Here is a 128,118-nt window from a genome sequence, read left to right on the forward strand (position 1 = left end):
ACAAATACACAGGGGAGGAGCGATCTAGAACTGCTGTTAGCCCTGGTGGCTCTCTGGAACCCCAAAGTCCAGAGACCGTAAATCCACCCGAGAGCTGGGTGCGGGAGACGGGTGACAGGTGAAGTCGACCATCATGCCCGTCGCTCCCTACTCCTGAGCTCCCAGGGGAATCTGCTGGCCACTTCTGGGAGTCGATGGGCCTTGATCAGACCTGGCAAGGCCGTTTTTCCAAACAAAGTCCTGGTTTGCCGAGGTCAGAGGAAGCCGAGGCCTGTGAGCGATAATGCCTCTTTAATTTCGTAAGAGCTACATGTGGTCATGGCCAGTCTCCCACTTTCGCAGCATCTGGCAAATCCTGACATCATTTCTTTGGAAAATGGTTTGCTTACACACGGGTAATGCTGGCCAGGAGCCCTAACAGCTGTCCCTTGCTCGTGGAGGTAGGGGACGGCTGGGCCTTTTCTCCTCCCTTGGCTTCAGCAGCACAGCAGGTATTAATTATAACTATAGCAGGTATAGGAGAAGCGGAAATGCCGGATTCCTGTTTTTGGTGGGTGACATACTTGGATTTCGGTCTCAGGAGCAGAGAGCCAGGCCTCACTCACCTCCGAAAGACACAAAGAGGAGACGCAAGCATGCCAGCCGCGGCGTGCCCAGGGGCTACCCTTTGTGTGCCTCAGGAGGGCCCAAGTATGGCGGGCGGGGGGGAGTGCACTTTACCAGGGCCCATAGAACTAGTAGGGCAGCCCAGGCTGCAACCCCATTAACCTGAAGGGGAAATGAGGCTAGATTGCAGGTCAGCCTCCCCCAACCTGGTGCCCTCCAGATGTGTTGGACTGCAACTCCCATCCTTTCCAGCCACCAGCAGTCCAACACACCTGGAGGGCAGCAGGTTGGAGGAGGCTGTTGAGGATATTTGTGGAAACGTATTTCCATGATCTGTTGCCCTTGTGAGGATTAAAGGAATCAGTTGGAAGCGATGTTAGAGCAGAACAAGCAACTTTCTGAGCAGCTGAGCTTTAGAACAAGGGCCTGGAGCGGGTGGTGGCAGGACAGCTCCAGGCACTCGTGAATGACGTGGATTATCTAGATCCATTTCAATCAGGCTTCAGGCCTGGCTTTGGAACCGAAACTCTCTTGGTCGCCCTTTGGGATGACCTGTGCCGGGAGAGGGACGGGGAGTGCGACAATGCTGATTCTCCTGGACCTCTCAGCGGCTTTCCACACCATTAGCCATGGTATCCTTCTGGATAGGTTGTCTGGGCTGGGAGTTGGAGGTGCTGTGCTGCAGCGGTCCCGCTCCTTCTTGGATGGCCAGTTCCAGATGGTGGTGCTGAGGAAGTATTGCTCTGTGACTTGGCAGCTACACTATGGGGTGTCACAGGGTTCTGTTCTATCCCCCGAGCTGTTCAACATCCACATGAAACCACTGGGGGAGGTTATCCAGAGGTGTGGGCTGAGGTGTCATCAATATGAGGATGACACCCAGCTGTACCTCTCCTTTTCATCAAATCCAGGTGAGAAAGTGGCTGTTCTGAATCAGTGCCTGGGCACGGTAAGGGACTGGATGAGGGCCAATAAACTGAAACTCAGTCCAGACAAGACGGAGGTACTGTTAGCGGGTGGTCCTTCTGCCCAGCTAAGTGATGTTCAACCTCTTCTGGAGGGTGTTGCACTCCCCCTAAAGGATCAGTTTCATAGTTTGGGGGTGCTCTTGGGTCCAGAACTGTCACTCAAGGCACAGGTGGACTCGGTGGCATGGAGCACCTTTTATCAGCTTAAGCTGGTATACCAACTACTTCCTTAATGGATTACTACAATGCATGGGGCTCCCTTTGGGTCTGGAAAATTCAGCTAGTCTAAAATGGGGCAGCAAGACTGTTAAGGGCACTGGCCAACATGATCATAGAATCATCTAATAGTGGGGTTAGAAGGGGCCTATAAGACCATCAAGTCCAACCCCCTGCTCAATACAGGAATCCAAGTCAGAGCATCCCCGGCAGATGGCTGTCTAGCCTCGTCTTGAACGCCTCCAGTGTGGGAGAGCCCACCACCTCCCTAGGGAATTGGTTCCATTGTCGTATTGCTCTAACAGTCAGGAAGTTTTTCCTGATGTTCAGCAGGAATCTGGCTTCCTGTCACTTGAGCCCATGATTCCGTGTCCTGCACTCTGGGATGATCAAGAAGAGATCCTGGCCTTCCTCTCTGTGACAGCCTTTCATATTATGCCAATACTGTTCCATCTGCACTGGTTGCCAGTCCATGTCCAGGCCTGATCCAAAGGGCTGGTATTACAATTCAAAGACCTAGAATCATAGAATCATAGAATAGTAGGGCTGGAAGGGGCCTACAAGGCCATCGAGTCCAACCCCCTGCTCAGTGCAGGAATCCAAGTCAGAGCATCCCTGACAGATGGCTGTCTAGCCTCGTCTTGAACACCTCCAGTGTGGGAGAGCCCACCACCTCCCTAGGGAATTGGTTCCATTGTCATATTGCTCTAACAGTCAGGACGTTTTTCCTGATGTTCAGCCGGAATCTGGCTTCCTGCAACTTGAGCCCATTATTCCATGTCCTGCACTCTGGGATGATCGAGAAGAGATCCTGGCCTTCTTCTCTGTGACAACCTTTCAAGTACTTGAAGAGCGCCATCATATCTCCCCTCGGTCTTCTCTTCTCAAGGCTAAACATGCCTAGTTCTTTCAGTCTCTCTTCACAGGGCTTTGTTTCCAGTCCTCTGATCATCTTTGTTACCCTCCTCTGAACCCTCTCCAGTTTGTCTGCATCCTTCTTAAAGTGTGGTGCCCAGAACTGGACACAGTACTCCAGATGAGGCCTAACCAGTACTGAATAGAGGGGAACTAGTACTTCCCGGGATTTGGAAGCGATGCTTCTATTAATGCAGCCCAAAATAGCATTTGCCTTTTTTGCAGCCACATCACATTGTTGGCTCATATTCAGCTTGTGATCGACAACGATTCCAAGATCTTTCTCGCTTGTAGTGTTGTTGAGCCACGTATCCCCCATCTTGTAACTGTGCATTTTGTTTCTTTTTCCTAGGTGCAGAACTTGGCATTTATCCCTATTAAATGTCATTCTGTTGACCTAGGCTTTCTTCACACAGAGCTTTTATCCTGCGATTGAGATTGCTCCTTCACGGAAGTTTGCAGGCTCTTTACATGACGCAGGGATCCTCCAAGGCATCTCCTGCACTAAATGCCCTTTGTTCCATTTTTAAATAGATCACAGATAATGAGCTATCAAGTTACCCCTTGTGTTCCGCTTGAGTTCCCTCCGTGAAAAGGGGGAAAGCGGCAAGAAGAGGAGCGAGATCATTGAAAGATCATGGAAGACTCAGATATGGGGAGAAGGGGGGGAGGGAAGGGGGAAAAGGAAGCGGGGGGAAAGGGGAGTCCTTGTGATCTTGCATTTAAAATGGAAGCAGAAAGCCCCGTTTTAAATGCAGGATTTTAGGCTGGTGTAGAGAGGCCCATAAACAGCCTGGGGCCAGGTTATTGCTTGAAGGATCACCTCCTCCCATATGTACCTGCCTGTATTGTTCTTAATTGCCCTCCCGCATCCCACAACTCTCTCTGGCAGTGACAGGCCAGGTGAGACGTTCAGAGTCAGCGGAGTGCCTGCCTGGCCACCCGAAGAGCCTTTTGCCCAGGGTTTACTCAGGAGGAAGTGTCTACTTGGGAGCAAGGGACTGCTTGTGAAGAGAAAGCCCCAGCTTTTGCCTATGAAGCAGCCCCATGAATCGGGGTCAGCAAGTGCATCAGCCCTCAGTCTTCGAGGGGTTAACAGCTCACATGGAGCTGCCGTGCTCCGGGAGCGTGCTCAAGACAATATGGACTCTTTAGCGTTGACAGCCCTGTCCACCACAGCTAATCTTTTGGTAAAGTAATCTGAGCTGATGGCCACCATCACCTCTTTCCCACTAATTTTAAGAGGTACCACTGAAGCAGACCCACGAAGTAACCCTGAAGATCGCTTATACTTGTTGATAAACCAGTCCTCCATGAATTGGTCTGTTTGAAAGTCTCCATCCTCCCCTGTGCATGCACATCCTGTTTCTGGATTGTGGCCGTGGTCTTACAGGTGGGAGTTGGTGGTCACAGATCATCTTTTTCTTTTTTACCATAGCCCTGCATAGCATATGATTTCTCTCTGCCAGGAAGCACTGTCTTTCCCACACAGTTTACATTACTGATGCACAGTGAAGGCTGGTGGATCTGATTTCAGTGAGGCTGTGAAGCCATTCTGTGTTTCAGTCAGAACCAGCCAGAACTCCAAAGGAGCTATCCAAGGTGCTGAACCAATTTTGAGGCTATGGTTCAGTTCCTTGGATTAAAATTCTGGCTGGTTCTGACTGAAACCTAGGATGGATTCACAGCATCCCCAAAATCAGAGGCACCAGCCTCCACTGGTGTTGCATGGTGTATTTCAGAGCATGAGAATGTTCAAATTCAAGCATGTGTCATAGTGCTGCAGAAACACTGGGACATTTTCAAGCTATTTTATTGTAAAAAAAGTACTGGAGGGCAAAATTCCATTGCAAATGCTCACAGAACAGCTATTGAATGGTCAAAGGCCTCCCAAATAGATGCAATCTGATGTCAGTTGTGGTTTGGGTTTTCAAGGCAGACATCTGAGCCCTGGAACAGATGTTATCTTTCCTTCTTGGGAAGCTCAATATTCTGGCAGTGATACAACTGACAGCCCACAATTGTTCATGAGAGGAGAGGGACTTCACACATTGGACTGCTTCCTGTCTGCGTGCTGCCATGGGAAGATGACCACTGAAAGGTACATTTGCCTTGCACATGGAAATACTTCTGTGTATTTCTTCTAAGCCAAGAGAGATTGGCAAAATTTGCTGGATGATGAAGCCTGGCATATCGCGGAAGACAAACCAGATTACATGGTTTAGCGATACCACAGAACTAAGCCTAAAGTCAGGTTTTCAGGTGAATTTTGATATTTCTTTTCAGCCAACACATCTGAGGAATTTTGAGGGATGCAAAAAGAGTTTTTTGCATCCCTCACACTTATCCATCCTTACAGTTTTTGCATCCCTCACAGACACACTTAGAATCATAGAATCATAGAATAGTAGGGTTGGAAGGGGCCTACAAGACCATCGAGTCCAACCCCCTGATCAATGCAGCAATCCAAGTCAGAGCATCCCTGACAAATGGCTGTCCAGCCTCGTCTTGAAGGCCTCCAGTGTGGGAGAGCCCCCCACCTCCCCAGGTAATTGGTTCCATTGTCGTATTGCTCTTACAGTCAGGACGTTTTTCCTGATGTTCAGCCGGAATCTGGCTTCCTGTCACTTGAGCCCATTCTTCCATGTCCTGCACTCTGGGATGATCAAGAAGAGATCTCTGGCAACCGTTCAAGGACTTGAAGAGCGCTATCCTATCTCCCCTCAGTCTTCTCTTGTCAAGGCTAAACATGCCCAGTTCTTTCAGTCTCTCCTCATAGGTCTTTGTTTCCAGTCCTCTGATCATCTTCGTTGCCCTCCTCTGAACCCTCTCCAGCTTGTCTGCATCCTTCTTAAAGTGCGGTGCCCAGAACTGGGCACAGTACTCCAGATGAGGCCTAACCAGTGCTTAGTAGAGGGGAACAAGTACTTCCCGGGATTTGGAAGCGATGCTTCTATTAATGCAGTCCAAAAGAGCATTGGCCTTTTTTGCAGCCACATCACATTGTTGGCTCATATTCAGCTTGTGATCGACAACAATTCCAAGATCCTTCTCGCTTGTAGTGTTGTTGAGCCAACTATCACCCATCTTGTAACTGTGCATTTGGTTTCTTTTTCCTAGGTGCAGAACTTGGCACTTATCCCTATTAAATGTCATTCTCTTGTTTTCTGCCCAGCGCGCCAGTCCATCAAGATCACTTTGAATTTTGTTTCTGTCTTCCAAAGTATTAGCTATCCTGCCCAATTTTGTGTCATCTGCAGATTTGATAAGCTGCTTGTACCCCACTCGTTACCTCTCCTCAGTTGGAGAAGATCCCATTGAGAAGAACTCTTTGATTCCGATTCTGTAGCCAACTGTGGATCCACCAGATCGTTGTTTCATCTAGCCCACTTTGAGCTAGTTTGCTCATCAGGATATCATGGGGCACTTTGTCCAAAGCTTTGCTGAAGTCGAGGTATATTATGTCTACAGCATTCCCACGGTCCACAAGGGAGGTGACTTGATCAAAAAATGAGATCAGATCTGTCTGGCAGGACTTGTTCTTGACAAATCCATGTTGGCTTTGAGTAATCACGGCATTGTTTTCAAGGTGCTTCCTGATGGATTGCTTTATCATCTGCTCCAGAATTTTCCCAGGGATCGATGTCCGACTGACTGGTCTGTAGTTCCCAGGTTCCTCCGTTTTACCCTTTTTGAAGATAGGGACAACATTAGCCCTCCTCCAGTCATCTGGCACTTCCCCCGTCCTCCATGATTGCTCAAAGAGAATAGACAGCAGTTCTGAGAGTTCTTCTGCCAGTTCCTTTATTACTCTAGGCTGCAGTTCATCTGGCCCTGGAGATTTGAACTCATTCAAAGACATTAGGTGTTCCTTGACCATATGCCAGTTATTGCATAAGGACTAGGGCTGTGCACCGCTTTGGTCCAAAGCCCAGATAATGTGGTGAAGCAGGCTGATGCAGAAGTGCCTCAGTGTGATACAAGGCAGATCAGAACGGCACCGAGGCGCCCCAAAGCAAAGCAGCTCGTTGATGAAGTGCCTCGTCCACCTCAGAGATTCATAACTCTTTTGATGCCTTCTGAGCAGCCCAGACAGCCTGGCCCCCAATGTATCAACTTGAGAGAGATCAGGGAGGGGGAGAAGAGGAGGAGGGAGTGGGGAAGGGGAGAGCAGGAGGAGGAGGAGGAGGAGGAGGAGGAGGGAGGGATCTTTGGCAAATGGCAACTCTAATTGCCAAATTAGGGCTGAACGTAACCCAGCAGTCTCCAATCAGGGATAGTGGTGGTGGTGGGGGATACTGAATAACCTGGAGAAAAATGGCTGCGTGTGCTCACTGCCAGACACAGATAATTCTGGTGTAGGGCTCTGTCTGAACTTATTTGGCTAGAGCGGTGTGTGTGTGTTCATTTGTACTGTTCTTCTTCCTTCCCAGTTCAACTATTCTCTTTCTTTCTTTTGTAGATTATTTAAAAAACAAAACATTTAGTACTTGCTTCAAGTTTCCCCCCTATTTTTTGTCTCCCTCGACCCCACCCTTATCTAATAGGTTTACCTGTCATTCTTCTTGTTTGTTCATTTAAAAATCCAGAAAATTTTACCTTACTTGCCTTGCCTCGTTCTTAAGCTCTCCACGCCCCGCAATTCTCAATTCTCTCTCAACCATTGGTTCGCCCATACTTTCATTCATATATAACATTTTCCTGTCCTTGTTCTTGGCTCCCCATCCCCCATTCTTGATTCCTGTATTCCTTCCCTTCCCATTTTTGATCTCTGTCAACAACAACAACCCTCTTCTCTTCTGTTTGGATTATAGTCCTCTCCTGTCAGGGTGGACACTGAGCCCATAGAATCCCAGAGTAGTTCTGATTCTGAGGAAGAGCAGCTGCTCCTGGGAGAGGGGAGTGCTCATCCTTCCCAGAGCCAACAGCTGGCAGGGATTCCTCCCACCGGCATTCCTAGCATAGATAGCAGACCCTGGAGTGAGAGAGCACAGGAAGAAGACTTGCTGGACGCACGACGCCAACGCAGAGAGCAGCGCCAAATGGAGGGCGCGGAAAGGAGGCGTAGTGCCCGCTTGGCGCACAAACAACGGTTGCGCCCAGAGGATCCAAGAGAAAAGGGGAGGGACTCTCCCTAGCCCATAAGTTCAGGGTCTGCCAGTGATTCTCCTTCAAATGGGGATCAACTGTTCCAACTTAGGGCATAGGTACTCTGCTGCTCATATCTAGTTGCTAACAGTAGAGTTGTTAAGTTGTAAAAGAGGAATAAAGCTTTGAAAAGAATCCCTTTGTCCGTGTCTGGACTTGGCTACTGGATTAGACTGAGAGAGGTCCCCAAGGAGCCCTTGACATCACCCTCCCGTTGATTATAGGTAGTTTAGCATGTGCTTTTCTTTTGCTCTTGTGTGTCTGCGTGTGTGTGCACTTCTGCTGTGGACAAGCAAACAGTGTGTATCAGAGCACATGGTCCACATTTCGAAAAACAGTGGGCAAAGCACTACACACACATTAAGAGCTATTATTTAAATAACAATATAATACTACACTGTGTGTTGCAATGCAAGCAAGCCCAATAGAAGGCATCTTTGGGGTCTTGTTGGCAGGGGCGGAGGTGGGCAAGGGGCCACTGGGCCTAGCAGCGCTGGTAGGCAAGCTGGCTCTCCGCCAGTCCAGGCAGTGAGTCTAGGTGTAGTGGGGCAGCAGAGTGTGGGGGCCAGCCGCAGTGCCCAGAGGACATTGTTTGAGGAGGCTGGTGCTGGCAGCAGCCGTAGCACTCTTGCCAAAGGAGCAGCATCTCCTTCTGTCGTGGAAGAGGGGAGCCTGCTGAGGGGCGTTAGGTCAGAGGTGTCTGCTGTCCTCAGCATGGTGGGCAGCGAAGAGGAGGAGGTCCTCCAGGGTGTGTTGGAGGAGGAGCAGCAGGCAGAGGCTCCAGCACCCGACCCCTCTTGCATTTGCCCTGCTCATGTGGTGACCCCCAAGACTCAAGGCAGGCAGTCTGTGTCTCCACAGAAACGTCAGGGCAGCATCCTGTGGGACCACTCTGAGGTGGGAGCGGATCCCAGCACTGCCGTCTGCTGCCACTGCAAGGCGTCTCTGAGCAGGGGAAGCAGCCAGGGCGCTACAGCGCCAGCAGCCGGCTCCTGCACTTAAGGAGGCAGCACCAATCAGTCTTGCTCGGGGGAGAGGCCCCCACGTCCCAGCAGGCTGGCAGCGGGGCAAGCGGAAGGCTGGTAGTGCCTCCGGAACCCCCACCAGGTCTCTGTCTCTCACCCCCAAGGGGCTTAGGCAGGCCACCATGGAGGAGATGGGTGGGGGAAGTATGGGTCCACCAGGCGGAGGTTTCCATAGTTTGACTCAATGTGCTCTCCTGGCAAGGTTGCTTGCTGTGTCTTGCTGCCTCTGTCAGGCAAGACCACTGAGAGCCTGAGGCCATCGACTCTGTTCTTGAATGGAGCAGTACTAGGGGAAAGGAGTTGTTTGCAGTTCAAAAAAACCTACAGGAGAGATTAGGGATAGTGACCTCCTCCACTTCAACACCAAACTTCTCTGATCATTATCTCTTCTGAGTTTGGTTTGAGTTTCTGAGAACAACACATTTTACCTGTGCCTAGCACAAAATCTACTGGGCCAAACTGTCTGAAATTTGGTAGGTGGGATCCCCTCCAGGGGGGCTGGGAGTTTCCCAAATATCAAGCACCTTTGTCAAAACAGTGAAAAGTTATAGCTCTTTGCTTTGAGAGTTTTTGTTGAAAAACTCAAATTTCACCTGCGCCTAGCACAAAAACTCAACTGTCTGAAATTTGGCAGGTGGGATCCCCTCCATGTGGGCTGATAGTAGCCCAGATTTCATGTATTTATCGTGAAAAGTGAAAAAGTTATGGCTGCTTCTATTTTCCAATGCAAGTCAATGGGAAAATGTCAAATCAGAATGATTCGGATATCCAAATCTCACTTCGGATTCAGATCTGAGTCAAAGAGGATGGGGCCCAAATCGGTCCAAAGTGGAGCGGGGCTGCTTCAGAAGGTCCAAAGCGGCATCCAAAGCGAAGTGGGGGGGTCCATGCACAGCCCTAATAAGGACCTACTTTTGTTGCCATTAGCAGAGGCAAGGATGGAAATAGTTCAGCATTGGAAAACAAGTCAGGGATCTATGGTGGATGGATGGTGTTCCAGAATGTAGACAGTTACTTTAGCTGAAAAGTTAACAGAGCATAATATATTAAGCAGAGGAACAATTAAAACAGACAGGTTCATGGAAATGTGGCTTTTTAAGACAGACCAGCATCCACCAAATACTCATCTTTCTGGAACGGAGTCATAGCCAAGGAGACTGGAAATTGTCTGACAAACAATGGCAGACAAACTTACTGTTGTTGTTTTGGTTATATGTTAAAGTCATTATGTACCTTAGAACACAAATGACATAAAAATATTTTAAAAAAAGAGTTTCCATATGACTCCACCATTCTTTGACTTGCCACTGAGTTTTACCTGAAGCAAGTTCTCAAGGGGCTGCAGCTGGCAGGTTTTGAGGTTTCTGCCCAGAAGACATAGGAGGCTGCCTTGTCTAAGGCCAGACAATTGGTCCCTGTAGCCCAGGAGTGTCTCCTCTGTCCGGCAGCTGGTCTCCAAGGCTTCTGGCAGAGAGACACCCTTCCTATCACCTTCTGCCTGATCCTTTTTTAAATCTGGAGATGCTGGGAGTGGAACCTGGGCTCTCCTGCATGCACAGCAGGTGCTCCTACACTGAGCTCTCTGAGGACCAACATAAATCTCCAGGAAGGTTTCCACGCATCATTAAATTCAGTTTACACTAGTCTTGAGTTTTTCATGGTCATCTTACAAATGGCAATCCAGTTTCCAAAGAAGCTCACAGCGACTTAGTTAGACGAGCTGTTTGTCTCGAACACATGTAGCTATTTTGCTGTCCACATGAAAGTGATGAAAGTTTTGGATTCCATTTTTTTTTAACCTTTGAAACTCAAATTGTCAGAAGTTGACCTTCAGTTGCAAGAGATTTGTACGTATAGACAGATATAGACAGATATAATATAGATTATTTATTTTTATTTATTTAAAAGATTTCTCAGCCACCTTTCAGGGCAGAAGCCCTCCCAAGGCAGCTCACGGCAATAAAATAAATAAAAACTGTTTAAATATTAAAAGTGATAAAAACATAAACATCATAAAATAGCAAATACAAGCAGCAATAAAAGCCGACAATAAACCCAACAACAACAGCAGTCATATCAAGAGAAGGCCATGGTAAAATAATACATTTTCATGGCCTTCTTAAAAGCCTGCAATGACAGAGCATGAAAGACCTCCGATGGCAACTTGTTCCAAAGGTGTGGGGCCACTGCAGAGAAGGCCCTCTCATGTGTGGTCACCCACCTGACTGTTCTCACGGGTGGGCAAATGGGAAGAGCCTCTCTTCCTGTAATGATAACTGCAGTCCTATTAACACACAAAAAGAAAGGCCTCTGTTATTTCCTATCCTCCCTCTCTCAGGGATTTACAGCTTCATCTCGAAGAGGTATCATGTTTTTGGCCATGGAGGAGTTCAAATGCAGAACAAACAACTCTTTCCAGCTGCCATTATTTTTCTCCCTTCCTTCATTATCCTGAACTATTTTGGATACAGGATCCAAAAAGTTTAAATGAAACCAGTCTGATGTATTAATTTATGTATTAGTTAAATTTGTATCCTGCCTTTCCACTAAATGGTATTCAAAACAGCTATTTAGTCTTCAGAAGAAAATGTGAGCAGGTGTTTTGTCCCGTTCCCCCCCCCCCAATCCAGCTCAGGCACACACTGCAACCCCCCGCCCTTCATCTGCCATGGCATGCAGGCCCCTTGCAGTCCCTCTGTCATGGCATGAGTTTGCCATGCACTGCAATCTCTCTCCCCCCCCTTCATCTGCCATGGCATGCAGTCCCCAGTCTCTCTCTCTCTCTCTCTCTCTCTCTCTCTCTCTCCCCCTCTCCTTCATCTGCCATGGCATGCAGCTAGGACACTCATCCAAGCACTGTGCATCCCCAAAGTTTCCTTCTCATTTGAAGGCAGCTTTTGCTGCCAAGGCCAACCTTGTTGAGTGCCAACAACATCACTGGCATTGCTGAATGCCACTTATCTGGGATTGAGAGAGATCCAGACCTCCTGGCAGGCCTTGAAATCTGACTTCAAGCCAAGCATACCCATGCACCCATTTATCCAGTTAACCCACCACTTCCCCAGATGCTCACGTTTAGCCCAACCACACAGCAGCCCAACCAGACATATTATAATTTAGGAGGATCGTGTGATCAGATCTATCTATCTATCTATCTATCTCCCACCAATGGCTGAGTTATTGGCTGTGTTCACACAGAACAGTGAACCAGGATGCTGGCAATCAGGAACGAGCTCTGTGCTGGTATACGCAGCCCATTCACTTGTGCTTGGCTTCTTCCACTAGTGCTACCTGCTAAACTAACAAATTGTTTGTTTAATGTATAGCTCTGGGATACTGGCTTGTTGCTCCCTTACAAGCCAAGGCTGTAAACCAGGATTTGTTCTTGCTTTATGAATCCTGGCTTGTTTGGAAGCAACAAGCCAGGATCCCAGGATCAGTCAACACACCAAACAAACAATGCTTTGTTTACCACCTCCTGCTAGTGGAAGGAGACAAGCAAAAGCGAATGAGCTGCACGCACCAGCATATAGCTTGTTCCTGGTAAGCGAAGATTCACCAAAATCCTGGCTTACTCTTCTGTGCAAACGCAGCCTCCCTCCCTCCGTGTGTGTGTGTGTGTGTGTGTGTGTTGGAGTCGAGAGAGACCACCAAAGTGCAGGGCCAAAAAATATTTTCAATATTTGGGGAAATATTGAAAAATGATCAGTAAGAAGAAGATTTCATCATTTCATCTATGTCTAGCTGCTTAAGTGTCAGATCACTAATCAGCGTACAACAACAGACGGAAACAATAACAATGACGTAAATGAGGAGGAAGACAATGGTCTTTCCAGGATGGGTTTTCTTATTCAGAAAGTTCTGGATGTGATGCAGGGGAAAAAGACCCACAAAACAAGAAGTAGTCTATCAGCACAAGTAAACACTGTGTGCTCCGGGACAGACATGGACTATGGAACTGAAGCCATCAGCACCAGTCAAGTTATTTCTCTCACTTCCCCACATCATTTCTGTGCATATCCCAAAACCTACAGCCGGGCGACATTCAAAGTTGGCTCATTTATTTCCTCTTGGAAGGCCAGATGAAAACATCATTGCAGCGATTGCTTTACGTGCCACTCAGCTTGCTTTAATTAATGCACTGTTTGTCATGTTCATAGAGGTCAAAATAATCAACAGGAAAATTTCATAAGAACGTTAAGAACCCTGCTGGATCAGACGAAGGGTCTATCTAGTCCAGCATTCTGTTCACACAGCGGCCAACCAGCTGCCCACAGGAAACCCATAAGCAGGATATAAGTGCAACAACACCCTCCCACCCATGTTCCCCAGCACCTGGTGTACCAAGGCATACTGCATGTGATATTTGAGGTAGCACAGAGCCATCAGGACTAGTAGCCATTGATAGCCTTTTCCTCCAAGAATTTGTCCAACTAGGGATGTACAAAAGTCACTTACCTTTTCGAAGGGTGACATTCGTGGGGGGGGAGGCGCTCCGTCCCTCCCCCCGAAATTCTGGCTGGGAGGGGAGGCGCTCCTTCCCTCCCCCCCGAAATTCTGGCCAGCCAGCTCTGCTCCGCAGGGATTCTGCGGAGCCGCCAGCCGGCTCCACCAGCAGCCGGACATCTGGCCACTGGCTAGCAGGGACGCAAATGGCGGTGGCCATAGCTGCCGCCGTTTGCGTCCCTGCAGTCAGCCATGATAGAAAAATAAAGAAAAATAAAACGCGCGTACGCAAATGGCGGCGCCCATGGGCGCCGCCATTTGCATTCCTTATTTTGGCACATCTTAGTCAACGTAAACATTTACGTAGACTAAGACGGCGAAAATAAGGGGAACACAAATAGCGTAGCGTCTATGCTATTTGCGTTCCCCTTATTTTCACTGTCTTAGTCTACGTAAATGTTTACGTAGACTAAGACGTGCCAAAATAAGGAATGCAAATGGTGGCGCCCATGGGCGCCGCCATTTGCGTACGCGCGTGTGTGTTTTTCTTTTAAATCAGCCGTGATAGGCTATGTAAACATTTACGTAGCCTATCACGGTGTTTTTTAAAAAATCTAGCCGTGATAGGTTACGTAAATCTTTACGTAGCCTATCACGTTTTTTTTTTTTTTTAAGTGGAAATGGCGGTGGCGGCAGCCGGTCGGGAGACCGGCCGCTGCAGCCACCGCTGCCAAACCGCCGCCAGAGCCGCCGCCGCCAGGAAGATCCACTCAAGGTAAGTCCCGTCCCAGGGGGGGTGGGGGGGGCAGACCGTTCCGCCACCGATTTCAGGGGGGCGAATGTGCTGGCATTTGGCCTTCCCAAGATTCGTGGCAAAATTCTCTGACATCCCGATGTCCAACCCCCTTTTAAAGCCATCCAGACTGGTGGCCATCACTACATCCGGTGGTAGCGAAGTCCATAGTTTGACTCTGTGCTGTGTGAAGACGTCCTTCCTTTTCTCTGTCCTGAATCTCCCACCAATCAGCTTCCTAGGATGACCCCATTAGGTTCTAGAATTTTGAAAGAGGGAGAAAAATGTCTCTCTCTTCACTTTCTCTACACTATACATAATTTCATACACCTCACTCACCATTTCTCTAAACTAAGCAATCCCAGCTTTTGTAACCTTCTGTCATAGGGGAGATGCTCCAGCCCCTTGATCATTTTAGTTTACTTTTTTGCACTTTCCCCAGCTCTACAATATCCTTTTTTTTAGGTGTGGTGACTAAAACCACATTTTTTCTGATGTTTCTCTCAAATTTTAGTGAAGTCTGCCTAGGGCCACAAATTTGCTCTCATATCAGGTGTGTTCTTTTATTTTGATAATTGATGTTATGATACATTGTGTAATTTTGTTTGGTTTGATAGCCATCTTGGGGACCTTTTTATAAGACTGAAAGGCAGGTACTGGACAAGGTCTGAGAAATGACGGAGGACTCGTATACATGCTGTTCCTGATTCAGCAGTTGCAGTTGGGACTTCTTCCTCCCAAATAGACCTTTCTTCCTGAGTAACCCCAGGGCAAAAGGTTCTTCTGACTGCCATGTTGGCACTCCAACAACAAGCCTCCCACCAGGTCAAGAACCCCAGCAGGGCTCAGGATGTGGTCAAAGGAGTTCTTTGGAACCTCAGGCAAAGCATCCCTGCAACAGGACTCCTCAGGCTGCTCCATGTCTTCTGTGGGATTGCAGTTTGCTGAGGAATCCGCCGCTGCCGCCGCCGCCGCCGCCTCCTCCTCCAAGTTCTCCCTGGGCTTGGGTCAGTCAGAAGCCTGAAACAAGGATAGTGACACAAGGAGCTCCAAGTGCGCTTGGGCTAGAAGCCAAACAAGTTCAGCTTCTATGTTGCTCCAACAACTAGCAGATTCAGACTGAGTATTAAATAAGAGGTGGGCTTCCCAGAAGATGCTAGCTCCTCCCATACACTGTCTGAGGCCTTCTCCCTTAAAAGGCCAGGCTTGCCCTTGAGCCCTTGGCTGTGATGGCATAAAGGCAACTGGGGTGTGATGGAGGCTTCAAAGCTGGAGTCCTCAGAATCTAAAGATGGTAATGTGACCTCCTCTGGAAGCAGGGGTGCTAGTCTCAGGGGCTCTCCTAGGGCTGAGGACCCTGAGCTGAGAGGGACATTGATGGGTGCTTCTGCAGCCGCATCATTTTCTGGATCTGAGAGGTCTATATCATAGGTTTCTCCTGCTGAGGAGGGGGAATCTGGATGCTTTTATCATGCTATCACCCTGCCTCAACTATGGAATTTAATGAGAGGTCTAGATGATGTTTTTCACTTGCAAACTTCCCCAGTTTATCCACCATTTCTTCTGTCTTTTTTCTTAATGCAGAAAATCCATTAAGGAGAAAAAAATGAGCCACTGCACAATGTCTTCTGACTGGTAGCACTAGGGGCCCTCCCACTCGAGGGATTCTGAGTGATGGAACAAGCCAGTAATTGGGGTGGGGGACAACCATGAATATCTATAGCACTTGAAAGCACATTCAGAAAACAAGGAAAATGCTCCACGTTCCCCACAAGAGAGAGTCCCAGAAGATGGGAAACTGTTCACAGGTGAGGGAGAGGTCCTTCTGAGTGGGGCCAGCTGAGGGTCCCGGCATGCTGAGACAGGAACTTCTCAGAGGTTGCTTGGAAATACAGCCGAAGCAGTTGGTGAATTCTGGAGTCAGATGTGAATGCTGCGCAAAGCCAATGTCAACAGAACAAAGAGAATGCTCAGGTTCACATGAGATTCTCCAACTCTTCCTCTTTGCTAGCAGGTCTTTTAAATCCTAAGGAACTTATGAGAGCCCTGAGGTGATGTTCTTTGGTTTGTTTCAGACAACGCCTAGATTTTGGCCTCAAAAACAAAACCTGTGCCAAGACAAATTCCTCTGTGACTCTCCCCCTTTAACACTCGTTTCCCCAAAGCACATCCTTTTTCCTGTACTTTGAACCCACTGATTCAGGCCCTAGCCTCTGGAGCAGCCTTCCCCAACCAGGGGCTCTCCATAGGTGTTGGACTACAACTCCCATTATCCCCACCAGGCATGGCCAAGTGGTGGAGGGGAGGGGCTCACTCTCAACTTTAGGCCTTGCTCGTGGGCTTACTGGAGGGTTCGACGGGAGGGGGAGACATTCTTGCCTCTCCGGAGTGGAACCCCAGGCCAAAGTCGGGTTCTTGGTGGAGGTGGGTGGAGGCTCCTGCCAGCTGACCCCAAGAGATAAGTCAGCGATGGCAAGAGAGGAGCATGGGCAATTTCTGGAGGAGTGGAAGGTACTCAAGAGGTTTAGGGCTCTGGCGAAAGAAGCCCTCCGCAGGTGCAGGATTGCTCAGGTTGAGAGGAGTCACCAGGGAGGAAACTGTATCTCTGTAAACCAGGGGTGGGCAACATGTGGCATGCAGGCCAGATGTGGCCCTCACTGGCCTTTTTTGCAGACTTCCTCAGTGTCAAATTTGCGGCCACAGTAAAAAAAAAAGTGGTGATTTTTCTTGTAAACAAGGCATGCAGGAAGCCAGATTTTGCCTCCAAACAAGGTGTGCGCTCCCCATATGCCTTGTTTTTAAGAAAAGGCACTGCCTTTTTGCTTCTGCTGCTGCACTGCCGTATGTTGCAAGTAGGGGCAGTGGGGGGCATGAGTGGGCCCCCCAGTGGGGTCTGTGGAAGGCAATGCAGCCCCCAGACCCCTGGATGTTGCCCACCCATGCTAGAAGTTATATCCAAATAAACCAGGATAGTTCTGTTGTTGCTAGTACAACATCAGCCAAGTGTTTGTGCCACCTAGCTCTTCACCACCAAAGGCAATCCCAGGGCAGAGTACATAAAACTGTAAAAACAATATTTTAAAAATCCATAAAACCAGGCAAACCCCCCACCCCACCCCCAGTGTATAACCAATTTAGGCTGAATTACATTCCCAATTTCAAAATTTCCCTTTAAGTCCCGCTGTGATGCTGCAGTAGATGGAGCCGAAGGGAACCAAAGGAATCCAAGGCAAGTGTATTTTGTGGAGCTCTCCAGTGTGTTGTTCTTGGCTGGGATGTTCCTTCAAATAAGCCCCACCACTGATTCTGGGTCAGGTTGTTCTGCTTCACACAGAGGTAAGGAGGCCCTAGTCGAGATGCTCCCTGTCCAGTCTGGGCAATGCTGAGTCACTCCTAAGCTAAACCAGCGAAAGGTTAGGCAGCCATCGACTACAGCTGGGACATGGCATCCTCCCATGATCTGGCAAGCCCCACCATGGAGAACTCGAGCAGGGCAACACATGGAGGAAAAGCAGCTGCTCTCCGGTGGCCTCCTCAGGCCCTGGGGGTTCGCCTCATGTCTGTGTGCATCGCTGTATTTTAAAATGTGATAGGCTACTCTTTAATTGGACATACTGCACACACACAAAGGCCTTTCGGAGCCAAAGCTCGGAGTGGATTTGGCCCTCTTTGCAAGGAGCCACTCTGTTTTGCTTGCTTCACATTTGGCCGGTGCTGCGTGCTGGCTGATGTCATGGAGAAAGACCTGTACAAGCTGTGTCTGGAGAGGAAACGTGTTGGCAAGCGGAGGCCCGGCTTGCCGGGCCATTCCGCGAGGCAGAGACCAGAGCAAGCTAGGCTGCCAGATTCTGCTAGAGCTGACACAAACTTGGGCCAGAAGGATCCTCTTTCAGCCACCCTGGGACTTTCTGTGTGGAAATTCTCCTTTTTTGTGGCTAGCATTCGGATGTGCATTAAGCAAGAACGTTAAAAGGCCAGAATTATGAATTTGAGGTTTGAGTTTTTAAGGGTCCAAACTGGACGTGATTCAGAAGATGAGTGGACCGCCTCCTGACATTTCGGAGTTTTTAAAACAGCCTCCCCAACCTGGCACGCTCCAGGTGTGTTGGGCTACATCTTCCATAATCCCCCAGCTAGCTAAGAGATGTAGCCCAGCACACTTGGAGCGTGCCAGGTTGGGGAGGCTGTTTTAAATCATGCATTGGGGTGGGTTCCAAAGTTGATGGGAGGAGCGGTGCATGGGGAGGCGTAACCTTCTCCTGAACAAAATCTCTCCGCTCCCACCAGAGCAGCAGAAAAAATACTAGCGGCCCACTTTTTTTTTTCATGTAGAGAAAAGCAACTTGCGGAGGACAATCTTTTCACAGACAAAGTTTGTGCAGAGAAAGAATGCTAAACTCACCTACCTCCATGGCTCCAATCATATTTTCGGCACCTTGCTTGCCCCTTGTGGCTCCATTAAAGTTTTAAATAAAACACACACACGTCAGGAGACAGTAGAAGTTAGGGGTGTGCAAGAAAGGGTTTTCATTTTTGGATTGTGTTCCTTTTTGTTACCAAAATTCTCATTCATTTTGTGTTTTGTTTGTTAAGATCATGTTTGCTTTGTGCGAGATTTGTTAAATTTTGATTTCAGTACTCACACTTTGGGTCAAAATATGAGCTGACAGGGCTGTCATTTTTTGTGGCAGACAGCATTTTCCTCCTGATTAGGGCCAGCGTCAAGGGCAGGTATGCTCAGGCACCTGCCAAGGGCCCACACCCCAGCAGGGACCCACTGACAAGAGCTGCCTGGCCTTCCTCCTCCTGTTCCCCGTTGCACCTGCTTGTTCACCTGCCTTTTGCTCTGGCCCAAACACAGTGGTGGTGGTGGTGGTGGTGAGGAGGCGCAGCAGATGCCCCTGCCTGCTTGCTCCCTGGCGCCCTGCCTGTCCAGCAAGCACATGGTGGAGGTGGTGAGAAAGAGGCTGAGGAGTGAGAGCAGCTGGTGACCACGGTGGTGAGGAGGTGGGCTCAATGAGGGAGGGGTCCTATTGAGGGGGTCTTGCCCCAGGCTCATAGAATCACAGAATAGTAGGGCTGGAAGGGGCCTACAAGGCCATCGAGTCCAACCCCCTGCTCAGTGCAGAAATCCCAAGTCTGAGCATCCCTGACAGGTGGCTGCCCAGCCTCATCTTGAACGCCACCAGTGTGGGAGAGCCCACCACCCCCGTAGGTAATTGGTTCCGTTGTCGTCTTGCTCTCACAGTCAGGAAGTTTCTCCTGATGTTCAGCCAGAATCTGGCTTCCTGTCACTTGAGCCCATTATTCTGTGTCCTGCACTCTGGGATGATTGATAAGAGATCCTGGCTTTCCTCTCTTGTGACAACCTTTCAAGTGCTTGAAGAGCGCTATCCTATCTCCTTCTCTTCTCAAGGCTAAACATGCCCAGTTCTTTCAGTCTGCCTTCACAGGGCTTTGTTTCCAGTCCCCTGATCACCTTTGTTGCCCTCCTCTGAATCCTCTCCAGCTTGTCTGCATCCTTCTTAAAGTAGGCTAAAACGGGGAATCAAAAAGGGACACAAATAGCGCCTGCTACGCTATTTGTGTTCCCCTTTATTTTCACCGTCATAGTTTACGTAAATATTTACGTAGATTAAGACGGCCAAAAAGAAGGAACGCAAATGGCGGCGGCCATAGCCACCGCCATTTGCGTACGCGGGTTTTTGTTTTACCCAGAGCCCTCCGTGGCCGGAAATCCGGCTGCAGACAGCTCTGGCTGGGCTGGGCCAGGCCGGGCCTGGCCGGCTGCTCCCCGGAGCTGCCGCAGAGCACAACCAGCCATTCGAGGATTCCGGGGGGAGGGATGGAACGCCTCCCCCCTCCACCATCAACATAATCTGCAAAAAGTAAGTCACTTTCGTACATCCCTACTAGTACTTCCTGGGATTTGGAAGCAATGCTTCTATTAATGCAGCCCAAAAGAGCATTGGCCTTTTTTGCAGCCACATCACATTGTTGGCTCATATTCAGCTTGTGATCGACAACAATTCCAAGATCCTTCTCGCTTGTAGTGTGGTTGAGCCACGTATCCCCCATCTTGTAACTGTGCATTTGGTTTCTTTTTCCTAGGTGCAGAACTTGGCATTTATCCCTATTAAATGTCATTCTGTTGTTTTCTGCCCAGCACTCCAGTCTATCAAGATCACCTTGAGTTCTGTTTCTGTCTTCCAGGGTATTAGCTATCCCACCCAATGTTGTGTCATCTGCAAATCTGATAAGCATTCCCTGCACCTCCTCCTCCAAGTCATTAATAAAAATGTTGAAGAGCACTGGCCCAGGACTGAGCCCTGCGGTACCCCGCTTGTTACCTCTCCCCAGTTGGAGAAGGTCCCATTGATAAGCACTCTTTGAGTCCAGTTCGGTAGCCAACTGTGGATCCACCTGATCGTTGCTTCATCTCTCCCGCTTTCAGCTAGCTTGGCTCCCCCAAACTCTGGAGCTGGCACTGGCCTGATGCCACATTGGGCCCTCTTGGAAACAAAATGTCAGCTATAACTTAGGCAGGCTACACCAGTAAGGTTGATTTTATTTCTTGGTGTGCCCAGGGGCCAATCTCCATGAGACTTTTGCTCCGGTTCTACTCTGCCACCAAGATGACGCATGCCCCTCCCCATAGCTAGCACAGCATTTCTTCCCCTAAGTCCCTTTTTTTCTGAACTCATTTTGTGACGGATTTTCCCATCACAGCGGCCCCAGGGGAGTTTGGGAGTCCGTGTGACCCCAGCTGGCTTCGGTGTGGACTGCCGGGAGTGGCACTGATTGGCGGAAGGGAAAGTTGTGCGGGGAGAGCGGTGGGCTACTAAATGTTAGGGCTACCAAGCACTTTGCCACGTATAGGGGCAGAGGGGCCAGGAGAATTCCTTTGCTGTTGTTTGTGCGCCGGAGTGGGGAGATGAGCCGGCCCTGAGGCTTGGAAACAGCGCAGTTGTGCACCAGGGAGGGGGAGAATGGAGGCGAGCAGCCCTGAAGCTTTGAAACTGCCGTTGTGGAGCAGAGGAGGTGCAAAGGGACACAGAGCCGCACTGATTTTAAAAGCTGCACTGCGCTCCTTCGCTCCACCCACCCAACCCCTGAACAAACGCGTTTTTAGGGGCTGTTTGCCCCATGCAAGCGGATATTTTTAATGTATACACCGCATTACAGGCTGTGGTTTGCCCCGGGAGGAGCTAACCCAATTTCATGAAAATCTGCATTGAAATGGAATTGTCTCAGAAACATGTAGCATTGGCCTTCGTAGTTTTCAGGCTGGCATTCGTCGTGGAACCAGCCCCAAAGCACAGAGCTGGACCATGCTCAGTCCCACTTTTCTAAAGCAACATTTCTGCCTTTTGACCACAAGGTGGCAAAAAGCAAAACGTTGTGTCACTGCAGCCACCAGCCTCCTGCAGAGTGGGCTCCTGCCCCGGCCAACTCAGCCCTTGCTCCCGTTACAGGCGAGTGAACCCTCCCACTCCAGAACGGAACAAATGGGCACAGAAGCGACTCCCCGGCGGAGCTCCCATTTATAGTCCCTCATTCCTTTCTGCATTCTCCTTGGAAGGAAATGCAGATTAAACTGGAAGGGTTGACCCTTGGTGCTAAAACCAGCCCACAGCCCTATTATGCATGTCTTCTGCATCATACAGTGTTTGAGTCTTGGGTTACTAACAGCCTTGGACTGTGGAGAGTGTGAGTGCACACATGTGTGCATTGGACCTGGAGCAGGAAGACCTGCTTCCCGGGGGAGATTTTTAAATCTTAAAAAAGGGAAGCTTGCAATTTCCTCCTGCAAAGGTAACAGCAGTTCTGGGAGAGGATCTGAATTAGGGACTTCCGTGGCATGGGGAAAATGTTAGACCCCTCCCCTCTCACATTCTATCAGGGGCCCCTGTGGCTGCTTTTACAAAAAGCATCGAGAACTTGAAGCAAGGAGCTCCAAGAGTCGTTTGGCCCTTGGGAAAATGCCTCACAGCATGCCCCTTCCCAGGACTAGCCACCTCATCTCATCTCAGGCCTGCCTGGTGAGAGCTGGGTTAATGGGGTGACAAGGTCTCCCCCGCCATGCATCACCAGAGAGCCCAGTAGTTGCACCCAGCAAGGCAAACTTTACTCAGCTTGCCTGAGAGGCGTCAGGCTCCACCTCACACCCGTCCTCCATGCCAGCACCTCCTTGTGCGTTTGGAAACCATGTGGTTTGAACACAGGCCGCAAGCTCTTGGTCCATCAAGGCAGAGCAGGGAGGGGATGGGCACCGCATCGCGAGGCAAGGGCCGGAAAGGGAACCAGGGGAGGGAGCAAAGGGCAGCTCAGGGTTCTTGGGAACATGAAGAAGAAGAAGCTGGAGACAGTTTGCTTTTCTAGGAAGCCTGACATTCCAATGTCCAACCTGCATCGTTACATTACATGGGGCTGCTGGGTGCAACAAAAAGGGGAAACTAAAGTTCAGAAGGAAAGTACACTAGCAAAACTGTCACATCATTGTATCAGGACACATTAACTTACACTGTTGTTATTTGTTCACTTAGGCTATTTATGCACTGCTTTAGAACAAGGCGTCCTTGAGGCAATTTTCATAGTAGAAGGCAGCAGTTTCAGTGAAGTTACGTCCAGTCGGAGCAGCGGCTGTCCCAGCTTCCACATGTAGACCTCCCGCCCAAAGCAAAGGAGCAGACAGACACCCCCCGCTCCTGTGTCTGATGCCTCCTCAGTCCTGGCTGTCTTGTGCTTGGCAGCGGAGGAAAGAGCAACCCCATCCTGGAGGAATAGCACCGGATCTGGGAGCGGAGCAGATAGCAGCGTCCGGGCAAGGAGGCCAGGGCTGCTCCAGCAGTCACGCCATTCCTCCCTCAGGCCGCTGACGCGATGGCAGTGGGGGTCCTCATAGGAAGGGCCTTGAGGGAGTTGCCTTGAAGTGCACAGCCTTTGGCCTCGTGCACAGAACTCCCACGGGGAGCTGGAATTCCTGCCTATCCATCTAGGAAGGCCTTGAGATGGGCAACCATGTGGCTGAAACCAGGACCAGACTGAACTGGCAAGGACCATTTCTCAGCCATTTCACTCATCTCATCTCACAATTGGCTGCTTTGTTTCAGCTGTATTTCGGGGGTGAGGCAAAACTCTTTTGCGGGAAGAGGACTGGAGCTGCCACCATTTTGTTTTCCCTAGAAAGCCCTGTTCTGAGGTGCTCTTTGACTGTGGGATGAACAATGGCTGCCGCTGCAACAGCTGGACGCTTCCTTTGCCGTTCACCGAGGGCCGCCATTGCAGTGGGAGGCAAGGGAATGTCTACAGAGCCGCCCCCCCCCCTCGCCAGGCTGGGCGATCGTCCCTCCAGCTGCCCGTTTTGCTTGAGAGGTGGCAGCGTTACAAATCCCTCCAAAGATACGGCAGTGACTGAGGCAGCCTTGTTAAAAATAATATACAGTCCCAGTGTGCTGCTCCACGCAGCCCTATTTCTAAACCTGAACTACTAGGGGAAATGTTTACATTTGGATTTTGTAACAAGAGTGTCTTGCAAAAAGGCAAAGAAGCTTTATTTGAAAACAAGCCCATGCTATGGGGGCTGGGGGCAGTGTTGGGAGAATCAGAGATTGACAGTGCAACCCTATGCATGTCTAATCAGAAGTAAGCCCCACTGAGGTCAATGGGGCTTACTTCCAAGTAAACCTGCTGAAGATTCAGTGAAATGATTCACTGAAATCAAGTTGTTGGAGGAGCCATTTCACACAGCCATTTCTCCTCACATTACTTGGCCAGTTTTGACAAACATTTAGTCACATCAGTGACTTTCCCCAAACCTAGCTGAAACACATTGCCATGTCGACAGGGGACATTACCTGAGAATAATACCTGTGGGATTTAACAATGCTTCAGGGGGCATTTTACAAAGAAGGGTGACCACTTACACAACTCCTCAAAAGGGGAAGGGCATCACCAAAACCAAGAGGACACAGATTTGCATAGCATTTGCATATGCAAATGTAAGTGTATATATGCAAATTTAGAAATAATTACTATAATTTAAGGCACAATCCCATGCATGTTTAGACAGAAAAATGTTCTGCAACACCCAGCATTCGCCAGCCAGCCAATCCATGCATAGGACTGCACCTTTAAATAGAAATACAGTATAGTACAAAAGTGGGTCCTGAGAGCCTTTACAGTTGCAAAGAGATTTGTACTCCAAGCCTGGAAGGAAAAGCACCCACCACCTTTCACTCAATGGAGTGAAGATAGATATATAACATAGATATGCTACATGCCTTTTACTATGCACGTAGCATATCTATGCTATGTGCATAGTAAAAGGCGGAGGAAAGAAATGGTTGTTCAGGTATTAAACAAGGATGGCAAAACGATAACAGATGACAAAGAAAAGGCAGAGGTGCTCAATTCCTACTTTGGCTCAGTCTTCTCCCAAAAGAGGGTCTATGACCACCCTGGCAAAGGCAAAGTACAGGCTGAAGGGGCAGGATTGCAGCTTGAGATCGATAGGCAGATGGTCAAGGAACACCGAATTACTTCGAATGGGTTCAAATCTCCAGGGCCAGATGAACTGCCTCCTAGAGTAATAAAGGAACTGGCAGAAGAACTCTCAGAACCGCTGTCTATTCTCTTTGAGAAATCATGGAGGATGGGGGAAGAGCCAGATGACTGGAGGACGGCTAATGTTGTCCCTATCTTCAAAAAGGGTAAAAAGGGGAAACCTGGAAACTACAGACCAGTCAGTCTGACATCAGTCCCTGGGAAAATTCTGAAGCAGATGATAAAGCAATCCATCTGGAAGCACCTTGAAAACAATGCAGTGATTACTTGAAGCCAACATGGATCTGTCAAGAACAAGTCCTGCCAGACGAGTTTGATCTCATTTTTTGATCAAGTCACCTCCCTTGTGGACCGTGGGAATGCTGTAGACATAATATACCTCGACTTCAGCAAAGCTTTCGACAAAGTGCCCCATGATCTCCTGATGAGCAAACTAGCTCAAAGTGGGCTAGATGAAACAATGATCCGGTGGATCCACAGTTGGCTACAAAATCAGACTGAAAGAATGCTTATCAATGGGACCTTCTCCAACTGGGGAGAGGTAACGAGTGGGGTACCGCAGGGCTCAGTCCTGGGCCCAGTGTTCTTTAATGTTTTTATTAATGGCTTGGAGGAGGAGGTGCAGGGAATGCTGATCAAATTTGCAGATGACACAAAATTGGGAGGATAGCTAATACTTTGGAAGACAGAAACAAAATTCAAAGTGATCTGGATAGACTGGAAAGCTGGGCAGAAAACAACAGAATGACATTTAATAGGGATAAATGCCAAGTTCTGCACCTAGGAAAAAGAAACCAAATGCACAGTTACAAGATGGGGGATATTTGGCTCAACAACACTACAAGCGAGAAGGATCTTGGAATTGTTGTGGATCACAAGCTGAATATGAGCCAACAATGTGATGTGGCTGCAAAAAAAGGCCAATGCTCTTTTGGGCTGCATTAATAGAAGCATCGCTTCCAAATCTCGAGAAGTACTAGTTCCCCTCTACTCAGCACTGGTTAGGCCTCATCTGGAGTACTCTGTCCAGTTCTGGGCACCACACTTTAAGAAGGATGCAGACAAGCTGGAGAGGGTTCAAAGGAGGGCAACAAAGATGATCAGGGGACTGGAAACAAAGTCCTATGAAGAGAGACTGAAAGAATGGGGCCTGTTTAGCCTTGAGAAGAGAAGACTGAGGGGAGATTGGATAGCGCTCTTCAAGTACTTGAAAGGTCGTCACAGAGAGGAAGGCCAGGATCTCTTCTTGATCATCCCAGAGTGCAGGACACGGAATAATGGGCTCAAGTGACAGGAAGCCAGATTCCAGTTGAACATCAGGAGAAACTTCCTGACTGTTAGAGCAATACAACAATGGAGCCCATTCCCTAGGGAGGCGGTGGGCTCTCCCACACTGGAGGCGTTCAAGACGAGGCTGGACAGCCACCTGTCAGGGATGCTCTGACTTGGATTCCTGCACTGAGCAGGGGGTTGGACTCGATGGCCTTGTAGGCCCCTTCCAACCCTATGATTCTATGATTCTAAGATCTTGCGCTCCAATGTAGCAAGAGCTGTATCTCGTACACCCGTCAAAGTCTTATGGGTGCTTATTTAGATATATGGACTGCTGATATTAACATATACATTTGAAATGGAAATGTTAATCCTTTTTTCCCATCTCCGTTCTTTTTCTTTTTCTCTTTTTTTTTCTTTTCCCTTTATCAAGGGAGATGTTAATGATTACTGTATATTGATATGTTTCATGATATAAATTTCCCCCCTTTTTAGCTTTCGTTTGTTTATTTATTTATATTGTTATGTTGCAAATAGAAATATCTCTTTTTTTAAAACCCTTCTCTGCCTGCTTATGATTCTTTAGCTTTAAACTGGATTTGGGATTGGACAACCCTTCAGATACAACCCTCGTCCTCTGTAAAGTAAGAGCTGAGGAAGTGGAATGTCAGAAGAGCCCTGAAGCTGGATCAGACCAAAGGCCCATCTAGGGCATCTCTACACCAGCCCCAAATCCTGCATTTAAAAGGGGGCTTTCTGCTTCTGTTTTAAAGGCAGGATCAGGACGACTCCCTTTTTCACACGCTTCCTTTCCCCCCACCCCCTTCCCCCTACCCCTCCTTCTCCCCATATCTGACTTTTCCATGAGCTTCCACTGATCTCACTCCTCTTCGTGCCGCTTTTCCTCTTTTCACGGAGGAAACTGAAGCGGAACACAACGGGGTAACTTGACAGCTCATTATCTGCAATCTATTTGAAACGGAACAAAGGGCATTTAATGCAGGAGATGCCTTAGAGGATCATGGTGTCATGTAAAGAGCCGGCAAATTTCCGTGAAGGAGCCATCTCAATTGCAGGGTAAAAGCTCCGTGTGAAGGAGCCCCTAGTCTGGTATCAAGCAAGACACGAGTGCAACAGCAGCACCCTGCCGCTCATGTTCCCAGAAATTGGTGCTGAGAGGCCTCCTGCTAAAGGCTTCTCAGAAAAGGGGGGTTTTGAGGAGGGATTTGAGGGAGCATGGCACCACAGGGCCAGCAGCTAGCAAGGGCCAATAACTGTGGCCATCCACCGGCTCACTCCCACGTGAACCGCCAGCCTCTTCCCTCCACGCATCTGGGCGGCTGACTCCCCCTCGTCTGTGTCTCTTTGGCTTGGGCAAGGGAGGGGGAACTCTGGCGGATCCTTCCTTGCTGGTCCTGCGGGGGAAGAAGAGGCCGCAGCCTGTGTCCCTGGAGGAAGCGGCTGACGTGCACAAGAGCAGTCAGTGTGGGAGTCCTGGAGGTCACGGGGTTTGCCGGTGGCCAGATGGGAAGCCGGGGGCGGGCAGGATTTGGCCTTGTCCAGCTGCCTGAGTCATCCGGGAGGACATTGCAGGAATGAGGTGTAGCAGGGCAGAATGGATGTGGTCACCTCAGAGAGCAGAGGCTTTTCATCCCATCACAGGAAGTGAAGGCCATGGGCAAGAATATTATGGGAAACAAAGGACAGAATGATGGGGGGGGGAGTCATAGAGGTTCCTTTCATTTACAGCTCTTCCATTTTCTGCACACAGAAACTCATTGCAACAGAACCTCTTGTGGGCATATTCAGCAGATGAGAAAGGAGGTCGCAACGTTCCGCTGAAGCAAAGGAGAAGCAGAAACACATGCATTTGTCTTCCATGTCCCCCATCAGATCAACGAGGTCCTGGGGTGTAATCATGTGGCACATCCTGCGGCCTGGAGATAAGGCACCTCTGCTCAGTCGGGCTGCTTTCCAGAGCAGAGGAAGTGCGGCACACGGAGGGGTGCTGCAGCGGCGCTGCCTTCTGCCCTTGAAGACGCCAGTGCTCTCTCCACCCCACCTCACCGGCTCCATCGGGATAATGGGGCCATGTGCTGGCTGACCTTCGAAGCACCCAGGGCTGATTCAAGGTAGGGGCGTTGAGAGCTGGCTTCGCTCTCTCTTTGCCCCCCAAAAGGCTCTGACAGTCCTGGCCCTTCCCAGACCCAGGCATGGAGTCTGAAAAAGGCTCTCGCGGGCTCCACTTTGCTTGCCCGCTTTGCTATATTGAACACACCATGCGCACGTAAGAAGAGCCGTTCTGGGCGAGACCAACAGCCTCTCTAGTCCAGCCTCCTCTTCCCACAGTGGCCAACCAGCAAGCTGCCTGTGGGAAGCTCTCCAGCAGGACACGGGTGCAGTGGCACACTCGCGATCATGCTCCCTAGCGACGGGAGCCCAGCGGCATCCTGCCTCGGACACTGGAGGCGATCTCTGGCCATCCAGGGCGCCAGGGCACCCCTCCCCCTGAGCCCACTGGCAGTGGTGTCCTGGAGCGGGGCCACAGGGGTGCAGCCCCAGCACTCCATGACAAGGGATGCTGCGGACGCCGCCTGCCACTCAGCTGTGCTGCAATCCTCATAGGAGCTGTGGGGAAGTGAATTCCCCAAGCATCGGTATCCTGTTCCCTGTTGTAATGCAAAGTCTTTTCGGGCCTCTTGGTCTGAAGTGAGCGATTAAGACCCATGAGCTTTGCAAATGACCTGCTCCTGATGGTGATGGCAAGCTCTAGAACTGATTTGCTGATATGGATCAACACCACTGTCTGCATTTTGGGGCTGTCCTTGGGCACGGCTAGGGGGACTGTCATAAGTCGTGCCTGCACTTCGTGATTCACCACAGTGCCACAGTCCACTGGGTGCCCCGCTCCACTGCTGCTGTCAGATCTACAGCGTCAGCACTTTGTTTACAAAGGGAGACATGCCTCCGCTTGTGAACCAGACGTGCCCGCTCTGCACACCTTGGTTGAATGCAAAATCGCCACAGTTTTCACTCCTGCCATGATTTCAGCAGCCACGGTGGTGGCAGAAGAAGAGATGGAGGCTGCATGTCTGACCAGGGGTGGGCGGGCCGCCCGCTGCCCACAGCACACCGTCTGGAATTACCTATGCACTGGAGAGAAATGCCTCCTTTTGTTTGTCCCAAATCTCCCACCATTTTGCCTCCTTGGACAACTCCTCCATCATGCCCCCGTCCTCCTAAGCTGAAAGCCAGCACGTCACCCTTCTTCTTAGGCAGTTGCTCCAGCCCCTTGATCACTCACCACTCACCAGAGAAGGGGGAAATGTCAGCGCTTGATCTGCTTATGCCTCAGCAGAAAGCCAGAAGGCTGCGGCTGCTCCCAGCCGTGGCTGCCCCAAAGAGTCCCAGTTCTGTGAGTGGACATCAGCAATCCCGTTCCTGGGCCTGTGGGAGAGATTCTGGCCAGATGAGCCAGCTAGAGGGGGCTCTTTCTCCAGCCAGAAATGTCCCCTCCCCAGCTGGCATATCTCTATGCCACTATTGACTTTGACATCACCAACCCACTCCTGCAGCTAATTCATTTTCAGTGTTAAGAGAAGTGCAAACTTACTTTTTCCTGGAAAGCACTGCCTCTTTTTTTTCCATCTCACTTTCGGTATGACTGCCTGATATCCACCCATTTGAAGGGGTGTGTGCTCTGGATGACTGTATAAATGGACACGAGTCTTGGGAGGTAAGCCAGCAGCCCCTTGCTCAGAGCTGATCTGGTCACAACAGGAGGAAAATCCAGGGCGAAGAATTTAAAGGACCCTTGTGCTGGGCACCATGGCTGAAGGTAAAACCAGAGAAAGGGAAAACTTTGCAGGCTGCCTATGGCTTCTGGCTTCTCCCTACTGCTCTTCTGTCTCTCTGAATGCTTTTGCCTAGTTGTAATATGAGCATTGCAAGGGGAGACCAACACTACATGTGTGTGCAGGCGTGTGAGTGAGAGAGAGAGTGAGTGAGCGAGTAGGTGCATTCATATTACTAATTCCACGTGAAACCCAGGAGAGAGGCACGCATGTTCCGTTTATTCACTCACTCTATAGATGGCACAGTTCCTTTAAAACAGCCATGTGAAAATAATCTGCCTTTGTTTTACTCCCTTAATCTAAGCTATCCAACAGGTTATATTTACATTACTGTTAAAAAAGAAAACCCCAACAACAACAGAAAGGAGAAAGTCTTGATTTAAAAGCAGGGTGAAACAAACCCAAAACACTGAAACAATTTTGTGGGGGGAAAGGAAACATTACAGGTAGGTGTTCTGTGGACCAAAACTGTCCGTAATAATGTGAGCTTTTAAGGAGAAAAGATAAAACACCAATGATGCAAAAAGAAAGAAGGAAGGAAACTTTGAAACAAATGCGTGGAAAATAATCCGACAGAGCTGTGGAGGCAGCTACTAAATATATATTTGTTTCAGAGTTCCTGCATGTCCTGGGTTTATAAAGGGTATAATCCAGTGGGAGGTTGTCCTGCACAAGCCCCACTGAAATTAAATTCCTCTGTTTGAGCTGCGTCTTTTCTGTACGTGTTCCTGCTTGGCCAAGGAAATACAATAAATACCCCCTCTCTCCCTCTTTCTAGCCTTGTTTCATTTCAAAACTCATCTCCTCTGTGGAGTCAGAGTCAATATCACACAAAGCAAAGAGGTGCTTTAGCAAGGAGAATTCTTAACAATCCCTTTGGTAAATCTTTCTTTCCTAAGTTTATTAGTGTTAACCGCCCTGAATAAATATTAACATATCTCTTTCATCTTCTCCATCACTCGTTTCTGAGCCCTAATTCCTAATGCACTGTTATATATATATATATATATATATGCGCGCGCACGTGCGCGCGTGTGTTGTTGTTGTTGTTGTTGTTCAGTCATTAAGTCGTGTCCGACTCTTCATGACCCCATGGACCATAGCACGCCAGGCCTTCCTGTCCTGCGCTCTCTCCCGGAGCGTGCTCAAGTCCATATTCATTGCATCGGTGATGCTATCTAGCCATCTCATCCTCTGCCGTCCCCTTCTCCTTTTGCCTTCAATCTTTCCCAGCATCAGGGTCTTTTCCAGAGAGTTTTCTCTTTGCATTAGGTGGCCAAAATATTGGAGCTTCAGCTTCAGTATCTGTCGTTCCAATGAGCACTCAGGGTTGATTTCCTTTAGGACTGACTGATTTGACCTCCTTGCAGTCCAGGGGACTCGTAAGAGTCTTCTCCAGCACCACAGTTCAAAAGCATCGATTCTTTGGCGCTCAGCCTTCTACTCCAGCTCTCACAGCCATACGTTGCTACCGGGAAAACCATAGCTTTGATTATACGGACCTTTGTCGGCAAGGTGATGTCTCTGCTTTTTACTATGCTGTCTAGGTTTGCCATAGCTTTCCTCCCAAGGAGCAAGCGTCTTTTAATTTCATGGCTACAGTCACCATCTGCGGTGATCTTGGAGCCCAAGAAAATAAAATCTGTCACTGCTTCCATTTCTTCCCCTTCTATATGCCAGGAAGTGATGGGGCCAGATGCCATGATCTTCGTTTTTTCAATGTTGAGTTTCAAACCATCTCTTGCACTCTCCACTTTCACCCTCAACAAGAGGCTCTTTAGATCCTCTTCGCTTTCTGCCATTAGGGTGGTATCGTCTGCGTATCTGAGGTTGTTGATAATTCTCCCGGCAATCTTAATTCTGACCTGTGATTCATCCAACCTGGCGTTTCTCATGATGTATTCTGCATATAAGTTAAATAAGCAGAGCGACAATATACAGCCTTGTCGTACTGTTTTCCCAATTTTGAACCAATCGGTTGTTCCATGTCTGGTTCTTACTGTTGCTTCTTGACCCTCGTACAGGTTTCTCAGGAGACAGGTAAGGTGGTCTAGTACTCCCATCTCTTTCAGAATTTGCCACAGTTTGTTGTGATCCACACAATCAAAGGCTTTAGCGTAGTCAATGAAGCAGAAATAGACGTTTTTCTGGAATTCTCTTGCTTTCTCCATGATCCAGCGCATGTTGGTGATTTGATCTCTAGTTCCTCTGCCTCTTCGAAACCCCGCTTGTACTTCCAGTAGTTCTCGGTTCACATACTGCTGAAGTCTAGCTTGTAGGATTTTGAGCATAACCTTGCTGGTATGTGAAATTAGCGCAATTGTACGGTAGTTTGAACACTCTTTGGCATTGCCCTTCTTTGGGATTGGAATGTAAACTGACCTTTTCCAGGCTTGTGGCCACTGTTGAGTGTTCCAAATTTGTTGGCATATTGAATGCAGCACTTTAACAGCATCATCTTTTAGGATTTTAAATAGCTCAGCTGGAATACTGTCATCTCCACTAGCTTTGTTGTTAGTAATGCTTCCTAAGGCCCACTTGACTTCACTCTCTAGGATGTCCGGCTCAAGTTCAGTGACCGCACTATCATGGCTATCAGGGACATTCAGATCTTTCCTGTATAGTTCTTCTGTGTATTCTTTCCACCTCTTCTTAATCTCATATGCTTCCGTTAGGTCCCTGCCTTCTTTGTCCTTTATCATGCCCGTCTTTGCACAAAACGTTCCCTTGAGATCTCTGATTTTCTTGAAGAGATCTCTAGTCTTTCCCATTCTGTTGTTTTCCTCGATTTCTTTGCATTGTTCATTTAAGAAGGCCTTCTTGTCTCTCCTTGCTATTCTCTGGAAATCTGCATTCAGTTGGGTATATCTTCCCCTTTCTCCCTTGCTTTTCGCTTCCCTTCTTTCCTCAGCTACTTGTAAAGCCTCATCAGACAGCCACTTTGCTTTCTTGCATTTCTTTTCCTTTGGGATGGATTTCGTTGCTGCCTCCTGAACAATGTTACGGACCTCCGTCCATAGTTCCTCAGGCACTCTGTCTATCAGGTCTAATCCCTTAAATCTATTCCTCACCTCCACTGTATATTCATCAGGGATATGATTGAGGTCATACCTGAATGGTTTAGTGGTTTTCCCTACATTCTTCAATTTAAGCCGAAATTTTGCAAGAAGCAGCTCATGATCTGAGCCACAGTCAGCTCCAGGTCTTGTTTTTACTGACTGTACAGCGCTTCTCCATCTTTGGCTGCAAAGTACATAATCTGATTTCGATATTGACCATCTGGTGATGTCCATGTGTAGAGTCGCCTCTTGTGCTGTTGGAAAAGAGTGTTTGCTATGATCAGCATGTTCTCTTGGCAAAACTCTATTAGCCTTTGTCCTGCTTCATTTTGTACACCAAGGCCATGCTTGCCTGTTATCCCAGTTATTTCTTGACTTCCTGCTTTAGCATTCCAGTCCCCTATGATGAAAAGGACATCTTTTTTTGGTGTTAGTTCTAGAACGTGTTGTAGGTCTTCATAGAACCGATCAACCTCAGCTTCTTCGGCCTCAGTGGTTGGGGCAGAGACTTGAATTACTGTGATTTTGAATGTTTTGCCTTGGATTCATACTGAGATCATTCTATCGTTTTTGAGATTGTACCGCAGTACTGCTTTTCCCACCCTTTTGTTGACTATGAGTGCTACACCATTTCTTCTAAGGGATTCTTGCCCACAGTAGTAGATATGATGGTCACCTGAATTAAATTTGCCCATGCTTGTCCGTTTTAGTTTGCTGATTCCCAAGATGTCGATGTTCAATCTTGCCATCTCATGTTTGACCACCTCCAGCTTACCTTGATTCATTGATCTGACATTCCAGGTTCCTAAACATATTGTTCTTTACAGCATCAGATTTCTTTTCACCACCAGACACATCCACAGCTGAGTGTCCTTTCGGCTTTGGCCCAGCCGCTTCACTCTTTCTGGCGCTACTTGGAAATACCCTCTGCTCTTCCCCAGTAGTATATTGGACACCTTCCGACCTGAGGGGCTCATCTTCCGGCGTCATCTCTTTTAGCCTTGTGATACGTTCCATGGGGTTTTCTTGGCAAGAATATTGGAGTGGGTTGCCATTTCCTTCTCCAGTGGACCACATTTTGTCAGAACTCTCTGCCATGACCTGTCCGTCTTGGGTGGCCCTGCACGGCATAGCTTATGGCTTCACTGAGTTACGCAAGCCCCTTCACCACAACAAGGCAGTGATCCATGAAGGGGATATATATATGTAGGCTGACTTTAATGTCAGTGACTGTTCAAGAGACTGCATATATGAGATCTCTCACTCTGAGCTGCCAGTCCTGCTTAAAAATGCAATCTCTTCACTTTGTTCAGACCAGTTTTATCTTCCCTGGAGGTCTCCTAAACAATGTGCACTGTAGTGAAGGTAAGCTTTGCAAAAGCACAGTTTACTAGATCAAAGGAAAGCACTTAGAAAACCACTTCGGCTTTTCTGCAGGCAAACACAAATAGGTTTTGCAAAACCTGAGCTGCTCATTTAGATTCTTCACAGCCTTTGAAAGACCTCCACTCCTTTGCAAGCAACTAAGGTTAAAACTTGCTAAACTAACGTTGAGCTGCTGGATAGCTCTGACAAATAAAAATAAAAGTTTATAAAATTATGAACAGCTTGGAGAGAGGCGTATGTCATGTCAGAATTGGGCATCGCCCAATAAAGCTGATTGGCGGTAATTTCAGGACTAACCAAAGGAAGGTCTTCATACAATGCAAACTTGCTGTATGGTTTTGAGGTTCACCACCACAAGATGAAGCAATAGCTACTAGCTTAGATGGCTATTTTTAAAGGATTGGACGCATTCATGAGCGACCCTTCCACCAGCAGCAGCAGACTTTTGATTAGCAGTTGTGAGGGCAAATAGCAACCCGGAGCAGCCCTCATGCAAGGCTTGTGTGAGTGGTGGTGTGCTGCTCTTGAAAAACAGAATGGGATGGACTAGAGGTGTGCAAAGTTTTGTGTGGTGTGGAGAAAGTGGATAGGGAGACATCCCCCCCCCCACTGCTCATGGGGGCATCCCCTAAAGCTGATTGGTGGGAGATTCAGGACAGATAAAAGGAAGTCCTTGTTCACACAGCGCATAGTTATGGAACTCGCTACCACAGGACGTAGTGATGGCCACCAATTTGGATGGCTTTAAAAGGCAAATTCATGGAGGAGAAGGCCATCAATGGCTTCTACGCACGATGGCTAGATATTTCCTCCAGTATCAGAGGCAGGATCATGCCTATGTACACCTGATGTTGGGGAACATGGGCGGGAGGGTGCTGTTGCACTCATGTTTGGCTTGTGGGTTTCCCATGGGCAGCTGGTTGGTCACTGTGTGAACAGAATGCTGGACTAGTTGATTGATTGATTGATTGATTGATTGCATTTATATCCAGCCCTTTTTCCTCCAAGGAACTCAAGGCAGCGTACATAATCCTCCTCGTTTCCATTTTATCCTCACAACAACAACCCTGTGAGGTAGGTTGGGCTGAGAGTCTGTGACTGGCCCAAAGTCACCCAGTGAGCTTCCATGGCCGAGTGGGGACTAGAACCCAGATCTCCTGGCTCCCAGTCCAGCACTCTAGCCACTACACCACACTAGTCGGACCCTTGGGGCAGTATCCAATGGACACTTATGCCCCTGCTGATTCTGTTGCACTCCACCAATTTCCTTCTGCAAGTGGTGCCCACCATTTGTGGAATGGAGATTTAGTGCTTCCAGGGAAAACCAGAAAAGAGCAAAAACGCTCATTTCTGGAACAGGGCAAGTCAGCAAAGCTCACATAAGGGAGCTCCATCGACCTGATCCAGAAATAGTGTTTCCACTCATTTCAGGCCTTCCTCTAAGAAGTGCTGGATCTTTGTTGCACAAGCCGTGGGTCATGCATGTGCAACGGAACTGGCAGGGGCGCACACGCCCCATTGGATACTGCCCTCAGCCTGACCCAGCATGGCTCTTCTTATGTTCTTATCTTCTGATGGATTTCACAGCCAGTTCTGATGAATTTCCACAAATTCACTCTGGCAATAATCCAGTCCAGGAGAGGCTGCCTTCCCAAGGGAGGGGGCAAAGGTCCTGAGGGTGTTGGAGGAGTGGAGGAATTTGGAGACTGTTAAGGGAGAGAGGGGGAAATCAAATTAAATAAATAAAAGGAAAGGGACTGTTCAGCTGCTGGGGGGTGGGTATCACTAAATATGTTTGTTAATTATGCATTCTCCCGCAATAATTATTTCTGTTTTTGTAAAGGCCTGACTCTACTTCTGTGCCTTGACTATAATTAATACCTGCTGTGCTGCTGAAGCCAAGGGAGGAGAAAAGGCCCAGCCGTCCCCCACCTCCACGAGCAAGGGACAGCTGTTAGGGCTCCTGGCCAGCATTACCCGTGTGTAAGCAAACCATTTTCCAAAGAAACAATGTCAGGATTTGCCGGATGCTGCGAAAGTGGGAGACTGGCCATGACCACGTGTAGCTCTTACGAAATTAGAGTAAAAGAGGCATTATCGCTCGCAGGCCTCAGCTTCCTCTGACCTCGGCAAACCAGGACTTTGTTTGGAAAAACGGCCTTGCCAGGTCTGATCAAGGCCCATCGACTCCCAGAAGTGGCCAGCAGATTCCCCTGGGAGCTCAGGAGTAGGGAGCGACGGGCATGATGGTCGACTTCACCTGTCACCCGTCTCCCGCACCCAGCTCTCGGGTGGATTTACAGTCTCTGGACTTTGGGGTTCCAGAGAGCCACCAGGGCTAACAGCAGTTCTAGATCGCTCCTCCCCTGTGTATTTGTCCAGTGGCTTTTTCAACACCATCTCGGTTAAACACCATCCCCACAACTTTTAGCCGTGAATTATATAAGTCAGCCTAAACTAGCAGTCAAGATTATTTTTATTGTATTTTTTAATTTTATTTACTGTACATTTAAACCACCCAATAACTGAAGTTCTCTGGATAGAGTACAATATATTAAAACATTAAATACAAACATTAAAACAAAAAACAGCCCAGAATAAAGATAAAACCAGCAGCAAAGAATAAAATTACTCCAGCACATAAAACCAAATTAAAACCAGCAGCAGAATAAAATACTAAAAGCAGTAAAACAGTTCTTAAAAATGCCTGATAGATTAAAAAGGTCTTCACCTGGCACTGGAAAGATCATAACATAGATTCTTGGTGGTCCTCTCAGAGGAGAGCTTTCCACAACGGGGTGCCCCCACTGAAAAGGCCCTCTCTCTTGTAGCCACCCGTCTCAACCCATTTGGCAGGGACACCTGGAGGAGGGCCTCAGATAATAACCTTAATATCTGGGAAGGTAAATCTGAGAGGAGACGATCCTTCAGGTAACCCAGCTCCAAGCCATGTAAAGCCTTAAAGGTTAAACCCAGCACTTTGAATTGAGCCTGGAAATGGACCGGCAGCTGGTCCAGATGGAGAACTACTGGCATAATATGATGACATCAGCCTGTTCCAGTTAGCAGTCTGGCTGCACTGTTTTGCACCACCTGAAATTTCCAGACCGTTTTCAAAGGTACCCCCAGGTATAATGCGTTGGCAGTAATCCAAACGGAAGGCTACCAGGGCGGTAATAACTTTTCCATGGCTATCTCTGTCCAGATAGGGTTGTAGTTAGCAGATCAACCTACATTTATTGGCCCTCATCCAGTCCCTTGCCCTGCCGAAGCAATGGTTCAGAACATCAACTGCCTCACCTGTATTAGATGAAAAGGAGAGGAAGAGCTGCATGTCATCTGCATATTAGTGACGCCACAGCCCACAGCTGTCAGGGGCGCCCTAGCTGCCTCTTGCAGTCCCCTCCAATAGCCAACTCAGGACACAGACAACAACGAGGATTCTTTCCGAGACTTTATTCCTTTATGACTCTTTCAGATGCTAGTCACCAGCGACTAAGCAAGGAACAGCACTGGGGAAAGATAGCAGAGATAGCACTTTTATTCAGGGGTGCCTGCTAATGCAGTAGCCTGGTATTTAGAGGGAAAGGGAAAAAAACATGGGCGGAATGGGGCATTGGTCCAGGAAGTCTACTCAGTAGAAACTCCCATTGTGGTCAATGAGGCTTGTTCCCTAGATTGCCATTAAGGGGAGTAGAGCCTGGAGGGGGGAGCCTCTCTTATTGGTTGAGCAGCCCCTGTCAGTCTGATGATGTTCACTTCCAATCCCCCCACCCCACCTGGAAGTATGTTTCTGTCCGTGACTTATAATGGTGCGGTGCAGTCCTTCATGGAGCCATGCGTGGAGCCATGCCGATTTCATGAAAACTCCGGTATTCCTTCGTTTGCTTCACCCTTCCGTTTTCGTGGAAACACAGCCCTGGACTAGAGAAGCCTTTGGTCTGATCCAGCACGGCTCTTCTTATGGAACTTAGTTTATTACAGTAGGCTGACTCTTTTGTTCTTGGATCAGAATTTACAACAGAGCGGAATAATATTTACATCTAAGTGTGAATAGCGGCTAGGGATGGACAAAAGTCACTTACCTGATCCCGAAGCTTGCTTCGCCGTGGGAGGGAGGCGCTCCGTCCCTCCCCCCAAAATTCTGGGCGGGGGGGAGGTGCCCCGTCCCTCCCTGCCGAAATTCTGGCCGGGGGGGAGGCGCCCCATCCCTCCCCGCCGAAATTCTGGCCGGGGGGGAGCGCCCCGTCTCTCCGGCCACGAAACCTCTTCTCCTGCCAGGATGCAAATGGCGGCGGCCGTAGCCGCCGCTGTTTGCGTCCCTGGCCTGCAGTCAGCAGTGATAGGCTACGTAAATGTTTACGTAGCCTATCACGGTTGACTTTGGGGGGAAAAAAAAGCACGTACGCAAATGGCGGCGCCCATGGGCACCGCCATTTGCGTTCCTTATTTTGGCACGGGTAGTCTACGTAAATATTTACGTAGACTACGGCGAAAATAAGGGCAACGCAAATTTGCGTACACGCTTTCCCCCCCCCCCCAAAGTCAGCCATGATAGGCTACGTAAACATTTACGTAGCCTATCACGGTGTTTTTTGAAAATCTAGCCGTGATAGGCTACGTAAATCTTTATGTAGCCTATCACGTTTGTTGTTGTTGTTGTTGTTTTACTTGGAAATGGCAGCGGCGGCAGCCGGTAAGAAGACCGGCCGCCGCCGCTGCACTGCCGCCAAGAGCCGCTGCCGCCAGGGACATTCGCTCAAGGTAAGTCCCATCCCGGGGGGGGGGGGTGGCAGTGGACCATTTCTCCACCAGTTTCGGGGGGCTGAATGCGTTGGCATTCGGCCTCCCGGAGATTCGTGGAGAAATTCTCTGACATCCCTAGCGGCAGATTGTTTTGGCTGGCCCCATCTGCCCTGCTCCTCTTTCTCAGATAGAGGCAAAAGCATTAGTTAAACTATGGAATTCGCTACCACAAGATGTAGTGATGGCTAGCAGTTTGGGTGGCTTTAAAAAGGGGTTAGATAAATTCCTGTAGGAGGGAGCTAGATGGCTACTAGTCCTGATGGCTATGTGCTACCTCCAGTACCAGAGGCAGTGAGCCTATGGACACCAGTTGCTGGGGAACATGGGTGGGAGGGTGCTGTTGCACTTGTGTCCTGCTTGTGGGTACTTGGTTGACAGCTGGTTGGCCACTGTGTGAACAGAATGCTGGACAAGATGGACCCTTGGTCAGATCCAGCAGGGCTCTTCTTATGTTCTTATGCAGGTCATCTTTATTACTTCTCACTCTGCCCTGTTTTCTGGTCCTCTGAATTGTGGTTTAATAGGAGAATTTCTAAAATTATTTCTGGAACCAAAGTATGCAGAGTTGGACACAGCTTTCAGGTCTTTTTGTTCTTGTGTGTGTGTCTCCCCCACCCCCATTACTGATGGAGACACTGCAGAAAAACCCTCTTGATGTGAGCATAGGTGTCATTGCAACAGCACTTTTTATGAAGCATTTTATGGATGATTTGCTCCTGTGGGCTGGTGAAACACCACACTAAAGAATCTCATTGCGACTGACATATGCACACTCACATTAATCTTCCTTTTCTGCAGCATTTCTTCAGTGCATAATGCTCTGCATAAAACTCAGAAATAAAAACAAACAGACCAGTGGAGAATTCCAAATACCTTGACTCCACTTTGGAAATGAGACCAGGCAATTTAGAGCTCCAAAATCTGGAAAGGAATGTGGATGGGGGTAATTTCGGAAGCATCCCTACTCTCAGGTCTGCTGGCGTGAGCCATTTGTCTCTTTTCCTGCATGAAACAATGACACTTAGGTTTACAGCTGCAGGTTGTTTAAGGTTCACTAGATGCAAACAGGGCTGCCAAATTGTCCGCTGCTCAAGAACAATGGCGGATGTGATTCCTCGGGCTGTGGGCCCCGCCCTTGGCACGAGTCTGACTTCCGCCCTTGTGTGTGCCATGGGAATTCATAAACAAGAATGCCTCTACGTCTCAACTGTCCTTTTGCTGGTGGATCCAGGTTCACCATCCCCAAGTTGCCAACATGGAGGAAACAGTAAAACCACAAATCGTTTCCTCATCAGCCTGAGGCCCACTTGAGAGGCAGCGTCAGAAGTTCAAGAGTGCTGCTGGCTGGGAAGAGACAAACCTTCGGGGGGGGGGGGGATTCGGCAGCAATCTCTCGAGAGGCAGGGAGCGCTGAATGGGGTCGTGTGTGTGTCTTCTTCCACGCCTTGTGGCCCATGAGGGGCTCGAATACCTTGCAGGTCTGGGCTGAGGGCCAGGCGCCGAAAGGGCCCCTTCCCCATTAGGATCTGCAGGGGAGGAGGAGATCTGGCCATCAGATCTGCAGGGGAGGCTCTCCTCCGCAGCCAGACAGAACTGTGTTTGCTGGGAATGCAAGAGAGGGCCTCGCCACTCAGACTTTGGGATCCCCCTCTTTGAGGATAGTCCCCAGGGGTGGGGGGCAAAGGCCTTTGTTTTTGGCTGGCGTTTGGCCTTTCAGTCACTACCTATCAGGGTTGCCCTGATGCCCAATGGGCTCCTCCTACCAGGATTCCTGCCATGCCCTCTGATGCCCATTTGCACCATCAGCTGGCCTGGGTTATGGAAGAGAAGCCGCCACGGTGCTTTCTGGGATGGCTGGGAGGGGATTTCTTCTGAGGTCGTAGCTGCGTCTGCCACAAGATCTGGTGGCTTGCAAGGAGGATCAGAGACAAATCGGGGGCGGGGGGAGGTCTACAAATGGCTGCTTCCCAGACCTTAAGAGCCTCTGCAGAGGCCGCGCTCTGTCTCCACCAAGAGCAGTGAGGCGGGTGGCCACCGGGGGGGGGGGGGCAGCAGTGGCGCCCAGCGGCAGAAGAGCCTCTCCAGAGAGGGTCACCTGGTGCCTTCCGTAGCATCTCTCTGGGGCCAGGAAAGACCATTTTTATTTAAGCAGGCCTCATACACTACAGGCATTTTACACAAAGAAAGTCTGGGCTCTCTGTGTCAGCTGCGTTTGATCATTTGACTGCCTACATTATTTTATTTTTCTCCACCAGAGAGGAAAATACTGTGTGGAGTTTTATGTTTTGACTTTGAGTAACTATTTTACATTTTACTGTTGCTGTTTTGCTTTGTAAGCCACCCAGAGAACAGGTGTTGATGGGAGGCCATATGAAAGTGATGATGGCTGATGCAGATGCTGACGTCTGCATGGCCCCCCACAGCCAGGGGCAGCCTTGGAATAGGAGTTGCTGGGGCAGTGGTGGCTGGTGGCTCCAATGTCAGTGGGGCGCTGTATCCCCTCCGGGTTTCAGTCGGAATGCTAAAGGAGCTCTCCGAGCACCTTGGAGAGCTCCTTTAGGGTTCCGACTGGTTCTGACTGAAACTGGAGTGGATTCCCTGCTTCACTGACATTGGGGCCACCAGCCTCCCCTGGCTGGGGGGCAAGAGTAGAAGGAGGTTGCTGCCCTCACGTCTTGCTTGGGGGCTGGATGCTCCCAAGGCACCTGACTGGCCAGTGCAGCAGGGCTCTTCAGTTCTTCACTCACCTATTGCACATTTTTAAAATGGCCGAACTGGGCATTTACAGTGGTGAGATGTCCTAGCTGCTGCTGGAGAACTGTGCAGAGAGGCATCTCAAGGATGCGTGAAGTCTTGGAAAACAAACCGGGCAGCGAGGGCAGTTCAGCTTGGCTTCGTTTGTCTTCCCAAAGGAAGGTGAAGAGGTGACTTGAGTGTGGTTCATGTTACAGACGAAGCATGTAGAGGAAAAATAACAGTGGGGGTGATTAATGCTGGAACCAGCTGCCAGCAAGGGGGGGTGGATTCACTTTAGAAGAGGCCCTGTTGTCCTGCCACAGATGCTGCAGCCAAGTGGGTTCCAAGAGGCTTGATCTTACAATGAGTGGAAATTCTCTGGCTAAAGGTATACGCACTTGAATCTTCCGCCCACCCCCAGCAGCTCAGGGTAAGGCAGCGCCCGCACACAAGCGCGCACGCACACACACAAGCGCACATCTGTTATTCATCCTTTGAATGTCACAGCCTCGGAGGACTGCATTCAGTGAGAAGGAAAAAATGAAATGTGGAGAAAATTATACATGTGGCCATGTGTATAACCTGTAGTTTGGCTGTCTGTGTTCCCAGCGTTGTTGCACAGAAGAACAGAACTAGAGAAGAACATGATCCTCCCAATTCCAGTGGGAACCACCTAAAAGTGTGGGCATCCCAGGCAGGTGCCTGCCTAATCTTGCCTTGAGGACCTCCAAGGATGGTGTTTCCACAGCCTTCCTTGGCTTGGCAGGGCAGGGCAGGGCAGGGCAGGGCAGGGCAGCCCAGCCCCCCCCCCCCGCTTCCATTGCTCTTCTCAACCTGGCAGGAAGCTCTTCCCTAAGATTGACTCAAATGTCCATCCCTGTAGCTTAAGCAGCCACTAGGCCTGTTGAAACGTTGAACTTCAGAGCAGGCACAGTTTATGCTCTGCTCACAAATTCGACTGGACATATGGAGGTGGGAGGCAGCGCCAAGGGATGCCTCCCCGCCCCTCCATTCCATGCATTTGTGTTGTCATGGATGAACGGGAGAACAGTGCTACTGCTGACACCCTTTCAAGACATTTGGAGATGGTTTTTCTCCCGTCTCCCACTCCTCCTCCCCACCCGGGCCTAATTTGTACTCATCCCTGGAGCCTGTTTCAGTAACAGGCTCCAGGGATTTGTATGCTGCATCACAGAAAAAGCAGCATACAAATTAGATGGTGGTGGTGGTGGTGGTGGTGGTGGTGGTGAAAAAGCAATCAAATAGCAATCAAGAAATATGTAAAATAGCAATAGAGAAAAATTTCTCTTCAGCATGGACGGAGTCTCTTTCCCTTGCCACTAAGTCACTGCAGCCTGCTGCAAAACAGGATTACGAACTAGGGCACCCAGTGCAGAGCTCCTGGGCAGGGCTGGGCATTTGCAGCTTCCTGATCTTTTATCTCTCTCAAGACTAGACTGGACAGATGTAACCCCGCTCTTTGAGCCAGTCTTCATCTGTTTGGCCTCCATTCCCTTGTATCAGCTTTGGAGCATGACTCCATACCCTTCATCCAAATGAATGGGGCCTTCCTCCACATGAACAAAAGAGTGGGAGAGTAGTACTGTGGCTAAGAAATTAAGCTTCACATCGGTAAATCCCCTAGTCTGAATCTTGCTTCCCCTATGAACTGATCAGGTGACTTTAGCTAAAACACAATGCCCCCCCTACGTCATCTCCCATTTGCAATATGGGGATTTTAATACTGGGCTGTCTTTCAGAAGTGTTGTAAGGATTGTAACAAGATGTTGAGCAGGTTCATACAACATGATAAGCCACAGTATGGGTTCAGTATGGATTGAGTTTGGATTGTTGTTGAACCTGGGTTGTAGTTGAATTGTGGGTTATTGTGTTGTGTGAACTCAACCATGCTAACAAACCATGATTTGTTAACCATGAACAATCCACAGTTCACAACCCAACAAACCATTTTTTTTTCATGGGTTGTTTGTGGTTAACAAACTATGGTTTGTAGCATGGCCGGATTCACACAAGACAACAACCCACACACAACCCATACTCAACTTGTACTGTGGCTTGTTGTGTTGTGTGAATACAGCCAGTCTAATCAAGGATGGGTAACTTGTGGCCCTCCAGATGTTACAGCCTACAACTCCTATGAGCCCTCTGCAGTATAGCCAATGGTGAGGGATGCTGGGAGTTATAGGCCAAAATATCTGGAGGGCCACAAGTTGCCCATCCCTGTATATATAAAGCACTCTGAGCACTTGATAGCACTTTAAATGCTAGGTATCATCAGATGCATATGGGTGCTTAGAAACCTTAGGATGTTCTCACTACAGTATGCACTAGTTGCCCTCAGCAGACATATCATCCTGAGCAGGATACTAGGATCACAAAACCTGTGTGAAGTAATATTGGAATAGCTTTTCAAAAGATGGAGGGAGGAACCTCTTCCCATGAAAAGAATATACAAAAAATAAAAATAAATAATAAGAGGGGGCTAACACACAACCCAATTTCTCACCCTTCTAGAGACTAGGATTCCATTGGTGATGTGCCCATTACAAATGGGGGTATAAGTAGAAGAGACCCACCGAACTGGAACATTATGCTGTGACCAGCTGGATTTGTGTGTCCCCCTCCCCCCTGCCCCGGCCTGAGTCCCCTTAATTTCACACGCAGTGTAATGGACCTGATCTCTGGTAGCCCTTGAAATATTGGCAAGAGATCAGAGATGTTGCTGTAGCTGTGCTGTCTGCATCACAGGCTACGTTGTTCACACAATGGACAACTCCTATGTGTGTTTGAACACAGCTCTGGATAACGTTCACCCCAACAGAAAGCAGCTCTCGGCGTCAACCCACACCTTTCACCTCTTGCAAAAGCGCCAAACTAGCTGTAACCTCTGTTGCTTTTGTACCATCCTGGTTTGTGTGTGCTGTCCAGAGCGAGGGAGGCACTTGACAAGGGAGCTGCTGTATTTCCAGATGATAAATAATCTCATTAGTCTCCTGGTGACCATCCAAGAGTTTTTAAGGCAGAGGCATGCATCTGTGCTGGAGCTTTTCTGATCACTTTTGTCTCGGAACAGGAACGGGATTACCACAGCATTACTGTTTCCTTGTACAAACATCTCTTGTTTTGCTCTCGGTCTTGCAGATCTGCAGTTGGAAACATGGGACCTGGAATGCGAGGGCAACAATCGGGACCACAGGACATCTGAGATGGGTTGCGAGCAGCTCGTCGTACGCAGGGGGCAGCCCTTCATGGTCACCCTGCACTTCGCTGGGAGGGCGTATGAGGAAGGCGTGGACAAGCTCACATTTAGCGTGGAGACAGGCAAGTGCCCCATGGCCTTCTCAATCAGAGGCAGGCAGCCCGAGGCTGGCTTCAGCCCATTGGCTTCAGCAGGTGTAGCCACACTGAACTGTGTGTGCAGGATTGGACAGTACAATTTATGACAAATGGGAAAGTGGCCCTGAAATGTGAATTGCAGGTCTGGATCCGGACCCCGCCTCGGCCCACCACTTGCTCAACCCTGGATGGTGTAAGCCAGAGCTGTATTTCAGGCTTGCTTCCAGAAACTTGCCTTGGCTGTTATCTAGACCCCAGCACAATTGTTCTTTGGGGAATCCACCAGTGTGACTCGAATCATAAGTCACAGCAGTGAAATGTTGCTCTGAAATATTGTTTCCAAATGTGCAGAAGGGCCCAGTACAAATTGAAACAAGGCAAATTTATTTGCATTTAAAAAATATATTTGTACCCAGCCTTTTCTCATTGCCCTAGTTCAAGGCAACTAATATTAGTCTAAAAGTAATAATAATACTGCTAATAATATCAATAGATGATTGCTGTGTTGCTGGGTACATCTATCTTTATGGAATTTCCTACCTCCAAATCTTTGCTTCTGTTCCTCCTTGCTTGCCTTAAAATATCAGCTAAAGATTGTAATTCTCCAGGTATCTCCAGGTAATTCTCCAGGGGACAGAGAAATAAACTGGAGCCAATTAAGAGACACAGAGGGGGTGGAGGAGGGCGAGGGAGATAATTTTTTGATGGCTATGATTGAACTGAAACACACTTAGGAGCAGTTGCTCTTTTGGGGGACCTGATTCAGAATTAGCAGCTACATTACGCTGAGTGTATTTGCTGCTGCTCTGCTTATATATTTGTAAATAAATCACATAATAAGTTTCCAGAACTCTCTTCCAAAATGAGCAGTTGGTCTGAGCAATATGAAGGAAGAGACTAGAAAGCATTATCTGTAAGCATCTGATCCTGCCTCTTCTCACAGTATTATTTTCTTTAGGAACAATAATCAGGCATTTTTGAGATGTTATTTTTCAGAGCTGGTCCAAAGAAGAAGTAGATTTCTGCTGCTTTTTATAGCAATGTGGTAGGACTACATTTGAGAGTCCAAGGAAGAGAGACAAGTCCGTCCCCCCCGCCCCCCGTTCAGAGGTAACCATGTTAGCAATGATGACCATTATGCTGCTGATCATTTTATTCCTACAGCACACCTGCAGACTAGTGCTTGGGATGCATCGCACCTTTACCACCCACTCGAGCACCTTGACCAGGAAGGGGATGTTGGCAACTGGCCCATAGCTGCTAACATCTTCCTGATCCAGATTAGGTAGGGTTCCACCACCTCTCTCCCTGGTCCGGATTGCAGCAGGCCATGAACTACTCAGAAAAGCTGAATTCCAGAGTGACTGTGGGGGATCTCCACGGCACCGGGTTTAGTTTGCTCTCCACTTTGCTGTGGTTTTAACTGGAGTCGAATCTGCTCCGTCTGGGGACACACAGGGCTTGAAAGCCCTGGTTATGGCCAGGTGAAAGACACACCCCTGGGCAGGGCTATCATGCTGGAGTAAATGCGGAGGGTGGTGCACACCGCAACAGAAGTGCAGACAAGCCAAATTAAGGAAAACAATCGGACTAAAAGTAGTCTCAGAAAAAAAAATTGGTGCAAAACTCCAGGGTGGCTGCATGATGGCCACGACATCATGTGCCCTGAATGACCTCCAAATGCAGCAAACTCACAGTAAATTGCTCGTGGAGACACCCACCAGGACTTCAATGGGAACACCAGCCATACTGGCAGGAAAATCCCTGAGAGCCCTCTGGAATCCATCAGAATCCATTAGTCTCCGTGGGTGGACCATTTTACTAGATTCCCTGCATCCTTGCAGAGGGGAAAGGCTGCAGAGAGTCTCACCCTCCATGGGAAGTCTCCCACCATGACAATGAGATAGATACTAATTCCCCACACTTTCCAATCACCGTCTTTTTGTCCAGCCAAGAAAACCAAATCAAGTGTGTGTGTCCTGCTTCATGTGTTGGGCTGAAGACATGTTAGGACAGCTCTGCGGTTGTAATGGCAGCCCGAATATCCTGAACTGCCCCGGATCCAGCAGCCTTGGCATGGAAGTTGAGATCCCCCCAGAACCATCATCCTAGGGATTCTCAACACCAAATCCAAGACCACCTTGATAAGCTCAGGCAGGGAGTCTGATGGGCAGTGGCATGGGCAGTATGCCAGGAAAATCCCTAATTGAAGCATTTGGTATGGGTTAGGGTATTTTTAGAAATATTATGTTTTTAAATGTAGAATTTTATTGTTTTAAATTGTTTTTATTATTGTACATTGGCCAGAGTGGCTGGGTGACCAGCCAGAAGGGCGATTAATAAATTTAATAAATGAATAATCTGTCCCAGAGGGTATCCATCGCAAGGTACGAGGACTCAAGATCAGCACTCAAACGAACAGGAAGCCTAGAGAGGGGGACAGGAGTCCTGTAGACCACAACAGTGCCCCTCCCTGACCTTCGAGCCGGTGTTGGTGCTGCACCAAGGGCCCAGGGGGCACAGCTGGGAGAGACTCATCCCTCTCGGTTCCCCCACCCAGTTCTTGGTAATGCAAATGAGTCAATCACAATGTGATGCAGCTACCAAAAATGCTAATTTTAGGCTGCCTTAATGGAACCACAGTTTCCAAGTCATGGGAAATAATAGTTCTACTTCATTCTTCACTAGTCAGACCTCATCCACTTTAAGAAGGATGTAGGCAAATTGGAAAACATACTGAGGAGGGCAGATGGAGCTGGATGTGTTTCACCTGGAGAAGCGACAGATTCAGGATGGGGGCAGGGGCTGACAGCACTCTTCAAAGACCTGGATGGCTCTCACAGACAAGCGGGCAAAAACTTGTCCTCTGCTGTCCCAGGACTAGACCTAATGGGCTTAAGTTACAGGAGGGTTGATTTTGGTTGAACATTAGGAGAAACATCTGGACAGTAAGAGCAGTTTGACAACATGGAACTAATTGCCTAGAGTGGTGGTGGAGGGCATGGGGCTCTCCCCTGCTTGGGGGTGTTCACACAGAGTCTGCAGAGTGGTTCAGGCTGCATGCCCCAGGCCCCACCACTGGGTGAGAAGGACCAAGGGGCGCTTGTGTATACCAGCCAACCACTTCAAAGGCAGCCTAGATTGCATTGCACATACAGCAGTGGAGCCTCTGGCACTGATTGGCTGAGCTGGTATGATGTCACCAACATCCCAGCAGCTCAGGGAACAAAGATAGCAGCAGCAGCAGAATGTTCTCAATTCAGGTTTGGTGAGGAAAGGGGAAATGGTCAGTTTGGCTGGGATTAAAATCTCTTACAATAGGGAAGTTGACATCCAGGCAGACCACAGGTGGGTGGGGTGAATAAAGGAAGAGATAAGAGTAGGTGATGAGCTGAAGAATAGCAACCAGAGGGAAAAAGAGGTGGAGGCGATTAATTGACCAGGCAGGAACATCTTTACCCACTACATATCTCCATTCCAGGAAAAAGTTTAACCTGTCTCAGGCTTGTTGTTTATTCGGTCAGTTGCTTCCGACTCTTCATGACTTCATGGACCAGCTCACACCAGAGCTTCCTGTCGGCCGTCGCCACCCCCAGCTCCCCCAAGGTTGAGTCTGTCACCTCCAGAATATCATCCATCCATCTTGCCCTTGGTCGGCCCCTCTTCCTTTTGCCTTCCACTTTCCCTAGCATCAGCATCTTCTCCAGGGTATCCTGTCTTCTCATGATGTGGCCAAAGTACTTCAGTTTTGCCTTTAAGATCCTTCCCTCAAGTGAGCAGTCTGGCTTTATTTCCTGGAGGATGGACTGGTTTGATCTTCTTGCAGTCCAAGGCACTCTCAGAATTTTCCTCCAGCACCACAGTTCAAAAGCATCTCTCTTCCTTCGCTCAGCCTTCCTTATGGTCCAGCTCTCGCAGCCATAGGTTACTACAGGGAATACCATTGCTTGAACTATGCGGACATTTGCTGTCAGTGTGATGTCTCTGCTTTTCACTATTTTATCAAGATTTGTCATTGCTGTCCTCCCAAGAAGTAAACGTCTTCTGATTTCCTGGCTGCAGTCAGCGTCTGCAGTAATCTTTGCGCCTAGAAAGACAAAGTCTGTCACTGCCTCCATGTTTTCTCCGTCTATTTGCCAGTTATCAATCAAGCTGGTTGCCATAATCTTGTTTTTTTTGAGGTTTAACTTTAACCCAGCTTTTGCACTTTCTTCTTTCACCTTCGTCATGAGGTTCCTCAGCTCCTCCTTGCTTTCAGCCATCAAAGTGGTATCATCTGCATGTCGGAGATTGTTAATGTTTCTTCCAGCGATTTTAACTCCAGCCTTGGCTTCATCAAGCCTAGCATGTCGCATGATGTGTTCTGCGTACAGGTTGAATAGGTAGGGTGACAGTATACAACCCTGCCGTACTCCTTTCCCAATCTTAAACCAGTCCGTTGTTCCGTGGTCTGTTCTTACGGTTGCTACTTGGTCATTATACAGATTCCTCAGGAGGCAGACAAGATGACTTGGTATCCCCATACCACCAAGAACTTGCCACAATTTGTTATGATCCACACAGTCTTTAGAATAGTCAATGAAACAGAAATAGATGTTTTTCTGAAACTCCCTGGCTTTCTCCATTATCCAGCGGATATTGACAATTTGGTCTTTAGTTCCTCTGCCTTTTCTAAATCCAGCTTGTACATCTGGCAATTCTCATTCCATGAATTGCTGGAGTCTACCTTGCAAGATCTTGAGCATTACCTTACTGGCATGTAAAAGAAGTGCCACTGTTCGATAGTTTGAACATTCTTTGATGCTTCCCTTTTTTGGTATGGGGATATAAGTTGATTTTTTCCAATCTGTTGGCTATTCTTGTGTTTTCCAAATTTGCTGGCATATGGCATGCATCACCTTGACAGCATCATCTTGCAAGATTTTAAACAGTTCAGCTGGGATACCATCATCTCATGCTGCCTTGTTATTAGCAATGCTTCTTAAGGCCCCTTCAACCTCACTCTTCAGGATGTCTGGCTCTAGCTCACTGACCACACCGTCAAATCTATCCCCGATATTATTATCCTTCCTATACAGATCTTCCGTATATTCTTGCCACCTTTTCTTGATCTCTTCTGCTTCTGTTAGGTCCTTGCCATCTTTGTTTTTGATCATACCCATTTTTGCCAGGGATTTACCTCCGATGTTTCTAATTTTCTGGAAGAGGTCTCTTGTCCTTCCTATTCTATTATCTTCTTCCACTTCCACGCATTGCTTGTTTAAAAATAATTCCTTATCTTTTCTGGCTAACCTCTGGAATTTTGCATTTAATTGGGCATATCTCCCCCTATCACTGTTGCCTTTTGCTTTCCTTCTTTCTTGGGCTGCTTCCAGTGTCTCAGCAGACAGCCATCTTGCCCTCTTGGTTTTCTTTTTCTTTGGGACGTTTTTTGTTGCTGCCTCCTGAACAATGTTGCGAACTTCTGTCCATAGTTCTTCCGGGACCCTATCTACTAAATCTAGTCCCTTAAATCTATTCTTCACCTCCACTGCATATTCATTAGGAATATTAGTGAGCTCATATCTAACTGATCTGTGGGTCTTCCCTATTCTCTTTAGTCTGATTCTAAATTGTGCAATAAGAAGTTCGTGATCTGAACTACAACCAGCTCCAGGTCTTGTTTTTACCAACTGCATAGATGTCCGCCACCTTTGGCTACAAAAGATGTAGTCAATCTGATTTCGGTGTCGACCATCTGCTGAAGTCCATGTATAAAGTCATCTCTTAGGTTGTTGGAAGAGAGTGTTTGTTATGCACAGTGAGTTGTCTTGGCAAAATTCTATCAGCCTATGTCCCGCTTCATTTTGTTCTCCCAGACCATGCTTGCCTGTAATTCCAGGTGTCGTTTGACTACCCACCTTAGCATTCCAGTCTCCTGTAATGAAAGTAATATCTCTTTTTGGCATACTGTCCAGTAGGTGCTGCAGATCCTCATAGAACGGATCTACTTCTGCTTCTTCAGCATCTGTGGTTGGGGCGTATATTTGGATCACTGTGATGTTAAATGGCTTACCCTGAATTCGAATTGAGATCATTCTGTCATTTTTTTGATTGTATCCAAGCACTGCTTTAGTCACTTTATTATTAATTGTGAAGGCTACTCCATTTCTTCTGTGGTCCTCTTGTCCACAGTAGTAGATCTGGTGGTAATTTGATGTGAAGTGGCCCATTCTGGTCCATTTCTGGCAAAATGATAACAGATGACAAAGAAAAGGCAGAGGTGCTCAATTCCTACTTTGGCTCAGTCTTCTCCCAAAAGAGGGTCTATGACCCCCCTGGCAAAGGCGAAGTACAGGCTGAAGGGGCAGGATTGCAGCTTGAGATCGACAGGCATATGGTCAAGGAACACCTCATTACTTTGAATGAGTTCAAATATCCAGGGCCAGATGAACTGCATCCTAGAGTCATAAAGGAACTGGCAGAAGAACTCTCAGAACCGCTGTCTATTCTCTTTGAGAAATCATGGAGGACAGGGGAAGTGCCAGATGACTGGAGGAGGGCTAAGGTTGTCCCTATCTTCAAAAAGGGTAAAAAGGAGGAACCTGGGAACTACAGACCAGTCAGTCTGACATCAATCCCTGGGAAAATTCTGGAGCAGATCATAAAGCAATCCATCTGGAAGCACCTTGACAACAATGCCGTGATTACTCGAAGCCAACATGGATTTGTCAAAAACAAGTCCTGCCAGACAAATCTGATCTCATTTTTTGATCAAGTCACCTCCCTTGTAGACCGTGGGAATGCTGTAGACATCATATACCTCGACTTCAGCAAAGCTTTCGACAAAGTGCCCCATGATATCCTGATGAGCAAACTAGCTCAAAATGGGCTAGATGAAACAACGATCATGTGGATCCACAGTTGGCTACAGAATCGGACTCAAAGAGTGCTTATCAATGGGACCTTCTCAAGCTGGGGAGAGGTAACGAGTGGGGTACCGCAGGGCTCAGTCCTGGGCCCAGTGCTCTTCAACATTTTTATTAATGACTTGGAGGAGGAGGTGCAGGGAATGCTGATCAAATTTGCAGATGACACAAAATTGGGTGGGATAACTAATACTTTGGAAGACAGAAACAAAATTCAAAGTGATCTGGATAGACTGGAGCACTGGGCAGAAAACAACAGAATGACATTTAATAGGGACAAATGCCAAGTTCTGCACCTAGGAAAAAGAAACCAAATGCACAGTTACAAGATGGGGGATACGTGGCTCAACCACACTACAAGCGAGAAGGATCTTGGAATTGTTGTCGATCACAAGCTGAATATGAGCCAACAATGTGATGTGGCTGCGAAAAAGGCAAATGCTATTTTGGGCTGCATTCATAGAAGCATCGCTTCCAAATCCCGGGAAGTACTAGTTCCCCTCTACTCAGCACTGGTTAGGCCTCATCTGGAGTACTGTGTCCAGTTCTGGGCACCACACTTTAAGAAGGATGCAGACAAACTGGAGAGGGTTCAGAGGAGGGCAACAAAGATGATCAGGGGACTGGAAACAAAGCCCTATGAGGAGAGACTGAAAGAACTGGGCTTGTTTAGCCTTGAGAAGAGAAGACTGAGGGGAGATATGATAGCACTCTTCAAGTACTTGAAAGGTTGTCACAGAAAAGAAGGCCAGAATCTCTTCTTGATCATCCCAGAGTGCAGGACACGGAATAATGGGCTCAAGTTACAGGAAGCCAGATTCCGGCTGAACATCAGGAAAAACTTCCTGACTGTAAGAGCAATACGACAATGGAACCAATTACCTGGGGAGGTGGTGGGCTCTCCCACACTGGAGGCCTTCAAGACGAGGCTGGACAGCCATCTGTCAGGGATGCTCTGACTTGGATTCCTACATTGAACAGGGGGTTGGACTCGATGGCCTTGTAGGCCCCTTCCAACCCTACTATTCTATGATTCTATGATTTCAGTTCAGTGACACCCAAAATGTCTATATTTAATCTTGACATCTCCCCAATAACCACATCCAATTTGCCCTGGCTCATAGATCTTACATCCCAGGTTCCTATGGTGTATTGATCTTTAGAACATCGGATTCATCATTCACCATCAGCACTGTCGGCTGCTAGCCGTCCTTTCGGCTTTGAGCTAGCTGGGTCACATCTGGGGCTAGTTGAACTTATCCTCTGTTCCTCCCCAGTAGCAGTCTGACCATCTTTCGACCTGGGAGTCCCATCTTCCGATGGTATACCGACATATCTCTGGTTGTACTGATCCATTTAGTTTTCATTGCAAGAATCCTGGGGTGGGTTGCCATTTCCTTCCCCAGGGATCATATTTAGTCTGACCTCTCTGCCATGACCTTCCCGTCTTGGGTGTCCCTTCACGGTTTAGCTCATGGCATCATTGAGGTGCTCAAGCTCCAGCACCACGACAAGGTAACGATCTCCTTTGCTGAAGCTGTCTCAGGCAGGCTGCTGGTAAAAGTGAAATCCTTAGGACCCATAGGTGGCAGTGTAGGGAGCTGGGGGCTGAATTTCATTTATTGATTATTTATTAGCAAGGCCACTTTTAATTAAATACACCCTAGAACAGGCACAGTTGGAGGATATAAAGCATAGAAAAATGCCTCCTCTTGTCCCACCTACCCCATCCCTGCATCTCCATTTCCACCCTATCATCTTAACTTTCAGTGAAAGCCCTGTCTCTCCCACGTATCTCTGAGAGGACCGTTCCACCCAAGGCTCCCCGTTAACACCAAACACCCACACACTCAGAGCAGTCTCTCTCCCCCTCTTAATTTCTGCAGAAATATCTGCTTCCTCCACACAAGTCCCAGTTTGTTTGTTTGTTTTGACAACACCTCCACAGTCACCACCCCCAAATGTATTTCCAAGGCACCGCTGCGAAATTCCACAAGGATGACTCCCTTTTCCCGCCAGGAGCTTGCGAGTCCCAGCATCAAAGCAAGGAGGCCCTGGCAACAGCGCCTGGCCTCGTCTGTGTTTTTCTTTCCCTCATTGTCCGTGGCAGGATGATGCGAACAATAACAGAGATCTGGCATAGATTATTTAAAAAGCAACAAGGATGACATTGCTGGGCAGTTTGATAGAAAGAATGGCTGGCTGGCTCAGCATGGGGAAATGGGGGAGGCCACAGCTAGCTTTTCTGAGCCCACTCTTGTGCTGTGGTACACTTGCTGTAAGCTGAGCCTTCTCCCAGAAGCCCCAGGGCCAGGCAGAGCAAAGTCTCCCCAAATGTAGAAGATCCAGCTGAGCCAATGACAGCTCTCTTTGCCTGTCTGTTGTGCCAGAACGAGTTTGCTTTGGAATCCACCAAAATGAGTAGAGGAGCTGTCACTGAGCTTTCCCAACAACCAAAGCAAAGTCTTCAGTGCTGGATTTATCACTTGGCAGTAGTTGGGGATGGGGGGGAGACGTGGTGCATCCTTCCCCTACTTGATGCCCTCCAGATGTACTGGATTGCACCAGCCCCAGCTAGCGTGGGCAGTCCAAATACATCTGGAGGTTGGAAAGGTTGCCATGTTAATTAAAGAGAAAACATTCCAGAAGTCAAAAAGGAAAGTTTCATTCAAAAGTTGCTGGACAGAATTTCGTGTGACTTGACCGTGGCACATTTCAGAATTGCAGACCTGCTCTATGCAGAGCAAGACCATTAGTCTGTCTAGCCCAGCACTGCCCACTCTGACCAGCAGTGGCTCTCCAGGGTCTGTTCCCCAGAACCTGCTAGGTTGTGAACCACTCAGATAACCTTGGCTATAGAAATGTAATAAATGAACAAGAAACCATACGGAGTCTTTCTAACTGGTTCTGGTGACTGAACCGGGGACTTCCTACGTGCAAAGCTGGTGCTCTGATGTGAAGCTATGGGTCTTTGCAAGGAACTAAGAGTCCAGGAAGCAGGGGAGGAGCAAAATATATGGCAAATGGATTTATGGCCTTGCACTTGGATGGGGGCCTAGTGGGAGTGCACTCCCCCATCCCCCACCCCATTCCTATACTGCCTGTCTTCCCCACCCCACCTGGCTATATGTCTCCTGAATTTCCCAGCTGGCTTCCCACTGAAACCCTGGTCAAGACTCCCTTCCCATCTACAGCTTCACCCTCCCTCCCTCCCTCATTCCCCATTTGGTCATGCTGTCCATCTCCACTTCCTTTTTCTGCATCTTTCCCAGCTACCACTCCCATCTTCTATTTCAGGACAACCCGGCCATTTTGTCAAGCTGAAACGCTTCATGTGAGCCTGCACTGTGGTTGCTAGGCAACCATAGACTGTGCTGCATGATGTCCTGCTTCAGGCAAGGCCAAGACAGAGAAGCTAGAAACCAGCAAGGGGCTGCATGGAAAGCACGGCCCAAAGCCAGTCCAGTGGTCTTTCAGAGAGAGCAAGGAATGCAAGTCTGGGTGCTGGAGAACAGACATTGTACCAGCAACTCTCTGCCTAGAACCGGAGGCTTTTAAAGCTAAGCTTTCAGAGCCCCACCCAGGGCACAGCTGCTGGTCATCAGAGTCACTTGAGAAAAGGTCTTACTCGTGAGTAATCCTTTACTCATGAGGAGTCTTGCTATTGAGCCTGGCACTTATTTGCCTGGTAGCCAACTGAGTGTGTGCCTTTAGGCGCCTGCGCTCCCTCAGACTAAGCTGTCACTCAGCTTCCGCCTCCGAGTCAGAAGGGGGTCTCTCCGCCTCTCCGAGGAGTGATTCGGAAGCTGCCTCTCCCAAGGGGCCTGGATCATCCTGATTTGCCTCAAGCCATGTTGAAGCTGATGGCTCCTCCAAGATGCTTGGCTCAGGAAGTTCTAGATCACCCTCCAAAGAGGATTCTCCAGAGGGGATATGTCACTCCAGCACCTATCTCAAAGGAGCTGGAGGAAGGCACAGGACTGGGACAAAATTGCTCAATAGAGGGTTTTCTCAGAAATGTTCTGTGAAGATTCTTTATTGGGCTCCCCGCAAACTGTTGGAGAATTCTGCCTTCCTCCTCTCCCCAGAGAATATTCAGCAAAATCTCTCCCCATTTCCCCAACCACAAAGAGAAGAGAGAAATTTGGGAAGCCATTTCTGCTCTGCCTTAAGGCAGACAGAGATGGTGCTCTGCGGCTTTTTACCAACTATAGTGTGCTCTCCTCATGTCAGGTCTGTAGGGATGATGAGGAAGAAATTTGTTTGGTTCACAACTTAATGTGAATTTACCTAATTTCTCAATTTTGAACCAATGTGTTAACTGAAACTCAATATGTACACTTTTCCAAATTCTGCAATGGAATTCTCCAATCAAAATATGCATAAATATGTATATTAGGAAAATATGCACACAAAAATGTGTATATTAGTGAAAATAATATTAAAATGAATTGTATTAGGAAGATAGCTTGCAAAAATGTGTATATTGGACAAAATTGTGTAGAAAAATGCATGTTTGGGGAGAAATGAGCACAAAAATGTGTGGAAATTTTTATGTGAAATTTTTTTAAAGAGTGAAACTTCAAAGTTTGAGATAAACCCAATTGAAAATTGAAAAAATTCTCAAAGTTTAGAATGATCTGAACTTAAGAATGGATAAATGAGAAGCTAAAATTGACCTGCTGGTCTATCTGTAGCTGGCCATTTTTCATTGAGCTCCTTCAAAATAAATATAACATTTGCCAACATTTTCATGATGGTCTGAGCAGCAGCTGTGGAAGCTTGCAAAAAGGATGTCCATACCCTTGGACCCTTTGCACAGTTTCTTCCTTGGAACCATGCTGCATTTGGGCCCAGTGAATTAATGGTGCACTGACTTCGTATGGACAACAGACTTCCCACCCACCTCTTCCCTTAGAGTAGGAGAATCCCTGCTGCAGGCCTGCATTTAGAGCCCTGCTGGGCAGCTGCATATAATCTTTTAAACAAATTAGTTAAGTTAGTAACACCTCTGTGGATCTTAAACTAGTCAAGAAAACACACCTCAGACACTCAGACCATGCACCTCTCCCAGAGAGAAATGAAAATCCAGATTAAAAATGTATATATAGTTTTGTGATTAAGGACTTAAATGACTAATCATGCCAATTAATTGATTAATGTCTTCAGCATTATTCATCTGAATGCTTATGAGGCTTTTATTGTGCAATTGTTCTTCAGTCACAGAATTTTATGGTTGGGGTGAGTGTGTGTGTGTGTGTGTGTGGGTAGGCACGCACATCCAGACATAGTTTTCCACCTGTAACTGTCCCAGGTTTTTCCACCGTCTAAGGGCTCCATCTACATGGAAACAGAATGAGAAGCACTTTCTGGTTATATCCAGATTTTCATGAAATTCCTTTGGTCCATCAGGGGCACATGAAGCAAGAAAAGCAGAGTATACACGACCTAAAAACCCGCTTTCATGGGTCACACAGCACAGGGGTTGGATGGGCAGACTAGAACTGAATGTCATCCGCCCCGTAGGTGCTGCTCAGCAAATGAGAGAGGCTTGTTCCCCACCCCTGTCCACGCTCCCATTCAGGGAAATTTACAGAAAGCGCTGAATTAAGCTCCTGTCGTTTACCTCACACCTCTTTCCTCTCATCCGCCATTGGGATATCGTGAAAGATTAAAAGATGTTGTGCTATTCTGAATGGGAAATGCAGGCTACCTACTCTGAATGGGGAAAGTGGCTACTTTGCTATTGTGGATGCCTGAAACGGTGCTATTGCGCTATCCTGAGTGGGAAAAACAGGCTGCTTACTGTGAATGGTTAAAGCAGCTACTGTGATATAGCGAAAGGAGAAAACTACGCAAAGTAGTGCTGAGTGGGAAACGAAGCCTGTGTCCAAAAGCCCCTACTGTGAATGGGGGAAAGAGGGAAGGGGTGGGAGGGAGGGGTGGCCTCACCCCTTGGCCACATCACTGCCGGGTCACAGGCAGGTCACAGAGGCATGCCCAGGATTTAACATGGAGGGACCATGCACACTGCAGCAGAACTGTGCATAAGGCATATTTAAGGAAAAGGGACACACCAAAAGCACTTTCTGAAAATGTGCTTTTTCCAGAGGGAAGCTGCAGGGTTGCTGCAAATGGGCGACGGCGTCATCTGTGGTGAACAACCCTGATGTGATCTTGTTCCACACTAAATTGGCCGTGTAGATTGGGCCTGGAGGAAAGGACAGAACATTTGCACAAGGCCCTTTGCTGGGTAGCACTAGGAGCTCTCTGTCTGGAAGCACGTCTCAGTCCTCTCTGGGATGAAAAGCAGGGAGGAGGAGCCAGGAGCTTCCAGCGTCTTGGCTCTTGGTTTATCTCTGTGCCTCAGGCAGCCGGTGGTGGAGCAAAAGTACAAGGGCAGGAAACAAAAGGAGGAAGCTCTCTAGTTGGCCTTTCCCACAGTTCCCCGCAATGTCATGCGTGCCTCTGCAAGGAAGCAGGCCTCTGAGTTTGTCCTCTCCGTGTCATCGTGCCAGATAAAACAAAGAAAGCAGAAAGCAGAATATCCCAAAGCAGACACAGCTGGCAAGCTCTTCAGCCCTAGGTCCAGGGTTTAGCCAGCAACTTCAAGAGGTCGATGTTCAGGTCTCTGTGTTTGCTTGCGTGCCCACTTAGAAGATCTCTGGATACCTGAGGGGGTCTCAAACTGGGGCTTCTGGAAGGGGGTCCCAGCCATCCCAGGCACCTTACGCTCTGGCTGGCATTTCCCACGGTGACTTCAGTGCCACCATGGAGATGGCCAGAGGGTGCTATTGCAGCTTCCAGTTCAGTAGGGCAGGGCAGGTGATTCAAAGGGCCAGCTGGGTTCTGCTTGGCCCTATGAAGTTGCTGACTGTGGCTCAGCTTCCCAGTCTGGTGAGAAGGAAAGGGAGGGAGCTCACTGGTCGCCATGTCCCACAGTTCTCAGTGTGCACCATGGCTTTGCCTCCCAGGTTGTTCTCTCCTTGGTATCTGGCCAGATGAAATAAAGAAAGCAGAACAACCTAAAGCTGGGCTCATCTGGCCTATTCAGAAGAAGGTCCAGGACCGAGCATCCTCCTCCTCCTCCTCCTCCTCTTCATCATGATCACAAATGGCAGTGCTTAGGCCTCTGTTTCGAGTAGCTCTCTGCTCACGTACAGGCTGAGCTTCTCTCCAGCGCTGCTTAACCATTTGTGTCCTGGCCTGCCTCATGGCTTGACTGCCCAGGTGGTCGGTGCCTGTTTGCCTCCCTATTGCCAGCACTGATACTATAAGGGAGAGGTGTGGGATATTTCTGTTTGTCCAGTCCAAAGCACACTCATTCGGAAGTCGGATGAGTGAATGTGGCTGTGCAAAAGAAGGGCTGCTGCCCAGCCTAAGAGAAGGGCGGGGGTATCTCTCTGACTTGCAAAAGCAGTTATGATTCCCACCACCACCACCTCCACCTTTGCTGTGTGGACAGGGCATTACACATCGAATGGGGAAAACAGAGCTCTGTCCGGCGCTGTGTGTGGAGCACCTTCCAGCCGACAGCAGAACTGCAGCTTCTCACCACTGTTGAAAGCTTCCGCCCTGGCGGATTGTGCCCTGAAGGACTGGTAGAAGAGATTTGACCTCAGGACAAGAGGTGCAAACATGTTGTCCTGGTGTTTAGACCCACCCTCCCCAAAGTGGGGAGCAAACAGCACGGTCCTGGATTTATCCCCCCAGATGAAAGGGCTTCTGTCTCCTGCAGACTGCAAGCCTCAGGTTCCAGGAAGTCTGAGGAGGAGCACGAACCTGGCGCACGCCCCCCCGTCGTGCCCACATAGCCGGCCAGCCTCCGCGCTCCATGCCTCGCTGTGCAAAATGAAGGCCTCGTTTATAAGCAAACAGGGGGTGGGGATGGCCTGCTCAGGCCGCACTGTTTGTGCAACTCAGGACAAACAGCTCCTGCGGGTACATCCCGTGAAGAGAGGCCTCCGGGCCCCACACCCTGGAGTTCTTTGCAACACTGAATTAGCAGCGGTCTGAGGGAGTGGAGAAAGGAGAACTCTTTGACCCTGTTTAGGAACAAGGCGGTGGAGGAGAAACTCTTTTTCCTGTTGGGGTGGGGGGCTGAGTAATTCCTCGGGGGACTGAAGGAAGCCGTGGCCAGGCCATGTTCCCGCCCTGCAGCTCTTCCAGCCATGGCCCAGTCGTGAGGGTCCCCACCCAGGAGGCCCCGCTGAACGAGGGAAGACAAGCAGCTCGGTCCGGCTTCTTAGCTCATTTGTATTTTTGGTCATGGAATCCGACGCCACGGCAAGGGTGGGGTGGCTGGCCAAGGAGCACAGTGTGTGTCTGGGAGAAACGTAGCTGAGACGGCGCGTTCGGTGTGGGAAGGCCGTGAGAGGCGGCGCAGAGAGGGTGCCAGTCACTGTGGCGGAGGGGAAGGGTGGGCAGAGGCAAAGCGTGGCCGCACAGTTCTCCCTGCTTTCTCTCAGGGTCTCTGGAGGGCAAAGCATCCTTGCAAGCCAGACCAGCAAAGTTTCTGTTTGCTTGTGGGCGTCACCCTGACGGAAGGAGCTGAGAGCAGAGAGAAAGGAGGACTCTGTGTTGCCTGCAACTGGGAGGAGCAGCCTGGCCAGCCTCTTCGCAGTGCTGCTGGCCAGTGGAAGTTTACAGCCTTCTGTGCACTGGGTGGCCTCCTTTTAACCTGGACGTTTCAGGACGGTCAGCCCAGACTGATGTGCGGGTCAGCCACAGTATAATCCTGGCAGCCTGCCAAATGGCATCATTCTTCTTGTCAGTCAGGTTGTAACAGGAAGGGGCTGTAGCGTAGTGGTAGAGTTCCTGCTTTGCATGTGGACGGTCCCAGGTTTGATCCCAAGTATCTCCAGGCGAGGCTAGAAAGAATCCTGCCTGAAACCTCAGAGAGCCGCTGCTGCCAGTCCGTGTCAACAATACTGGGCTAGATGGACTCAGGGTCAGACTCGGGATAAAGCAGCTTCCAGTGTTTCTAACGTTGCTAATGTTTAATGGTCATTATGGCCCTTATTGTCTTGCCAGCAACGTCTGCTTTCAGAGTGCGGAAGGAACTTGCCTTCCATGAATGGAACGGAGTGCCCTGTTCGTGGAATGGATCTTTCCTTCCTCCCCCTTCCTTTTGCAGATCCCTGAGCCCCCAAAGACCCACTCCTGGCAGCTGGGCAACCCTTGAGAATGGTGTGGGATATGGTGCAAGGGGAGGCATGCGGAGGGGCAAATTGGTAGAAATCACCCCTCTCTTATGTGACCTAGGATCCTTAGGGTGGGTTCCAGCTGGTGAACCCCCTCCCCATGCAAGGGCCTCAGTGGAGTGCAAGACTCCCACTGGGCTCGTGGTTGGACAGTGCTCTGGCAAATGTGCTGCTTCTGTGCTCCCACCGTGTGCGTGTGCTCTCTCCAGTCTCTGCCATGCTTTCGCAGCGGCACTACTGAGTGGCTGTGAGCAGCTCCATTGGCAGCAGCCAACACAGACAATCCCCATTCTGAGGCACTTCAGCACACAAATAGTGCACCTCGCATGAGCATTGCCTGGCTGTGGAGTCCAGTGCTAGGCCTACACACTCCCAAGGTACTTGCTGAAGACTCAAGCAAGTGAGCCACGTTGCATTTTGCTAGAGAAGGAAAACGTCTTCTAGGCCAGCAGCCACCTTGGCTTTGGTGGGGAATCCTTACCCAGATCCGAAGGCAGAGATCTGTTGCACCCTGAGGATGAGCAAAAGTGCTCTGTTAACTTAATCCCCAAACTGTGGCTCGGTGGTGGAGCACCTGCTTGGCATGCAGAAAGTCGCCCGTTCAAACCCCGGCTTCTTCAGGTAGGGCTAGGAGAGATTCCGGCCTGGAACCCCGGAGAGGCGTTGCTGCCAGTCAGTGTCGACAATACTGGGCTAGACGGACCGGGTGGGGGGGGGGTGTCTGACCCATTCTAAGGCAGCTTCCGATGGTCCTGTGAGAGTTGCCTTTTTAGGACTATGTGTGGCTTTACTGCCCGAAGGGCTGGCTTGGAAGTGAGGGCTGGCGCTGCGAAATGCTGTACATGGCAAGTTGTGGCTGCACTGATTCTTGGAGGAAGGCATGTGCCCGGGGGACGTAGATGCCTGCCACTGCTGGTGCACTGCTGTGCGTGAGCTGCGGCCACCCAAAATGGGCGAGTTTATTTATTATATTTACTTATAAGGATATTTTGATGCCTTTACTGGCATAGAACCAAGGAACCCATTTGGCAGTGCTGGGCTTTGAAGAATGTGCTCCTCCGGACTGAGCACCGCCCCCCCAGCCAGCCCTGCGCGAGTCCCTGCCCTCCTTTGTCCGAGTGGCCTCTTTGGAATGGCTGCTGGTGGCGGCAGCGGCGGCACGATTCCCTGACCCCCAGGTGACTGTGCTCGGGGCTGCCCCAAGGGAAGCCAGGAAGAGGGGACTGGCTCAGCAGCACGCCCTGCCAGGACCTGCAGGCAGCTGCACCCTGGCAAGAAATGCTCGGTGACTGAAGCAACGAGGCTAGCTTGGCATGGCAGCCAGACACTCGCTCAGCAGTGCTCCTGCCTAAATGGCCGCCTCAGAGCAATTGCAAATCAATAGGTAATGCTAAAAAACAGCCCTTGTCCTGCTCAGAGCTGTCTGGTGTGGCAAAAGCGCACCGTTGAGGCTTTAGCTTCTTCTGTGTTGGCCCCTGAATTAGTTTCCACCCAGCGCTCACCCACCTGTGAGGCCAGAATTACCATGTTCCTTTCCTCCCTTTGCAGATGGGTGACAAACCACAGAGCTTTGGGCCTGGGGTCTGACTGCTGCCGTCATGTTTTTTGTTGCCAGCTTTTCAACCTTCCTTTTTTCATTCTGATTTTTAGGTACTTGATCCGACTCTTGTTTTAACCATTTTTGTGTGGATCTCTTTGAGAATATTCCTGCACACGCACGCACACGGAGAGGGAGAGAGCGCGCTCAGTATACCTAAGTATTGTAAACAAATGCATAATACATGCGCTGGAGGCAGGCGGTCCATTTTTCAGAGGCAATGCAATGCTAGAGGCATTGTTACTCCTGCTGTGCACAATTCCTTTTCTCCGTCTCTGGCCATCAAACAGGTTTTGTGTGGTGCTGAAGTGCTACAGCAGCCCTCCCCAACCTGGTGCCCTCCAGATGTGCTGCACCGCACCTGCCATAATTCCCAGCCAGCCATCGGCCCTTGGCAAGGCGCGGACCTCCGTGGCCTCCTGTGGCCAGAGCTGGTCATTCTGCAGCCCCTGGCAGCTGCGCGAAGTCATGCAGTGTGCACCTCAGCACCATTTGCAATGGCGTAGGGTATACTCTAGTGCAACTTGTGAATCATGCACAGACATGTGTAACCCCCCAGCATCTTCTGCACCTCTCCCATTTCCCAGCACCTGGCTGCAGATTGCAAAAGACCCCACACCCATCCTGCACAGGTTCCTGACAGGGCCGCCGCCAAAGTCTCTCCTCACTGCCTGTTCAATGGTGTCCCCGCAGAGCTCCCATAGGTCGCATGGCTATATGCTACCTCCGGTACCAGAGGCAGCATGGCTGTGTACACCAATTGCTGGGGGAACATGGGTGGGAGGGTGCTGTTGCACTTGTGTCCTGCTTGTGGGTTTTCTGCGGGCAGCCGGTTGGCCACTGTGTGAACAGAATGCTGGACTAGATGCCCCCCTGGTCTGGTCTAGCATGAGGGCTCTCCTGATGTTCTGATGCACTTATACACAGAGATGACTGACAAGCCTGTTTCCTTCCTTCTGCAGGGCCTTGCCCCATTGAGTCATCTGGGACCAAATCCCCTTTCCCCCTCTCCTGCACCCTGGAGGAAGCAACGTGGAGCTCAGCAGTAGAAAGCCAGGATGGAGCCTCGCTGTCTGTGTCCATCTTCTCCCCTCCTGATGCTCGGATTGGCCGCTACCGCCTGACCATGGATGCCTCCACGGAGCATCAGGGCTCCAGCTTCAGCCTCGGGGAATTCATCTTGCTGTTCAACCCGTGGTGTGCAGGTAGGTAGTCTGCAAGCCCTGGGAAGGGCCACAGGGAGCTGCCTTTCACCAGGCCAGCCGTTGTCCTCTGTGGTGCAGCACCTGCTTTGTGTGCCAATGAAGGTCCCAGGGTCAGTCCTGGGCAAATCCAGTTCAAAAGGATCTCCAGTAGTAGGCCTGGGAAAGACCTCTGCTGATGGCCCCAGAGAGACAGTGCTAGCCAGAGGCAACAATACTGGATGACCAGTGGACGCCCCTGGTACCGCGCAGCTGCCCCCAGGTTCAAGGCCTTCCCAAGCGACACTTTTTGGATCTCCTCCCTGCCATCTTGTCCATGCTGTATAGGTTGTAAACCCTCAGGACTGCATCGTGTCTGAGTCCTATATAGCACCGAGCACATTTCTGGTAGGCTGGTGGCTCCAACTTTGATGGGGCTGGGAACCTATTCTGGAGGCCCCCCTACATGGGAGTTTTAGCCAATGCTGCTGTGGTTTAAATTCAATAGGGAGCACACACATAATGCCATGGTCACTTGCAGTCACCTCGGAGTTTACCTGTGTGGAAGCTGCATTTTCGCAGAGTACTCCATTGTTTTTCTTTAATTTGGTTCCTCTGCGGTTCAGCTGCTACGTGCCTTCCACTTTGAATTTGGTATGATAGGGGTGTTCCTAGGGGTGTGTCTTTCACCTGGCCGTGCCCTCGGTAACCTTGGTAACTAAAGTAACTCACCTGCCTTTCCAGCACGTCAAAGCCCCAGGGCTCTCTTTGGAGCCTTCAGAATCACCCCGCACTTCATTTTTGCCAGTGGGAGTAATTAGCCTCAGTGATTATGCACTTCTCTGATGTTTGCATTACTTCGCTTCTCCGAGGTTGTGTTACATCGCCTCTGATGCATAAGAGCTTTATCGCAATAGCGATCTGGTGAGGTTTCCTGATCATGGCAACCATTCATTGTGAGCAGGGAGAAGTGCCCAGGGAAGGAGAAAAGAAATCTATAACTCCATGACAGTTTGCTGGAATGGGGAGAAATTGAGTGTGTGCAGATGCTCTCAAGGGGAGCCTTCAGATGCCGCACTGGAGAATCAGGGATTTTGGCTTCTTCAGGCAAAAGTGTCACATTGGAGAAAGCGGGGAGCAGTGGTGGGGGACTCTCATGGGGAATGGGTATCTAGCTTGCCTTTTTAGTGCTATTTCTAGCCTTTAGAATTGTGAATTAGTTGATCTCCATTCATAATAATGTAGTAGGAGGAGGGAGCCTGGTCATGGGCAGGAAATAATCCTCTCTCATTGGTTGAGCAGCTCCTGCCAGGTTGATGACATTCAGTTCTGCTCCCCCCCCCCCGCCCCAGCCAGAAGCATGCTCCTTTCAAGCTCTGAAAACCAGATTTAAAGGTACGGTACGCTCGGCTTTCTTGCTTCATGTGTCCCTGACGGACCAAAGCCGATCCCATGAAAATCCAGGTAATACTCCAATGTGCTTCTCATTCCGTTGTCATGAAGATCCCCACCCTCACCCCAGGTTTCAGTCAGAACCAGGCAGAACTCTAAAGGAGCTGTCTGAGGTCCTGAGCCCTGTCCCCCCAAAGGCACCTTGGATGGCTCCCGTAGAGTTCTGCCTGGTTCTGACTGAAACACAGAATGGATTAACGGTCCCAGCAAAATCAGAGCCACCAGCCCCCACTGGTTACTACTAAACAAACCACACAGTAGCAGTCAGAACTTTGACTGATTTGATTCAAATGTGTGATTCTAACCCCAGTCCCCCTCCGCAAGCCAGCTAAAACAGGGAGGTCTTAGCACACTTGCCCAGACAGGGGGCCTTGGGTGTTGGAATGTGCCATTGCTCCGTTACTGCTGTGGAAAAACAGGAAAAAATGCGCTTTTAGTGCAGGAAAATCACATTTCCCAGCAAACGGCCAGGAAAAATGAACACCATTCCCCTCTGTTGAAGCAGGCATGCATGGACTGTGATTGTGCCAGTACCATAGGCATCCATTAATAATTATTAGCATTTATGTAATAAGAACATAAGAAGAGCCCTGCTGGACCAGGCCAAGGCTCCAGCTAGTCCAGCATTCTGTTCACACAGTGGCCAACCAGCTGTTGACCAGCAACCCACAAGCAGGGCATGAGTGCCACAGCACCCTCCTGCCCATGTTCCCCAGCCACTGGAGTACATAGGCATAGTGTCTGTGAAACTGGAGCTAATATATAGCCATCAGGACTAGTAGCCACCTTATTCTCCATGAATTCGTCTAATCCTCTTTTAAAGCCATCCAAATTGGCGGCCGTCACTATATTCTGTGCTAGTGAATTCCGTAGTTTGGCTATGTGATGTGTGAACGAGTCCTTCCTTTTGTCTGTCCTGAATCACCCACCAATCAGCTTCACAGGATGACTCCATTGGGTTCTAGTATTATGAAGGAAGGAGAAAAATGTCTCCCTCTCTCAATAATAATAATAATAATAATTATTATTATTTCCCTCTATATGCATGATATTTATGAAAAATGAAATACAACCCTCCACCAAGGTGTTACATTCTAAAATAAAATCAACCCAAGGGAGATAACAGAGAAATGGGGGAACAGAGGCGGAGGGGCGGGTAAGCAGGAGAATCATCCCTGTTTCTGGGATTCCACCAGTGTTTGCACTAAAAGGCCCAGAGGTAAGGAGAGGAGGGAGTCACACTTGGCTCCAGCAGCAAAGAGGAGGATCTGCCTAGTGCTGAATCCACCTGCCCTGATGGACCTGAGTGACTTTGGCCTGCCTGCTGCCTGCTCAACGGGGAGGCCGGTTGCTGGGAAAGATCGATTTTATGCTGAATACGTAGCACACCGCGACTCCTTCAGTTTTTCTTTAAGTAATTACAGGCGCACATTGTTACTAGGACTGCACTGTGCAGGAAGGGGACTTTTAGCCCTTCACTCTCCAGCTGCAACTAGGACACACACACACACACACACACACACACTGTGTGATTACTTTTGAGTAAAAAAAATGGAGGGAGACATAGCTACTAGGCACATCTTTAAAGTAACGTGGTATCATCGGCTCTACAGTAGTGCAGGACAAAAAGGGGTCTTGCCTCAAGCAATTGCCTACTAATTGAGCAGCTTCTGCTGTCCCCATCAGGTTACAGCTCAGCCCAGAGAAGAAACGTCATAGAATCATAGAATAGCAGGGTTCGAAGGGGCCTACAAGGCCATCGAGTCCAACCCCCTGCTCAGTGCAGGAATCCAAGTCAGAGCATCCCTGACAGATGGCTGTCCAGCCTCATCTTGAATGCCTCCAGTGTGGGAGAGCCCACCACCTCCCTAGGGAATGGATTCCATTGTCGTATTGCTCCAACAGTCAGGACGTTTTTCCTGATGTTCAGCCGGAATCTGGCTTCCTGTCACTTGAGCCCATTATTCCGTGTCCTGCACTCTGGGATGATCAAGAAGAGATTCTGGCCTTCCTCTCTGGGACAACCTTTCAAGTGCTATCCTCTCTTCCCTCGGTCTTCTCTTCTCAAGGCTAAACATGCCCCATTCTTTCAGTCTCTCTTCATAGGGCTTTGTTTCCAGTCCCCGGATCATCTTTGTTGCCCTTCTCTGAACCTCTCCAGTTTGTCTGCATCCTTCTTAAAATGTGGTGCCCAGAACTGGACACAGTACTCCAGATGAGGCCTAACCAGTGCTGAGTAGAGGGGAACTAGTACTTCCCGGGATTTGGAAGCGATGCTTCTATTAATGCAGCCCAAAATAGCATTTGCCTTTTTTACAGCCACATCACATTGTTGGCTCATACTCAGCTTGTGATCGACAACAATTCCAAGATCCTTCTCACTTGTACTGTTGTTGAGCCACGTATCCCCCATCTTGTAAGTGTGCATTTGGTTTCTTTTTCCTCGGTGCAGAACTTGGCATTTATCCCTATTAAATGTCATTCTGTTGTTTTCAGCCCAGCACTCCAGTCTATCAAGATCACTTTGAATTTTGTTTCTGTCTTCCAAAGTATTAGCTATCCCACCCAATTTTGTGTCATCTGTAGATTTGATCAGCATTCCCCGCACCTCCTCATCCAAGTCATTAATAAGAATGTTGAAGAGCACTGGGCCCAGGACTGAGCCCTGTGGTACCCTGCTCGTTATCTCTCCCCAGTTTGAGAAGGTCCCATTGATAAGCAGTCTTTGAGTCCGATTCTATAGCCAACTGTGGATCCACCGGATTGTTGTTTCATCTAGCTGACTTCGAGCTCGTTTGCCCATCAGGATATCATGGGGCACTTTGTCAAAAGCTTCGCTGAAGTCAAGGTATATTATGTCCACAGCATTCCCACAGTCGACAAGGGAGGTTACTTGATCAAAAACTGAGATCAGATTTGTTTGGCAGGATTTGTTCTTGACAAATCCATGTTGGCTTCGGGAAATCCCTGCATTGTTTTCAAGGTCCTCACAGATGGATTGTTTTATCATCTGCTGCAGAATTTTCCCAGGGATTGATGTCAGACTGACTGGTCTGTAGTTCCCAGGTTCCTCCTTTTTGCCCTTTTTGAAGATAGGGACAACATGAGCCCTCCTCCAGTCATCTGGCCCTTCCCCCGTCCTCCATGATTTCTCAAAGAGAATAGACAGCGGTTCTGAGAGCTCTTCTGCCAGTTCCTTCATTACTCTAGGGTGCAGTTCATCTGGCCCTGGAGATTTGAACTCATTCCAAGTAATTAGGTGTTCCTTGACCAGATGCCTTTGTTAAGCATCTCATAAAATAGAAGTCTCCAGGTCAGCCTGCCCCAACCTGGAGCCCTCCAGATGTGTTGGACTACAGCCCCCATAATCCCCTAGTTGGCTAGGGGATTATGGGGGCTGTAGTCCAACACATCTGGAGGGCTCCAGGTTGGGAATGCTGCTCTAGGCATTGTACATACATTAAGCGACTGCTTCCAGAGAGAAGGCTCCTAGTGCTAACTATCAGAAGGCCTCGTGCAGCTATTCGATCTTCTCTTCCCTAATGGTTTTTCCCTGGTAAGAAAAAGGATGGAAGAAGTGGTGGGAAAACATGGGAGGGTTACCAGTGGGAGAGGACATCTCCCTAGAATTCCCCGTATCAGTCAGGGTGGTGATACAGTAAAAGCCTCATCTGGAAGCACCCTTGGTTCACCTCTAGATGTGGCTGGGAGATGTCTCCCATGCCTGTTCGCCCAGGTGTTCCGCCATCTTTCGGCTGTGGCTGCATCTGTGCTTTCTCTTCTTTGCCCAGCGGATTCCGTCTTTCTGGAAAACGAAGAGGAGCGTGTTGAATACGTGATGACTCAGCATGGTCATATCTACAAGGGATCAAAGGATTACATCTGTTCCATCCCATGGAACTTTGGGCAGGTGAGTTTATCTCTTGCAAAAAGAAAAAAAAGAGGGAGGAATCTAGGTGCCAAAAGAGGATTTATTTGTAGGCCCAGCATATTTCAAAATGTATTCCTCGAGGGCACGTTTTCAACAACGACCCACCAATGCGAGGGATACTCCTGGGACACCTACTCTTCCCTCTTTTTTTCCTGTTAATTGTGCCATCCCATTTTGGGATGTGAGTTTATCTCTTGCCCTGCACTGCCCTTTTGGCAAGACCATTTTACGGCTGTACTGAACTGGTCCATTTCTAAGCAGTTCCACCCACCTCCTAATCGGCTGTTTTGTTTCAGTTATATTTTGAAGGTCAAGGGACTTTTCTGAGCAAGGGAACTGGAGCAGCCGGTATTTTGTTTTTTCCCAGGAAGCCCTCTTCTGAAGTGCTTTTTGAATCTGGGGGGTTTCAAAATGGCTGCCACCATGGGTGTTTCTACATTAAGCAAAACCCCTGCAAAAATCCACATCCTTTCCAGAGCTTCCAGCTTTCAGTTTCTTTGTGCCTTTACACGGCAGACGCGTGGTTTGAACTGAGGGAGTGCCTTCCTCCCTCCCTGGCATGTGTGCAAAGGAATGGGGGCTGGGGTTCTTGTTTCCATAGCTTAACTTCTGCTGTACTCTTTTCTTGCAGCACCCAAGAAACCTCTGTCTTACTTCTGAGTAGACATAAAATGTAAGATTGTGCTGTAAGTCTGCACACTTGATTGGGAGTAAGCCCCATTGAACATAATGGAGTGCTCTGAATCAACAGAGGACGTTGATTCTGAGCTTGGTGGGGTGGGGGATCAGATGTGTCTACCTTCATTCAGCTGGAGCAAGCTGCTCCAGCTGGTCCAGGGACTACAGAAGCAGGCAAGCTCCCAGAGAGCGAGCGAACAGAGCGAGCGAACAGGGGGAGCAAACAGGAGTTGGCCAGGGGAGTTGCAGTGGTTGAAGAGACAAAGGAGACAAAGGAGACAGAGGCTAAGAGGTAAGTGGGTTGCAGGAAGCCCAGGGGGCCGCCCTTTATCCTTCTGACTGGCTGTGAGCTCACCAGGAGCTTCTGAGAGCTCCAACTGAATTGGAGGGGTGTGGCCTGAGTACTCCCAGCAGCTGACTGGGCGGGAAGCTTCAGTCTGTTTCCCGCCTCCCAGCTGAGCAGAGCAGAGCAGAGCAAGCTGCTCCAGCTGGTCCAGGGACTACAGAAGCAGGCAAGCTCCCAGAGAGCGAGCGAGCAGAGCGAGCGAACAGCGGGAGCAAACAGGAGTTGGCCAGGGGAGTTCGGCAGGGGAGGTCAAGGGGGAGGCCCCTAACATTTTTTTTATTTTATTTTATTTTATTTTTTTTTACTAACTTTTTTTCATTTATTTGTCTTGTAACACACACTTCCACACCAGTGGGACTCTGCTTTTAACCTCTACTGAGTAGAGGAGCAGGCACAGGCTAGTCTAGAACAATCACAAAGCTAGACACAAAAAGGGAAAAGAGGCTATGGAAGGACAAGACTCTCCAGTGGTGGTGACCTGCAAGGTGTGTGCAATGTTTGTTTTCTTGCCTGAGAACAACATGGCCTACACCTGCAACAAGTGCAAGTTGATCACGCTGCTGGAGGAAAAAGTAAGTGGACTGGAGCGGCGACTGTCAACCCTCCGGGGAATAAGAGAACACGAAGAGTTCTTGGACAGAATGGGGGAACTACAGCAGCAAAGGGCAGACCAGAAGCTTGAAGAGCAACAGCAAGATGAGGCAGTGGGAAATGCTGAGGTGAAGAAAAATGGAGTAGAGGATACTCCTTGGAAAACGGTGACAGTTAGGAGAAGAAGAACTAGACGACACTCTGCACCAGTGGAAGCGGTGGAGCTGTGGAACCGATTCCAGGTACTTGCAGATGAGACTGGAGGACAGCCTGCAGAGGAAGAATCACAGGGGAACCTGCATGAGAGTGAGCAAGAGGCTGAAGGTCAGTCAAACAGAGGCGATGAAACCCAGGCCTACAAGAAGAAGAAGAGAAGAGTGGTAGTAGTGGGAGACTCCTTGCTGCGTGGGATCGAGACCCAAGTATGTCGCGAAGACCCGTGGACTCGCCAGGTATGTTGTCTCCCGGGAGGACAGATTAGAGACGTGACTGAAAGGTTGCCTGCACTCATAAAGCCCACTGACAGGTATCCCTTTCTTCTCATCCATGTGGGAACAAATGATACCGCCAAGCGGAGCTACGAAGAGATCACGTCAGACTTTGAAGCTTTGGGAAGGAAACTCAAGAACTTTGGGGCCCAGATAGTTTTCTCATCCATCCTTCCAGTAGTTAGAAGAGGGATAGAAAGGGAACAAAAAATACTCCGGGTGAATGACTGGCTACGAAGGTGGTGCCGACGAGAGAGATTTGGATTCTGGGACCACGGGCTATACTTCCTGGAAGATGGGCTGTTGGCTAGGGATGGGTTGCACCTCACAAAGGCTGGGAAGAATGTGTTTGGCCACAGCATGAAGAACTTCATCAGGAGGGCTTTAAACTGAATCCTACGGGGAAGGGAGATGTAATGTTGGGGGTAACAATGGACGTAGGCGCATGCACTGCAATGGAGAGAACAGCTCTGATAGCGTCCAATAATAGTCTTCAGACACAGGTAGGAAGAAAGCCAGACTATGAAGCACATGGTCTTCGATGTCTATATACTAATGCCCAGAGTATGGGAAACAAACAGAACGAACTTGAACTCTTAATACAGGAGGGAAATTATGACTTGATAGGTATAACTGAGACTTGGTGGGATGACTCTCATGACTGGAATACAGCAGTTGAAGGATATAACTTGTTCAAAAAGAACAGGAGGAACAGAAAGGGAGGCGGGGTTGCACTGTATGTGAAAAATACATATCTCTGCACAGAAATACAGGAGGAGGAGCTTGGTAGCCCCATCGAGAGCATCTGGGTTGAAATAAATGGAGCAAAGAATAAAAGGAACCTGGTGGTCGGAGTCTACTACCGGCCACCCAATCAAGGAGAAGACAAGGATGAAACTTTTGAAAAGCAAATAGCCAATGTTTTAAGGAAGCATGATGTAGTAGTAATGGGGGACTTCAATTTCCCCGATATTTGTTGGGAGACAAATTCTGCAAAACATGGCCCCTCCAGGAAATTCCTGACTTGTGTGGCGGATAACTTCCTCCTACAGAAAGTAGAGGAAGGAACTAGAGGATCGGCTATCCTTGACTTGATCCTAACCAACAGAGATGACTTAGTGGATAAAGTAGCAGTTACAGGAACTCTGGGGGAAAGCGACCATGTTGTACTTGAGTTCTTGGTTCTAAGGGAAGCAAAAGCCGAGTGTACTCAAACGCGTACCCTGGATTTTAGGAAAGCTGATTTTAATAAACTCAGAACAATGATCAGTAAGGTCCCATGGCAAGCAATGCTAGCGAGAAAAGCAGTCCAAGATGGGTGGGAACTTTTAAAAAAGGAAATTCTCAAGGCACAATCACAAACAATTCCAACAAGAAGAAAAGGTGGAAGACAACAGAAGAAGCCAATGTGGCTTCACAAAAAGCTTAGGGATGACCTGAAAACAAAAAAGGACACATATAGGAAGTGGAAAGAAGGCCAAGTAACAAAGGAAGAGTACAGGCAGGTAGCACAGAATTGCAGGGATGGCGTCAGGAAGGCTAAAGCGGAGAACGAGGTGAGGTTAGCGAGGGATGCTAAAAACAACAAAAAGGCTTTCTTCAGCTACGTGCATAGTAAAAGGCAGAGGAAAGAAATGGTTGTTCAGCTATTAAATAAGGATGGCAAAATGATAACAGAGGACAAAGAAAAGGCAGAGGTGCTCAATTCCTACTTTGGCTCAGTCTTCTCCCAAAAGAGGGTCTATGACCCCCCTGGCAAAGGCGAAGTACAGGCTGAAGGGGCAGGATTGCAGCTTGAGATCGACAGGCATATGGTCAAGGAACACCTCATTACTTTGAATGAGTTCAAATCTCCAGGGCCAGATGAACTGCATCCTAGAGTCATAAAGGAACTGGCAGAAGAACTCTCAGAACCGCTGTCTATTCTCTTTGAGAAATCATGGAGGACCGGGGAAGTGCCAGATGACTGGAGGAGGGCTAACGTTGTCCCTATCTTCAAAAAGGGTAAAAAGGAGGAACCTGGGAACTACAGACCAGTCAGTCTGACATCAATCCCTGGGAAAATTCTGGAGCAGATCATAAAGCAATCCATCTGGAAGCACCTTGACAACAATGCCGTGATTACTCGAAGCCAACATGGATTTGTCAAAAACAAGTCCTGCCAGACAAATCTGATCTCATTTTTTGATCAAGTCACCTCCCTTGTAGACCGTGGGAATGCTGTAGACATCATATACCTCGACTTCAGCAAAGCTTTCGACAAAGTGCCCCATGATATCCTGATGAGCAAACTAGCTCGAAGTGGGCTAGATGAAACAACGATCATGTGGATCCACAGTTGGCTACAGAATCGGACTCAAAGAGTGCTTATCAATGGGACCTTCTCAAGCTGGGGAGAGGTAATGAGTGGGGTACCGCAGGGCTCAGTCCTGGGCCCAGTGCTCTTCAACATTTTTATTAATGACTTGGAGGAGGAGGTGCAGGGAATGCTGATCAAATTTGCAGATGACACAAAATTGGGAGGGATAGCTAATACTTTGGAAGACAGAAACAAAATTCAAAGTGATCTGGATAGACTGGAGTGCTGGGCAGAAAACAACAGAATGGCATTTAATAGGGACAAATGCCAAGTTCTGCACCTAGGAAAAAGAAACCAAATACACAGTTACAAGATGGGGGATACGTGGCTCAACCACACTACGAGCGAGAAGGATCTTGGAATTGTCGTCGATCACAAGCTGAATATGAGCCAACAATGTGATGTGGCTGCAAAAAAGGCAAATGCTATTTTGGGCTGCATTCATAGAAGCATCGCTTCCAAATCCCGGGAAGTACTAGTTCCCCTCTACTCAGCACTGGTTAGGCCTCATCTGGAGTACTGTGTCCAGTTCTGGGCACCACACTTTAAGAAGGATGCAGACAAACTGGAGAGGGTTCAAAGGAGGGCAACAAAGATGATCAGGGGACTGGAAACAAAGCCCTATGAAGAGAGACTGAAAGAACTGGGCATGTTTAGCCTTGAGAAGAGAAGACTGAGGGGAGATATGATAGCACTCTTCAAGTACTTGAAAGGTTGTCACAGAGAAGAAGGCCAGGATCTCTTCTTGATCATCCCAGAGTGCAGGACACGGAATAATGGGCTCAAGTTACAGGAAGCCAGATTCCGACTGAACATCAGGAAAAACTTCCTGACTGTAAGAGCAATACGGCAATGGAACCAATTACCTGGGGAGGTGGTGGGCTCTCCCACACTGGAGGCCTTCAAGACGAGGCTGGACAGCCATTTGTCAGGGATGCTCTGACTTGGATTCCTGCATTGAGCAGGGGGTTGGACTCGATGGCCTTGTAGGCCCCTTCCAACCCTACTATTCTATGATTCTATGATTCCAGGGAGGCATTTTACCCTCTTCTCCCTCCAACTGAGAAACGTGCTCAAGCATTTAAATGGCAGACACCTGGGAACTGAGGAAAGTCCTTCCTCAGCAAGACTTGAGCAGAGGCAGAAGTTGCAATTAGTGGGGGATTCTTGCCCCCTCGTCTGTCAAATCTGCTCCTGCACACCCCACTCCCATCCTCAATGCCTCTGTGCACGCACCCAGCAACTGAAAACAAATGCCCACAGCAGGCGGACAGAGCAGTTTCTTCCACTATTGGAGAATTTCATGGGGAGGTCATGGCGCTCCTGTTCTGTGGGCTGGAAAAAATACCATAATTAATGCATTTGGGCAAAACAGGAGATAGGCTGGGGGAAATTGCAGGAGACACCCCGGAGGGTAACGGCATCCTCTAAAGAGCCCTCAAACTTCTGTGACAGAGCCATCTCAACAGCAGGATAAAAGCTCCGTGTGATGAACCCCCATACAAGTTGCATGCGTTTCCTTTGCCACCCACTGCGGGCTGTCATTATAGTGGACAGTAGTTGAATATCTACAGAAAAGCACAGGCTTTTACAGAGTGGGTGGATCATTCCTCCAGCAGCTCATTTTATTTGAGATGTACAGTGATAAAATAAGGACAGTGACTGAAGCTTGTTTAAAATATTAAATTATCATGTGCTGTTCTTTTCAACCCCATTTTAAAACCTGACCTACTAGGAAAAGCATTTTTTATGGTTGGATGTCTCTTTTTTATATACAAGAATTTCTTGCAAAGAACTTAAAGATGCTTTATTCAAAAGCAGACCCAAAGGTTTAAAAGGGCTCCCATGCTGTTTTGGGGGGGTAGGGGAGGGGGATCACTGATTAACAATGCAATCCTAGCCATGTCTAATCAAAAGTAAATCCCACTGAGTTCAGTGGAACTTACTCCCAAGTAAACCTGCTGAAGAGTGAGTGGAATGATTTAAAGAAACAAAGGCCATTTCACAAAACCATCTGGCCTAGAATTAATCGGACAATTTCATGGTTTTTCAGTCAGATCATTCTTTCTCCTGAGCCCTAGCACATACAGCACTATCCGCCTTAGGGCGCAATCCTATGGCCATTAGTCAGCGGCTAGATGGCCATAGGATAGGTTGGTTCCTGGGAACCGACCTTGGAGCCCGCACTCTCAGGTCGGTTCCTGGAGAAGTGACCCCTCCTCCCTCCCGCCTCATAGGCAGCGCAGATTGGCCCTGTGCTCCACACTTGGAAGAGCAGTGCTGAGCAGCAAAACGGGGCGTTCCCAGGGGCAAGCCGGGGCAGGGAGGTCGGAAATGCCAGTACGACACATCCTAGGTGTCATCCAGCCGGCGCTTTCTGTGTTCCGAGGCCCCGCAGCTAGACAGCCGAAATTGGCTGTCTAGCTATGAAAGCAGGGCAGGGGGAGCGAGGAGGAGATCCGCTCCTCACCACTCCTCCCGCTCTGCTCTGGATAGGCAGTCACCCCCGGGCTCCGAAGCGACTCTCGATCCGGATAGGATTGCTCCCTTAGATGCTGAACTATGGATGTGTATCTTTGAGGTACAGAGATGCCTTCTAGCAAGAGCAAGAAACAGCAGCTGTGCCTGTGCCCAGGGAACGATGCCATGACAGGAGATCCATATACCTGGCCTGCTTTTGAACTTCAGCTCTCCAACGGCTTTGTCCACTGTTTTGCTCATTCATAAGAATGTCAGAAGAGCCTTGCTGGATCAGACCAAGGGTCCAGCTGGCCAAGGCTGGCATCAGTGGTGGGCACCTGCCAAGGGACCACACTCCAGCAGGAGCCCACTGACCAGAGCCCCCTGGCGTTGCTCCTCCTCTTCACCATTGCAGCCAGTTTGTTATCCTGCCTCTCGCTCTGGCCCAGACAACGGCGGTGGTGGTGAGAAGGAGCAGCAGCAGATGCCGATGCTGCGGCCAACTTGCTCACCTGTTCTCTGCTACCACTTGCGTGCTTGGCAGGCAATGATGAGAAAGGGGAGAGGAGCAAGAGCGGTTGGTGACAATGGCAGTGAGAAGGTAGACTCACTGCAATCCCATGCATGTTTAGACAGAAAAAGGTCCTGCGATTCCCAGCATGCCCTAGGCAGCATAGCTGGCTGGGGCATGCTGGGAATTGTAGGACCGTTTTCTGTCTAAACATGCATAGGACTGCATTCTAAGGGAGAAGGATCCCCAGCACTGCTTCCCTCCGTGCACCCACTCATGGGTTTCTTAGGTTCCTATTATCATTATGACTATTAGCACAAGACTTAGGAGAAATAACTGGATTGCCCCCAGCATCAGAAGCTTATTTTTATGTATTGAAAGATATAACTTGCCCATTGCACGATCTTGGAGTGGGCAAAGGTAGATTAAAAAGCATAGACAGGCCTTTTGATTAATTTGGTTAACTAATTTGGTTAAACTTGCTAAGGTTTAGACCAGCCTACCCCAACTGGCCATCCTTCAGATGTGTTGGACTACAACTCCCAGACTCCCCAGCCAGCAGTATAGAAGTTGTAGTCCAACACATCTGGAGGGCACCTGGTTGGGGAAGGCTGGTTTAGACTCTAACGTTTAGAGAAAGTCAAGAGGAAATGGATTCACCATCATGGTTAGTTGTAGATCTACGTGATTTTGTTACCTTCTGGAGCAGGCATTTCAAAGTATCAGAACATTCCTTGCTTTTATCTCTTATTCAGAGGTGTTGATATTGATGAGCTGGGTGGTAACTATAAGATATATTTTAAAAATCACATATAAAACTCCCCACTGAAATTAATCTCAACCAGGCAAAAAAAACATTACGAGTTATGCTCATCTACTAAGAGGACCTTTCATGGTCAAAGAAATAATCCCACAAAGAAAGCTGTGCCATTTTTTGACTTCATGGAAAGGCCTCATTTCTGGATGTGAAAATGCTGACACTGGAACTCTCAGGGCTGGGTGGGTGAGGAAGAGGAAGTTGAGGCCTGTATATACAGAGGAACCGTGGAGTTTAGGCCATCAGTGAACTTGCTGTCAATCATTGAACCCAGATGCGATCAGGGAAAATGCTGCATAACTTGCATACCAGCGCTGGCTGGAGTCCAGATTTTGCCTCCACATGACATTTTATGCATCCAGAGTCATAAGAGATGAGCCTCCCTTGGGGTTATCTGCGAGTCTGAAGGCAGCTCCATTGAATGTCTGGTGAGACCGTGGAAAGGTGAATCATCTCATCATGGAACTGCATTGCTGGTAGAGAGCAAGTGGCCATCTAAACTACTCTCCATCAGTGAGGCAATAGGTGCAATCCCATCATCTAGATTCAAGCGAACGATATGCAGAGAATAGGAGGCACCCAGCCAGATACCCATCCATATTGCAGCTGCCTTTGGAGGATGGAATGACACAAGGGAACAAGTTTCATCTAGAGACATGGGTTCAAGCCACCTTGAGTGCCATTTTTTTGGGTAGAAAGGTGGGGCAGAAATCAAATACATACATACATGTTGTTGTTGTTCAGTCGTTCAGTCGTGTCCGACTCTTCGTGACCCCATGGACCATAGCACGCCAGGCCTTCCTGTCCTCCGCTCTCTCCCGGAGCGTGCTCAAGTTCATATTCATTGCATCGGTGATGCTATCTAGCCATCTCATCCTCTGCCGTCCCCTTCTCCTTTTGCCTTCAGTCTTTCCCAGCATCAGGGTCTTTTCCAGAGAGTTTTCTCTTCGCATTAGGTGGCCAAAATATTTGAGCTTCAGCTTCAGTATCTGTCCTTCCAATGAGCACTCAGGGTTGATTTCCTTTAGGATGGACTGATTTGACCTCCTTGCAGTCCAGGGGACTCGTAAGAGTCTTCTCCAGCACCACAATTCGAAAGCATCAATTCTTCGGCGCTCAGCCTTCCTTATAGTCCAGCTCTCACAGCCATACATTACTACTGGGAAAACCATAGCTTTGATTAGACGGACCTTTGTCAGCAAGGTGATGTCTCTGCTTCTTACTATGCTGTCTAGGTTGGCCATAGCTTTCCTCCCAAGGAGCAAGCGTCTTTTAATTTCATGGCTACAGTCACCGTCTGCGGTGATCTTGGAGCCCAAGAAAGTAAAATCTGTCACTGCTTCCATTTCTTCCCCTTCTATATGCCAGGAAGTGATGGGGCCAGATGCCATGATCTTCGTTTTTTTAATGTTGAGTTTCAAACCAGCTTTTGCACTCTTTCACCCTCAACAAGAGGCTCTTGAGATCCTCTTCGCTTTCTGCCATTAGGGTGGTATCGTCTGCATATCGGAGGTTGTTGATAATTCTCCCAGCAATCTTAATTCCGACCTCTGATTCATCAAACCCGGCATTTCTCATGATGTACTCTGCATATAAGTTAAATAAGCAGGGTGACAATATGCAGCCTTGTCGTACTCCTTTCCCAATTTTGAACCAATCGGTTGTTCCATGTCTGGTTCTTACTGTTGCTTCTTGACCCTCGTACAGGTTTCTCAGGAGACAGGTAAGGTGGTCTGGTACTCCCATCACTTTAAGAATTTGCCACAGTTTGTTGTGATCCACACAGTCAAAGGCTTTAGCGTAGTCAATGAAGCAGAAATAGACGTTTTTCTGGAATTCTCTTGCTTTCTCCATGATGCAGAGAATGTTGGCGATTTGATCTCTAGTTCCTCTGCCTCTTCTAAACCCAGCTTGTACTTCCGGTAGTTCTCGGTTCGCATACTGCTGAAGCCTAGCTTGTAGGATTTTGAGCATCACCTTGCTGGCATGTGAAATGAGCGCAATGGTGCGGTAGTTTGAACACTCTTTGGCGTTGCCCTTCTTTGGAATTGGAATGTAAACTGACCTTTTCCAGTCTTGTGGCCACTGTTGAGTGTTCCAGATTTGTTGGCATATTGAATGCAGCACTTTAACAGAATCATCTTTTAGGATTTTAAATAGCTCGGCTGGAATACTGTCATCTCCGCTAGCTTTATTGTTACTAATGCTTCCTAAGGCCCACTTGACTTCACTCTCTAGGATGTCCGGCTCAAGTTCAGTGACCACACTATCATGGCTATAAGGGACATTCAGATCTTTCCTGTATAGTTCTTCTGTGTATTCTTGCCACCTCTTCTTAATCTCATCTGCTTCTGTTAGGTCCCTGCCTTCTTTGTCCTTTATCATGCCCGTCTTTGCACAAAACGTTCCCTTGAGATCTCCAATTTTCTTGAAGAGATCTCTAGTCTTTCCCATTCTGTTGTTTTCCTCGATTTCTTTGCATTGTTCACTTAAGAAGGCCTTCTTGTCTCTCCTTGCTATTCTCTGGAACTCTGCATTCAGTTGGGTATATCTTCCCCTTTCTCCCTTGCTTTTCGCTTCCCTTCTTTCCTCAGCTACTTGTAAAGCCTCCTCAGACAGCCACTTTGCTTTCTTGCATTTCTTTTTCTTTGGGATGGATTGAGTTGCTGCCTCCTGAACAATGTTACGGACCTCCGTCCATAGTTCCTCAGGCACTCTGTCTATCAGGTCTAATCCCTGAAATCTATTCCTCACCTCCACTGTATATTCACCAGGGATATGATTTAGGTCATACCTGAATGGTTTAGTGGTTTTCCCGACGTTCTTCAATTTAAGCCGAAATTTTGCAAGAAGCAGCTCATGATCTGAGCCACAGTCAGCTCCAGGTCTTGTTTTTACTGACTGTATGGAGCTTCTCCATCTTTGGCTGCAAAGGACATAATCAATCTGATTTCGATATTGACCATCTGGTGACGTCCATGTGTAGAGTCGCCTCTTGTGCTGTTGGAAAAGAGTGTTTGCTATGATCAGCATGTTCTCTTGGCAAAACTCTATTAGCTTTTGTCCTGCTTCATTTTGTACACCAAGGCCATGCCTGCCTGTTATCCCGGTGATTTCTTGACTTCCTACTTTAGCATTCCAATCCCCTATGATGAAGAGGACGTCTTTTTTTGGTGTTAGTTCTAGAAGGTGTTGTAGGTCTTCATAGAACCGATCAACCTCAGCTTCTTCGGCCTCAGTGGTTGGGGCATAGACTTGAATTACTGTGATGTTGAATGGTTTGCCTTGGATTCGTACTGAGATCATTCTATCATTTTTAAGATTGTACCCCAGTACTGCTTTTCCCACCCTTTTGTTGACTATGAATGCTACTCCATTTCTTCTAAGGGATTCTTGCCCACAATAGTAGATATGATGGTCACCTGAATTAAATTCGCCCATGCCTGTCCATTTGAGTTCGCTGATTCCCAAGATGTCGATGTTCAATCTTGCCATCTCATGTTTGACCACCTCCAGCTTACTTTGATTCATTGATCTGACATTCCAGGTTCCTAAACAATATTGTTCTTTACAGCATCGGATTTTCTTTTCACCACCAGACACATCCACAGCTGAGTGTCCTTTCGGGTTTGGCCCAGCCGCTTCACTCTTTCTGGCGCTACTTGGAAATACCCTCTTCTCTTCCCCAGTAGCATATTGGACACCTTCCGACCTGAGGGGCTCATCTTCCGGCGTCATCTCTTTTAGCCTTGTGATACGTTCCATGGGGTTTTCTTGGCAAGAATACTGGAGTGGGTTGCCATTTCCTTCTCCAGTGGACCACATTTTGTCAGAACTCTCTGCCATGACCTGTCCGTCTTGGGTGGCCCTGCACGGCATAGCTTATGGCTTCACTGAGTTATGCAAGCCCCTTCGCCACAACAAGGCAGTGATCCATGAAGGGGATACATACATACATACATACATCCTGCCTTTTCCATGGGCGCATTGTCTGGCTTTGAGCAGGTTGTTCTCCATCCACTTCAGTTCTTCTTTTTGTAATAGGGAGTTACTGATGGCACACTTATACAGGCTTATTCAGTTTCAGTTTTATTTGTTTTGGCCATATGCCAGACCACAAAAATTGAAGCACAAACATTCAACTGTAGAAAATATTTATCCCACCAAAAAACCAGAGTTCTCCTATCTGTCCAGTAATGACAACAGAGAAATGCACACATTGAAAAAGAATAAAAACAGCTAAAATCAATCAAAGTCATCATATTATCTCACATTGATCCAGATAACAGCCAAGTGTTTGGGAATTAACAAAATCTTGCCACATTTTGCCATTGATGGTGCCAAAATAGCCACATTTTCTGCAGTTCACTTGCTATCAGGTTTCAGCAAAAAGTTTTTTGGGTTTTTTTGGTAAGGTGATAAAATAGTCACAACCCATTAGCATGGCAGGGGAATGGTAACTAAATTACCTCTTAGTTCTTTGAATTTTTAAAAAATCGTATCAATGGGAGATAATAAATGTGGCAGAGGCTCAAACCATAAACAGTGTCCCAGGCCAAAGAAAAAAGCAGACCAATCAATCAAACAAACATCAGGTCTGAGCCAATGTGATTCTGGGGAAATTCCTTTCAGACGCCAAACTAAACTAACTGGCATTCATTTCTTCTTGTGTCATCATGTTCTCTGTTAACCTAAATTAACAGTCTTATCTTATGCCTGTTCACTTGGAAGTAAATCTGTTGAGTTCAATGGCACTTACATAGGATTACAGCCTTAGCCACCTAATGTATTGGTTTGTAAAGCACCAAGAAGCAAAATAGTTTCTCTTTAGGTCACCCTAACCATCCCAGCTGCTCTTTCTCCATCTGGCATCATCCAATTTACCCCTCTCGATGTCATTTTCATGTCTGAATCCATACTTTGATGGGAGTTGCTGCTTCTGACACCCACTCAAGAAGAGCAAAGCACATTCTGTCTCCCTGTCTTCCTCTCATTCCTGTGGGCAGCTTGGGCAGCAGTAAGGCTTCATCCGAAATACATAATGAGTAGAAGACCCAGAATTAATATACGTGTTACTGTTTCCCAAGCAAGACATGGGGACCTCTACACTTTTTCCAGGGAAAAGCGGGGTGGGGCGGGTGCAGAAAAAATGCCTGGGAGGAAAAAAAAATCAGTCAGACCTCCCTCTGTCCGCCCTCCTGCTCATTGCTCTTCTGAAAGCTGGGGGCTGCTCTTGATTTGAAAAAGAGAACATGCCGGTGCCTCCTCTCCTCCATGCATTCCTTGCTCCCTCTCCTTCTCGCTCCTGCATGGTGTGTCCTCCCAGTCTCTGGATTCTCCCCTCTCTTGAGTGCCTGCCTGCCTGTCTTTATGGGCAGGCAAGCAGGGGAGCAGCCAGCTGTGTCTCTGCAATGAGGAGCGGACTGCAGCCTTCACCACTAGCTGTCCTCTGCTGCCCCGGGGGACACCTGCGGTCTGGGGCGAGGCTTCAGTGCCACAAGCACCATGCTGTACAGACGCAGGCACTATCTACTGTCTGGGTAGGGATGTCTGTGGGGTGGGAGGAGTGATGGAAGGGGGGGGTGCCTTGGCCTTTTGCCTCCATGTGCCCGGGTTTGGGTCATGCGCAGCAAAGTCAAGAGGCCGCCCATGCTCAGAGGCTGAACTTTTAGAGACCTGAGAAAGGAGGCGGAAACCCAGAGGACCCGCTACTGCGTGCACGAGCATATTAATGGCATTTTCGTGGAATCATGAGTTCAAAGGGGCCTTGGAGATCATCTAGTCCAACCCCCTGCTCAGTGCTGGCGCTGCCCTACAGGGTGCAGCTGCAGCATCCCTGACAGAGGGCCATCCATTAAATACCTCCAGCGAAGGAGGACCCACCGCCCCCCGAGGCAGAGCCTGCGCCACTGCCGAACAGCTCTCCCTGTCAGGGAGTTCCTCCTAATGTTAAGCCAAAAACTGTTTCCGTGCAGTTTCTACCCGTCAGTTCTAGCCCTGCCCTTGGGAGCGACGGAGACCAAGTCGCTTTCTAAAAATATCCCCCCAAAGCTAGATCAGGACAGCTCTCTGAGGGCCAGGTGCGGGGCAGAGCGTTGGGGCAGCTGCTGCAGCAAAGGCAGTTGGGCTGAGCTGTTGCCCACTGCTGAGAGTGTCTCTGCCCCACTTCGCCCCACTGCCAACCAGAGATATCAGAAATATCTCATCAGTACGGGGAACCACGTGAGTATGTGGTGGATCAGGCAGCGGCAGCTGGGAGGTCAGGTTGTGGGATCCACAGAAGACAAAAGGTTGCGCCAGCGTGGGTGGTTTACAGGGGAGAATGCCTGCTACCAGGCAGAAGTACCAAGTGGGCAGGTGGAATGCCTGGCGGCTGGCGGCCCGACAGCCCCCTCTCCCCTCCCCGGCTGGCGCAGCAGGAGAATGACTAGCTTTACGGGGCGGAACTGCATCATGGCTGATGAGGCCTCGTGCGCCCTTCCCCTCCCCACCCCGGCCTGGCCGCTCTGTGGGGCCCCGAAAGGGGAGGCTGTCCCACGGAGCGCTCCCTCTTATCCGAGCCTTCGCCGAACATCTAATCTATGCTGCACAAACAGGCCAGAAGCATCCCGGCCGTCTGTCAGGCTGCCCAACTCTTCCTGGGCTCTAAGATAAAAGCCACTCCCGATGGCTCCAGCCGAGGCACGACAGGGGCTGCGCGCGCTCTCCAGAAAAGAGCGCCACGGAGGCCTGTGCCGGACCCTGTTGTCTTTTGCCCACTTGCCCTCCTCAGGCTGCAGAGCCTTGAATGAATAACTAAAGCAGCAGCAGCAGCAGCTGCCAAAGGCAGTGTCAGGAGGCCTTTGAGTCAAGGGGCCCCCATAGAAGGAGTTTCTCCAGGAGATGGCCAGCCTGTTCCCAGACAGTCTTTGCCAGGCATTCCGGGGCTTTTGCTGCCAAAGGGGGAGCCGAGCACCACTTCAGCCGTTGAGCGGATCAAGTGGCAGGGAGGCTTTTTCTTGGTTTACACCATTTCAGGCTGTCCATGGCGGACCATGGGCTCGGCTTCGCCCCCATCTCCAAAGATGCTGTGGCATCCCAAGCGAGGGTGTCCCCGAGGAGGCCTAGTTCTGAGCTCGCCAGGCATGGCCTCCACAGCACCACTGAGCCAGCCCCTCTGGCCAGGGGAGCCATCGACCCTTCTGCACACTCATTAACTTTGCTTATCGTTTGGCAGCAGATAGCAGGGTGGGTGGTCAGATGCTGCATTTCCTCTCCTGACAGAGGGGTGCCTGACTACCTCCCCATGCCAGGGAAAGCTTAGCAGAGGAACAGAAGAAGAGCTCAGACCACAGGCCTCTCCAGGCCAGCGTCTGGTTTCGCACTGGGGCCAACTAGATGCCTCTGGGAAGCCCACAAGCAGGACTTGGGCTCTTCTCCCACCTTTGTTCCCCAGCTCGGAGATTCAGAGGCAGAGGCAGCATAGAGCCATTGTGGGCAGCAGCCATTGATGACCTTGCCCTCCTTGAATTCCTCTAAGCCCCTTCTTAGGCTGTCTAAGATGGTGGCCATCATCAACTTCATCAGTTGAATTCCTGCCTGCCGTGTACAGAGTGCCAGTCCTAGCAGTCAGGAAAAAGAGTGCCAGTCCTAGCTTGGCTAGGATTGGCCCAGGTTGTACTCCTTGTCTGGCCAGGAGACTTGGCTGGACGCCCCCAGGGCAAGGCCCAGTCCTGCATCTTACGTTCTTCTGTCAGGGCTGGGAAGGGGGGTTGAAACCTGGGAAAGGATTCTTTAAAGGTCCCCTTTGTCTGAGTTCAGGGCAGTGTATAGAGGGCCAGTCCCTTTCGGAGAAGTAGGTGCTGGAAACATTGCTGCCTTTGTGACCTTCTGCTTATACCAATAGACAGTCCCACCACCCCATCTCAATCCCCTTCATCTCTCAATACAGAAGATCCCTAAAATGATTGACAAAACCTTTCTTGCACCTCCTAGGCAGGCCAGGCCAATATCTTGCGAGTGGGTGTAACTTTCAGGTGCATTCCTGGCAGGCTTGAACAAAAGGCCTCTTGTTGGAGCTAAGTGCTTGTGAATCAGCTTCCTCATTGTCCCCAGAACCTTGCAGGTTGCATCCTGCTCAAGAGATAACATAAAATCTCTTTGTATTTGAGGGACAACCTGGAAAGCCTTTGTGGTGCTGTAGAAATGATGGGCACAAGAGGCAAACACTCTGTAGCATATGGAATGTTTTAGGTGGTTGGACTGAGCCTCTTCTCTCCAGACGGGCAGCACGTGGTTTGAATTGTGTTGAGCAGCATCTCATGGAAAGGCAGTAGATGGAGATGGATAAAGAGACAGCTTTATTTCTTCTCCACGGTTTTGTTTACTGGGATTTGTGTTTGTCTGCTTGTCTGTTGTTATTCACCATGATAGCTAAATAGAACCCCCTGAAAATTCTTCAAAGGCTTCATCAGAACAGAAACACCCAAAGTCATTCCAGACTTTTGCACCAGGTGAAAAACTGACAAATATCCCCCCACCCCCGCTGTGATTTGGTTGAGGAGGGAAGCTGCCGTTGGCCACCATGGGAGCCTCCCTCCCATATCAAATACAGGCTGAGGGCAATTTTTGCAGTGGGGGGAAGGATCAAGCCCCCTCCCCACATGCCACAGTCCTGATCATACCCCCCTTCCCACAGGGGCTCTTTAGAGAGAAAATAAGAGAGACACCAATTCCAGTGATGCGTTTAGCAACCCAGCTGGCTTGGCCCTTTAGCGCCGGCAGCTCTGAGGAACAGCTGGGTATCCTCTTCTTATCCCTTCCCTGGTCTAAGGTCACCTGCTGGCCCCCATGCATCTCTTCCATCTTCTCTTTCTTCTCCTGCACCAGTTTGAAGATGGAATTCTGGACATCTGCCTCCAGCTGCTGGACACCAACCCCAAATTCCTCCTTAACCAGGACAAGGACTGCTCCCGCCGGAACAGCCCCATCTATGTCAGCAGGGTGGTGAGTGCCATGGTGAGTTTGCAGCCCCAGGGGAGGCAGGGATGGGCGGACTGGGCAAAATCTGCTCCGCCTGCATTTCGCGGATGGTCAGGCACCTTTTGTTCCATCGTCTGCTCACAGACGGAGGCAATTTATTATTTTATCATCTTGCGGAAAAATACGCAATAACTACGTAAGAAGTTTCATAACAATGTACATAATTTACCTTACTACATAACATTTAGCATATTGTCCCCCATTCCATTCAACTTCTCTTCAGCAGAAACGTGTGTATTTTCCTACGAATAAATATGCTTAAAATATGGGAAAGTAAAAAAAAGATCCGAAAGCCCACGGACTCTGCATGGCCTGAGGGGGTTGCTCCGCAGCGGATTCTGCAGGGCGGATTCTTAGACATCCAAGCTCATTTTAGTCTGTCTGGAATTTCTCCAGCATCCCTAAGGGGAAGCAGCGCCAGCAGGGGGGGGGGGGCTCCTGTCTCGAGCCTTCTGTTCACCTGCTGGCCCTAAAGAGGCTCTCACGGTCTCTACCTCAGGAGAGAGCTCTCTTCACACCTTGGTGCACCACCACTCAAAGCTAAGCTGCCCTGTACTCAGGACCAGGTGTTCTCGGCACGAAAAATTTAAATTAAATTAAAATTCTGTGCCAAGGACACTTGAATTCTGCAACTTGTATATGTTAGGAAAACTTAAGGAAATTTCCACATTTCTCTTTCTGCACTATATCAACAAGGCTGAAGATTTCTTTGACCCTCAAATTTTGAAACTTAATACTGGGATGTGACCCATTTTGACCTCTGAAATGTTAGAAAAGTCCATCACATCTGAGTAAATGGACACTTTGGCTCTGAGCCATGCCACTATAGATACAATGCTGGGCAGAGGGTGTTATGGTGGTGGAAGGCGATGACCTCAGTCCGCCAGGGTTTCTTGTGCAGCACCAAGCTCTACTAGAGGGGCGGGGGGGTAGCCTTGGTCTATAGGGACTCCATCCCCCTGGCCAGATTCCCCATCCAACAGTCAGCCAGTTTTGAGTGTCTGTACCTGGTGCTGGGCACCCGAGACAGGACCGGGATTCTGTTGGTGTACCGCCCACCCCGCTGCCCAACAGCCTCCCTGCCTGAGCTGACTGAGGTTGTCTCAAGCATGATGTTGAGAACCCCAAAGCTTATGGTCTTGGGGGACTTTAATGTTCATGCCGAGGCTTTATCAGGAGCGGCTCAGGATTTCATGGCCGCCATGTCAACCATGGGCCTGTCTCAAATAATATCTTGCCCAACACATGTGGCAGGACACACTTTGGACCTGGTTTTCTTTGCAGGATTGGGAGAAAATGATCTGCGGGTGGGGGAGCCAGTGGTGACTCCTTTGGCATGGACAGATCTGACTGTTTTGACCTTCAGGCCACCTGTAACCTCTGCAGGGGTGGGGGACCAAATTTGATGGTCTGCCTCTAAAGACTGATGAATCTAGATGGATTTTTGAGGTCTCTTGGGGATTTTCCTGCAGGCTTAGCTGGCGGTCCTGCTGAGGTCCTGGTCAGTGCTTGGAATTAGGAGATGGCCCAGGCTATTGATATGATGCTCCCAAACATCTTTGACCTAGTCGTAGAACCGTGTCAGCTCCTTGGTATTCTGAGGAGCTGAGAGCGATGAAACGACTGTGTCAACAATTAGAGCGCAAATGGAGGAAGACTCGGAATGAATACGATCAACACAGGTAAGAATCCACTTGCGATCTTATTCTGTGGCGGTGATGGCGATGAAGAAATGGTACTTCTCCGCCACATTGCATCTGCTCAGAGTCGTCCAGCAGAGCTCTTTCGTGCAGTTAAGGGCCTCTTGGGGGTAGGCCTTGGAACACAGCAACTGGAACCCCCAAAGGCTCGCTGTGAACAAGTTGCCAGACACTTTGCAGATAAAATTGCTCGCATTCGTGCTGCCTTGGATGCCATTGCTTTGACAGAGTCTGATATGGACGGGGCTGGTGCTCCATCTAGCAAAGTTATGGATGCCTTTCAGTTTATGTAACCTGAGGATGTGACAAACTGCTTGGAGAACTGAGCCTACTACTTGCCCTTTAGATCCTTGTCCATCCAGGCTTGTGAAATCTGCCAGAGCTGGGTTGGCTAGACCTTTGAGGTGGTAAATGCCTCCTTGAGGGACAGCGAGGTCCCCACAGCTTTGAAAGAAGCTGTGGTGAGGCCCTTGTTGAGGAAACCAAAATTAGATCTGATGGTTCCAGATAATTACCACCCTGTGTCAAATTTGCCATTCTTGAGCGTGTGCTGGAGCATGCACTGATTATTGGATGAAACTGATTATTTAGATTTATTTGAGAGCCAGTATGGTGTAGTGGCTAGAGTGCTGGACTGGGAGTCGGGAGATCTGGGTTCTAGTCCCCACTCGGCCATGGAAGCTCACTGGGTGACTTTGGGCCACTCACATACTCTCAGCCCAACCTATCTCACAGGGTTGTTGTTGTGAGGATAAAATGGAGGAGGAGGAGGATTATGTACGCCACCTTGAGTTCCTTGGAGGAAAAAAGGCGGGATATAAATGTAATAAATAAATAAATAAATAAAAAATAGATCCATTCCAAGGGGGCGGGCCCCAAACCCAGCCTAGCTGAGCTGAATGCTTTCACTGCCCGTCACTCAGCCTCGGAAGAGGCACCTCCACTATTCAGAACGGCAAGAAAGGGCAAAGGCTGGGAAGCCGCCAAGCGGCGGCTCTGGCAGTCAAGTCGCCAAGCCATCCATGCCACAAATCGGAGGCGAGGACCGCATGGCCTTCCAGGTGTTGCTGAACTGCAGCTCCAGCCACCCCCATCATTGGCTAACATCTCCATGAAAACCCGGGGGGGGGTGTCATCCGGAGGTTTGGGCTGAAGCATCATCAGCAGGCAGATGATACTCTGCTCTGCCTCTTGTTTCCATCTGTGCATCTCAGGGAGGCTGTGGAACTCTTGAACCTGTGTCTGGAGGCTGTTTTGGGGTGGATGAGGGTGAACAAGCTGATGCTTAATCCAGACAAGGCAGAGGTACTGTGGGCTGGGAAACCAACTGCTTCGGATGGAGGTTCACAACTGGCCTGAGATGGGGTTGCGCTCCCCAGAAATTCCAAGTGCACAGCCTGGGAGCCCTCCCGGACTCTGAGCTCACTGGGGAAGTCCATGTGGCGGCGGTGTCCAGGAGTGCTTTTTACCAGCTTAGGCTGGTACGCCAACTGCGGCCCTATCTGGAGAGGCTGGACCTTGCCTCAGTTATCCACACACTGGTCACACCCAGGCTGGACTACTGTAATTCACTACACGTGGGGCTGCCTTTGAAGACGATTTGGAAACTCCAGCTCATGCAGAATGCAGCCGGCTGAGTATTGATGGGGGCGAGGCGATTTGATCACGTAATGCCTGTATTGTGCCAGCTGCACTGGTCACTGGTGTGTTTCTGAGCGCAATTCAAAGTGCTGGTTTTGACCTTTAAAGCGTTAAACGGTTTGGGACCAAGTTACTTGAAGGACCAACTTCACCCATATCGGCCTGCCCACCCTTTAAGATCAGAAAGCGAGGCCCTTCTCCTTTGCCCACCAATGAGAGCAGTCAGGTGGGTGAACACACGTGAGAGGGCCTTCTCTGCAGTGGCCCCACACCTCTGGAACAAGCTGCCATCGGAGGTCTGCCATGCTCCATCACTGCAGACTTTTAAGAAGGCCTTGAAAACATTATTTTACCTTGGCCTTCTTGTGATATGACTGCTATTTTTGCTGTTACTGCTGTTAACATTGTTGCTGGTTTTATTGTTGGCTTTCATTGTTGTTTTTATGTTTTTATCGCTTTTAATATTTTAAATGTTTTTATGTATTTTATTGTTGTAAGCCATCTTGGGAGGGCTTCTGCCCTGAAAGGCGGCCAAGAAATATTTTAAATAAAAATGAATAAGCAATGCCGTCTCCTCTTGTTTCTTGGGGTGCAGGTGAACTGTAACGATGACAAAGGCATCCTGTTTGGACGCTGGGACGACCAGTATGGTGACGGAGTGAGCCCCATGGCTTGGAGCGGGAGTGTGGACATCCTCCAGAGGTGGCAGAAGTATGGATGCCAGCCGGTCCGATATGGGCAGTGCTGGGTCTTTGCAGCCGTGGCCTGCACAGGTGAGAAATCCACAGTAGCTATCAGCGTGCCACCTCCTTGGCTCCCTGTGCAATTCTCCCCTACAGGAGTGGATGGCTCAAAATTACACCATACATCAGCCTTCCCCAAGCTGGGGCCTCCAGATGTTTTGGACTGCAAGTCCCATAATTCCCATGCTGCCTGCAAATGATGGGACTTGCACTCCAACACACCTGGAGGGCAGCCGGTTGGGGAAGGCTGCCTTACATGGAGCTCTGTGATTCTTTACGATTTTTATTGGTCGGAACATCAGAAGAGCCCTGCTGGGTCAGACCAAAGGCTCATCGAGTCCAGCATTCTGTTCCTGCAGTGGGCACCGGGAAGCCCACCAGCAGGACAGAGCGCAACAGCAGCCTCCCGCCTGTATTCCCCAGTACCTGCTACTCAGCGGTTTCCAAGGCTGTTTTTTCACCAGAGCAGAAAAAAGCAGCTCTGGGGGTTGTGAAGGAGCTGTGACCAGACAGGACGGAGTTAAGCAGTCCACTCCACAACCTCATTCCCTAGGGTCTGGGCCCAGGGGCCGTCTCCTCCTATACGACCCTGTCCACCCCACTGAGAGCAACTAGGGGAAGTCCTTTTGCATGTCTGACTCACAGTTGCTGCTGGGAACATGCCAAAGGGCCTTCTCCGTGGCAGGACCTCAGTTGTAATGGAACTCCTTGATCTGGGAGGTCCATCTGTCCCATCCCTGATGCCCCCTTATATTCCAGCCTCCCTGTTATGCTGTTATCCATGGAAGATAAAGCAAACTAGGGAGGGTTCAGTAGCTCAGAGTGTCTGGATCTGCTGAATGGTGGGTGGATCGCTAGACAGTTCTCCTACTTCCAATGTTCTTGCAGAAATGTAGATCTATATGTTCCCAGTCTGAACCACCTCCCAGTGTTCCCAGTTATGAATGTGATGGGGCTTAGGGAGGTTGGCACAGGAGGGACAGGGTGGAAATGATTCCGTTCAAGTACATACGTTACTGTTCATTTTCCCCTGGTGTCTCTGAACACTGGTCTTGTGCAGTCCCAGTTCATTCCAGTGGGACCCTGCAGGATTGTGTGCCAAGGCATAGATCCGATGGCGGATTTTCAAAATAAGAGGCGTGCTCCACAACTGCTGGGCAGCTCTTTGTCTTGAGGTCCTGAATGTAATCTAGCCAGCGGGTCAGAGTGAGGGGAGTGGAATCTCTCCCTGTCTGCTCTCAGCTCTTCCCACTTGGCAGGAAACTGCAAACACGATTTTAACACTCCCTTGTGGGCTCTCTGATTAGTCTGCCTTGCTGGGCCAATGCTGCAGGCCCAGGCGATAAGGAAATGCCATGAACAAACAAGGAATACAGTGTGGGAATATTATTTTCGAAAGCAAAATAATTCAATTAGCATTCGACATGAAGAACATCAAGGAATATTTGATACTTTAAGGGCAGAATATAAGGGTTTCAATCATTCATTTATTATATGTCCAGCTTTGCCCTTAAAGGCCCCAAAATAGTTGTAAGTAAGTAAGTAAATTTATTTTGATCTATGCTGAACAGCTCTGCTTAACCTGAACTGTGATCTAAGGCCCTGCCACTACAAGACCAGAGCTGCTTTGCCTGCCAGCTATGTTGTAGATGTGTAGACTGGACTTTACTAATAAGTAAAATAAGCAGAGTTGCTTCCACAATAGGGTTGCTTGCTTCCATACGAATTGTTTAATCTGGAACAGACACCCTTAATGTGCTTTTAAAAAAAATCACCATGAATCAAGTCTGAAAAAAGATAGGAGGGCAACATGGAAAACCCTGGAATGCCACAGTTTGGCAATGTGGCTGTCTGGATTCTCCATTGGCAGCTACCAAAGGACTCCCAACTCTGATTTTGCCAGTAATATGCCAAGTGGTGGGGGTGGGGGGATTCATAGGGGAGAAGCAGTGGGGGTATGGTACTGAACTCTTCTCTTCCTGCAGATTCTATTAGTGTACCAATTTCCCCTCTTGCCAGAAAATCATATCTGGGAACCCTGGCTTATGCAATTGCTTCCCTGATTCTCTCCTGCAAATCTCCCCCCACCAACCCTTCACACATTGGTGGCAAACCCAGGTTTAGGACCCTTCCTTTGGGAAGGAAACATCTTGTTCCAATGTGGTGCTTTTGCTTTTACCATATATTTAAGAACAGGACTCGAATGAATGCAACGCTTAGTAGATTTGCCTTGATTTCCTTCGGTTTACATTCATTGTGAGAGCGGTTTTTAAGTTGTGGGGTGGGGGAGCAAATCTCTCCTCTTGGATCTTTGGAGGTTGCCAGAGCCAGATGCAGCAGTTGTGAGCCAGCTTCCTGTCTTTCACCTCTGTCCTCCCTCCCTCCCTCCCGCCCTCCCTCCCTCCCTCCCTCCCTCCCTCCACAGTGCTCAGGTGCCTGGGAATCCCCACCCGCGTGGTCACCAACTACAACTCTGCCCATGATACCAATGGCAACTTGATCATAGAGCAATATTTAGATGAGAACGGGAAGCTGCAGAAGGGAAACCGTGAACTCATATGGTGAGTGGACGGGTGATGGTCAGGGTGGCCTAGCACATTTTACCCAGAACACACGCACGCACAGCATTTTAGATCTTTGAGTCTGATTACCTTTGCAACTGTGAGGTTGTGGGTTCAAATCTCATGCTCTGTCCTTGGAGGAACTTTAGTGTTCCTGCAGGTGCAGCTAGCAGAAAATCAACACCTGGCCCCTGGGGCTTTGAATCAGTGAGCTTCTTCACACAGGGCTTATCATGCGATAGAGATTGGTTGCTCACAGAAGTTTGTGGGTCCTTTACAGGACATCGTCAACTTCCAGGGCTCCTCCCACAGTTTATGGCCTTTATTCCGATTGTAAAAAGATCAGAGATAATGCAGTAATGGATGTTAATCCAATATATTCACTGTGTGTAATGACGGTGTTGTGCTATAATCACAGCACCATCTAGTGGCTGTAAAATGAAACATATAGAAACATATAGAACTCGCCAAGAAAGGAAGTCCTCAATTCAAAGCACATGTCCGCCTGTGTAAAGGAGCCGATCTTAATCCCACAAAGAATCCAGAAGCAGAAAGCCTGGTAAGGATGCAGGATTTCAGCCTCGTGTGATGAACCCCATAGAGGGCAGTAAATTTTCTTGAGGGGCCACAATTCACTGGTAGAGCACAGACTTTGTGAGGTCACAGTTGCAGGCTCAGTCTCTGGCACCTTCATCTTAAAAAGGATGGGGGGATCTCAAGTAGCCAGGCTGGGAAGAACCCTTCTCTGCCTGAGAACTTGGAGAGGCGCGGCCCGTCAGACTTGCCAGTCCTGGCCGGACAGATCAAGGTTCTGGCTTTGTTCTGGGCTGCTTCATATGTCCATATGCTGTTCCAGGCAATTGTGGTGCTCTGTTGCAAGGGATTTTGAAGTGCATCCCTCAGACGCGCACTGCTCCAGGGGCACCATTAAAATATTGCTTCTCCAAGTGACTGACTACTTGGCTTCCTTCAATTGCGTAGCCCTGGCCACAGATGAAGTGGGGCCGGTTATAAGCTGACGGAGATCAATGTAAAATGATCAGTCTAATCTCCTGTGTTTGAACAGCAAGTTAATCATCCTGGGGTCAGTCAGGCACCTATTTCCGCACGTTCTTTAATAGCATAGCTGCCCCGAGCGATGTTTTACAATGGAAGGGCAGGATAGAAATACAAACAAGCAGCTGATGAATAGTTTCTGGCGGACAGAACATTTATGAAATTGTGTGCACCTGATAGAGTGTTCCTATCTGGTGCCATTTTAAGTTAATGTGCAGCCTAAACCATAGATGGTAGAGAGCTAGAAACTTGACAGTTTCTTTGGACTCTCTTGTACCACAGAGTCCCCAAATGGTTGATTTTCAACTGAAACATGTTGTTTGTATACAGAGCACCCTCTCTCTTTTTAAAGCATGAAGTTCTTAAGGAAGCAACAACCCACTTGGAGAGTTTTCCAAGGGCAGCTGAATTTTTTTTTTCCTGCTTAGCAATGGGAGGAAAGTAGCCATTGTGACTGAGAGAGAAAACAGGGGAGAGGAAGATCGGAGGAAGAGGGAAGGGGTGGAGCATCATGGAAGTCCTGGAAGAGAGTAATGGGGTGGTAGGGGAAAATACGCCAGTGTAAGGGCAAGGATTGCACCATCACCTAGAAATACCCAAGTACAGTTTGCACGTGTGGCTTTAGTGTTTGTCTGACTCACAGACTTCTCCAGTGGTTAAAAAAAGTGTGCCCATGGGGGGGGGGGCTGTTAAATACAGAGTGAAGACATCAATTACGGCGATTTAAGCACCCTAAAACAAGAAAATTCAAAACTAAGCTGCAATAACGGTCTCCAGCAATTGGTAGGGTGACCCTAACTCTGCCCTGCAATGTGAAGGAATTGAGACTTCTACAAAATCCCTAGGAATTGCCTGCCTAACCACCCTGAGAAGCAGGGAACTGAAGCAACAAGGGAGGTGCACTGAATGCCTGCAAGATCCATGCAGTAAAGATTTTGTGAAGGGAAATTATGAAAAGGGATGGTGTGCTTGTATATCATTTGTTCCCATCTGACTAGTATGTGAAAACCTCACATGAAGTGTGCTCGTGATTAATGGCTTATGGGGTGGGCTGCTGAGAAATTAGTTCCTTTTACTACCTTCCGTTGCAGCATCAAATTAAGGCTGCTGTCCTGACTAACCACTGTGGGCAGCAATCACTACATTTGCCTTCCCAGCATCCCTCCCCAGCCTTCTTCCAACTCTGCAATCAAAGAATTTCTCTCTTTTTGAAGTGACAAGTGAGATACTAGGAGAGCAAGAGTGCTCTACAGCCAAGGTGTTTCCTCACTGTCAAATCTCTTATACAGGGAAGGTTCCCCTGTCCAGCAAACTCTGGCTTTTATCAGAAAGCACCTAGGGGAGCATTCCATGTCTAGTGGTTGGACATTTATCAGCTGGATGGAGGTGAAACCCTTCCAGAATGTGACAGCCCTCAAGAGAGGCAGCTCTTATCAGGCTTTCCAACTCACTCTACCCCCTGCCCCTTCTCTCCTCCTTTCCATGATCGCTGCAGGAATTATCACTGCTGGGTGGAATCTTGGATGACCCGTCCAGACCTTTCAGACGGATATGATGGCTGGCAGGCTTTGGATCCAACTCCCCAGGAGAAAAGTGAAGGTAGCTATGCCCAGCACTAGGTTGCTATCATTTATTTTACTTATGTATTAGCAATACTTCTATTCTGCTTAATATAGTCTCCAAGCAGTTCACATATTAAAATCACATTTAAAATACAATATTAAAAACAATTCAATTACAATAATAGCAATAGAAGGAGCAGTCAGATGGCGCATCATGACGAAGTACAGTGAATTCCACGCCAGGGGCAGCCTGGGGAGCAAGGGTGTTTTCAGGAGGCATTTGAAAGATGACACACTTCCCGCATCCTGACCTGTGTCGGGGAGGGCTTTCCGGCATCCTGTCGGAGTTGGAATGACCAGCAAAGCCTCCTCTGGCAGTCTTAAAGGTCAGCTGGGTATATATAAGGGAAGGCGATCTGCTGGAAATCCTGATCCCAATTTGTTTAGGGCTTTGTATGATAATAACAACCTTGATCATGGCTTGGTAGCTAATAGGCAGCCAGTGTGATGTGGCTCAGAGGACAAGTTCATTGGCTGCCCTCGGAAACCCTTTCTCACCATCCATCAGGGCCAGCGTCCATCTCTGGGGGTCTTTCTGCCATCTCACAATCACACACTGGAGTGCATTTGAGTGCTCTGGACCAGCTCTGTTTCCAGCACTGTGAAAAGGGCAAGAAAGGCCCTGGGACAATGGAAGCTTCCATACACCGAGTCGGAACACTGGTCCATGTGGTCCAGTATTGTCTATTCTAAGTTTCCGCCTGGCGGCAGCGATCCACCATCACAGGCAGAGGTTTCCCCCATCCCCTGGAGATGCTGGGGACTGAGCCCGGAGCCTTCTGCCCGCAGCCCGCACGCTCCACCGAGCTGAGGTCCCTCAGAAGCAAGCAGCCTCCCGCCGCCTTCAGTTCCAGAATGGGTTGGTGGAGAGCAGGAAGTAGGGCAGGTGTTTCCTACTGCTGCGGTCCGAGAGCTGCCAGAGTCACCGGTCCAGAGCCTTCAGGGAGAGAGAGAGAAGCCATAACAATATAAACGCTGCTTGAATGTTAAGAAAATTCTTCCGAGTGACATTTTGGGAGAGGCTGTACCGTGTCCTTTGCTTGCAAGGAGATTCCAGGTTCAGTCTTTAGCTGAAAGGTTCTCAAGGCCTTTCAGCTAAAAGGCCTTTAAAAGGCCTTTTTGGGAAGGGCTGCTGCGAACACCGCAGAGAGCCACTGCCAGAGGGGATCATCCAGGGCTAGTTGGGCAAATGGTTGCCTCAGAATGAGGCAGCCTCTTAGGTTGACAAGGTGCAGAATCTTCATCTATGGAGCCTGAATATGCAGATATTATATATAGGAGGTTATTTTTGGCCTCGGTGCTGGAGGTTGAATTAAATGTCTCCTGAGACCCCTTAATCCCTAATTCCCCCAGCATGTGGTCAGGCTACATGCTGACAGCACCTTTCACTCCCCAGGAGTCTACTGCTGTGGGCCGACTCCAGTCAAGGCCGTCAAGGAAGGAGACTTGAAGCTGAAGTACGATGTGAAGTTTGTCTTTGCCGAGGTCAATGCAGACGTGGCGTATTTGATGCTCCAGAGTGACATGTCGCGGAGGAAGACCGTATACTCCACCATTGTGGGCAAGAACATCACTACCAAAAGTGTGGGCAGGGACATGAAGGAAGACATCACCCACAACTACAAGCACCGTGAAGGTACCAGAGCATCTTGAGCTGGCGGGGGAGGCAGGGCACATGCAAGGTTTAGGGAGTTCCCAAATTCTGTACATGAGAGTCGTTATCCAAACATTCAGAAATGGTAAGGATTCATGTCAACAGCCATTCCTCTCTACTTCCCTATTTTAAAGAAAAGAACGCTCCTAAGCATGCCAGAGTTCCTTTAGAAATTAAGCACTGGGAGTAGGCTTGTCATCATAACTAATAAAGAATTCAACGAGCCCAGAGGCAGGCATCTGGTGGCTTGGAGAAGAGGACAAAGGTGCTGTGGAGAAGCTGGGCTCTAGGCCCTCTGGCCAAGGGGACATGTAACATTCTGTGTTCCGTGCAGCACATGGCTGGTGCCACACAAGAGTGACTGTAGCTACTGTTTCCTTTTGGCAGACTCAGAGGAAGAGAGGGCTGTGTTTGAAAAGGCCAAGCACCAGAAGAAGTATCCGCCAGCAGAGGAAGGCTTGAAAATCAAGATCAGAGCTTCCGAGGGGATGAACAACGGATGTGACTTTGATGTCTTTGCCATCATCAACAACAACACGCCCACTGAGCATCGGTGCCGCCTGATGTTTGGTGCCCGCACAGTCAGCTACAACGGAACCCTAGGACCAGAGTGTGGGTGCAAAGATCTGCTCAACGTCCATTTGGATCCTTATGCAGGTAAAGGCAGACACTAGATATGTTCTTACAGTATTATATTGCATGTAAAGCTGCCTTATACTGGGTCAGACCGTCAGTTCACCTGCCTCAGTATTTCCTGGTAAGACTGCACAGAAAAAAGTTTCCATTCCGAACCTGATTCAGGGCCACTTTGGCTCAGAGACTTGGACAGGCATCATGCTTCAGTTTCAGTGTAAAGCAGAGCTGAGCTTTGGTTCATTTTCCGAAGTGTCACATATCTCCCCAAGAGGAAGATGATGATGTTTGGTCCTCCTGTAAAATTCTGTCAGTGAGGCAGGGCAATTGCATAATAATAATCTGGAAGCACCCAAAATTTCACCTGGTTTCTAGATATAGCACCAGCCCAAGACATTCTGCTGGCTGAAGCAGAAGACAAGTCCTCCCCTGCTCAGGCCTACCCTCACTGCAAAACTCAGGCATCCGTTCCAGACCCCTCTCCCGCCGACACCCCTGTGGCCCCATCTAAGCAGGTCACTTCACCCTGCTGCATGGCAGGGCCCTGATAAGCACATCCGGCTGCAGCCTAGTCGAATGTTTCTGTGGGTGGGTCTGTTTGTGGGCCCTTCCAGTCTTGCATGCAGCCACCAGCTGCAGAGTGCTTTTGCATGGCCCGCCCGGGCCCAGAGGCTGTGTGGAGAGGAGCACTGCGGACTGCTTGCAGAGGAGTTTGATCTTGGCAGGGGAAACTGTGGGCCATGTTGTTCCTCCTGCAGTTCTTCCTTTGGGCAAGCACATGAGAAGCTCCCTCTCTGGGCACGGACTGTGGCATTTCTGCTCGTGTGCCCTTCTGCCCTCGAAAATGCTTCGGGTGCTGCTGGCGCGCAGCTATGCATTTGCCAAAGTCATATTACGGACTAGTGGCCCAGTCCCATGACCAAACTTCATCTCTCCTGCCACTAACTTAGGAGGTGCAAGGAGGCCAGACCTGCCCCCCTTCAGCCACGTCCTGTGATGCCTGGCAAACCCACAAGCAGCGTGTGGAGCAGAGCAGGACGGCCTTTGCCCCCTCACCAGCTCATCTCCAGGCCGCGCCACTCTGGCGGCTTGAGACACAGCTCTGCCCCGCAGGTCTCCCTGCCTTTCTTGCCCCCGCTCCACATCTCCCCTGCATCAGATGATCTCCCCGTGTACTCCAGCTGTTCTCCATCAGCCGGTGTGCTGCCTCCAGGGCTAACCACACTCTCTGCCCCAGTTCCACTCCTCATTGTTTAGCATTCTTGTTATGCTTTAATGGTGGTAGATGGAAAGTATTGTAGCAGAGCATCAAGACCTTCCCCTTCAGCACAGATGTGGAGCAGCTGCTGTGTCATCTGTATCTCTGGAGTCTCCTGGGCGAGCTCCCCATGGCATCCTTGCCTCTGTGTGGATTGCCAGAGTGGAGATGGAGGAGGAAGAGGCCTTCTCTGCAAGAGCAGCACAGGGTAGCCCATACTTTGCCTGCAGGACCAGTTCTTGGCATGTCCAGTTAAACTGGATCTCAAGTAGCACGACTGGAAAAGCCTCCTGCCTGAAACCCGAGACATCTGCTGCCAGTCAGAGTAGACCGGGGTACTGAACCAGAGGCCACCCAGGGGCCAAATCCAGGCCACCAGGGGTTTGCCAGATGGCTCCATCACTTCCCCATGGCTGCCGATAATTGGGTGGCTTCCCAACTTTTGTGCAGATTTCCCCCATTCTGAAAAGTTAAAATGCCTCTCCTAAAGCTTAGTTACTGGCAGTAAGTTACTGGAGTAGACCAGGGGTGGGCAGAAGATAGGTCTCCAGATGTTTTGGACTTCAACTCCCATAAGTGTGGCCAATGGTTGGGAATACTGGGAGCTGAAGTCCAACACATCTGGAAAACGTCCTTTTGCCCTCCCCTAGCATCTAGAAGACTGGGCTAGATGGACCAGTGCTTGGGTTTAGCACAAGGCAGCATCATGTGTTCATATGACTCAAGTGTTAAGATACGGGAATGCTCAGGCTATGCGCGTTCCATGTTTATGTGCTCACACACTGTGCAAATACCGAAACTCAAGTTTCTTTCCTTTTAAAAAATCAAGTCTCTAGGCCTTATGGCTGCAAAAGCAAACTTGAAAATGTGTGGACGGGCAACATTGGAGCTTGGATCTCCAGTGGCCATAGAGAGGAGGGTCCGGGGCTCTCCCCCATGGCTAGCAAGAGCAGGACAAATCATTCAGTACAAAGGAACATATTCAAATTTGCTTGGTTTTGAGTCATTTATTCAAAGATGATTTGAAGTAAAATCACAATGGATTGTTTCCTGGTTTTCAGATTTTGTGCAAAAATGAACACACAGTGGGATAAAACTGGAGGTGATTTGAGATATGCTCATGTCTGCACAGAATTGAGGGAAATGATACTTGTGTCTCCTTTGTTAACTGACACGCATGTGACCACTTAGACATGCCTGAGCCCTGAACACGTGTAGGGGATCTTTTAGCTTTGAGTCAGTGACCACTGCTGAAATTAGTTATTAGAGGAACCAAGACAGTGAAAACAAAGATTTTAAAAGAAAAATAGGAATTGTGAAAGATTAAAATAGACAAAATATTAAGCAGTTTATTTAAAAGTGTTTAAAGAAGAACTGGCATTTATCAGGTTAACAAAAGCGCATAACTATCACAGCTGTTTATTATTTATTTATTTATTGACTTTATTAATCGCCCATCTGGCTGGTCACCCAGCCACTCTGGGCGATGTTAAAAAAATAAAATTCTACAGTAAAAACACCATATTTCTAAAAATACCCTAACCCACCCCAAATGCCTGCCTTCAACCACGTTTTTAATGCACAGAGGAAGCTCTTTAAAGAGGGGGCATGGTGGAGTTCCCTAGGGAGGCAGTTCCACAGAGTGGGGGCCACCACAGAGAAGGCCTTCTCCCTCGTCCTCACCAGTCTAGCTGTCCTGGCTGATGGGACAGAGAGAAGGCCATCCAAGGCTGATCTTGTTAAGCGGCCTGTCTGGTGATGCTGGAGGCGCTCCTTCAGATAGGCTGGGCCGGAACCATATAGGGTTTTAAAAGTCAAAACCAACACCTTGGATTTGGCCTGGAAAACAACTGGTAACCAGTGCAACTCCTTCAGCACTGGAGTGATGTGATCTCACTGGTGGCTGCCTTTAATCAGGCAAGATGCCGCGTTCTATACCAGCTGCAGCTTCCAAACTGTCTTCAAGGGTAACCCCACGTAGAGCACATTACAGTAGTCTAGACAAGAGGAGACCAGGGCATGTACTACCAATGGGAGCAGATGGTTGGGAAGGAAGGGGCGCAGCCGCCGTATCAGATGGGGTTGCTACAGCGCTGTCTGGCTCACAGCTGACACCTGAGCCTCCATGGACAGCTGGGAGTCCAAAATGACCCCCAGGCTGCGGACCTGGTCTTTCAAGGGTAGCCGTACCCCATTCAATACCAGGTCAACATCCCTCAGCCTCCTCTTGTCTCCCACCAAAGGTACCTCGGTCTTGTCAGGGTTCAGCTTCAGCTTGTTCCTCCCCATCCAGCCACTCACTGTCTCCAGACATTTGGACAGGGATTCTACGGCCAACCCTGGTGAAGATTTGAACGAGAGGTAGAGCTGCGTATCATCCGCATATTGATGACACCGCACCCCAAACCTCCTGATGATAGCCCCCAGCAGCTTCACATAGATGTTAAATAGCATCAGGGAGAGGATGGAACCCTGTGGCACCCCACAAGTGAGCGGCCATGGGTCCAAAACCTCCTCTCCCAGTGCTACCCTCTGGTACCTACCGGAGAGGAAGGACCGGAACCACCGCAATACGGTGTATCCAATGCCCAGCCCCTCCAGGCAGTCCAGGAGGATACTGTGGTCAACGGTATCAACAGCCATGGAGAGGTCGAGGAGAACAAGGAAGGAGCATTCGCCCCTATCCAGAGCCCTCCTCATATCATCCACCAAGGCGACCAAGGCCGTTTCTGTCCCATGCCCAGGTCTGAAGCCCGACTGAAATTGATCCAGATAATCGGCTTCTTCCAAGTGTGCCTTCAACTGCATCACCACCACCCGCTCAGTCACTTTGCCCCAAAAAGGCAGATTTGAGACTGGGCAAAAGTTGTTCAGAACTTGGGGATCCAAGGAGGGCTTCTTTAAGAGTGGTCCTATCACTGCCTCCTTGATGGCTGATGGCATCACTCCTGTTACTAGTGATCCTAGCAGTATATGTGAAATAATGCTTAACAGAAAATACATTATGCACTGTCTATTATACAGCGTATAACTTCTGAGTGAGCCTGTGTGTCTGTCCAAATGTGGAAGGGGGAGGAGGCAGAAAGGGGGAATGGACACCATTATAATCCAATTGGGGAATTTCGGGGGGGGTGTCGCAAATGAGTGGGCCTCTGGGCGGGATGGATGTTGGAGTTAGGAGCAGGGTTTGGGGTGGGAAAAGGTCACGGACAGAGCTTCAAAGTGGAGAGTTTTGAGAGTGGCCTAGGAGGGAGGAAAGATGGGGGAGAAGTGCCCTGGCTGCGCCATGTGTCTGTATCTGCCTCTGTTATGCAAAGCCCACCCCCTCCGCATCTCCAAAAGGCCTCCCTGCCAACCAAGTATCCCTGCTCAGTTCTCAGAGCGGATTTGGCCATCCCCGACCTCCTCTGTTCCACCAGCCTGCTTTATCTGTCTCGCATGGCCAAGGCGTGTGTCTCTTTTGCTCAGTGTCTGTCTAGCACACCGCTGGCTGGGGCTGATGGGGGCAGTAGGCCAAAACATCTGGAGGGCTGAAAGTTGCCCACTCCTGACCTATAGCAGACCGTCTTAGGGAACAACTTGTAGTGGGATGCTCAGCTGTCCCAGTGGGCGGCAAAGGAGCACTGGGATGGAGTGCTTCCCATGCGCTAAGAACAAGGCAGCTGGAGTCGCTGAAAGCGCGCCTTGCTCCCATTCCTCTTTGCCATTGAGCCCTGCAAAGAAGGCAGGCAGGCGGATGGGGGCCCTTCAGCCCACTGCCAGGCTGCAGTGTGTGAATCGGTGAAGACGTGAATCTGTAGATCCTGCTCAGATTGCTTTGTTTACGCAGGAACGCAGGACACTGCCTTGCACTGAGTCGGACCTTTGGTGCATCTAGCGCAGTGCTGTCGACACTGGCTGGCAGCAACGGCTCTCCCTGCTGGGTTTCAGGCAGGATTCTCTCCCAGCCCCCTTCCTGGAGATGCTCCTGGGGACTAAAAATGGGACCTCCTGTGTGCAGAGCCACTGTGCTGCGGCCCCTTCCAAGCTCTTGAGCATGCCGATAGTTTGCTGGTGCATGCTTGCGGCTTGCTCTAATGCTGGCTCCCTCCCTTTGGGGGAGAGCTCCCAGCTCCCAGGCTGTGGAGTTGGGCACTGAGGGCCTGAATTCACATCCTGCTCCGTGAAGTGGAAGTGGAAGGGAGCAGATGGTTTCCTGTCCGTCACAGCTCCTCCTGAGCCAGCAGTGGTTAGGCGATTCAGCTCGTTTGTGTAAGAGCACCTGGGGGCTGGTTCAGACACACAATGTGCTCGCATTGTGTGGCGGATGGAGCCAGGTTCTTCTCGAATTCCATACATTGGCAGTGGGGGAGAGCACCTCCGGAGGCAAAGCCGCAGAGATGATCAGACCTTCCGGCCTGACCTGGCGGTGGAGCTGGGAGCTTCATCGAGGCTTTGTTCCCAGCCCAAATGGGTGCTGCTGTTTACTTTGGGCTGTAGCCAGGATTGTCACTCCACAATCACACTGAGGGCGTGTCAGGACAGGGGCCGCCTGGGCTCCGCCTGGGCCATGCAGGAGGGTGAGAAGTGTCCCAGGCAGAAACAGGCACTTTTGCACCACCAGCCTCCATATGGGGACTGATGACTGCCCCAGTCTGGGCCAGTCCCACTCCAGTCCCTTCGAGCCACATGGATCAGTGTCGGCTGAAACACCCCACAAGTCGGGACATTGAAACAGCCGAGCTGGTTGCCCAAACCAGAGCACCCCGGACCTGCCCTGAGTCACTCCAGCATGAGCCGGGGGGTGGGGGTGCATTCTCCTTTCCTCCCTGCATGGGGAGGATGCCAGCTGCGCTGCTGTGTCCTGCAAGGAGGAGGGCAGCAGGCAGCGGCTACGGGCCATGAAGGGAAGCTTGCAGAGGCAAGGGATGAAGCAGGCAAGGAGTGGCAAGGCCCAAGGCAGGCCCTGAGGCTGGATCAGACCAATGGCCCACCTCGTCCAGCGTTCTGCCGCTGCAGCGGGTAGCTAGATGCCCCAGTGGGAAGCCCAGAGAGCAGGACAGGAGCCCCGCAGGCCTTCCGCCCTCTCTGGCACCAAAGGCGTCTTTTCTCCTTCTGTCAGCCTTGTGATGGGACTGTCAAGCCCACACTGGCCAGGGGGATGGGTCGCATGACAAAGGCCTTGCCTCTTCCCCCTAATGACAAGGCTCAGACATGGTGAGAGAGGCACGACGCAACCGGAGCCTCATGGGGGAAGGCGCCCTTTGTTGGACGGCACAGAGGTCGACTGCCATTTGGGAGGAACACAAGAGCGGGCCGAGGCAAGCCACAGGCTGCCGTCCTGTATCCCGGAGTGGGCAGCAAAGAGGGTTGAGGCAGGAGGACTGTGGCTGGTTGGCAGAAACCCACTTGAGCTGCACGTATGTGGGCAGAGCTGCGAACAGCAGCTGGTGCCCAGGGAGATCCCTCTGATGGCTGCTTTGCCACAGGTGCTCCGGAGAAGCCACAGGAATCAGGGTCACCTTGGCTTCTGTTTCAGCAGAATGTGTCTTGCTGGGGGCCAAGTTCAGACCAGCGAGCACTTCTGTCCTTTGGAGACCACAACAGCGTAAGACTTGTTGGAGGTAAAAATTGGTTCGCCCCATGGTCCGCTCTGGAAACACATTGGGGCGGGAGCAGTTGATTGGCAACCTTTGTCCCCATCCAGCTGTGGCATCCTGCCCTAAATATCTACGCAGGCCCAGCCAGGTGGCCCTTCGCACTGGTCCAGGCTGGCTGGTTTTATCCCTGTAAGGCAGAGATCTTGGCTACCCTCTCAGCCTTGATTCTTCTTCCATGTGTCTGTTGCTCCTAGTTAATGCTAAAATGCTTTTGTGTTGTTTTTCTTTGTGTTGTTTCTCGGAGCCTGAGCAGATCCACTGTCTGTCCAAGCGTGTTTCAGTTCCTTTCGACGCGCCTTGCACACAATCAGGATACACAACATCAACAGCACTGAGCCGACGTGGGCGATGAGCTCATTGCCACTCCCTTCCTGACGGCCATATGGGACTGGGCTGTGGGAGAATTGCTGCTCTTGGCTACACCTGCTGGTGCTTTCTTCACTCCCAAGAGTGGTCTTCTAGACCATTCAGTGAAGGGCATCACCCTTGGCAACTTCTGCGAGAACAGAGATATGGTCTGGAGCTTCGGGGATTGCAACATTGATACCACTGCTCAGGCACAACACACCGGCAAAGACAGACTAGAATGGCCTTCTCCCCTTCACGAACCGCTGGATTTGCACCCATGCAGAAATTCCTTTCAGCACTCAGCTCACAGAGGGAGAGTCGGAGCGTCTTTTAATTTTCACAATGCCACCTCCATGTTTGAAAGCACTTAACAGTATTTCCTGTTAATATCCCAAGGCTTTAGAGCTTCCATTTTCAGTGCAAGTCTGAACAAAGGTATTAGACAGAAAGCTGAAGAAGCAAACAATGGAAACTAAAACAGAGAAGGCAAACTTTCTCTGTCTCTCCCTCCCTCCCTCCCTCTTGTGCTGTGCATCTTCTCATATAGTAGTGAATTTTTTTCCCCCCACAGCTGGGAGCCTGGGAAGGAATCCAATTCATTTTGATCCAATGTGATGCACTCGTCCACTGGGCTATTTCTGACTGCACTCTAGCATTTTAGGTACAGCAGAAACCTTTTACAAGAACAACCTTAGCTTGACCCAGCTGCATTAAGTGTGCTTCAACTGAAGAGGCCCCGCCATATTTGGCAGAACCTGGGAAAGAGATCTTAAAAAGACAAGACCAGGGCCCCAAAGGAAACTGCAAATTTTAGCAGAGGTGAGATGTGAGCCAAGCTCAGTGCTTCCTAGGATAGCTGGTTTATGCTTGGCCACTGCAGGCTTTTAGCTCTTGTGTGGCAGTCGGCATGGATTAAGGGCACCCAGATACCTGTTGCACCAAGGTCTGAACTAAACATTAGGATGGATGTGTGGCTGCTACTCAGAGTAGCAGCTTCACAGCCATGTCCCTGCCCAGATAACTTCTGGTCAAAGGAGACTTGCGACATGAAGGCCTTGAGCTCAGAGTCCTCCTACGTCCTGCAAGTGCAGCCAGTGTGGTTGGGCAGGGACAGGAGAACACTGAGCATGATGCTATCACCTCACAGTGCATCTTCCTTGACTAGGTGTTCAGGAGGGGGAGGGGAGTCTGGTGTTCTCTGCAGCAGCTACACATGCATCACGCCTCATAGGGAGGGGCTGGTTCTTGGATGTAATGCACAGCCCAGAATGCTTTCTGCTGTTGTGGTTTCTTGGCTGCCTAATTGAATTTCACACACACACACACACCATGCCTTCCATAGTACTAAGCTGGGTATGTGCCAAAGATGCCATCCCCTTGCCCGAAGGGACCTCTGATGCTATTTTACATGGCGCTGTGGAAACTTTAAACCCAGAGAGCCAAAAGGCGCCTTGATTCTGACTTTGGCGAACCTTGTGTTGTTTCTCTTCTGGCTGTCTATCTAGAGAAGGTCGTCCCCTTGCGCATCCTCTACGAGAAGTATGGCGACTGCCTGACACAGGACAATATGATCAAGGTGGTGGCTCTCCTTATGAAACATGAGACCAAAGAGATGGTCCTCGGCGTCAGAAACATCATTGTCAAAAACCCGGACATCAAAGTCAGGGTAAGGCAGCCTTGGACAATCCCTGGAGCTTCTGGGAAGTGGCTGCTGTTGCCAGGCCTGTGCAGGACTGAAAGGGAGATCCAACTACAGAGGTAGCCGAACTTGGTTCCCCGGTGGTGTGACGTAACCACCTCCTGCTTCATTGCCAGGGCCAAGGAGTCATGGAGAGCACAGGCCTCCCCAGTTACTCCGCTGGGCCTCTTGCCAGTGGGCCTGGGCCCCTTCGGACCCCCTTCTGCACTCCAGGCATGTTGTCCTGGCTGCCTCTCCTCACACAGCACCAAGCCTCAGAGGCCCCTGATGACACAGGGCAGTCTTTCCAGGGCAGCCGGGCAGGAAAGACAGGGCGGGCAGTTCCTTCCTTCCTACCCACCTTCAGCCCTTCCTCCTTCCTCCTTCTTATATGTAGCTGTCCAGCCACAGCCACAGCCTGGTTTCCTTGCTTTGCTCATGAGTAGACCATCCCTCATGGGAAGAGCTTGCTCTAGATCGCAGGAATCATTAGGGCCCCAGGGCAGGTGGGTCCAGCCCCTTTCCCTTGAGACAGGCCTGGGTGACGCGGTCTCAGGGCTCTCCAAGAGGCAGTGGCACCCACTTGCCCCAGCCACAACAGGGTGCAAGAGGCGCATGCCAGGCCCCCTGCAGCTCGCGGTGTGACGCAGCATTGCAGCACATGCGTGGCCACATCACGGCTGGTGCTCGCGGATGGCAACTTTTCTCCTTCTTTTAAAACGCAGGTCTTGGGGGAGCCGATTCAGAAACGCAAGCTGGTGGCAGAGCTCACGCTGACCAACCCCCTCCCAACCCCGCTGAATGGCTGTGTCTTCACCATGGAAGGTGCCGGTCTCACGGAAGGACAGAAGGTCCAGGAGCTGTAGGTGTTTCCTCTTGGCTTCTAAATGCTGATGGTAGATAGAGCGTTTCCACACAAGACACGAGCCAGGGCCATGGAAGCCTGATTCAGTTATGACATGGGCCCGGGTAACGCACTTCCCATGCGAGGGGGCTCCATGCTCCCCCCCCTTTTAAAGGCACGGATCAGGTGCATTGGCCCACTCACACGTAGCTGTAGCTTCAGCTTCCCATCTATGATCTGGGGATAAAAGCTCTGTTTCTGCAGAGGGCTGCAATAAAGGATCACTGAAGGTGCTTCCGGATGTACAGAATTTTAGCAGAGAGCCCACTGAAGGAGCGCACTCATCACTCGTGGGTCAGCTGAGGGACCACACCTCAGTGGTGGGGCACCTGCTTTGCAAGTAGAAGGTCCCAGCTTCAGTCTGAGAGATCTCCAGGTAGGGAAAGGCCCATCTGGAGCCCCAGGGAGTCACTGCCCTGTAGACAGCACTGAGCTTGAAGGGCCCGTAGCCTGACCAGCTCTATGGCAGCTTCCTCTGTTCTGGACTGAGCTTGGGAAATCCATCCTTCTCATTAGCTGTCCAAACCACCTGTGCAGAGTGTTGACTGGGGAGGAACCACTGAGGTCACTCACCCACTCCCCCCACTCCCCAAAGTGTTTTTTCCAACATTAACAACATGAATTAAAGGGGGCCGGATCTACATTGAATGGAGGGCAAGATGTACCTGTGGCTGTTTAAAACAATTGTTTTCAAATGGATGGGGAACTCACCCAGAGCTTTGGCAGTAGGAGCCGGACAGACGGATGGCTGAATCAGCATTGGATTTGCTGGCCAGTACATCAGTCAAGTGGGCTGCCAAGGCAAAGGGAAGGTGGGCTCAAGCTGCAGGAGCAAAAAGTGCAGCAGGTCCTGATCCACAGGCACATCGTCCATAAGAACCCTGAGATGTATAAGTCCAGTGCTTTAAGCAGTTAGGAAATTATGGCTATAGGATGAGATGGGTTCAGCAGAGCTATTTGGATGCCTGTTAGCTGTGAGAATGACAGGGAAGGCATCCCTCTTACAAGATGCTTGGGATACACCAGTGGGGGGGGGGGTGCCTTCATGCCCCACCTGCCTGTGGGCTTTCTTGAGGTCTCTGGCCGGCCTGCTCCAGATGGTCATCAAGGCAGCCTATATGTGCTTTCTTTGCATGATGCACAGGCACACTTTTTTGTAGCCTTGCCCCAACTAGGTATTGCACTGCATGGCAAAGGGGGCCCTCCGCTTTATTTATCAATAACTGCAGTTCTCTGGGCAGGCAACATGATACTAACAGGAGAAGAAAACACACACAATGCACAATAAATGACAGTAACCAGCACAGGCACGGCGTATGTCCTCAGTGCTAATGGCCACCCAGGAGGAGGCAGCTGACGGGGAGGGGGGGAGGCGGTTTGCGACCAGGGCCCCGCTGCTGAGGGCCAAAGGGCAGCCCTGCTGACCTCTCTGCTGTCTCGTCTCTCCCCAGCGACGGCCCCGTCGGGCCAGGCGAGGAAGCCAAAGTGAGGGTGGACTTCGTGCCGCGGCAGTCGGGCCTGCGGAAGCTGGTGGTGGATTTTGAGAGCGACAAGTTGAAGGGGGTGAAGGGCTACCGGAATGTCATCATCGCCCCCCTCCCCAAATGAAGCCCCCCATGGAAGGAAGAGGGTGGCGATGAGCCCCCTGTTTGACAAGGGGGACAGGGGGCCTCCTACATCGACTGCCTAAGCCCACTGCAAAGAGCCTCCTCTTCAGCAAGAGGGATGACTCCAGCAGCAAAGGAGACCCAAGGGTGCCTTTGAATCAAGGGCCTTGTAAAGTAACCCCAAATATAGTAATATTGCAAGTATCCACATTCCCCACCCCCCGCAACATTCAAAAACTCCCCGATGGGCTAATTTTCTATGTGCAGGGAAATGGTTTGCATTGGGAAGCAATAAAAAAATGTGATGCCCCCACCTCATGTTGGCTGAAGTGGTACAGTCCATTCTACCACCTCAGGACTTTACCACCTCAGCCCATTGCCTGTATAGGCCAGGAGATACCATGGGGCTATTGAGGAGGAACAGTAACCTTAATGTAGCCTTCCTCAACCTGGTGCCCTCCGGCTTGGCAAGGCTGCCTTAAGGTGACTCACCTTCCCTAGAAATATTCATTTCAGGAATGGGTGGCCCTTACTCTCCAGTTTTCCATGGCCCCATTAAAATGATTGTGTCCCTGCAACACTTCCACACAGGGGCCACAAATTCATGAGCTGCTTAGCACATCATGCAAAACAGCCATCTAGATGCCAGCAGCACCAGCAGCCATCAGAAGTACGTGGGCGCCATCTTGGAGGCGATTCATATCAGAGGTTAAGTGGGTGGGAACACGGGGCAGGGCCTCCTCTCTGGCAGCACCCCTGCTGTGGAGTGCCCTCTCAAATGGTCTTAGTGGCCCTATTTCTGATCAGTTTTAGGTGGGCTATTAAAACGTATTTGTTCCATGTAGCTTTTCAGTATTTTAAGAGTGCCACCCTATGTATGTTTAAACAGAAAAAGTCCTACAACACGTGGCTAGCTGGGGAATGCTGGGAGTTGTAGGCCTCTTTTCTGGCTAAACATGCATAGGATTGCGCCTTAAATCTCTTATCCCCACACTTTCTTTTAAAGGTTTTCTTCTGCTCTCAGTTTCTGCTGTTGGTGCTGTTTTAAAGATTTAATGTTTTTAAGTTGTTGACCATTTAAATCATAAGGCTGTTTGAACATCAGCAACAACCCACGATTGACAAACCCACAGTTTAACCATGGGTTCAAACTCTAGGTTGTTCATCTCCAAACAACTCAGAGATTTGGATTCAGATGTCCCATAAACAACCCAAGGACAGGGTGTCCCTGGATGGTTTATTGCAGTGGAAGTGAGCGGGCGCAGAGGCTCTGGCAGCATTCCCAACCACCCACGCATTGCTGCTGATGTGCAAACTGGGTCTTAGCCACTCTATCTGGGCCAAAAGAAAACTCATACATTTATAAATTCAATAACATAAAATATCATCGAGACAATCCTTGTGGAAATTTCAGTGAATTTACAAATATTATTGCCTCCATGTGGTGTTGTCAACACTTGGAAGTGGTTTTCGGCAGCCTCCAGCTGGAGGCCATAACCTCTGAAGTAGCTCTGTGCCTCTCCGCAAGGGAATTTGGCATTGTGGGGGAGCACAGATGCTTCCCCCCTCACTGTTTCCCAAATGGTTGTTTAAATGCTTTTAATAGTTAAGAGTGCCAGACATTCCTTAAGTGAAAGAAATGTCTCGTATTACAAGACTATGCACTAAAACGTACAACTGGGGTCTTGCTATGTTTGGGCTGCTGTGGTTCTGTGCTACACAGACATTGCAGTTCCCCAGAACGCTTTGGAATATGTTGATACAAAAACGCTGGTCTTGTATCCACTGAGCTGCTTTGGTGTCTTCCCCAGAGGGACCCTGGGCACCGTCGTTTTGTGAGGGGGCTGCGAACGCTCTAGCCCCCTATTCCATCACAACTGAGAAGCATATAGGCCGTTAGTCTCTCTAGGGTTTTCAATCTGGTTACATCACTTCAAGGTTTGTACAGACCCTGACGCGAGCTTGAGCACAAAGGAGAAAAAGAGGAGGGCCCAGGGAAAAGCACAAAATAAATTAACCGTTGGCTGGAGAACAGATGACCTCAGTGTTCCTTAAATTGACTTGAAAAATAGTTTTTAAAGTAATGAATGACATCCTCTTAGCTGGCTGCTTTTGAGCCTCAGGGTGTAAGCTCTCTGAGGATGTGCTTTCTCTAAAAACTGTGACAGGTAGAATGTTTCATGTCTAAAACAAAAGTCAGGGGGGCTGCGGAAGGGTGGCCGGTGAGAAAACACAGACATCAGAGCCAGAGAGCAGCTCAGAGCCAAAGCTGGAGGGCCCAGGGATGCCTGCCATGGCCACTCTGCTTTCGTTTAACAGCTTCCAACTCAAACCATTTCCTTGGTTAGCTTTAATTATTTAGCTGAAGAAACCAGCTCTGTTTGTAAATGAAGGGCTCCGCAGGAAAACGCAGGAAACCTTGAGAACAAGGGAACAGCTCTTGGTCCCCCTCCAGTGCCGTTTCTAGGAGACAAAAACACAGAGACAACTTCTGTTAAACCTGACAAAGGCCATTAGCCTCCTGAAGCACTGGGGGCTGTGAGGCCCTGGCCCCCCTTTTGTAACAGACTTGGGCTCTTGTGCCTTTTACAGCTGTATGACTGGCCAAAAGTCTGCAGGTGATGTTTTTTATCTACAGAAAAAAAAGAAGTTGGTGCCCCTTATGGCAGCCTTCCCAAACCTGGTACCCTCCAGAGGTGTTGGACTGCAATTCCCATCATCCCCAGGCTGTGGGGCCATTGGAAGATGTAGTCTGACTCAGTAGGAGGGCACTAGGATGGGGAAGGCTGCTGTATGGACACACCAAAGATGGGGCAAGAGTGCGGGGACAGACAAACAGGTGGAGCAGAGACGGGAAGTGGAGGAGTTGATAAGGAAAAATGGGAAGGTCCCAGCTTTGCTAAAGGGTTGACTATTAGGAGAGAAATGAAGGTTGAGGAGGAGGAAGAAGAGATGGTGGGTTGGTCACATTATCCTCCTTTTAGCCTTGCATTGTCTAAAGTAACAGATGTCCAGTTCACTGAGGTGGCTGCGGGGGCCTGCGTGCTCCGCATTGCAGAAGCGAGGGGGCTCTCGTGCTCTCTGGTGGCGATGTTCCAGCTTGTATCGCCTTGGTCCCCCTCTCTCCTCCTTTGGTAAAGCAGAAGCACATTCTTTACTGATCTGAGCCACAAAACTCACACATGGGCCTTTGCACACAAAACACAGTCAGAGATTCCCCTTTCCGTTTCAGAGTTCCCCATTTGTCCTGAGGAACTCCTGGGCCATCCTGTCGAAAACTGCTAAGGAAGACTTTAAAAAAATTAAGCCAGCTTGAGAGAGAAAGGGCTGAATAAAGTGAGCAGTATACTAATGTGTGTATGTGTATGTAATATATATATTCTGCCATAATCTTGAATGTGCAGAGAGGGTTGTTGGCTTGCTTTATTTCTAGCTAAACTCTTTTGCCAGTACTGTTTTCAGATGTTACACTGATGGGAATTAACAATGCAATCACTGAATAAAGAGTTTATTTTTCACCTTCAAGATGGCTGGGGCCTTTTCCATAGCCATTGTGGTGCCATGAATGACTCTCCCACCGCTGCTGATGTGCTGGGCCAAAGGTTACACCCAGAAGTCCTCTCACCTTTGGCCATTGCTCTGAACTCTGGCCCTACACAGCCGTCTCTTCTTTCAGGCCCTATGGGAGAAGCGCTGGCCGCGTCTGCATTCAGTCGGCAGCTCTGTGTGTAATAGCTGCAGGTGGCATCCACTGTGGCAGCCCTTGGAAGGTGCTGCTGTGGGCAGTACTCTGCTGTGGGGTGCGCTTTCATTTACATGAAGATGTATGTCATATCCGTGTAAACTACACGCATACATGAGGGATCTTTTGGTGTTGAACTCTGGGCACTTAGGAAAAGCTGATACCCCCCAAAGCTGAGAGAGTCGAAGACTGCACCAAGCAGCTCTTTGTGTAAGAAGAATGTGAAATTAATTAAAATCACACATCAGGGGAATTATCATAGAATCACAGAATAGTAGGGTTGGAAGGGGCCTGTAAGACCATCCAGTCCAACCCACTGCTCAATGCTCAAATAGAACCATACATTAACACTGAGAAGCTTAAAGATAATCAAGCATTTAGTCAACAGTGAAGCTAGGTGCACTGGGATGCATAGAAAATTGTGTGTGTGTGTGTGTGCGCACGCGTGCACCTGATCCTGGAGAAGGATCTCCTCCTCCAAACTCTCTCAGGGCTTCATCACACTGAGCTTTTATCCTGCAATTGAGATTGCCCCTTCATGGATGTTTGTGGGCTCTTTACATGATGCCGTGACCCTCCAGGGCATCTCCTGCACTAATTTCCCTTTGTTCCATTTTCAAATTAATTGCAGATAATGAGCTATCAAATTACCCCATTGTGTTCCGCTTCAGTTTCCTCCATGCAAAGAGTTAAAGTGGCAAGAAGAGGAGCGAGATCAATGAAAGATAATGGAAGACTACGAAGCGCATGTAAAGGGAGTCAGTGGTGATCCTGCATTTAAAACAGAAGCAGAAAGCCCCATTTTAAATGCAGGATTTTAGGCTGGTGTAGAAATGCCCTCAGTCCCTGAAAACAGTCAGTCTCTCCCCCATTCAAATTATTCCAGCCTGAAACGTCTTTCTTCTCCGCAACTCCCTTCCCCCTTCTCCAGGGGGAATTCCTCTCGTAACTTCCATAAATGATAGAGAATTTGCATCCAAATGGCTTCCTTTTTCCCAAGAATGGCATCTACACATGGAAATTGAACCAAATGATTGCCTTCGACTCTTATTTATTTCATTTCTATACCACCCAACAGCTGAAGCTCTCTTACCATCCAGAGTTCCAATTTGTCAAGAAAAGCCTTGATGATGCTTTGGTGAGAGAACAGATTTGCACCTTTCCCTTGCAGCTGAAGATTCAGTTTGTTCAAGATTCCAAAAATATCAAGATATGCTAATTCTAAATTTTAATATGTCAGCACATTTCTGAATTCCTCTTTCCCTTGAGCCTGGAGAAACAAATACAACTCCTCTCTCAACTGAAAAAACTCCACTGAGTAGGTTCCCTGCTGACAACCACCCTACAGAGCTGTAGAACAGCAACACATCAAAGTCAGAACCCATGTCCTGGCAACACCTTTTGAACAGCCTGGTGTTCAGAGCCGATGATTTGATGTCATTCACCACTTTCACCAACCCTTTGAAAACAGTGTTGAGCGGATCAGGCAATGTTTTTGACACCAAAGCTCCCCTGTGAATGAAACAATGAACTCCGATTACCATTGGAGCATGCTGTTTCACCACCGCTTGGAAGCCTGGTCGTGAGCCCAGCATGGCAAGCGCACCATCAGTGATTTGCCCAAGCCAGACCATGCACTTCAAAGAAATTGTTGAATTGTTAACCTGCTGAGCCTTTATGGTGGTATCAAGAGACTTACAAAAAAGAAACTCATGTTTGAAGTCTCCCTCAACCATTTATCGTGTGAACACCCATAGCTGAGAGCACAATGCAACGTTGGTCAATTCATCCCACTGTACTTACATTTTACAACTTAAATTATAAAGAAACTAAAACAGCACATTTGTCACAGAACAAATGACACAAAAACCACTCAACAGGACGGCAGGAGCTACACTCACAAACCACACATATCTAGACAGGTCACTCCTACCTACCTGCCAAAACCAAGTTTTTAGTTCCGTCCCAGCCATTAAGTGGCACTTCTGCTGTATGAAAGTGAAGAAATGTAAATAATGGGAGAAGATTTTATTGCATGTCGTTTTATTGCACTGTTTCCCTCCTGTAAAGAAGGTTACGTTGCGTAAACGTGCTGGCTCTAACACATTTTTATTCGAACTGTTTAAATATAGATACCCACAAACTTTCTCTGGCAATGGTATCTATCTTTAATTTTATACAGTTATATATTCATGTAGACCACTGAAAAAGTCCCCATGGACCACCAGTTGAGAACCACTGTCCTAGATGGAAAGAATCTTCTCTCCCTCTCTCCTTCTCTGTGTAATCTATGAATTTGGGTTGCTGGCTTTATCTCTCTTCTCTCAGGATTTACTAATCAAAATAAAACAAAACAAGTCCTTCTTCCAAGATTGCTCATGGATGTTGGAAAATGGATCTTTAGGTGACAGGCATTAAGGGAAGAAAGAGGACAATGGGCGCCTCTTTCTGATGTGAGGAAGGGATGGGAGTTGATGGGTGCCTATTTCTGGCTTTCCCAGGTCCAGGTGAGCAAGACAGCCAAGGGGATTTTGGTGACTGTGGCTGTCTTCAAGCCTGGCATTTTATCCCACTACAAACCAATCCTTTTGATTCCGGATACTTTCCAGGATTTAGACTGGCCCTGTATACAGACATCTCTCATAGCGCCTCCCTCCGCTCTATAGCTTTTCATGGCTGCAGGGAAAAATCAGGACAGAAGGCTGATCGTTGGTTCCTGTAACAAGACTGATGGCTCCGCCTGTCCCTCCACTCCTCGCAGCAGGAGGGAAGTCGGAAGCCCTTCTAGTGACTTTGGAGGTGGAGGGAGCCCTCCTTCCAGATACCTTTGCCTGGGTCCTCATGCTGCTTCCACAGGAGGCGTCCCATCTACTGGCTCCCCCCCCCCCCGCATGCTGTTGTTGCTCTTCCCCCTTTATTCTGGCTTCCCAACGACCCTGCAAGGTGGGCTAGGAGAAGAGAGAGTGGCTGGCTGGCTTCCCAATCCTACAGATGTTTTCACAAGCATGAGTGAAAGTCCATTCAATGGCTGTCTGCACGTCCATGCCAACCCTGTGCAGATGTCTGCCCCAGCTTCTTCCATGCGGTCCTAGATGGTTACCAGGGCTTTCTGCTTTTGGTTTCTTTGTGGGATTAGGATGGGATCCCTTACACAGCAGGCGCATGGTTTGAATCATAGGGGCACCTCCCTCCCTCCCTGGCATGTGTTCAAAGGAGCTGGGGGGGGTGTCTTGTTTTCATCTCTTAACTTGTGCTGTGCTGTTTCCTCACAGCCCCCAAGAAAGCGACGACTCACGAGTAGACATAAGATTGCACTGTAAATCTGCAACCCTTGGTACACTTACTTGGGAGTAAGCCCCACTGAACTTAATGGGGTGCTCTGGATCAACAGAAGACATTGATTCTGAGCTTGGGGGGTGGGGATGGGGGATCAGATCTGTCTCCCTTCGTTGCAGGGAGGCATTTTACCCTCTTCTCCCTCCAACTGAAAAATGCGCTCAAGCATTTACATGGCAGACATGGAGAGAGCACAGTTGGCAGGCAATTCTTGCCCTCACGCCAGTCCAATCTGTTTGGTGCAAGGAACCCTCCTGCCTGTTCTTCCCTCCTTGCCAAAAGGATCTCCGCTCAGGATCTCCAGGGCACAACATGCCCCGCAGCCCATCCTCAACAGCCCATCCTCAATGCCTTCTTCATCCTGACTGCGCCCCCAACAACCGAAAACAAATGCCCACAGTTGCCCAGACACAGCGGTTTCTTCCGCCAGTGGAGAATTTCACAGGGAGGTCATGGCGCTTCTGTTCCGTGGGCTGGAAAAAATACAATTTTTTTGCGTTTGGGGAAAACACAGGCTAGGCTGGGGGAAATGGCACGAGACGCCCTGGAGATTCACAACATCATCTAAAGAGCAAACTTTCATGAGAGAGCCATCTCAATAGCAGGATAAAAGCTCCGTGTGAAGAAGCCCTGTCTTAAACAAGGATGACGGAGTCATGTAGGCATGCCTGCTTGCACAATATTGGGTTTTCAGGGTGTCACAGCTTTAAAAGACATTGCATTCTTCATTTTCCCTTTTATTTGCCTTAAACAAGAAGATTAGAAATCAGCAAAAAATATTTCATGCTGGGGGCTTCTGTTGTCCTGAGGCAGGATCTGAAATGGTGTTAACGCTGAGGAATTAAGGCAATCAGAGCACAATGGCTGGCTAGAAAGCTGTGGGCAAGAAGTCTGCTGCTCCACTTGGGACATGCGAGGCCCCAATATCCTATGGAACCTGCTTCTTTGCTCTTCTCCGAGATGAAAAGAAACCCTAGTACCCTTCAGGATACAGGCCCTATCTTCCCAAAGAGCAGAATTTGGATGTGCTTCATAACAAGGCCTTTGTGCTATGTCAACTGAGCGTTGTTGTTGTTGTTTATTCGCTCAGTCGCTTCCGACTCTTCGTGACTTCACGGACCAGCCCACGCCAGAGCTTCCTGCCGGCCGTCGCCACCCCCAGCTCCCCCAAGGTCGAGTCCGTCACTGAGTGCCCCATAACATATGTAAACCATGGACGGGTGGCCTGCATAAAGGGGTGCCAGCGAGGCCTCAGGCACTAATTGTATTAGTTTATTTTTATTTGTTCAGCTCCGAGGTGGCTGAAGTCAGTGGGACTTAAATAACTAAATAATTAAATGTTATGGCTAACTTATTTAATTAATTAATTAATTATTAATATTTTTAGCAAATAAGGAGGTATATAAATGTGAATTAATTAACATTTATATACTGCATTATTTGCTAAAAAGCCATCAAGGCAATGCAAAACAAGCTTTAACATAATAAAAAACAAGAATATTAAAAAACAGTAAAACATTAAAACAACTCAAGACTAACTCCAATCCCACTGATTGTAATGGACCTACTCTAGATATTACTCAATCTGGCTCCAGCCAGCAGTGAATATAGCTGCACACAGTGGGGAGAAAAGTCTGAGAGTGTCACCCTTCCCATTCTATTTTGTATCGAACATGCCTCTGTGTGTATGTGCGCGCGTGCGCGTGCGTACTGCATATATGTGCAAAGCACTACACACAAGTCCATAGAATATAGTGCACAAAGCACTACACACACAATTTGTTTATTGTGGTGCAAAGCAAGCCCAATATGAGGCATCTAAGGGGTCTTGGTGGGGCAGAAGTGGGTGAGATGCTGGTGGGACCAGCAGCACCAGTAGCCAGGCTGGCTGGCCCCCAGTCTGGAATGGCAGACCCGTTTTTTCCCAGGTGATGTGTATTCCATTTGGCCAAAGAGAGCCTGAGGTCATCCAGCGTGAAGCTGAATAGGAAAGTACTAGGGGAGGGGGGTTATTCTGCACTTCAAAAAACCTACACCAGAGATTAGGGATACTGACCTCCTCCTAGTCACCTCTTAAATACCGATTATCCCTTTAGTTTATTACCTTTGGTTTGAGTTTCTGAGAAAAGCACATTTTATCTGTGCCTAGCACAAAACCTACTGGGCCAAACTGTCTGAAATTTGGCAGGTGGAATCCCCTCCAGGGGTGCTCTCAGGTCCCCAAATTGCATGTGTTTATCGTAAAAACTGAAAAAGTTATACCGTTTCTATTTTCCAATGCAAGTCAGTGGGAAAACGTAAAGTCCAAATAATTTGGATATTCAAATGTAGCTTCGGATTCGAATCCGGAACGAATTGGATTGGGTCTGAATCAGTTCAAGGTGAAGTGGGGCTGATTCAGAAGGCCCAAACAGGCATCCTAAGTGAATCGGGGGGTCCTTGCACAGCCCTAGCCAGAAGGCCTCGTGCGGCTATGACATCTTTTTTTTACTTAACAGATTTACCACAGTCAGAAAAAAGCTGGAAGAATCAGTGGGAAAATGGGAGGGGAATGAGGGGAAGAAATTGTTGCCTAAAATCCCCATACAATTCTGTGAATGGGCCAGGGCAATGGCACCATGAAGGCCTCATCTGGAAGCACGCTCAGTGGGTGTTTGTGTGGGAAGCCATTTAAAAAACTCAGAACCCTGGCCTGGAATTGAACACGGGCTCCTCGGAGGATGAGGGCCATTCAGTGAGGAGGAGGACTTTTCTGGGGAGACAAATGCTTCTGATCAGGTTTGAACCAGAGGTTATCCACCATCGCATTGACTGACCCTGTCAAGGGAAAATCCTGAGGAAACTGGAACCTCAAGGCTGAACAGGACCAGTTGGAGAGTCCTCAGGAGAAAATACTAAGTTCAAAAAGATGTTATCTTGCTCATGAGTGAACGGAATGCAGAACTGAGCACAGCAATATCCAAGCACAGGAAGAACTTGTCAGAAGGTCCAGTGTTATTATTAGTGCTGATGACTGCGGCTCTGGGCAAACCGAGTAATCAGGATGCTTTGGAACTCCACAAATCCCAAACCGCACAGCCTCCTTGAACCCAGCTGCCTTCACATTTATCTGACCCTGATGGAGCTGTGTTCTGCATTCCTGCCCAGATCAACCCCAGGCTGCAGCAAGGAGGAAAGGCCAGTAGCGTTACCCCGCGCCAGGCGCCGGAAGACTTTCAATGGATTGGCTAGACAGCCCAACAAATTCCATGGAAGGGATGGATCAAGCTGGAGACGGAGACAGGAAGCCCAGCTGGAGCAGCAGCTACAGTGGATCATGAGGCCTCCTCTGACATTCTTGCTACACATACAGAGTTTATGGGGTCCAACGGTGGACCTTAAGTGGTCCATCTTTGTACCTGTTTGGAAGAAAGCATTTTGGCTTTTCTCCAAATCTAACAATTTTCCCAGCCAGACTAGACCTGCCTGAAGGGTCTTGGCCTTCCTTTCAGAAACTGAGCTATTCAAGGCAGGATCCTCCTCCCAAATGATCAGTGGGAATACTTCAAATTCGTTAGGTGGCTGCTTCACTGAAGCAAGGAATCCTTCAGCCCCCTATAATCAAAGGCACAACAGGGGGGGCAATGTTTGTGTGTGTGAGGGGAATCACACAACATCTGAGCCTGGTGCATTTGGAGATGCAGACCCAAGACCCCAGTCAGACCACTTTGCACCAACGTGATTTTATTAATTTATTAAATTTATTAATCGCCCACCTGGTTGGTCACCCAGCCACTCTGGGCGATGTACAACAATAAAAACAGTTCAAAACAATAAAATTCAACATTAAAAACATCACATTTCTAAAATTACCCTAACCCACCCCAAATGCCTGCCTGAACAACCACATTTTTAATGCGTGGTGGAAGCTCATTAAAGAGGGGGCATGGCAGAGTTCCCTAGGGAGGGAGTTCCACAGAGTGGGGGCCACCACAGAGAAGGCCCTCTCCCTCATCCTCACCAGCCTAGCTGTCCTGGCTGATGGGATAGAGAGAAGGCCATCCAAGGCTGATCTTGTTGAGCGGCCTGTCTGGTGTTGCTGGAGGCGCTCCTTGAGATAGGCTGGGCCAGAACCATATAGGGTTTTAAAGGACAAAACCAACACCTTCAATTCGGCCTGGAAAACAACTGGTAACCAGTGCAACTCCTTCAGCACCGGAGTGATATGATCACACCGGCAGCTGCCTTTAATCAGGCGAGCCGCGGCGTTCTGCACCAGCTGCAGCTTCCCAATCGTCTTCAAGGGTAACCCCACGTAGAGCGCATTACAGTAGTCTAGACGAGAGGAGACCAGGGCATGTACTACCGATGGGAGCAGATGGTTGGGAAGGTAGGGGCACAGCCGCCGTATCAGATGGAGTTGGTACAGTGCTGTCCGGCTCACAGCTGACACCTGAGCCTCCATGGACAGCTGGGAGTCTAAGATGACCCCCAAGCTGCAGATCAGGTCTTCCAAGGGTAACTGTACCCCATTCAACACCAGGTCAACATCCCCCAACCTCCTCTTGTCTCCCACCAAAAGTACCTCTGTCTTGTCAGGGTTCAGCTTCAGCTTGTTCCTCCCCATCCAGCCACTCACTGTCTCCAGACATTTGGACAGGGATTTTATGACCAATCTTGGTGAAGATTTGAGCGAGAGGCAGAGCTGCATGTCATCCGCATACTGATGACACTGCACCCCAAACCTCCTGATGATAGCCTCCAGCGGCTTCACATAGATGTTAAATAGTATCGGGGAGAGGATGGAACCCTGTGGCACCCCACACATGAGCAGCCACGGGTCTGAAACCTCCTCTCCCAGTGCTACCCTCTGGTACCTGCCGGAGAATCATAGAATCATAGAATAGTGGGGTTGGAAAGGGCCTACAAGGCCATCGAGTCCAACCCCCTAAAGGAAGGACCAGAACCACCACAATATGGTGTCTCCAATGCCCAACCCCTTCAGGCGTTCCAGAAGGATACCATGGTCAAGGGTATCAAAAACCACTGAGAGGTTGAGAACAAGGAAGGAGCATTCGCCCCTATCCAGAGTGATTCCTTACCTAGAGCTGTGTACAAGTCGTAGCATTTACCTGGCTCTTGCCATTAATTATCCACAGAAGTCCCCAGAAGAAGCATCCATTTCCAGCCAATCTGTGCAGGATGCAATCACTCCAGCCTGGATTACGGGAGTAGAGAGAAAATCCTGGTTTGAGGTACAGCAGAAAATTAAATCGCTACTTCCCACGGCAGAGGCCACAGTTGTCCGTGTCTTTCACATGGTGGATTTAGCAGCAGCAGCTTACTTTTTTTAAAACAGACCAACGTGAGTTGAGAAGTCATGCGTGAATCCTGCTGGATCACATGTGCTGAGGCTTCATTAGTGCTACAGTCCAAAGGGGGAGAGATGGCCACCCACCCATCAAGCAGAGGAGGGAATAAGAACCGAGAAGACTGAGATGAAAGCACTGCCACGGCAGACAGGCAGTTGCTCTGCACTGAGAGCAGATTAAAGGGACCGGGACCGCCAGCTGCACCCGTCAGAAGTCTCTCCACTCCTCTCCAATTAACACCACACACCAGCTTTAGCAGGGAAGGGAGCAGCCCACAGGCCCTCCAGCAATGCCTATGGCATAAGACCCGGCTTTTCTTGTTTACTTTTCCTGGAAACAGCCCACTGCTCAGGGTGCCTGCAGAAGGTGGCTGAGGCTGCACCGGAACCGGCTAATCCTTAAAAGTCTGGCGGCACCTTAAAAGACTTGCACATTTTTTTGTGGACTGGAATCCATTTTTCGTTGGATGCTTAGTCCATGAAAGCTTGAGTCGTAGCCTTAAAAGTGCCACAATGCTATTGGGGTTGGATACAGACTTAGTCATACCTGGAGCAGACCCATCGAAGTCAATGGGACTTAAGTTGGTCATGACTAACTTAGGGTAAACCCATTGAAATCAGTGGAACCTCAGCATGGCCAAGTCTGGATCCAAGCCTCTGTTGTTTTTGCTGCAACAGAGTAACAGACTGCTTCTCCCACTCAGGACATTGTGAATATTTGTACTTTTAGGTTGCAAGCATGGGGGATGAGGCGGCCTGGGCCTGTTGACATGGATAGAGCTGCACCTCCTGTCCCTATTCCCCCTCCCTCGTGCGAGGCCTCGGCAGCTGCAGCTACATCAGCGCAGCCACTTCCACATGGCGGCATTCTGCTGAGTGGCTGCGTTGGGGCAGCTCCACAGCTCAAATCTCAGATGCCGTGCGCATGACTTGCTTTGCACCAGGACCCTCCCGCTCCGCACAGCCCTCGCGCCCCTTTGGGGGAGGGGCTCAAGGCTGCGGGGTGGAAGTAGCGGTGGCAGCATCTGCAGGCTCCACCTCCGGAGAGCCCTTGGGCTCGCCCTGTGCTGGCCGGGCCACTCGCTCTTTGGGAGCCCCATCGCCTCTCGGGATGGCCTCCTGCTTGCATGCCCCCTCTGGGCTGCCTGGCTGCAGCCTGCCGCTCACCTGCGCCCCTGGGCCAGTGCCAGCACAGTGGAGGCTGGCGGCTGCAATGTCAGTGGGGCAGGGAATCCCCTCTGGGTTTCAGTCAGAATTGCTCCGCACCTTGGAGAGCTCCTTTAGAGTTCTGACTGATTCTCACTGAAACCCAGAGCGGATTCACCGCCCCACTGACAACAGAGCCATGAGCCCCCACTGTACCGACCACAGCTTCAAGCCCTTATCGAGCAGTTTGGTTTTTGGACAGCCCCTTGCTGAGAGACGCCTTGAACCCCAAGTCAAAGGCTGCTGCAGCTCCCTGGCAACAGCGCCCCCCGTTGCGCATGGCAGGACTTGACCTTGGCTCTGTCTGGGCTGTCTGTGGCCCATCGCAAACACCTGCCTCTCATTCCCAGAATTAAATGTTGCCTCAGCCTAGATCTGATCGAGCTTCAGCGATGCCAACAATTCTGATAGACTCAACAACGACATTTCCTGAGAATCTTACACAACAGTTGGTCAGAAGGAGGTTCACTTGGGGCTGTAATAGTTCTCCTTCCAAGCGGCTGAGCTGGGGAGAATCTGGACATGCCATTTAATTCTTATTGGAAAGGAGTTAAGTGCATTCTTAATTTCCCCAACGGGACTTAAAATTGCTCAAATTTGGTTGATTGCACCCCCTAAAAATTGCATGTAGCAAAGTAAAATGACCTGTTCCGGCCGATGCCCCGGCAGGGTGCATATGCGTGTAGAATAGATGGAGATGCCTGAAGAGTGCCCGCACTGAAGAATCAGTGTTTGGCTACACCGCAGTTGTGCAGCCCCTTGGCTTTGTGCCCACACTCATTTGGGGCAGGCCCATGACATCCTTGCTGTGCCCAGGTGATGGCACCCACTGATACAAGAGGCCCACTCCAGGACACTCTGCATCCTTCCTGGGGTGCACCTCTCAGGTGTCCCATTTTGTTAGCACCCCTATAAATATGGCCTCCCCAAGCCTACATTCAGACTGCTTGGGCAGTTGGGCTGACCCTGGCCTCCCCACACCTCTTGGTTCATTTTCCCAGCTGAGTGCATCAGCCAGCACTATCCCACTTTCACTACAGTTGACTCTGAGCCTCTCCCCAAAAGCCCTAAACATTCAGTGCAGCCTTGGAGCACATTTCAGGATAGGTGCCACTCTTGCAAGATGGAGCCAGTTGCTGCTGTCTGTGAGTTTGCTGTTAAAGCAGAGTCAGTTGCTAACACAACAGGTTATCTGGAGGCGTTCAAGACGAGGCTGGACAGCCATCTGTCAGGGATGCTCTGACTTGGATTCCTGCATTGAGCAGGGGGTCGGACTCGATGGCCTTGTAGGCCCCTTCCAACCCTACTATTCTATGAGACTATGATTCCTTCCCCAGTCATGTCCTGTAATCAAATTGCTCAGGTGGCTGTTGTTGATTCCTTGCTGAAGATGATGGTGTGGGCGCGGTGTTCTCTCTGGTAAAACCACAACAAGCTATCCATTGCAGGCATCTTTCCTGCGGTGCTGGCTTACTGCTTTTCTTTGACATAATTCAGTGGAGGTGCCTGGGAAGGTAACAGGGCTCCAGCCCTGCCTTGCCACATTTCGGGGTGGTTTAAGAATTTTTGTTTTTGAATTTGCTTTTAATGGCCAACGGGGTAAAAAATTAACTCTCTTGCTTTCGTTATGGGTTTTTTAGTGAGGTGTTACCTTGGGTTTACTTGCTTATAGACATTCTCCCAACCTAAAACATTATTTGCTAGCAACAACGGGCCACACAGTGAGGAGACAATTACAGGGACCAGACCCTGCAATAAACCCAGATGTGAGCTCTGTCCCCATATCTCCTCTGGAAACACTCTTACAGGACCTAATAATGCCACCCACAACATTAGGGGTTCATTCATTTGCTCATCTTCCAGTGTGATATATGCCATCTTCTGTCAGCAACACCCTTCTGCATTCTATAGAAGGCAAACAGGTCAGTCACAATGGAAAAGAATAAATGAACGCAAATCTGACATCAGAAATGACAATATTCAAAAACCAGTGGCAGAACACTTCAGCCTCCCAGGACATTCATCATGGACCTTCAAGTGGCCATTGTAGAGCAAAGGAACTTCAGTGGGAGATTAGAACGAGGCAGGCCTGGGTTAGAATTCATGAAGAGATTTAATTCTATTGCTAGAGATTTGAATCAGGCTAAAGGACTTTTTAAAATCATACTACATGTGTGAATTGGCTTACCTAGTGCCAGGACATGTGTTACCTGTAACAACTGCACTGTGAAGGATCACTGTTAATAATGTGATTGTCACTGTCAGCAATTCTGCATTGAATTGCCTTCTGACCTCATTGTTTACAATCCCCCCCGCCCCCCGTATGGACTGAAACTCCACAGATCTGGTGAATTGGGCCATAGTCCACAAATGGCCTGCCAGAAGAAATGTGTTAGTCTTTAAGGTGCCGCAAGACTCTTGGTTGTTTTTGCTGAAATACACTTAACACTACATTCTGGAAATGTTTTTTATTATGACATTTTCATGATCCTGTTTTAAAGTTTATGAATTGTGTTTTGCTTTGTTTTGGCACACTGCTTTAGTCTATTAGATAAGGTAGCATTTAAAAAAATCCCCCTCCCCATAAACAGAAAGCAGAGATTCCCAGCACAACATCTGGCCACAATCCCATCTGCTCTCCCTCTCCATCTTCTGACTATAATCACTCCCTGGCTTGGAGAGGACTGGCGGTTCAGCCACAACATCTGGATTGTGACTGCAAAGCTGGAAGGAGGGAAGCCCTTTCAGTTGTTTCCCAGGATACATCTATATTCCTGCTTCACTTTCTGTTTATTCTTCTTAATCAAGGGATCACATCACATCACAGTGCCACTATCAGCTAAGCAGGTTTGGGTGGGTGGAGGTGAGCAGAGAGTGGCAGGCGGGGGCAGAAGGCTGCTCACTGCTCACACCTCATCCAAGGCTTGGCTCAGCTCGGCTGAGCCAGGACAGAGCACTCTGTACTGGCCAACTGGCAGCAAATAAGTAATAAATAAATAAACTCTCCTCAGTTTATCTGGCCCCAAGTGGTGCTAACAAGGTAGGCTACAAAGGTCTTCCTGCTGTTTCATCTGGAAAGAAAAAGAAAGAACGGTTTCGAGTTGGAACAAAAAGAAGTGTTAAGTCATCACATAACACATAATTCACTTGATGGAATTAACTGGCAAAAGATGTGGAGGGGGTGGCCACTTAGAGGAATCGGACAAACTCTCATGGAGAAGGACAGGACAAGAAGATTCGCTAATAGCAGTTGAGATTAGCTCAAACAGCACCTCCACGCTAAGAGGCTGGGGGTAGGACTACTGCTTCTGGGAAGACTGGAAGCAGGGGATGGAAACCTCTGGCCGACTTCTTGGAAACAGGATACTGGACTAGATTAACCTCATCTGCCAGGGCCCTTCCTATGTCCGTGTTTTATACTTTACATAGCTCAATGGTAGAGCAAATGTTTTGCATGTAGAAGGTCCCAGGTTCAACTCCTGGCATCTCCATTAAAATGTTCAGGTTGGACCCGTGGGCACATTTGGGAATTTCAGAAACTGCTGTGGGCACTACCACCCTCTCCAGTTTGTCTGCATCCTTCTTAAAATGTGGTGCCCAGAACTGGACAGAGTACTCCAGATGAGGCCTAACCAGTGCTGAGTAGAGGGGAACTAGTACTTCCCGGGATTTGGAAGCTAGGCTTCTATTAATGCAGCCCAAAAGAGCATTTGCCTTTTTTGCAGCCACATCACATTGTTGGCTCATATTCAGCTTGTGATCTACCACAATTCCAAGATCCATCTCGCTTGTAGTGTTGTTGAGCCACGTATTATGAGGACAGACTGAAAGAACTGGGCAGGTTTAGCCTTGAGAAGAGAAGACTGAGGGGAGCTATGATGGCACTCTTCAAGTGCTTGAAAGGTTGTCACAGAGAGGCTATGATGGCGCTCTTCAAGTACTTGAAAGGTTGTCACACAGAGGAAGGCCAGGATCTCTTCTCGATCATCCCAGACTGCAGGACACGGAATCATGGGCTCAAGTAACAGGAAGCTAGATTCTGGCTGAACATCAGGAAAAAATTCCTGACTGTTAGAGCAATACGACAATGGAACCAATGACCCAGGGAGGTGGTGGGCTCTCCCACATTGGAGGCATTCAAGATGAAGCTAGACAAAGCATCTGTCAGGGATGCTCTGACTTGGATTCCTGCAATGAGCAGGGGGCTGGACTCAATGGCCTTATAGGCCCCTTCCAACCCTACTATTCTATGTTTCTATGAAATGGATGTGCAGAGGATCTTATTTATATATATGTATAAACACACACATACACACACACACACTGCTCCATATCTAGAACAGATTTTGGAGTGCTGAACACAAAAGACAAAAGAATAACAAGATTAAAACACTACATTAAAATTATACTTTAAAAAACACACAATGCCAATAGAAACCGTGACTCATCAATTAAGGAATGCCTCCTGGAACAGTGCTGTTTTTAGGTGCCGGAAACAATGCTGTGTTGGTGCCTGCCTGACCTCCGGGGGCAGGGAATTCCAAAGAAAGGGGGCCACCACGCTGAAGGCTCTTCTCGTGGTGGACTCCAATCAGGCCATAGGTCCCTGTGGAACCACCAGGAGCAAGCCCTCTGATGATCTGTGACCAGGCAGGTTGGTAAGGGAGAAGGTGCTCTCTCAAGTATCCTGGTTCCAAGCTGTTTAGGGCTTGAAGCTTACATGACATTTACATGAGTTTCCAGC

The 128,118-nt window shown here is 49.2% G+C and overlaps 1 protein-coding gene across 4 annotated transcripts; it reads left to right on the forward strand.

The window, feature by feature from the left end:
* The first annotated feature begins 26,382 nt into the window (after positions 1 to 26,382).
* TGM2 (transglutaminase 2) lies at positions 26,383 to 113,265 on the forward strand. 4 transcript variants are annotated; one of them, XM_084854584.1, is made up of 13 exons: positions 26,383 to 29,793; positions 44,959 to 45,138; positions 63,824 to 64,066; positions 69,286 to 69,404; positions 86,544 to 86,672; positions 90,633 to 90,810; positions 93,206 to 93,341; positions 95,893 to 95,996; positions 97,416 to 97,655; positions 98,061 to 98,330; positions 107,057 to 107,217; positions 107,955 to 108,091; positions 109,585 to 113,265. In XM_084854584.1, exons 1-13 carry the CDS (start codon positions 29,784 to 29,786, stop codon positions 109,739 to 109,741), a joined length of 2,064 nt encoding a protein of 687 aa, XP_084710710.1. In that variant the 5' UTR covers positions 26,383 to 29,783; the 3' UTR covers positions 109,742 to 113,265. The 4 variants fall into 4 exon arrangements, with proteins under 4 accessions (XP_084710710.1, XP_084710712.1, XP_084710713.1 ...); XM_084854586.1 differs by lacking the exons at positions 26,383 to 29,793; positions 44,959 to 45,138 and adding an exon at positions 45,258 to 46,263; XM_084854587.1 differs by lacking the exons at positions 26,383 to 29,793; positions 44,959 to 45,138 and adding an exon at positions 52,868 to 62,914.
* Positions 113,266 to 128,118: the final 14,853 nt, after the last annotated feature.

Source organism: Heloderma suspectum, chromosome 4 (assembly GCF_057233095.1).
Source record: "Heloderma suspectum isolate Gila_16-S chromosome 4, 16-S_ref, whole genome shotgun sequence".
Taxonomy (NCBI): Eukaryota; Metazoa; Chordata; class Lepidosauria; order Squamata; family Helodermatidae; genus Heloderma; species Heloderma suspectum.

Coding starts and splice junctions, on each gene's coding strand:
- TGM2 (XM_084854584.1), top strand. Junction 69,405..86,543: donor TCCCATGGAACTTTGGGCAG/GTGAGTTTATCT, acceptor CTCCTGCACCAG/TTTGAAGATGGAATTCTGGA. Junction 108,092..109,584: donor GGACAGAAGGTCCAGGAGCT/GTAGGTGTTTCC, acceptor GTCTCTCCCCAG/CGACGGCCCCGTCGGGCCAG.